Genomic DNA, 143599 nt, shown 5'->3' on the forward strand with positions numbered 1-143599 from the left:
AGATGGGGAATGGGTTTCCCAGAAGTGTAGAGCTATGACCAGCAGTTGCCCTTCAAGGACAAGCAGTAGTGAATGGACTCAAATCTAAGGAGGCCAGCGGCCAGTGGAGCCAGGGAGCGGAAAAGTATCAGAGCAAATCCAGCCCAGTCTCCTCATTTTGCCCAGGCCTTGGGAGAATATGGGAGTGGTCATCAGCTAATCACTGACCCAGCTGGGCCTAGAATTTGTGCTTTTCCATTTTAGTGCCCTATACATCACATGGAGAGCTGCGCAAAACTGGTTACAGAGGTGACCATTTCCTGAATGCCGGACGCTGGTCTTATAGCAATTATCTCATTTAAGCCTTGCCATATCCTTATGAAGTAGGCACTAGTAATGTCTCCATTTTATAGGTGAGTTGACTAAGGCAAAGTCCCAAAGACTTGTCCCAAATTCCATGGTGGTAAGAATAGAGCAGGAAAAAGAATCCAGAATTCAACACCACAGTGAATTTTTTAATGAAGTTACGTTCTATTGAGTAGTTGATGGAGCATTTGTGTTCTGCTTTAAACAATCTAGAAGTCAAAATGTGTATTAACAAAAAAGGGGAAAAAAGATAATTCGGAAATAATTATTTCCTTTGTGAAAGGATTTCCCATAGGATTCTTAAAATGGCAAGTTCCACATGTGCACATGATTCCACCTAGAAACATTTGTTCTTCCTGGAACTTTCTGAGAAGTCTGTTTCACATATGACAGACACCTGGATATAAATAACTATTCCATAAACTTGCAAATATCTGCATCAGGCTAATTCTAAATTCCTCATGCTGTTTTGATTGGTTACACTGAAGAAGAAATAATCAAATTCATATGTTTTTCAAAGGAATTTTCAACTTCATTTATTAATATTTAGTAAATATCCCTTGGGCCCATACTGAACATGTTAAGAGTATTTTATAGAATGTGCAAAAGATGAGTTCTAACAGATTAATGATGATTAGGAGTTGAATAGATACAAGTGAATACTTCCATAGTTGCTAGCCATTCCCCAAACTTAATATCCTCTACTTGGACCTCCTCATACTTCCTCTGGGTTCCTCACTTCTTCACTGGCTATAAGCTCCTGAGGGCAAAGTGTGTGTCTACCATGTTCTTGCTGTGTCTATCTGCATGTAGGAAGCATGTAACCAATTTTGAAAATTCCTGATGCTCAATATTAATAAACCAGGTTATCTTTAAAAGAGGCTTTTAATGCTAACATTCTGCTACTCTCATTTATAAGCAGTCTTGTTAAGAGTACACCTTTTGAATGTTTGGGTATCATTTTAGAAGATGAAGTTAAGCAAAGAAAGGTTAACATTTATTATTTTTTAAGCAAACTTAGCTCACTACATGCCATGTTTTAAGAGCTTTTACGTGTATTAGCTCATTTAAGGATATATGTACGTATATCCATATACCTGTAATCTAGATTCAGTAAAATAAACTTTTTGAACTATTATTCAAGTCAACTATTTCTTGAGCTACTCCCATGTCCCAGGTACTATGGCAGAGGCTGCTGGGGATCCTGAAATGAGGAATACACAGCCCCCCCCCCCCCCCAAGCAACTTAATTTTGTGTGGTGGTTTATAAAGTACGGTTGATAATCAACAGTATCAACATCACCTCAGAACCTGCAAATGCAAATTCCCATGTCCCTACTCCAAACTTCCTAAATCAGAAACTGCAGGGTAGGGCCCAGCAAACAGTTTTTCATAAGCTCTCCAGGTGGCTCTAATACTCAATTTTGAGAACCCCTGATTTAGTGGAATATGTGGAAGAAGGACCCACCTAATCAGATCCTAATGCAAAAAATAACGTGCTCTAGAAGTTTGGTCACAGGAGAGCTCACTTAGGAAGTGCCTGGGAATCAGGAAAGGTTTGCTCATATTCATTCAGCACATGCTATTGGTCTTATACAGTGTGCCAGGCACTGTGCTGGGTACCAAGAACTCGAAGACAAAACACCATTTCAAGGAGCTCATGAAGGGGTGACCTATGGGATGAGTAGCTGAAGTCAGCGAATGCATCCTTATTATGATCTGATTGTAAAAGGAATAAGAAATGACAATTAAAAATATAACCATTAATTATTATTGTGGTACCAAAAGTAGTTATTTGAAACTCAAAGCAGAACTGTGGTTCTAGGGCGCCTGGGTGGCTCAGTTGGTTGAGCGACTGCCTTCGGCTCAGGTCATGATCCTGGAGTCCCTGGATCGAGTCCTGCATCGGGCTCCCTGCTCAGCGGGGAGTCTGCTTCTCCCTCTGACCCTCCCGACCCTCCCCCCTCTCATGCTCTCTCTCTGTCTCTCTCTCTCAAATAGATAAATCTTTAAAAAAAACAAAACAAAACTGTGGTTCTAAACACCTAAAAACACAGGTCAAAATGTGAAGTACTCTTTAAACTGTTATATTCACTTTGAAGCTCCTTAATTTTATTTATGCTCAAATATATTTTTGACAACTAATGCTAAAATATTTGTAACATAAGTATCTTGACTATTACAATACCAACAGGAAGAATCAACACCCAAAGTTTTCAGTACATATTTTGTTCATGACTCATTCATTCAACGTTTATTGAGTACCTACTAAGTACAAGCATTGTGTGTGCTACTGACCAGGTGAGAGATTTCAAGGAACTGCATGGACCCTTTCCTACAGGAACTCATAAACCAGTGAGGCGATGATGCCAGGCATGGTAGTGTTTATTGGTGTCCCTCGGTTTGTTTTTGTCAACTATAGGCACCAAATAAAAATGTTAAAGAATGAGACCTCATGATCTTCAAGTAAAGGGAAAATTCTTATAATACTGAACATAAAAAACTGTTGGTTACGATAGAATACTCACAGATAACAGGGTAGCAGGAATGAACTTCAGTATACAAACTCAAATGTGTAACAAATAGAATTTTTTTCTGTAACTGAGCTTTATTTCTTTTTCAAGCTCCCACTCAGCTGCAGTGACAATAATCTTATCAACAGAGGCCCTCTCTCTTTCCCTGGGCTGTGTTAATCAGATTGGGGAATTTCTAAAGTGCCAAGATAGGAAGCAGGAGATGTCAGGTCCTAGCATCACTGCTCCCCACAGGGATTCTGAGATGTTCTTTGTCCACTCTAGTGTTTGGTTTTCAGTCTCATTGTTTCGGTGCTGACGGGCCTGGTCCTTCCAATCCAGGCGACTGCCTAGCTTGAGGGTCGGGGAATGTCTGTGGCTTCCTTGCCCTGTCATGTGGCAGAAATCTCTGTGAGGTGGCCCTTCTCCCTAGACATATTTGAAACATTACCTCAGAACTTGTTAGGAATGTAAATTCTCCCCCACTCCAACTTCCTACATCAGAACTCTGATTAAAACACAGTCACCTGACCACAAATTCTCTGAGGCTCCACTTACCCAGGCTCTGCCCAGGATGGAGTGGGGGCAGGCTTTACCAAATAGTCTCTTTCCTTTGGGGAGTGTTAGACTCTCATTCTACTTCCTCCTCTCTGAATCTTGATGTTTTTTCCTGCCAGAGGGGACACTCCCTCTAGAGATTTTTGGTTCAGAGGCAACTGGAATTATCTTAATGGATTCAGTTTTAAAGCAGAGTAGTATTTCTGGGAAATTAAGAAAGAAGAGAAAGAACAGTTCTACCTGCCACAAAACATTTTTGCTTGAGGCTTTAGGTTAAGTGATTAGTCTAGAAAACCACAGGGTAAAAGAGCCCAGCAAGGATGTATAATCATATTTTCAGACTCTTAAACTCAATTTTTTCCCCACCTACACCACCATCCTACCACTTGCTTCCTTTGATGACAGTCAATAGGCTACAACAAATCTCCAAACAGAGGAGGCATTTTACATACTCTAGCTCCAACCTCACAACATTGTGGGGTGGCCTTATAATGTCTTTTTCACAGGTGAGGACACTGCAGTGGGGAGACATGAAATATTTGTCCTAGGTGAGTGCTGGAGCCAGGGTTAGAATCCAAGTCCAGGCCACTCCAAAGCCTGCCCTTTCTCCAGTTTTCTAAACTGCCTCATTATTATGGTTGAATACTTTCTAAAAACCACCTACCAGTTAATAAGCACCTGCTCTGTGCCAAGTGTGTTATATAATCTGTACTCCTTTGATAATTCTTCACAGATGTTAGTATAGCTATTTTTTTTCTGATAAGATTGAGGCTGAGAGACTTAAGTTACTCACCCATGGACTCCTTTTGCAGCAGAAAAAAATTTGAACTAAGGTGTAGTATTCAAGCCCAGACTCCTTCTGAAACAACTGCTTTTGCCAATAAAACAGCGTGCCTTCTGGAGAAGGAAATGAGGATAATACCAGTCACACTAATTTCACTATTCTTATGAAAATGTAATCAGATTTTGGATATAAAATACCATGATCCTAATACCATGAAGTTAATGCACTTAACTCCAAATTAGAACATCCAGATACCTGCCTCACCTCAGGTCTAAAACTGTTCTATTTTGGGCAAGTCATTTAAATGTCTTTCAGGTCAACTTCCTCAACACTAAAATGAAAGAACTGGACTAACTGAAGTTTCTGCCCAGTTCTGAAATTCAATTTCTAGATAAAGTATCATATACATAAATGATTAAGAAGAATTGCAAAACACCTCTCAGCTTTACCTTATCTTTTTGATTTAGCATCTCACTTATTCTCCAATGCTTCTTCAAGATTTATCTTTTAGCATCCTCAGAGTTGTTCACATGTTTTACTGCAGTAATTTCCAGTAAGATGATACATCATAGAGTTTGCAAACAGTAAGCACTTAGAACATGCCTGCAAGTTTTTAATGTGCCTAATATTTTGGGATGTGTATCTCTTCCACAAAAGATGAAAGAGAAGTAGAAGAGATTTCTTGGTGAATTACCAGGGATTAGATCATCATTGAAACCTACAAGAACTTGTTTAAAACTGTTACTTCACAGTAGTTACGAGTGCAGAGAAAATGCACTCGAGTGCCAGTCTTTTACTTCCTCCTTCTCTGATCTTCAGCAAAGTACCCTATGCCTCAGGTTCCTCACCTGGAAAATTAGCATTCTCGTCACATATATCTCAGAGTGCTGTTCTGAGGAGCAAGATTATCCATATTAAATCCAGTACGTGGCACATCGTTAATGTCCAACCAATGTCCGGCTGTTTCACGGGCGGTTTTGTTACTGTTTTCATACGTGAGCAGGTAAATTCGGAGTATTATTTCAGGGAATACGTGAGCGCCTACTATGTGTGAGGCCATGGGGTTACAAGGAATTAAAGTCTCTGGCCTAAGAGCATCATCGTCTTGAAGGAGGATTAGAAGACAAAGAAGCAGGCTGAAAAAAGAAAACCAAGACAATTTCAGAAGCTATCAGTGCCATATATAGGGTAACGGACATCTGGCTGCCCCGCCTCTTTCCCGCGAGACTGCCCAAGAATTCCCTTTGGCCTCTGCCACCGGACGTCACAGGAAGCGCGACCAATCGTGGCCCGCTTCGGGAACTTCGTTTTTCTTGTCTCTTCTTGCAAGACGTCCAACGCCAATCGTTTTCTCTGCAGACGTCCCTTCCACTTCTTTCGGCCACGGGAGTCTCCCCTCAGCAAGATCTATTCCAGCATCCCCGCACGCCACCAGAGCCGGAGCGGGACGCGCGGCGCAGCAGGAGTGCCGTCACACTCAAGGCTCCGCCCTCACGTCACTTCCGGGACGCTTCCTTCGTGGAGCCTTGTGGGTAGCCGGCCGGGGTCTCCTGGCGACGACGATGGCGGGGGATGTGGGCGGTCGCAGCTGCACGGATTCGGAGCTGCTGCTGCACCCGGAGCTGCTGTCCCAGGAGTTCCTTCTCCTCACCTTGGAGCAGGTCGGGCGCGCCGGGGCGGGTGGGCCTTTTTGGGAGAGGGATTCGGACTCGAGTTGGCCCCAAGTAATCCTCAGTGGCAAGTGGACACACCCGCCGACGTCGCCCCTCCCGCCCGGTTTGTGTCACTCTCCACTCCACGCGGACCGACTAGGTCTCCCCACGCCCCTATCCGGGAAAGAGACGTCCTTAGGATATCAGGAATTCCTGGGAATTAGGACTTACCCTTTTTGGTCTTTGATGGCTCCGACAGAGGAGTCCTAGGCGACCCCCGGGGCCTATATGTGAGCAAGGGCCGGGGGAAAAATCGTAGTAGAAAGGAAGGGTAGTAATCAGGGACTGTCAGGGCTGGAAAGCATCGGAGAAATCGCCCTTTGTTCATATTCTCACCTCGTTTAAAGATGAAACTGCGTCTCAGAAGTAAAGTGACTTATTTAAGGTGACACCATGGCTAAATGGTGCAGGCAGGAGGAGAATTCCGGACTCCCGGCTCTCGATGCAGCATTTCCTCTTTTCGAGCTAATGTGGCCTCAGATAATCAACAAAAGTAAGACAAAAGAAGGATGAAATTGGTTTAAAGTGGTAGAGAATTACTTGAAGTTTCCTTGTGATTTTTTTAAAATTTTTATTTACTTATTTATTTTTTAATTTATTTGACAGAGATAGCGAGAGCAGGAACACAAGCAGGGGGAGTGGGAGAGGGAGAAGCAGGCTTCCTGCCGAGCAGGAAGCCCGATGTGGGGCTCGATCCCAGGACCCTGGGATCATGACCCCAGCCGAAGGCAGCCGCCTAACGACTGGCCACCCAGGCGCCCCTCCTTGTGATTTTAAATAGCATGTTTTGTTGCTTTCCTTGTGTTTACCCCTCAGTACTCTTTCTCTAATTTCCTTAAGCCCTACTAAGTAGAATTTGTTGAGGTCTGTTACCTTTCACCTGCAGTACATCAGAATCACCCCCAGGGCTTGTTAAAACACAGATTACTGGGTTCCATCCCCAGAGTGTCGGATTCTGTAGGTCCAGGGTGTGGCCTGAAAATTGGCATTTTCAACGTTCTTGCTGCTAGCCCAGGGACCATAGCTTGAGAAGCACCATCCTGGAGCAGTGCTTCCCAAACTAAGGTGCCTATGAATTCTCTGGGAGTGTTATCCAGCGGACTCTCCAGGGTTTTTCCAGATCTCTGAGTGAATAGAGGGTGAAAACTGATAACAAACGGTGGTCAAGTATAAGAGAGAAAAGTCATATTTGTACTTTTAAATTTTGAAGAAGAATATAATCGGGATAAGTTTATCAGAGGACGTAGATGGGCTTGATTTGCTGGTTAAACTGAACACAAATGTTTCCAAGCCTTTCTGAATTGCAGATGAAGAGTCCATGATCTTATTTCCATCCTCATTTTCCTTCCTAAATCCAAACTCTCTATCCGTAACTACTCCTTTTCCTTATGCCAAGTGTTTTCCATGATGTTGAGAGCAAATTGGAAAGTGAGGGAGAATGAGGTAATTTAGACAGGGATGGTTGGACAGTGACTGGAAGCTACTTGAAAGGACTGGTGAAAACATGAGGGGCAGGTTGTAATGATGCACTGTTATGCATCAGTAAGGGGACTGCAGTGTCCATCTGTAGGGCCATTTGAAATCTTGGTAGTTGACTTCAATTTAAGAAGCACTATTAGGGAGACATGAGGAACAATATATAGGGTGAGACCTCCAGCCCACTACTTTGATCATGATAGTCACACTCTGGGTAACTTTTTGACAGCATGTAGTAATTGTTATCGTTGTTGGCTTTTTTTTTTTTTTTGGTCTGGTTTCCCCAGGCAGTCTCCCATTTTCAGTTTACTGAAAATGATGATGATGCTACTGGAAATGGTCTCCATGCCTGATTACTGGCTGACCAGTTGTGGACTGCAGTCCTTGTCATGCTGAGAACCTATGACATTGTCTTTTAAGATGAGGCTGAACCTAATATTTGCAGAGGTTAACCTCTGTGATACTACTTCTTATAGGACTATGTAGGACTGCAGTGTACTTGAAGTCCCTCTAAGTCCCTATACAACTTAAATAACAAACTCAGACTTAAATAACATATTCTATAATTATAGCAAATACATAATAATTGTATAATTATAGAGTTATAAGTGTAAATTATGAGTTGTTATATTAAGTTTTAAATATTATAAATTATAAATAAATAAAATAAGTCATAGAATTATTAAATTGTATAGTGGCAAATAAATTATAAAATATATAATTATTAAACTTTATAATTATAAAATATGTTACTTAAGCAGGAATGTTCTACCCTGTTAGGTAGGTAGTAATTATCATGAAGTTGGTTATTTTGAAATTACTTTTGTTTCCTTTTCCACAGAAGAACATAGCTGTTGAAAATGACATAAGAATAAACAAAGACAATCTCACTGATCTTTATGTTCAGCACGCAATACCATTGCCTCAAAGAGATTTGCCAAAGAATAGGTGGGGGAAAATGATGGAAAAGAAAAGAGAGCAACATGAGACGAAAAATGAGACTAAAAGGTAATTTTTAGCGGTTTTTATCTTATATGACTTAACAATTTTGCTTTTCCTTTTTTTTTCTCCAGGTAAACTTAGGTAAGAAAAATTCATTTACTCAATAACTATTTATTGAGCACCAGGCACTGTGCTTATAGCATGAATAAAACTGACAGAATTCCCTGCTCATACTCTAATTGGGAGAAACATAATTTAAAAAATTAGGTAAAATATATGGTATGTTACATAGTGATAAACATAAATGCTAAGGAGAAAAGTAAAACGGATACAGATTGCCATTTTAAGTAAAGTGGTCAGGAACAACCTCACTGAGAAATAACAGTTCAGTAGAGAAACCTGTAGATGGTGGAAAGCAAGCTAGCATTCCAGACAAAATACAAGAGCCTGGGTCAGGAATGTGCCCATCATAAACTAAGAACAATAAGAGGCCATCAAGGCCAAAGTGGAGAGAATCAAGGGGAAAGTAGAGAAAAGAGGTTTATTGGAGGTGAGTGGGGGAGATTGTTGGTTGGATCACATAAAGCTTTGTTAGTCATTGTAAGAACTTCGGCTTTGCTCTGAGATAAGAAGCCATTGGAAGATTTTGAGCAGAGTGATGACATCATCTGATGTGCATTTTAACAGCATCATTCTGGCTGCTGTACTGAGAAGTGATTTAAGGTGGGGTGAGGGGAACAGGGAAATCAATCAGGAGGCTGTACTGTGATCCAGGCAATAGATGGTGGGGACTTCGACCGAAGTAGTGAACTTGGTAAGAAGTGGTTGGAGTCTGGATGTATTTTGGAGGTAGAACCAACAAGATTTGCTGAATTGTGAGAAAAAAGTGTAGTCAAGACTTAAAGGTCTTTGAATAATAAAGAAATGAAGGAACTGTCATATAGCTTCAGGGACACTAAGATTTTTAAATTTCAGAAAATTTTTGATAAAACCACAAGCAAATGAATTTCCTTTTTAAAAGAAGGTTATGTTTCTTTAACAGTGATAGATGGTTTAATGAGGACAAAGTGTCCTAAGATCCCTGGGTGGGCTAGTTACTGCTTTTCCTGTGTCTGTTTTATCACAAGTGGGTGCTATTGATTAATTACTGAATTTATTTTTCGAGCCTTCTGTTTGTAAGGTAGTGTCATTGGCAGCGCACCAGTGATTGTGGGAGAAGGTGGAATGAGGGCTGAGGGTGAGGGAGAATGCTGGTTCTGAGTTGATGAGGGGTGTTAATCTCTAGTTACAAAGAAGAACCCGTTATTGATAGGGAGAGTGTTCCCCAAGTATGAAAACAGTTGAAGAATATAACATGTATGTTCATAGGTTTTTGGAAAAGAAAGTGTCTTTCTTTTGATCAGGAACACATTCAATTCAGATTGGGCATCATTTTAGCTTGATGGTTATATATTGGTACAGGCTACGTATTAGTGTTAGCTTTTGTGAATCTATGGATTATGCCAAAGACATCTTCATTTTACTTTTGTTGATTCATTTTTTTTTTTAAGATTTATTTTAGAGAGAGCACGTGAGTGGGGGGGGGGAGGGGCAGAGGGAGAGAGAGATCCTAAAGCAGACCCTGAGCTGAACACGGAGCCCAGAGCCCGATGGGCTCCATTTCAGGACCCTGAGATCATGACCTGAGCTGGAACCAAGAGTTGGCCGCTTAACTGGCTGTGCCACCCAGGCACCTCTTACTTTTGTTGCTTCTTAATATTTTCTTCTTGATCTGCACATTCAGGCACATTGTCCTAAGCAAAGCTTCAAATCTATTACTTCATGTGACAGTCCCTTTAAGCTCCTCAGTATCCTTTTGGAAAGGATTTGTGACACTTTTTTTTAAGATTTTACATATTTATTTGACAGAGAGAGAGCACAAGCAGGGGAGCGGCAGGGAGAGGGAGAAGCAGACTTCCCGCTGAGCAGGGAGCCCAATGTGGGGCTTGATCCCAGGACCCTGGGATCATGACCCAAGCTGAAGGCAGAGGCTTAACCGTCCGATACACCGAGGCGCCCCGGATTTGTGACTTTTTGAAAAAAATCACAAATTTGACTCTTGACTCAAAACATTAAAGCTGGAAGGATCTAAGAGATTGTCAGGTATTGTTGAATTAGAGAAGGGTTCTGGAGTCCCGGGATCGAGTCCCACATCGGGCTCCCTGCTCGGCGGGGAGTCTGCTTCTCCCTCTGACCCTCTTCCCTCTCGCTCTCTGTCTCTCATCCTCTCTCTCTCAAATAAAGAAAGAAAATCCTTTGAATTAGAGAAGGGTTGTGATGTGCCCCAGGTCATGTAGAGCTAGGCCCAGATCAACAGTGCAGTGCTTCTCAAACTTCAGTGTGCCTCTGGGATCTTAGGTTGAATTCTCACAAGCTGATGAGCCCTGCTCTCTCAGATGAGCCCTCTGTTTCCCTTCCGTAGTGGCAGTGTGTATATAGGGAACTCATTTTATATCTTCTACCAGATGATGTTCAGTGGTGACCTAAGAATTGGTGAGTTTGGCCAGTCACCCAGGATCTGGTTAAAATGCAGATTCTGAATCAGTAGAGGTTGAAGCCCCAGATTCTGCATTTCTTCTTATCAGGCTCCCAAGGTGATGATTATGCTGCTGGTCCCTCGACCACACTTTGACTAGCAAGGCTGAAGTGTTCTTCCTAATAACTGACTGCTCAAGTTCTTGTTACATGTTTAATTAAAAGGTTTTTTTTTTCCTCCCCCATAAATCTGTTGTTTCACTTGAGGTATAATGAATAGTGGACAAATGAATGCTTTTATTATTTATCTTTCTGATTCAGAGTGGAAATTAGGTTTTCAGAAGCTAAAATGAAGACTTTCCAAATTTTAAAATAAACATTCACAAATGTCATAGTTAGAATTTAGAGAGTGCCTTGGCTTTAGAGACCATTGGTAAATAGAATAGAATACAATGTTCTCATTGTAGACTGTGGTAGTCTTGCTATAGTTTTATAGTTCATTATCCTTTTTATTTTTTTTATTATTTTTTTTAAAGATTTTTATTCATTTATTTGAGACAGAGAGAATGAGAGACAGAGAGCATGAGAGGGAGGAGGGTCAGAGGGAGAAGCAGACTCCCTGCCGAGCAGGGAGCCCGATGCGGGACTCGATCCCGGGACTCCAGGATCATGACCTGAGCCGAAGGCAGTCGCTTAACCAACTGAGCCACCCAGGTGCCCCATTATCCTTTTTAAATAATAACTGATACATAGTCAAGATAATCCTATCAATTAGATGGGGTGGTTTTTAAAACCTAAAATTTTTTTTAGTTACTAGGAAATCTTTTTTTTTTTTTTAAGATTTTATTTATTTATTTGAGAGAGAGAGAATGAGAGAGAGAGAGAGAGAGAGAGAGAGAGAGCATGAGGGGGGGAGGGTCAGAGGGAGAAGCAGACTCCTCTCTGAGCAAGGAGCCCGATGCGGGACTTGATCCCGGGACTCCAGGATCATGATCTGAGCCGAAGGCAGTCGCTTAACCAACTGAGCCACCCAGGCGCCCAGTTACTAGGAAATCTTATTTTAAGTTCTAGGGTTAATTGGTTGATAGATGTTTTAAAAATCTATCTTGTGTGTACGTTAAAGCTAACCTAAGTTTCTTGTCAATAAGTATCTTATACTTTGAAGCATTAGAAAATCATCATTTTATTTAGGATGAACATAGAATATTTCATTCCCAGTAGTCCTACTTAAAATAGATCAGTCTTACCAATAAATGTTTTCTGGTCATTGTTTTAGCTTTGAGTTCCTGCAGACGGTTTGCCATTCATTGCAGATGGTATTTTTCAAGAATGCATCTCTTTGATTTCAGGACTAGCACTGTAGATGGGTTAAGAAAAAGACCTCTCATTGTGTTTGATGGAAGTTCAACAAGTACAAGCATCAAAGTGAGAAAGACAGAGAATGGAGATAATGACCGACTCAGGCCTCCCCCTCAGGCAAGCTTTACCAGTAATGCCTTTCGAAAATTGTCAAATTCCTCTCCAAGTGTTTCACCCCTAATTTTGTCTTCCAATTTGCCTATGAACAATAAAATGGAACACAATAATAATGACACTAAACAGAACCATGACTTAACGCATAGGAAAAGTCCTTTGGGTCCTGTGAAGTCCCCACCTTTGTCCCCTGTTGGAGCTACTCCCGTGAAGTTAAAGCGAGCGGCCCCTAAAGAAGAAGCTGAGGCTGTGGTAAGTGCGGGGCGGCTTCTGTGCTAGGAAGAGAGAGGGATGGGGTCTCTGAGTGGGTAGTGGAGCCGGGGTGGGTGAGCCAGGCCACAGGCAGGTATTGAACTCTTAAATGGTCTGACTCTTTCATGTCCTTTCTGACTCTTTCGTGTCCTTTCTTCTGACTCTCTCGTGTCCTTTCTCGTGTTGACTTCTGCAATTATAAAATCCGTGATGATAAGTTAATGTTTTTTCAAGTCCACTCAATTTATTTCTGTTTAAAATGTCTTAGGCACTTTTCCTAGACTTTCTCATTTCGATCCTTTAACCATTTTTGGAACTAAAAGAGAAAAATATTCTTTTGTTAGTAACGCTCAGAATGTTAAGCGATTTGTCGAGTCACATATTTATTAAGTAGCATTTGAGAGCTTGACCTTCAGTCTGTCTGTTTTACACTTACCTTAAAACCACACTTAGAGTGTTCAGGATTTATCACGGGCCTCCCCTTCCCCTCAAATTTACCTGTCCTTGGAGGGATAGGGGAAGTTTGGGAGATGTACTGTTAGACTGTATTATAGTTAAGCATTTGGATGCTTGGATTTCATATACTGGCAAATTTGGTACAGATAGGCAATATATTTAGAGTTTAATTTATGAGATGGTATATATATGTTTATGTATATATATGTGTGTGTGTTTATACATACATACATGTATATATATATATTTGTATGTATATACATACACACACATATACATAACTTGATTCTTCCCTATGCTCCTCAGAAAATGATTTTACTTTTAAACATCCAGCAGTTTTATAGGTTTTATTCCTTGTCTTAGTCTGTTTAGGCTGCTATAACAAAAAATAATACTGACTAGATGACCTGCATAACAGACATGCATTTCACGCAGTTCTGGAGGCTGAGAAGTCCAGAATCAAGGTGCTGGCATGTTCGGTGTCTGGTGAGGGCCCACTTCCTGGTTCATACTTGGCTGCTTCCCACTGTGTTCTCACGTGGTAGAAGGGGCAAGGAAACTCTGAGGTCTCTTTTCTAAGGGCCCATTCATGAGAGCACCTCCCTTGTGATTTAAGCACCTCCCAAAGACCCTACCCCCTAATACCGTCATGTTGGGGATTAGGTTTCAACATACGAATTTTGAGGGGACACACGCATTCAGTCTATAGTATTTCTGTGGTATACTTTGACTTTATTATCCTCTTAGAATTGTGTGTCAAAGGGATCAAAACTCAGAGTACTTCAAACATTCTAAAATAGTAGAAAGAAGACTACTGTAAATCTGGCCAGCGCTTAGTTCTTCCATTAGTTCATCTTTTCAGCTACCCTGTGACATGGCACAGTCCTTATTCTTATTTCACAGATGAGGAAATAGAAGCTCAGAGAGTTTAATAAACTTGTCCAGGGTTTCAGAGTTAGTAAGTGGCCAGGCTGCAATTTGAATACAGACCTGTTTGACCTCAGTGCATGAACTTCTAATGACACCAAGCTGCCTCTCTACTTACTTCAGTCACTTTTGTGGGAAGGAGGAGGAGGGTGTCAAATAAGAGTGGAAGGGAAAAAAAAAGTAGGAAGAATAACCTAGACCTCAAATATTGTAATAAAAGAGTTAGCCTCGAGGATCTTTTTTTTGGTCTCTTAAAACACATGTTTCTACTCAGAAACATTTTACTCTTTCAGAGGTGTGACTTTATTTTTTTCTTACTAATTGTAAGATCTTGGAGTGTGAGGTTGAGGAAGGCGATGGCGTAGGCAGGGAAGAAGCAGGTCTGGAGTCCTCAGTGGTTTTCAGTTCTGAATGCACTTTACGATTACCTGGGGGAGCTTTCGGAAAACCCAGACAGAAGTCAGAGCCTCAACCCTGCCACCTTGTTGTGGATTCTGACTTAATTAGTTCTGGGATAAGGCTCAGGTCTGGGCATGTTTATAAGTGCTGTGGGTGATTCTAATATGCAAACATTTGAGAACCACAGCTGGAAAAAATGGGTAGCAGGGGAGACTTGCTTTTTCCCCTAATCTCCTAAAATCTTCTCCCACCAGAGGGCAGCAGTGATCTACCATTCGTTTATTAGTAGTAAACTTTGGTGGTTTAAAGTGCTCATTTCAAGCTATCCTCTGACATTTCTCCAAGTATAAACTGGTTTCTGTTCATGTCTTTTCAGAATAACCTGAAGCCCCCAGAAGCAAAGAGGAAGATACAACATGTTACATGGCCCTGAAGGAAAGTTTCCAAAAATGTAAATATAACTGTAACTGTAGTTTTTCAAGCAAGTTCACATATATTGACAGTATTTACAGAGATCCTGATTATTGTGGAATTTTCTTAAGAGGTTTAAAATTAGGTTTGAAAAAATAGTCTTTCCTTTCCCCTTCCTCCCTTCCTCTTTTTTTTTTTTTTTTTTTTAATTTTTGCCTTTTGTGCCCTTATTAGGAAAGTATTTCTTTTTAAACAGATGACTTAGTGTAAGTCATTTATATTGATCCTAGTCAATCATTAGCTGCAAGTCTGATATAAAGCATCTGATGAATTTTAGGAATTATATTTTCATTACTCTGTTTCAGTGTTTGGGGAAATTTGAGATTTTGTTTAAACTCAAAATATTTTAGAAGTTCACAATTTTTATTTCTTTTCCCTAGCAAAAGAATTTAACAGTTTATCCCAGTATTTTAGTAAATACTGCCAAACTCTTCAAGGTTCACCAAGAAAAGCATATTTGTAGTGCTGCCAATAAACTATTCAGAATATACAGATGAAATTGCTGTTCTTTAAGTGCTTACATTGCTTTTTCCCATAAAAATCAAAAAGGAAATCAGTGCTTTGCTGTTGCTCCTTCCCTTGAAGTCATAGAATTGGTCTATTAGGAATTGACTGGTCAGTCTCACAGCTGGTCCAGCCTTTAAGATGTCCTTGTCATGCAGCAGTCCTCACTACTCTTTTCATGAGCAGTCTGTGATCCCACTCTGGGAGCTCAGGTGTCACTCCTTCCTAGGAGCTTCATCCTTTCAAAAAGAAGCCAACTTTAAAATCTTCAGGTGAGGTAGTCATGTCTGAGGTGGTACCTGATGGCAGAAGGTTTAGAGAATAGGAGGAGGGGGATGGAATTCCAACACTTCAGAGAGTCCAGGAGGGATAGCGGTGGGGAGGTGGGAAGCTTAGCATGATCTGGAGTAGGCAGAAGAGAAGATGGCTGAAGCCAGCAGTCACCGCAGAATGACCGCATAGGAGACGAGTACCAGCCGGACGGGGCTCCATGCTGGGGTAACAGGCAGCTTCCCACGGGGCTGCCACACACATTACTAACCACTGAGGTCTTGTGTTAAAGCAGTGTTATCATCCCAGTCGTATGATGGAAGTCAGTGGGAACATAGGATATATCTTATAGGCACACGTCCTCCTGTCCACTTTTTTGCCTTGTATTTCTAACCAAGTGCAAAGGATACTTTATACTTTTTTCCTTATATGACTGATCTTCAAATTGGGGTTCGCCTTTTCATTAACTTTTTACGGCAGTCTCATTCTTCTTTTGATTTGTTAAAACAAGTATTTTAGTTCAGCTATTAAATAGCCTTACAAAAAATTTTTTCAGCCTGTCAGGTAAGTACTGTACTAAAACTTGAACCCTACAGTTTTTACCCATTCTGCCTTTATCCAGACTATAGATCTGTACAGATAAGACAAAATTGGTGCATACTATGTGTTGCATAGATTACTGATGTTATGTCAGATGAGTGAATATATAGTTATATGCAGGGCTGATATGTGTGATATTACTGAAGGACAACTGTAACCCTCTACATAACTGTATATTAAGGAAGATTTTAAAAGTACAGATTTTAGGGTAGGATGACAGATTATATTTGATAATTCGGTTGTCCCTTCTGCTTTCATCTGCATTTCTCTCTTAGTTAAGAGAGAGTTAGCCATTTGACAGTTTTACGTCAGTGGAAACTTATTTTTAGTTACTCAATAAAATTAATTTTTAATTTGTATATTTAACTTACAGAGTAGGTTGGTAATAACAGCTGAACTGTGTAACATTGTTGCTTCAAATTGAAGTTTATATTATGAACATTCAGAATCAATGCTCATATAGCAGCATATTCTTGAGCTATTTTGCATTTGAAATGTGGAGAAGTGCTAAACCACGTACTGTGTAGTACGTAATACCGACATCTCAGAGCACTGTGCCTTCTCCAGGTGTATAGATACAGCTTGTCTTGAAATGTCTTCCTCCACTTGATGAAGCCTCCCGAGTGATGGGACTCTGAAGCAGAAGTGTCGGGAATCTTAGGTTTTGAAGGGTTGCTGTGGTGTGCTTTAAAGCTTAGAAGGACTTGATTTGAATGGCAGACAGCTTTGGAATACCCTCAGCTCACTAACATGGATTAGTGTTGTTGCTATTGATTTCATATTCCAACAGAGCCACCTTTTTTTATTATCTCAGTAGGCAACTGAATGGTCAAGTCAGTGAGTGGCTTCTGAGGTGTAGTTACAGGCACTTTACCACTTCCTGCCATTGGCAGGTGGTCTTGTTCTTTTCTTCCCCTTTTCTTTGTCCCCCGTTTTCTTTTTTCTTACTCTCCTCGCCCATATTTTGACTTTCTTTGCTTCCATTCTCCATCCTCCTTTCTGCAGACCCTAAGCATCAGGCTTAGGTTTGTACATCCTAATGCTTGGCCCTACGCATTCATTGAGGAGTGAAGATAGGATGACCCCGGGTCCTCTTACATTTGAGGGATCATAGACTGCTGCGTGAATTCTGGAATCTCAAGCCCCTGCAGCACCAGGGGCCCTAAATTGCTTCCCAGTGGCTGTGAAGGCAGTACAGTTTACCAAAATAGCTTTATTAATCTCAACAGCTACCAGGCACTTTGGAAAGTTGGTTCAACTACTACTATGGGGCCGTAATATTTTTGCTAGTATTAAAATTCTTCCGAATTGTAATTATTATTTGAAATAATATTTTGGTTGACTTAAGTTTTGAGAGAGGATTCTAAAACTGGTCTAGAGACTCACTCAATAGCAATGACCTTTTTAAAAACTTACATTAAGTAAAACTGCCAGTAGATTAAATCATATGTATCTAAGAGCTTCCTCTATTTACTACTGTGCCACTTCAGTAATTTTTAGAGGCTACAAAATGGTCAAAATGTTTTTAAGTGTGCTCTTTTATTAAATGCTTGTGCAGGTTTTATAATTCAGTACAGAAAGTTTAACCTTGTAATGTACATTTTTGTATGTAAAAGGTCTTTTAAGTAGCCTTATCCTTATTTAAATAAACTGAATAAAATTATTGAGTAGGTCTGTCATTCATAAAAAAAATAAAATGGAAAAACATTCTGTAACGACTTGATCTCTTTTTATTTGAGCAGACTATATGGTGGGAAAGTGTTACGCTTTATAGTACAACCTTCTGTACCAGGACTGATTGGGGTCAGGCATGATGCCAGTCGTCTGGCCACGTCTCAGGGCCCCAGCTGTGAGGCGGTGATGGGCTAGATTGGCCCGGGGTTTGGATAGCCTGAGGCTACAGCGACTGCCACAGCGACTGCCACTATGCTTTGAAGGATGGAAACAAGTCCCTCGAACCTTATCCCGAGTGATGAGCTCTCTTACACACTGGAGCAAACCAGAGGTTCAGTTGAAGGATTACTTATTTGTGTCTGGGTTGGTCTTTAAAAAGTGTACTTCTAAACTGGTATGTTAATGTTGGAGACTGAAGCCCTAAATTTACTGACTTGGAAACATTGCAGCTTACTTTCTACCTTGAATTACCTTGAATTTAAAAGAAAATAGGTCATTTTTTTTTCTGTCTGGACAAAATTTATTTTCATTATTTTTACTAAAGCACTTTTTACTTGAAGTGCTTTGCTCTTCCAGTGTTTGTTAAGCCTAGTTATCTATCCTGTTGTGGCAGGAAAAATAAAGATGTGAGTTAATAAATTAATTAATAAATAAAATTAATTAATGGGTAATTGTAATGACAGAAAATCAAACCAAGAAATGAAATAGTGAGAGATGGGGAAGGGAAGGTGAAGAGCTACTTTAAATGTAATGGTTAGGATAGGCCTCTTTGAAGAGGTTATTTTTAAGGGGAGACGGTTTTGGAAAGCTTTGAGGAAAAGCATCATATATATGGTAGATTTTAAACGTTTACATAATTTGTTGCTCCTTCCATCAGATATGGAGTCTGTTTCCCACTGCTTGAATATGGAATATGGACTGGCCTTATAATTTGCTTTCATCAAACAAATGCTTCTTTCACTCTGGAACCCTTCCTGCAGCCACCTGAAAAAGCCTGCTAGAAAAACATCAGCAAACAGCACTAACCACCAGATGTGACTTAGCCCCCCATCCCCACGCTAGCTGCCAGCTGACCACAGCTCCATGAGTGTCCCAGGTGAGGCCAGGCCAAATATCTGACTCAGAACATCCTGAGTGGAAGGATTTCAGAAAACTCCTATGTATTCAGAGATGGCATTTCCCGCATAATCTTCTCTACATGTAAGAAAATAATCTGTGTTTTATTTTAGATATAAAGGGAATTAGGACTGGGGCGCCTGGGTGGCTCAGTCGTTAAGCGTCTGCCTTCGGCTCAGGTCATGATCCCAGGCTCCTGGGATCGAGCCCCGCGTCGGGCTCCCTGCTCGGCAGGAAGCCTGCTTCTCCCTCTCCCACTCCCCCTGCTTGTGTTCCCTCTCTCACTGCCTCTCTCTCTCTGTCAAATAAATAAAAATCTTAAAACAAAAAGGAATTAGGACTTATTTTTTAGGCTGATTTATGACGTGAGGACGGCGGTCTGCTGACAGATTGAGTTGTGTCCGTTTGTGGCCAGCCAGTGATATGTTCTAAATGTACTCTAGCTTCACCTGTGTTGATGACATCGCTTTCTCTGCTCCCAAGTCTCTCGGGCTCTGCTTCACCAACAGCGCTGAGGTCTTTTGCAGACACTTCTTTGAAGTTTTGACAGAGATAAAGCTGACACTAAGGACAGTATTGAGACCGTAGTCATCGGCCTAGTTCCGGGGCTCTTGGTATCAGAGCAGGTACATTTACTGAGCTGTTTGCTATGTTCCAGGTCCATGCAAGGCGATGTGAGTGGGAGCTTCCCAGGTGTCATCTGAAACCGTACCCCTTAGGAGGGCTGGGGCAGACTGAAAAGAGAGAGACAGGCCCCTCGAGGTGGGTAGGTGGCAGTTTTAATAAGCAGAGGGAGCTTACACATGAGGCTTATCTTGGGCGGCAGCAAGACGAATGGATCCCCATACCCGCCCTCTAAATCTTAAAAGTTCATAAAGCGGCCTTAACTGGGTTCATTCACATATACTGTGCAGGTGTTCTCAACACGACATCACTGTCTCAAGGCTGTGTCCTTGGAACAGCCTCCAGGAGCAGGAAGGCAAGCTACATTCCCACATGCTGTGGACAGGGGAGGGGGTGAGGAGCCACCGAGCGCCTGGGTCCGGCTCATGTGTCAACTGGCAGTCACTTCTTTCTGATGACTTTCCCCAACAGGTGACTGCCTCATAAGGAAAACTTTTTGCTTTCAATTACTTCAGTGACTGGATTTTTATGGTTTGGGCTGAAGGTAGACTAGTTTATTAAGAGTTTTACAGTATGCTAACTATTAAATATTACTGTGAAGTTTAAGTATATAATTCTAATAAATATATAATTTGTTCTACAAGGTGGTTATGCATTTTTAAATCAAAGCTCCAAGGTACTAAAATCGGAGGTAAAATCAACGTAAATCTAGATTTTGTAGACTATGTGACAAAAGAGGAATTAACAATGTTTATAGTTAGAGAAAAAAGCTGGCTCTGCCTTTTTAAAATGTAAGGAACAATTCTGCTGGAAAAACCACATGATGTATAAATGAATAGGCATGGCTGTGTTCCAATAAAACATTGTTTAAGAAAACAGGCGGTGGGCAGAATTTAGCCATGGACCATAGTTTGCCAACCATAATACAGAACATTTCCAGCATTCCAGAAGCTTCTCTCATGTCCCTTCCCAGTCAGAGGTTACCACTATTCTGACTTGTCTCTGTAGTTTGGTTTTACCTGCTAACACCTGTATTATGCACCTCTATGAACATTTTATTTCATGATTTAATATCAAGTCTTGCTTAATAAAAAGGATTATAGAGCCAGTCAGAAATACCTGCAGTGTCATGATTCCCAGCTGATAGCTGAGTAGGGTGGGGCTGGAGACAGACCCAGATTTTGTGTGTGGTTGGACTCAAACTTCAAACTCTCTCCTCCAAGTCTGTCCAGGTTCTTGGATGTGTTTTTTTGTTTTTTTTTTAAGATTTTATTTATTTATTAGAGAGTGCAAGTGGGCACGAGCGGGGGCTGGGCAAAGGGAGAGGGAAAAGTGGGTTCCGTTGAGCGGGCCTCAATCCCAGGACCCTGGGATCATGACCCGAGCTGAAGGCAGTTGCTTAACCGACTGAGCCATCCAGGTGCCCCTTGGATGTGTTTTTAGATTAAAATTTTTCATCAAATTTGGGGAAGTTTTCAGCCATTCTTCAAGTATTTTTTCTGTCCCTTTTCTCTCTCCTCCTGATGCTCCTATTCATTATACATATGTTGGTTCACTTAAGGCTATCTCACATTGCTCTGAGGTTAATTTTTCTTCATTTTTCCTGTTTTTCAAATTTCACAATTTCTGTTGGTCTATATTCAAGTTCACGGATTTTTTTTTTTTTTTTCTTCTCTCAACTCAAATGTATGATCCCCTTCAGTGAATTTTCCATTTTGGTGATTATACTTTTCAATTCCACAATTTCCATTTGATATTTTTATAGCACTTACCTCTTTATTGATGTTCTCTGTTTGGTGAGCATTGCTATCATACATGTTCCTCTAATTCTTTGAACATGTTTATATGTTTGGCCAGTGTTTGGTTAGAGGGTCTGCTTAAGCACTTTGAGCTAATGAGACTTCTGCTCTTTGCTGATGATGTGTGTGTGGCGTAGAGAATGCTTTCGAATCCACTCCATGTCCCACTCTCTTTGCTCCTGAGTGGGTGTGACCCAGTCCATGCCCACAGTCTCCTGGACCCTCAGTGATAAATGGGATCCCGGGAGGGCTCTTCCTAGCTGTCTCTTTCTCTGGCTCTCTGTTAAACTTCTGGCTGGTGTGCCATTTTTGCCTTTTGCTGCACGTATCACATAGCTAGCAGCCCCCTCTCAACTGCTTGCCACCAAAATCTCCATTGTTTTTGATAATCTGCCTAGGCACAGATTCCTCCATTCTTGGTACCAAATAGTCCCTTCCTGCAGAGCTGCTGAGCTACTAATTCACGGAGCTGCCACTCCCACCCACACCTTGGGTCTGGACAGCGTCTTGCTTCTCCTGGAGCAACACTTCTCTACGAGTAAGTGCTGGATAGGGAAGGCTGGTATTCTTCTTAGCAGAATGTGCCAACATCATCCTAATAAATGTCTTCACACAGTCCTATTCCTAGGAGCATGGTAGCCTCTGGTCTTCTCAGATTTCCCCTTTTAATGTGGAGCCTCCACCCTATGGGCAGGCTGCAACAGGAGTGATCAGAGCCCCAGGATTTTCAGATTGTCATGCCTGGGGCACAGCCCTAGACCAGTAGGAGCCCTTACCTTCTTAGAGTAGAGCTTCTGTCACGTGAAACTGGGGGTAGGGGTGGGGTGGATCAGTCCATGGCTCAAGTGCCATAGACTCTCACTCTTCTTATTAACATGTAGATATTCCTGAATGTTTCTCCATTTGCCGCACACCTTTAGGATAATTTTCTAAGATTTGAAGGTATTTATTTGGTAGTGTTACACACGCACACACAAACACACAATTTTCCCAGTTAAATGGTTGTCACACTGGGAAGACAATCACTGAGCTCTGCACACCACCATCCTGCAGTTCCCCCCGACCACACTTCATTCTTTGAGCCTTGGCTGGGCTGCTTGGGGTCTAGCCTCTGCATGTGTGGTTCACTTGTCAGACAGAGATGGATAGGGTCTTCATACAAAGAACTTGGGGTTCTTTTTCATGCCATTTTCCCTTTTAACTTTCCAGATGTTGTTTGTCCCAAGCTCTGGCCTCTGGTTCTTCAAGCCATTTAAGACTGCAGATTTTCTAATGGAGTTTTAGCTCCCCTTTTGGGCCTGGCCTTGGGTAAAAGCCATAAAAATGGGAAACCTACCCATTGCCATTTCCTTCTTCAAGTGTCCACTCCCCTCCCAACTATTCCTGCCTTGGATCATGCCCCAGTGTTTTCAAGTCTTAAAAATATTTTGTCCAGAAGATTACTGGAGTCCAATAGGAGCTACTTACTAGAAGTGGAACTCCCCCCTTCCATTAATTTAAGGTCAGGTGCGTCCGGTGTGTCTGTGGTTCTAATAAGGAACAGGTAAGGTGTTCCACAATGACATTTCCAAAGCTTTTACCTTTTTGTTTTGAATTTTGTTATTTTCACTTTAAAAAGCACACCTGCAAGAATGCTTTCACTAAAACATGACGTAGGAGAAGGCAAGACAACTACTGAGCCATGGAGTTCTCTGAAGGCCTGTCTCAGACATCGTCAGACACCTCTCACGTGGTCCAGCACTCAGATGAGGAAACTGCCTTCACACATGCTCAGCATGGCTGGGACCGGATTTCCACCAGATTTTTCTGTTGCACGGCCTGTTGTTTTATGGTACTGCACTGTCTTAGAAAACTAAGGACAAAAGTCACTACTGTTAGCATTCTTAAAAGGGAAATATGCAATGCCCTAGCTCATAAATTGGGCAGTGCTTTCCAATTGTATACCGTGCTTTCATGGATGGTTTTTTTTTTTTTTTTTAAAGATTTTATTTATTTATTTGACAGAGACAGAGATAGCGAGAGCAGGAACACAAGCAGCGGGAGTGGGAGAGGGAGAGCAGGCTTCCCGCCGAGGAGGGAACCCGACGTGGGACTTGATCCCAGGACCCTGGGATCATGACCTGAGCCGAAGGCAGACGCGTAACGACTGAGCCACCCAGGCGCCCCTTTCACGGATGGTTTTACAGACAAATGCCAAACTAGGAGCTCAGATCTTTATAGCTGGGAGTCTCTCTCTCTCTCCTCTCCTTTCAGAAACACTGAAGGCTTCCAAAGCATGCCCTAAATTGCTAGGGTATCAGGAATACACAGATGAGCAAGAGGTCATCTCTAGACTCGAGGTGCTTGTATCCTTTTGTGATCCTTCACTTTATGGATGAGAAAGCAGGTCAGGGTAGGATAGGGACCCGTGGCAATGGGAAAGCACCGAGCTCTGTTAAGAAAAGTGACCCCCAAACTGCTTTCACTGTTATTAGTTCATATTCTGCTGCTCTTACTCTAGAGTTTCTGTTACTGCATCCAATGCAGAGCATTAAATTCTGAGAGAAAGAGAGTTTGGGAGAGAGGAACAAAGAGAAGGGAGCCAGGAAGAGGTTGTGGTGCTGACTGAAGGCATTTCTTTGAAATGAAAGGTGTGATGGATCTCCATGAACGCTGCCCCAGCCCGTCTGAACTTGCACTTCATACAGTGATCAGTGGAACATACAATAAAGTGCTTTATACCACCATGCTCAGAATTTCAATGTTTAATCATTATTTCACGCGCTGTGTGTGGCCAAGGATTTTGTTCTGGATAACTTTATTGTAAGCTATATGATCTTGCTCTAGGTCTTACATGACAGGAAGCTACACAGTTGTAAATGCCCACTCTTCATTATCTCATGTAGTTTGGAAAACTCAAGTTCGTGACATGTTAATTGCACTTAAAAATTAAATACGCAGTGAAAGAAAGATACATGTATAAAGATGTCATTCAAAAGGATTTTTACACTTGGATTTGCCTTGCTTGATTACAAAAATTCAACACCATCTTCCTACCGAGGAAGGGTTTACAGAAGGGTTTCCTCCTTCCCTGGGACTGAGCTAGTACAAAGGATTAAAGGTTTTAAACAAATGTGACTATCACTGAGAAGCACAAGAGGAAAGTCTCAACGTGGCAGGTGGAGACCAGACACAGTACTGCCTGGTGGAGAATGAGTGTGTCTAAATCCGTGCGCATCACAAGCAGCTGTGTGGGCTTCAGATGTCTTTCCCGCAGTCAGGGCACAGGATGTCATCTCTTTCTGTGAGGAAGCCTCGCCCCACCAGTGAGAGGGAGCACTTCTTACAGTTAAAACAGTCGTTGTGCCACTGCCGTTCCTCAAAGGAGATGTACTTCGTGCCACCAAGTCCTGTTAACAGAGAAGAAAGAACACCGGGGTGGAGGGAGAAAGGCAACATTGCTGGGTAGAACCAGGCCCCCAGGACCAACGAAGGAATTCTGCTTTGAGCCATTTCAAAGCTGGATTGTGTAGTCTGGAGAGCGTGAGTTTCTAATGGCTGGGTGCTGGCGATCCACCTGTAAATCAGACACCCTGCACACCCTTGAAGAGCTCGTAAGGGTCAGCAGGGACAGCTATATAAACTGGGTCCGAAACGACATGATCAGTGCTATAATTATGGAGGGGTGATGGTGTCTATTTGTCTGTTCCACGAGAATGAAACTCCAGGAGATATGGAGCTGACTTCTCATTCCTTCACTGGCTGCCTCATGTCTGCTGCTCAAGTGTTTTGTGATTTAATCAATGAGGTGCTGAAGGGAGGGAAGAGGAAAATACTAATTTGCTCTGGAATGGCCAGGAAAGACCTCACAAACGAAATGGCCTGTGGATGTGGGGCATGGACATTCTTGCAGAACGAAGATCATGTGATAAGCTATAGAAGCATGGACTTAGGTGTGAGAGGGGGAAGGTGGGCTGCTAAGGTGGGTGGGAGCGCATGACGGTGTGTGGGCAGTAGAGAAGACCATCTCAGATTTTAAACAAGAAAAGTAGTAACTCAGTTCGGTGCTTGACTCTTGCCTGATGACTAATTCTCATCAAATGTTTAAGGTACACTGGCCTCCTATAACAATATGGTTGCTTGGTCCTGCCACTGAGCCATCAGAAATCAACTGGAACCGAATACACAGGGTTATTCAGAGTTGTGATCGGTTCTGATGAAATCTGGATCATGAATTCCAATTACAAAGAGTTCTTTCCAGAAATAATGGTTCAGTCTACCACAGTAAAAAGAAAGCAACCATACTGACCGCTCCATTTATAATGGCTTGAAGTCTCAGGCTAGCCTGAGTAGTCTGTAACGCACCAAATAGCTAGATCCTTGTGTAACGGAATTGGCTAGGCTGACGTGGGGCCTTGTCTTTCACCTGGGGGAGACCTGCGAGCTAGTCCCCCTCAGCTAGTTAGAGACTGGAGCAGTGCAAGTTCAGTGCTCCTTCCAGTGCCACCTTAGCCCTGTGGCAGGTGGGGTACGCACTGGCAGAGCTTTTCAGCCTCTTTTCCTGAATATCCCACAGCTTTAAAAGCAGAGCTACACCGAATGTCCAAGGCTACTAAAACACTGTCTTTACACATCCCGGACTCCTAAGGGCTGTGATCACATAGCTCCTGCGCTGGCCGTGACGCAGAACCAAGCCAATGATTTAGGCCCATGGGTCTCAAACTTCCCTGCAGACTTGAATCACCTGGGAAGCTTTTCAAGCTTCATCAGTCACCCTGGTCGTAGCCCCTACCAATTAAATCGTGACCCAGGCAGCAGTAATTTTTTAAGCTTCCTAGATGTTTTGAATATGTAGCCAAGTTTGAAAACCAGAGGTTTAGGCAACACTTGATTTAGGGGCAGGGACTGCAAAAAAGGTAGTTGTTTTTCTTCTCAGCACTGAGCAAACTGAAAAGCTGAGAAGAGGCTGGGATGCCCCAGCATTTCTGCCATTCCATGTTTCTCCTTTCTCTCACCTCTGATAAGTCCTGCTACATTGGAGACCTGCGGCCGGAAGAGGATGAAGAAGGATGTTAGTGGGAGGTGCTGTGTCGGGTGCCGTCCCAGGGGACCGCCTCCTTTTAGACACTCACTGTTTCCTTGAAATGCCAACCAATGGGGCAAGTCACAGAAATGAGAGCCAAAAACAGCCCAAGGAGGACAAATCCTCCCAAAGGTGAGAGGCATACACAGTCAACTATTGTTATTTGAGGTTTACAGCCAACAGCCCCAGAACTCCAGCTTGAACAGAGCTCATCTAACAGGCGCATTTACTCCGGGAGGCACCTCACAGCCTGCCTCTGCTTAGGAACACAGACAGCATATCCGTACTGCCCCTTAGGAGCCATTTTCAGCAGCAAAACTGCCAACAAAAAGCACAAAAATGCAAACAACATGGCACTAAACAGACCATGAAGAGGACCCTTGGTTATAAGATGAGAACTGAAATGAGGAGGCAGAGGGTCCCCCTGCCTCACCTCTGCTGGGAGCACACACATCAGACGACTCAAATGTTTCACCAATCTGTGAGTTGTCTGGGAATGACCATGAAAGCAACTTGAGTGTTGATTTTGGAGTTACAAATAAATGTTAATGAGTGGACGGATTTGCAGATCTGAACTCTGAGTACGGAGGACTGACTGTATTTATGTGTGAATTTTGCATCACTGCACACAGAATGCTGGGAAGTAGAACTTCAGATTCATTTACAAAATCATTTAAATTTTGCTAAAGAGAAAGTGCTAAGTAAGGATCTATTAAAAATCCAATCTAAAGTCACAATCTCATGTAATTGTTTGGGGATTTGGCTACAAGTACATTTTAGCTGCAATTTCAAAATTCCTCTGTACGTTCCAGAACATTAGTCTCTGTGTTTCAGAGAAGTAACTCTCCTCTTTTGGAGGAAAGTGTCCACTGTTTTCCTCATCTTGTGTTCTTTTTTTTAGTGCTACCATGGGAATAACAACACATTTCTGATACTTTACATTTAAAAGTGCTTTTATCTAGATTATATTGCTTTATAAAGTTTAACATTATAGACATTTACTTCCATAGACGTTACCGTGAAAACAGCATTCAAGATTGATATGTTAGGGGAAAAGACTGCATTTCTTCCCTCCGAATGATTCTAATCTGGTATATAAATGGCTGGAATCGGGTTAACAAAAATTTAAATGCTGTGCTTCTTTTCTTTATATTTTAATTTCATATGGAATTATGAGCTCTGGATTACACATGAAAGGATGATTTTGGTGACCTGGGGCTTCCTACATTGGGCGAGTTGGCTGAGGGAGGTGCACCCAGTTCTAGACCCGAGGAAAAAGCGAGTCAGGGCAAGCACACAGCGGTTGTAGAATGCGTGTGTGCTTACACTGCAGGGCTGCACGGGGACGCCATTTGGCTATAACATGGGTCCGCCATCTGCCATTGACAGGGATCAGCCAGTCACCTGAATGTGGCAGAGCTGGGAATCCTACGTCCCGCTACTTTGCCTGTGTCCTTACGGAACTCTCTTTTCCCTCCGGCCCAGTCACGGATTTGTGTGGTGATGCGTGGTGCACGTTTACAGGCCTGGAGTCTGAGCAGCCATCTGTCCTCCATACTCAGTTTCTTGGCATGTCTAATAGTTTCGTACAATGCCGGTCTGCAGCCAACCAGACTTTGGGCTCTCACTCTGCCCGTGCCTTTGGGGGATAAGAAAGAAACACCTAGAATGTTGCCCTCTGCCCTCGTGTAGCTATGGCCTTGTGGTCAGCAAGTCCCTCTAAGATGCTAAGGAGCACCTTTATTATTCTTTTTTTTAAGAGAGAGAGAGGGACTCTCAAGCTGGCTCCACACTGAGGGTGGCGCCCCACACGGGGCTGGATCTCACCACCATGAGACCCCCGAACCCAAGAGCCAAAAGCAAGAGCTGGGAACCATGGGCACGCTCACCGCTGATGGGGTTGGTGCAGCCGGCACACTTCTTGGCATACAGGTTGCAGAAGCAGCTCAGGCAGTAGGCGAACTCCTCCCGGGACGTGAAGCGCTGGCCCGACAGCGGCTTCTTGCAGGCGGTGCACACGAAGCACTCCTGGTGCCACGGCTGCTCGCGGTACGTGACGCCGCCGGTGGTGATGGGCTGCAGGAGGCAAGGGGGCCGCGGTGAGCATCCCGAGGCGCGGCGGGCTCTGAATGGCGTGAGACCCCCTCCGGCCCCCGCTGCCGTGTGTGGAAAAGGCTTGGAGAAAGGGCCTGGGCGCCTCTGGTCCTCACAGAGGGCAGCGCACCCGGCCACCAGCGGTGCCGGTTTGCAGGGCGCGGGTCCACGTCTGCGCGCACTGCTTCCCATAAACACAGCCTGGTACGGTCAGTGCGTTTTCTCTTAGGATTTCCCGACTCACGTTTTCTTTGCTCTAGCTTCCTTTATTCTAAGATGGCAGCACAGGATACAGAGAACCTACCACGTACGTGCACATCGATTATTTATGCCATCAGCGAGGCTTCTGCTCAACAGGCGGCTCTTCGTGGGTACGTTTTTGGGGAGTCAAAAGTTCCAGGTGGATTTTCAGCTGTGCAGTGGGGTTAGTACCCTCTAGCCCCCGTGTTGTTCAAGGGTCAACCGTGTAAAGGCCCTTAGATAATATAGACCTTATTTCCATTTTACAGGTGAGTAAACTGAGACCCAGAGAAATGAAGGGACTTGCCTAAGAATTCATAGCTAAAAGCAAAGCAGGTGCCGGGGTTCAGGACTCTTTCTATTGTATATTCTTTTCACTAAACTATAAAGCATTAATGATCGTCCTATAAATTTCCCCCTTGGAACAGAATGCATGCGACATATATTCGGTCGCAAGCTATCTGTGTGGATACAGAAGGCGTGTGTAGTAAGAGCTTTGCTCTGCCTGGCATACACGCCCTTGTCCTCCCTGCGTCTGGACTCCATGTCCCCCATCCCCACCCCCATCACCCGGCTAGCTCAGACCTGCTCCTGGGTGGTACTTTCTCAGAGCATCCCTCCCTGAACAGCAGCCTGGCTCCCACTCCTCAGATTGGTTCAGATCATCCCCGTATACACTCTGCTAAGGCTCTGTTCTCCTCCAAAGCACACTTATCGATAAGCACTTGAATGTTGCCATTGGAGTGCATTTCCCCCCAGACCCTAGTAGCCCTGAGGGCCTCCTTCAATGTGGCAGGGGGGAATGGATGTTTCTGGCATGAATGCTTTCATGTGTCTGATGAACACGCACAAGGGCTTCCCAGAGGATGCATTACCTTCACCCGCAAGCAAACAGAGTGATGATAAGGTAGGGAGGAACACAGTGGAAGAAAAGCAGATGACGCAAACTTTTCTTGGATCTTGAGAAGGAGCAAACCAAACAGAGTGGGAGTGAGCAGAGAAGAGGCTTCCTGATACGAACGCAGGAATGAGCGGTTCATCCAAGGAGGCAGGGATACACAGTAGATAAACAGTATAATCTTACAAGCGGGAATTGGGAGAAGTGGAATTTAAATCCTAGTTAGTACTACTCTGCCTTTTGAAGAGGTGCCGGCAGGATGGGCACTGGAGGCCCTGCTGGCCCCCACAGACCCAACAGCGGAGTCCCTAATAGGGCCCGAGCCAAACAGGGTGCGCAGTCACTCTACAACGGGTTCCTTCTCCCTCTTTAACCCAACGGCCGAGACAGGACGGCACCGGACCCAGTGGGCAAGTGCGCAACTAGCGACCTGGGCCCTGTCCACGGGGCACAACTTGCCTTCGCTTCTCACCTCCCTCCCGTGAGGTTTCCTGTTCAAAGATGGAGTGCAGTGTAACAGGACCGCTTTGGGGTATAGGTTTTCCTCCCCTTTAACGTTATGTCATAAACAGGAGCAAATATTTGGCCATGTTCTAGAAGGAGGGAGGGGCGCAGGAATTTATGTCTGGTCACGGGGCAGTCGTGTTGTGGGAGGAAGGCGTGGCGCGGGGGGTCCGTCCAGTGGATGAATGCGCACGCGCACGTGAGAATTTGGGGGTGGAGGGCCAGCCCGCAGACTCCCGTGCCCTTCAGGTAGGACAGGTGCCGTCCCTTGGGGGCAGGAGGGCTGGAGCCAAGGGCTGTGGAGGCGAACGGACTGGAACGGACAAGGGCCGCGGGGGGATGAGAGCTACCTTCTGACACTGAACACACTGCACGGCGTACTGTTTCTCATAGCAGGGCACGCAGAAGTTCTGGCTGTCTTTCGGGATGAAGCTCCTGGTGCCGATGGGCTGCCGGCAGCGGCGGCAGACGAAGCAGGTCTCGTGCCAGCTGCTGTCCTGGTACTCCATCTTGCGGGTACCTGTCACGAGAGTTGACGAGAAGCGGCAAAGGGCAGAGCCGGTGACAAGCCTGGCCTGGAGGCCCCGCGGTTCGCGGCGAGAACCTGCCCCCTGCTAGTTTTGTCACGACAGCAAGTCACGTTAGCCCTCAAAGGCTCGCCTCAGAACGGGCCCGTTTTGGAGAGGGCAGGGACTCGGGCTTTTTGGGTTCGCGGCTGTACACCCAGCTCCCAGGACAGTCTCTGTGCGTGCTCGGTATGTATTTGTCTGGCAGGGTGGTTATGAACAAGAAGTGGAAAAAGGATCTGTCTCTGTCTCTCAGTACTGCAAAACAGAAAGAGAATCCTGGCAGAGCTCAGACCAGTCCTGACGGAGTGGGAGCTCCAGAGCACCAACGGCCTGTCAACGAACACCCTTCTGTTTGGCAATGGGATGGAATTCGGTGGGGCGTCCATGAACCTAGAGCCTCAAGCCTGAGTCTGAGAGGAGCCTCCGCGGCGCTCACTTTATGTGACCCGCCGTGGAAACCAAGCTGTGATGTGTCTTAGGCCTACCATTAAAAGTGGTATCTGAGTGCTGTCATTAAAAGCTACATGTAGGGGCACCTGGGTGGCTCAGTCGGTTAAGCGTCTGCCTTCAGCTCAGGTCCTGATCCCAGGGTCCTAAAATCGAGCCGCGGGTCGGGCTCCCTGCTCAGCAGTCTGCTTCTCCCTTTCCCTTTGCGCCTCTCCCCCTCTCCCCTGCTCGTGCTCTCTCTCAAATAAATAAAATCTTTAAAAAAAACAAAAACACATGTTCCTCAAGTAGATCAAGAAGTCCTAGAGAGCGGAAATGCTGTCTGGTTCGCCCCCCACCCCCCACCACCAGGCTGGAGTCACAGTATTCAGCATCTGTTGATGTTTTCCCATACTTTTCCAAGAGAATAAAAGTATGTGTATTTACAGAAAGAGATGGTTCAAGACAGATGGATATGCAAACTCCCTTTGCATGCAGCCCAAGGTAAGTTTGCGGGGGGGGGGGGGGGGGGCGGGAAAGAAGGGTAAGGAGTGAATAAAAGGAAAGTGCTCCCAATACTTGAGCTAGCTCCAGGCCGGGCACACTGCCTGTGACCTGCTCGCGGTCTGCACTACCCCGAGTTACAATTGGGGTTTTCCTGGAGCATAGCCACCCCTGTTCCCTCACTCCAAATGTCTACGGCTGCTTTCACACTACAATGGCAGCAACGAGTCGTTGAGACAGAAACCGTGACCTTCGAGTCCCCAGATATTTGTCTGGTTCTTTCTGGAACCATGTTAGCCATCTGTGGGCTCACTGAAAGTCTGGGACTGAGGCCTGAAGGACGCAGCGGTTAGATGTCCCAGCGGGATGAGGGCAGGGGGAGTTAGGCGGTGAGCTGGAGCGCCGTCTTTGAACCAGGGTGGCGGCTGACAGCCAAATGCGGGCATCTAGAAACTCGCCTTTAGCTTAAGTCCAAAAAGATCATAGGGTCAACATGACAGGTTAAGGGCTGCATTTTGGCTGCTTGCAAGGTTGACAAAGAAATGTCCACCTCTCGAGAAATTAGGATATGTGCAGAGAATCGTCGCAAGATTATTTTATTCGCTGTCACTTTCGGGTCACTTTCGCAGCTTCCTGTGTTTCCAAGCCAGGACATTTGGGCACCACCTCCCACAGAGTATGTACAATACTCAGGGTGTGTGTCGGTGCTGGAAGCTGGGGAGGTGATGTGTGGGGGGCATTCATGGTGGGTCACATAACGATCTTCAAAGCTGTGGAGTCCAGTCGTGGGGTGATGAACCCTGATACAAGGAGAATTACACTGAGCAACGGAATTTCAGGTAAAAAGTGGAAGAATTGTGATCTAAATCTGGAATGATTTTCTTTGTCTCCAGGGGTTTATCTTCCCACATGTATTTTTGCCACTTGCTCTTTTAATCTCTGACCTTCCCCTGATAAAGCAGCTCAAAACCACAGGATCTTGTCAGTGAACACAGGGCAGCCCTGTGCTCACTAGAGACGGCAAGCAAGACTGCGTGAGTGCATTCCCGGCGTGGTGGGGAATACGGTCTTCTATCAACACCAGTCCCAGACAATTGTCTCCTCTCTAGTCGGGAACCCGGCGGCGGGCACTTGCAGCCCTGAGGGGTGGTGGGCGCACATCTGGGAGGCACCGCACATCTGGGAGGCACCGCACATCTGGGAGGCACGGCTCCCAGCAGCCTCCAGGGCCTGCAGAGGTTATCGTACAACACTACCAGCAGGGGGCAGCAGAGCACGCAGCTTCTCCAGCGCCTGGGCATACGGGGTCCTGACAAGGGGTGTCTCTTTCTGATTCAGCCAGACAAGTGAGGAAGCAGCAACAGGGGTGAAGGGTTAGTTCCCGTGAGCCTGCTCTGAGGAAGTAGTGCACCTGCAAGAAGCCTCTGCGAACAGAGGCTCAGCGTGTGGTAGCTGAGAAGCTGGGGGCCCTAGCCCTGTGGCTTGTGGCAGGCTCTGGTTTCCTGGCTACTTCCAGGGACTTTTGTCAGGTCTGGGGCCGGTGGGCGAGAGTTTGTCAGTTCACACAAGCCTCCTGTTTTGTATACCTAAGTTCACTGCCACAGCCAAGCCGATGACCCGCACCCCCATTCATCCATTCATCGTGATTTCGTGGTTGCACTTGTGTGTGTGTGTGTGGCAGTTTTAAGTTATTAGTTTTTAAAATCAGTACTTTTAAATGGAAACAGCTTGCCCCAAAATCTGTCATAGAATTTCGAGACCCATTAAAACAAAAGTTTAATGAGGAAAAAAAAAAAAAAAAATCAGACCAAAGAAAGAGCGGTAGTGCTAGGATTTAGCACTTCTTCTTTTTCTTTTCTTTTCCTTTCCATTCTTTTCTTTCCCATCCCTTCCTTCTCCATTTCCCCCCTCCCTCCCTTCTTCCCCCATCCCTCCCCCCCACCCTCCTCTCTCTCTCTCTCTGTCTTAATCTGTCTCACCAGGCTTCTTCTAGACACTCTGCCTTGGGCACTGAGCCCATGTCCTCTGCCAGAAGTGCCCTTTTGGGACTTCTGCATCGGGTGAAACCCAGCTCATCCTTCAAGCCTGCTCAAATGTGACCTCCCTGGGGTCCCTTCCCGACGCTGCCCTGGGCCCGCGCCTCCATCATGGCGGGTATGAGCCAGGCTTCCCTAGGGAGGGCTCAGTGAGGGGCGGTGACCGGTGACAAGTCCAAGCCAGAAAACAGGAAGGCTGAAACCCCAACCTGTCAGTTTCTAGGTTTTCCCTGAGAACTGCTGGTTCAGGGAAGGAGCGCCACAGTGAGGGGGAAGCCGGGACAGACACTACGGTGGGAAAATGACATTTGCAGGGCTGCTTTTGAATTTAAAGTGACTCAGACTGGCAGGGGGCGGGGTGGCCAAGGCTCTCCCAGCTGCAAGTGGCTATGCTCACACGGCTACTGCGCAGCAAAGAGGGAGGCCCCCCCCGCCTGCGCAGCCTGCTGGCCCCGCGTCCAAGGCACTTGGACTACACCAAGCTGTTGAACTGGACATGATGCCGACACTGCTGTTTTGTCGTCCTTCTAGGGAGGCTGTAGCACCCCATTCCGTGAAGTTTGTCTTGTGTGTCCCGTTACTCCACCTTCTGAATTCACCACCATCCATACCCGCCAGCTCCTGGTCCACCTTCTCTCACCTAGTTGAGAAGGCAGATAGAAGCTCTGAGACCAGAGCACTGGGCAAGGTCCTAATCCTGGCCGGGCCACTGACTGTAGCAAAGGGCCCGCCGCCGAAACTTCTGGTCTCTTCGCCGCTGAGACAAGACAGGTGAACTTTAAGGTCATTTAAGCGTAAAACTGTCAATGCTCTTAGAATTTCGTGGTGATTTGGCTGCTTCTCATTACAAGTGCCTGAGCTGGGCGGGGGGGGCGGGGTGGGGGGCGCTCTATCTACTATCTATCTACTGTTTGCACTATCCAAACAGTAAACTCGCTCAGCTGTCTGAAGGGTCCGCAGACGGGCCCGCAGGTGCCAGGTATATGTGTGACCTCCCCCTGCACCCCAGAGCTCTAGCGTGGCGGGAGCCTGTCCCCACTTGGTCCTCCAGGTCTGCTGAGGAGGGCAGGGGGATGCAGACGGGCTGGCAGGAGTTCCTGGCAAAAGGTCAGAGCACTGCTGAGGGGGAGCAAACGAGCAAGCAAGCAAAACCAAACAAAAGGCAGTGAGCAAGAAGAAAGTGGGCCCCAAGAGCCCGCTGTAGGGGAGCAGGGGTCTCTGGCAGCCTGGGACCCAGGGAAGTGTGGAAGGGGATGGAGAGAGTCGGCTATGAGGCAGAACGGAAACTCCCTTGGGCTCTTGTCATGAAAACTCAGTAAAGATTTAATTTGCTTTTAATTAATTTCATGGTTCTCACTGTGTCGGGACCACTCTGTCTCCGTGGGTGACTCTCTGTGGCACAGGACCAGGGGTCAGCCCGGCTTTCCGCGGGCTTTGGTTCTAATTTCACGGCCCCCACGCTGGGCCCTTGTCCCCCATCTGCAATGCTGACGCAACTCTGTAAGAGGCCTTGGTCTGGGGGTTTTGTTCCTTGTAATAGCGCGGAGTCAGCTATCTTCAAGATGTATTAAGCAGCGAAATGTAGCAGCAGTAAGAAGTCATCTTCCTGAAGGCCTTATTATGCCCTTGCCTTTTTAAAATGTATTCTTTCTTATCCAATACAGCTCCCTGAAATAACACTTCCCATACGTCAGTCTCTCGCTCAAAAACTCTTCAGTATCTCTTCACTGCCAAAAACAAAGCAAACCAAAAATAAAAGGAAAACTCCGGGCTACGGCAAAGCACTCTTCCACTAAAGGGTCTGGCTCTAAATGACCGTGGGAGCCCTAATTCCCGTCACACTTCAGCATGAACCCAGGAGCTTTGTGTTTGCTTCTATTTATTAAAGTACAGACCTCAACTCCTTTTTTTCCTTAATTTAATTTTTTTAAAGCTTTATTAATTTCAGAGAGAGAGCACACATGTGTGCATAGGGAGGGGAAGAGGGAGAGAGAAAGAGAAACTCCAGCAGATTTTTCGTTGAGCTTGGAGCCTGGCGCAGGGCTCAACCCCACGACCCCGAGACCATGACCTGAGCCCAAACCAAGAATCGGATGCTAAACCAACTGCACCACCCAGATGCCCCTGGTTTTATTTTTTTAGAGAGAGAGAGAGTGTGCACGTGCACGCGTGGGGGAGGGGCGGAGGGCGAGGGAGACAGAGGATCTCAAGCAGGCTCCATGCCCAGTGTGGAGCCCCACATGGGGCTCGATACACCACCCTGAGATCATGACCTGAGCCCAAATCCAGAGTCAGATGCTCAATCGACTGAGCCACTCAGGTGCCCCCACACCTCAGCTCCTTTAAAACTACACTTGAACGCTTCACATACTTGATATCCCTTTAAAAAACCTCAACCAATACACCAAACCTCAAGTCCTTAAGTGATTGTTGTTGAAACGAATTAAGCTTGTGAATATGACGAATCGTAAGATACCCTGAACATCACGACAGGTGATAAATTAAGGAAATTCCCATTTGAAATCACAAGCCTCAATCACGTGCACTTTAATTTACTCTTCAGACCACTTTTTTAAACCTTCACAGCTACTTCATCAGATTGAACACATTATTACTGTGCGTTAGATTTCTTCCTATGTCTGCCCTTAACTCTAAACCTCCCTGGGATGAAAGATGCTTCCCCGCTGCCTCCTCAGCAGCTGTTTTGAAGGTGGGCACCCTCCCGGGCGATGTGGGGCGCATCGGCCAGCTGGCCGGGGCTTCTCGGCATCTGGAAGGCGGGCCTGACTGGCGCCCCTCCTGCCACCCTGAGCCTGATTTGGGAGAAGCTCTGCCAGCACCCGCCGACGGGGGCCTCAGGGCCGTGTCTCTCCAAGGCCTCACGGCAGGCTGCGTCCCAGCCACGTGACTGGGTGCCAGGGGCCTGGCCACTGCTTCATGCTTCACTCCTGGTGATTCCTCTCCTTGCCCTCATTTCTGGATGTGCCTAGCAAGACTTTTTTGAATGCTGTATTTAAAAAGTCTATATACTTTTGTTCACTCAGTGTTTTAAAATAAGAGCTTCCTCTCTCCCACAAAAGAGAACAAGCCAACTTCGCCCAAGAAACAAGGGACACCGTCCCATCCTCCCCATACCAGCAAGTCACCCTTATTACTCGTCTTAACACTTGACCCAGCTGTGATCAAGTCTGGGTCTGTTGAGAATGAACGTCTGTCTAGACCACGGAGTCCAGGAGGACAGGGGACGGGGTGTGCTCTCCCCTCACGACTCCTTAACCCCCCGGCTCCCAGCCCAGCACCGGGCGCACAGCGGGCACAGTGCCCGTTTGTTGAAATAGCCCATCGAGCGCGGATTCAGCAAGTGGAAGGGAAGAAAAGCGCAAGCGTGCTCTGCGGCACCGCGGGGGCAGGGCACGTCCTGACCTGGCATGATGGTCTTCTTGCATTCCTGGCACTTGGATGAGTACTCGTGGGAGTAGCAGCCCGTGCACAGCAGCTGGTCCTCCTTGGCAGCGAAGGGCTTGTCCACTAGCGAGCTCTTGCACCGCGAGCAGTGGAAACAGGCCTCATGCCAGTGTCGGTCCTTGTAGGACAAGTCCTGCAGACTCAGAGCATGGGACACAGTGAGTGGGTCAGGGCGGGGGTCGCGGCTGCTGTGCCTGACCCACAGCCCAGGGGAGTCCTACACACCCCGGGGCAGACAGGGAGCAGAGCGTGGCCCAGGGCCTGTGGGCGTGCCTGGACCCTGACCTCGCTGGTGAAATGAGGAGGGCTGGGCTGCTTTCCTCCGGCTGCATTTCGGAGCGACCATTTAGATGGGGGGGTGTCGGGTGGGGGGGGGGGTGTGTCTGTGTGTGAGAAAGAGATGTTTTCCGAAAACACATGGGTTTCCCTTAGGTGTGACCTGTAAGGAAGAGGAACACAGAACATGCAACTCGTTACTGCTTCTCGTTGGCAACTGGTGAGAGAGAAACAGAGCACATGGCTCAGAGCACAGGGCATTTCAGAGAGGACAGGGACAGGGCTCTGGTTTCAGCTGGAGGGAAGGGGTCAGGAGAGACTTCTGGTGTGGACGGCCCCTGGACAGCAGGGAGGTGGGCAGAGGGGGCCGGAGAGGGACTTTTCAGGCAGAGAAAGAGCATGAGCACAGCAGAGGTGTGAGAGAGAGGGGTCCCTGGCAGAGGTGTGGTCAGGCGGGAGGGACAGCCCAGGGCCCGGCGGGGGAATCCAAGTCCCGGCTGGGGCGGGAGGGAGGAGGTTAAGATGATCCTGAAGGCAGCAGAGAGGGGACGAACTATTGAAATGGGAGAGGAAAAAATCACCCGGCCCCGCTGGTTATTTTGACAAAGGAAACAAAGTATAAACTGTTAGAATTTGAGTTAGCGACTATATAGGCAAACTCATCATAAACTGTGAAGCCCGTGTTTTTCAGGAAGAAATCATTATTTTTCTCCTTCTGGGACACCAACCATGATACTCATTGCCAGGTTGTGAGTTCAGGCACTGCACAGCCCTGCAAGGTAAGTATTATTACGGAAGCTCAGTAACATGCCCACAGTCACACCCGGGCACGCACGTAGCTGAGCCAAGCAAGGTTCAAGTTCATGTCCCTCAGATTCAGAAGCTATCTGCAGTGAGCCATTCCAGGTAAACTCCTGGTCGAGCCTGCGTTACTCTTTGCTTTCAAAAACTGTACCCTTGACGAGATCTGTACATATCCACTGAAAACATTCAGAAGTAATGCCACATTTTGTACGTAAATGAATGCAGCTCAGCACTGTCTTTGTTGAGACTTTGAATAAAGTCAAACAAGCCATTAAAGTCCTATCAGATAAGAACGGGAGTCAGCCTCATTTAAGAAGAGTTGGGAGTTTTTGATCATGATCAGTGTGATAATGGAATCAGAATAAATGCATTTAACATTTTTTTTTTGTTACGGAAAACAGTATTGGCAGTTCCTCAAAAACTTAAAAATCGGATTACCATATGATCCAGCAATGCCACATCTGGATATATGCATAAAGAATCGAAAGCAGGAATTTGTACACCTGTATCCGTAGCAGCATTATCCACTGGCACCAAAAAAAGTGGAAGCAACCCCAATGTCCATCAACGGATTGCACGGATAAGAAAAATGTGTTATGGGGCGCCTGGATGGCTCAGTCACTAAGCGTCTGCCTTCAGCTCAGGTCATGATCCCAGGGTCCTGGAATTGAGTCCCACGTCAGAGTCCCTGCTCAGCAGGAAGCCTGCTTCTCCCTCTCCCACTCCCCCTGCTTGTGTTCCCTCTCTCTCTGTCAAATAAATAAACAAAATATTAAAAAAAAGAAAGAAAGAAAAATGTGGTACGTACACACGAGGGAATATTATGCAGCCTCAAAAAGGCAAGGAAATTCTGACACGTGCTACAACGTGCAGGAGCCCTGAGGACATTACGCTCAGTGAAATGAGCCAGATGCAAAGGGACGAATACTGTATGAGTCCACTTGGACGAGGTACCTAGTAGTCCAATGCAGAGACAGGAAGTAGAGTGGTGGGAGCCAGAGGCTGGGGGAGGGCGGCGGGGAGTTAGTCTTTCCTGGGGACAGAGTTTCAAATTTTGCAAGATGAAGAGTCTGGGAGGTCGGCCGCACAGCAGTGTGAATACATGTGGTGCTACTGACCTGCACTCTTCTAAAGGGCACAGATGGTATATTTTAGCTTATGCGTATTTCAGTGCAACTAAAAAACTAGGTTTTGACTATTACACAGCAGGTGGAAAAGCCTTTGCCGATGTTAGGTGGGTGCCCTCTGTGCAGACCAGACACCCCAGCAGGACTGACCCTGTGGAAAAGCTGCAAGCGTTTTCCGTGCTCCACGACTCGCCCACCGCCTGGCTGAGAAGAGAAACCCCGGGAGGGCTTGAGGGCCGAGGGGAGGCCGTCTCAGGCCCCGCACTGCGTGTGGGCTCTGCCCAGGACATCGGCATCGACAGACAGGCTACACAGCGTGTTAGTGAGACAAAAAGGAACGGAAATACGGGTTCAAGGAAACTTGCCTTACCAGGCTGATCTTCAAAAAACTGAGGGAGAAACTTCTACGGGTGACATCGTGACAGCAAAGCCACCAGATGTCCCCACGGCCTCCACCCTGCTTAGCGAGGCCCCAGATGGGAGGAAAGAATGGCGCAGTGGTCGCTGAGCACGGACAGCCGTGGAAAAGCTCGTTTCAATGTTCCCATGGGTCGGAAGCACTGCAGACACCCATTCTTCCTCCAGTGAACCTGAGAGCACGGCAGCTACGGGTTCAGCTGATGTGCTGGCAGTCACGACCCTAGAACGTGCTCCTCCCTGCTCGGGGTATCAGCCGCGTGGCTCACTAGACCTCAGGCACCCACGTGAGCCTTCCGGACCTTCCGAAGCCCAGCGCCCAGCCTGTCACACCTCTGCGCCGCGGCCCACGCAGGGCCTGGCCTTGGAAGGCCCTTCCCCTGCTCTCCGACTGGCAGAACCCCGCCCAGCTGTAAGGCCCAGCCCGCATGCCACCTGCTCTGTGAGCTGCCCCGGCCGGAGGGGGGTCATGCCCGCCCCCAGCGAGCCCGCTGCGGCCACGCGCCTGTGTCAACAGCTTTTTCAAAATCCTGCATGGCAAGCCTTATCCAACTCATTCCGCTATCAGGTTTCCCTGTAATTCTCTTTCTTGGGCTCCCAGCTTGTGCTCTCTTTGGAAGTCGGAGTTAAGCTAATAAATTCATGTCCCCGCTTCCTCTTGGACTCACTTCTTAAGAAAGCCCACAATAGAGAGGAAGCGAGAAAAGACTTTATGGCAAGAGGACAGCAACTAAACCCTGCCGGTTCGGCTTTCTGAGGGCATGCTGAGGCTTCTGGCCAAGACGACATTCTCCTCTGCGTCTCGGCATGGGGCAGGATTTTAGGCACAGGAGCCCCCGGAGCTGAGAGGTGGGCTGGCAACTACCCACCCAAAGGCCCCGAGGCTGTTACAGCAGACCACACCTGCGTGCCTGGCCCCGAGCTTCACGTCACGCTGAATCCTTCTCCTAAAGTCTTGGTACCTAGAGGCCCTTCTCCTTTCTTGCGTGCACAGCTCCAGAGAGATGGTTAGTTTTCGTTCTTAGGACCAACTAGTCCATCTAGCTTAATTCTGTTATGTATCCAGTACACCAAGGACACACTTTCAATGCTGGAGGTACAAGGTTAAGAAGTATAGACTCACTGACGTTGAAGAACCTCAAAATGTCCTTGAAACATCGTGGTTTTAAAGTCCTCTAGAGAGAGTGAAGGAGAAGGAAAGAGAGAGGGAAAGAAAGGATAGATCTTTTACACATCCCAGAAAACATACCAAGGCTAATTCTGTGCTCATGGAAATGTCATAAATTGCAGTAAAATGTTGATAAACAATGTAAGATTAGGCCCGAACACTTCCTTTCAGATCTCATTATTTTTCCACTTCAGAAACATTCCTAATATGGGAAGCCCTTGTTGCCTGGCTCCGAACTTGCCCTGAGACTCCAGCTGAGCCAGGGGGACGAGCAGGTGGCTGGCAGGACCCTCGAGCCTTGGGCTAGCTGAAGATGGGCCCCTCCGGGCGGGGGGGGGCAGCAGGGTCGCTTGGACTGAGGCTGGTGCTGAGGCCACCCCTCCTGGGCTGGGGGAAGTTCAGACGCGGATTTCCCAAACCCACCCCTCCTCAAATCCCCGCGATTTCACTTGATAAATAGATGCTCAGAGCCCTTCACGCTCCGTACTTTGAACAGATACCCAATGCTTTGAGACTGCCAGGGTATCATGTTTTCAACTGCATGTTCCTTCAAATACTTAAGAACAAAGGTCCCGAAGAAGGATGGTGGCAGAAAAGACAACACGCGCTCTGTGGAGCCCCGTCTCAGGTGTCCCAAACGTGGTAACTCACTTAATTACCGCGACAGTTGCAGGCCATCCCGGTTCCAGCCATGGAAACACAGGCTTATAGGCGACATAAAGGTCTCCACGCCTCAGCTGACAGAAGGTGGACCCAGGCACGTGTGGCTCGAGGCCCACGTTGGCAGGGGGAGGTATCGCTGCTGAGTGGTGTGCCCCTTTGGTCTTTCAGGGCCTTAGAAGCCCTTCCTGTGTGACCCACTTGGTCAGCCTCATTCCCAGCTCTGAGGATCCTGCTTCCTTCATTTCCCTCTAGAAACAGATTTTTCTCTTACGGGAGGATGTCCAAATAAATAGACATATTTTCAGTGCTCATTACAAACTCTGCGGACAAATTACATGGAAACTCTAAAAAGACAATTCACTCACTAAGCACTTAAAAAGCACCTCCACGAATAAAAAAGTGCGGGGTGCGGGAGTTGGACTGTGAGGACGTGTCTGGTACGTGTCTGGAATAGTAGCCTTTCCCACAACGGCCCAGAGGTGGGGCGGGGGGAGGCCTGCGTCCTGCTCGAGGGCAGGACGAACAGGTGTTTCTTTTTTTTTTTTTTATTATGTTAATCCCCATACACCACATCATTAGTTCTAGATGAAGTGTTCCATGATTCATTGTTTGTGCATAACACCCAGTGCTCCATGCAGAACGTGCCCTCCTCAATATCCACCACCAGGCTAACCCATCCTCCCACCCCCCTCCCCTCTAGAACCCTCAGTTTGTTTTTCGAACAGGTGTTTCTGATCAGACCTCATGCCTACACCGGCCGTGGTCAGGAGACTTCTAGAAGTACAGCAGAGACAGCTGGATTTCACATGGAGGGGTAAGAGCCTCTGCCTCCCCTTCAGTCCCCTGGCTATTTTCAGTCCAAGGACCCCAGAGATTTTCTGATCCTTGAGAACTTTACAGACGTTCGCTGAGAAACTTACAGTTTGGTGGGTGGGCTTGTGCCAAACTGATTATCAATTCGATGTTTCCCACTTAATTACTCAGAAGCTGGAAAGTATGTTCTAGAAACACACTGAGCTAGCCATGCAGCCCAGAGTTTGTTCAAGTCCCTGATTTGTGAAGTGCACAGTACTAGCAGCTGTCTCGAGTTATGGGCCTCGCCTACATTTTCCTTAGTGTCTTGATTTTTTTGAAGCCAAGAACATAAGTAGAACCATCCGAAAATATGTCATCGGGCCAAAAATTTTTTGTTCTAGTATCCACAGAGGTCCAAGAAAAATTTCAGGAACAGGGTAATGTTAGAGGAGCATGAAAGTTTATTTGCATTACCTGTTCTCACCTATTCCACTGGTCCTAAAATGAATAATTTCTCCCCTTTGAGAGCACAACATCTCCCCAGAGTAACTAAACAGAAATGGCAAATACAACTAAGTGCATAGAAACGTTTTCAAACCTATGTGAGCTAATTATCCAAACAGGTCCTGAAGTCCCAACTATATCACATAAAAGTCTCTCAGTACCCGCAAAATGAGCCTGATTCCCACTGGTGTGCCAAGATTTTAAATCTATACACACTCACGTGTCCTTCGGAGGAGACGCTGAGCAGGGCTCCTGGTGCCTCTATTTTAAGGCAAGGGAAGGGCCACCAGATCTGCCAGCTCAAGTGGCTCTATTGAGTGCCCCACCTGCCAAGACTTGGGGCTTTACTTCCTGAAATAACAGGAATGTTTTTCCTATCATTGCTTCCTCGCCAAAGTCAATGACATAATGACTTCTGACAGCGGAGCAAACCATTCCAAATATTCAAGAGCCCCAGAGAGCCAAGGCGAACTTCAAGGAAGCATCCCTTTTCCTTCCACAATGCAGAAAGCCACATGGCATAATTCCACGTATAGTAACACGTGAATCGGGGTTGAAAAGTTCAGCATGATTAACGCCTAGCTTTGCAGCAGTCTTGTTGATTTTGGCCCCGTTTGGGGGATTCTTGTTTATCTGCTCATCAAGTGTGTGCCGAAGAGTAACTAGTTTTAAGGGTCTTTGCACTAAATCGTATTGGAGAAATGAGAAGGGACTGCTCTTTTGTTTTTACTTTAGCCACCGGTCAAGGATGACTAGCTCCAAATATCCAAAACGTGTCCTCTAAACCAGGGTTATTCTTTGTCCAAATATCTGAGCCTTTCACCTACTTAAGCCCATTCCAGGTTAAACTTTTATAAGAGATCATTTTTTTCCCCTCTGTCTCTTGGTTCTTCCTCAAACCAGACATTTTTATTGATGTTCCCACAATGCAAACTGACCTAGAGGGAGGGCAAAGCTCCCAGGGGGTGTGTGGAGGGAACGTGTTGCAGAAAGAATAGGGAAGTAGTCAGATGGAGTTTACGAGACCATTGGCTGCTATTCGGAATGCTTCGGCACAAACCACACAAAAACCCATGGTTTCTGGCTTGGGATCCACCTGCGGTAATAACCTCATCACGCTGGCACCTGTTTTATCTGCATTTCATAAAGGGGAAGATGGGCACAGAGGGGTCAAGTAATCAGCGCAAGCTCACACAGCCAGTGAGACACAGAGCCAGGACTAGAACCGGGCAGTTTGGGGTCGGAGCATTTATGCCTGGCTTCAGAAATAAAGGAACAGGGACCAAGAGCCTTCCAAGAACCCACGAGGGACAGTGACACATACATGAGACAGCGCTAGAGACCGGACAGTATCTCTCGCTTTTTAGACAAGCCAGATCAGCCACTTTTTGCTCAGGGCAGCCCCACCTCCGCACGTTCTGAAGTTTACACAGGACTGCAGCTGCTCGGGTTCTTTTAGGCAGGCCTCCCCGATTCCGTGGCCAAAAGTTACGTGGCTGCAGCCTGGTTTCAAGTGGCCCAGGCTGCAGAGCCTTTGTCTCTGCCCGGGGCCAAGGCTGCCCTCTACACAGGATGGAAGTTATTCCCCAACTGTCACCAAATACCCAGCAGCAGAAACGGACGGTGCGGCCCTCCGCTTCCGGCCTTTCCTGGGAATGACGTGACAGAGGAAAGAAAACGTCACACCCGCGCACTGGCTGGGTCACAACCGCCCGATGCAGGCACGGCCTGACCCGTCGGGCAGCAGCTACGTACTGATGGTTGTGACCACGAGGAAAGTGGCAAAGCTCCCTGCAGAGTGCAAGGGAAGAGAGCGGCAAAGAGATACCAAGATGCCCCGAATCGCCTTGAAGTCTGTTCAGCTGGGGACTCCTTTGGGGCTCCCCAAGGGACCCCAGTGCGTACCAATTCTGTGGCTCCGAGGAGGGCAGCCCCTTAAAGTCTTATCAAGTGTGTCTTAGCAACTGGTTAGCAGGTGAAGATATCAGAGGTCTTAGCAACAGGGACGGACTTCCAGGGGGACTGCTGGGTGGTCCAGGTTGGACTAAGATGTGTTGAGAAGCACGGGCCAGGGTCCTCAGCCATCAACCCCAGCCAGTCAGCACGAATGGCCTGCAGCCTCCTCTGAACCTGTTGTTGCCATCCACAGAGGGAAAGCTGGTCATCCCTTAGGCATGAGCCTTTCCCCTTGAAAAAGAAATGCTACCAATCCTGATCTTCTCCCACTGAGAAGAAGAGAGCCCCTAATATTCCAGTGAAGTCAGTGCTTTACCTGCCCATTTATCGGGGAATCCGTTCTGGGTCACTCACCCAGTATTTACTCAGGGGCACCTGCTACTCCTGAGTCAGCACAGGGCAAACACGAGTGAGACGGCGTTGCCCTCTAGAAAGCCACACCTTCACTGGGGAGGTGGTGGGGGTGGGGGTGGGGTGTTCGATCAGGACACCAATAGCCAGAACGTAAGAGGTGTGCTCAGGACACAGCGTGAATGTACTGGAAATGCACTCACCAAGTGCTACGGAATTAGGAGTGGAGGGAGGAGGCTCCGAAAGGCTTCTTGGCCGGAGGGGAGAAGCCCATCAGAGACGGAATTAAATAGGCACTAAGGGTCAGAGCTTCGGCACAAACCACACAAAAACTCATGGTTTCTGGGGAGCACTGAGGGATCCCGGAGTAGCGGGCGCGACCCGGGGGAGGCCCAGGGGTACCTTGCAGTCACAGCCGATGGGCTTCCCACACTCCTCGCAAGTGTTGGCATAGAGGGCCTCAAAGCACGCCACGCAGTAGGGGCTCTCCTCCCTCAGGATGTACTTCTTGCCAAAGAGAGATTCTTCACAATGGTGGCAGTCAAAGCGCTCAGTCATCGTGACGCCCGGCTCTTCAACAGCCTGTTGACAAGAAGAGAAAGAGCAGGTTCCTGTGAGCATCCTCGCGATGTCGTTCTGCTGTCTGTTGTCACCTTTAGCCAAGGGATGGGATCCCTTCTGGGTGAAGAACTGAAACTCACTCCCCCCTTTTTAAAGATTATTTATTTATTTATTTGAGACAGAGAGAGAGAGAGAGCAGAGTGAGTGAGAACATGAGCTGGGGGGAGAGGCAGAGGGAGAGAGAGGGAGAGAAGCAGACTCCCCAATGAGCAGGGAGCCCGATGCCGGGCTCCATCCCAGGACTCTGGGATTATGACCTGAGCCGAAGGCAGACGCTTAACGACTGAGCCACCCAGGTGCCCCTGAAACTCACCCTTTCAACAGTTGTGATTTTCAGCGATACTTACAAAAAAAAAAAAATTAGCCTCGGGGCAGTTTGTTGTTTGAACGCATTTCACTTCCTTCAAAGTCCCCACTGTTGACCCCATCACAGAAAGCTACATGGGCTCTGGATCCAGGGTGAGCCGGCATTAGAGCTCTCATCCTGGCAGGGCTGTGTGTCCGCTTCAAACACGTGATGCTGCCTTACATCGTCCCTTTCTCGCTGCCCCCAAAATAGACAGGCCGGGATAGAAACAATATGTTCATTTCTGTAAAAAGATTTTCCATGAGCTCCCCTTTATGATGCATAAATTTGAAGAGTAAGAAACCACAGCGACCAGAGGGAGGGGGTGTCGGAGTTGGTAAACCTGAGACGCCAAAAGAACATTCCCCTTGACCTTGATGTGACATTGGGAAGCACAATCTGCCCTTGCACTAGAAAAACTGCCCTATGTCCCCGGGGGCGGATCACTTCTCCGCTATGAAAAGATTATCCTTCCGCTGCTCAGGTATTCAGATAGCAGGATAAAGGGGAAGCCTGGCTCCCAAGAACAGATTATCACGCAGTGGAGAACGCAGTGACCATGGTCAATGGCCCTCTAGAAAACACCTCAAGCCTTTCAGAGAGGAAAAGGAATGCATCTCCGTGCCAGTCATCCTGCATTTTTCCAGGGTGCGCACAGAGTGTGCAGGGATGGGGGTGGGGGTGGGGAATGAGGAGGGTGTGGAGGGAGGTGGGAGGAGCTTCTTGGCCTCAAGTGCTGTCCCCATACAAGCATGCTGGAACTGCTGGAAAGAATGAGGCCGTGGGCGTACTTGGTGGGCAGATGTGCCCCCGGGGTGTTAAAAACACGGACGCAGTCTTCTTCAGGAATATGTTCTCAAGTGGCAATATTTAATTTGCTAAAAGTGAAAAGTTTTACAAAGTGTTCACTAGGGAGACTGACTATGTAACTCTGAGCCATGTTTCGCGAACTCTAATTACACTTGGTTCGATGTTCAGTGCTTTCAAACCATTTAAGAGTGAAATTCCAGGATAGCCTGTAGTGTAAATAAAATATTGCTGCCTGGTTTATGATAACAGCAAATTTGATAGTGTTTATTAATTTTGTGCTCTTGTGTATACAAGGTTCTGAAAACGGTAAGCAAAGAAAGAAATATCCTTCAAGCCTCTGTACTTGGTGATTTCTGTGTTTATAGAACAATTTTTTCCAAGAGTATTAAACATGCAGCTGGACCCATGTGGCAGGATCTAGCCTTCTAAATTGCTCTTCCTGGAGTTAAAGAAAACATTGTCTGGACATTCTTGTGATAACATTACAAGATGAGGCTCTTGTGCATTTGAATTATTCTTCTGAAACCCACTGTATAAATATCCTTTGTACTCAGGCCATCTCGGGTTGCGGCAGTTATGTTGGCAGAAGATTCAGTGTTTTCCTGTAATTCCTTAGTTACTGGTCCTTGAAAGTGGCAATTGTTTATGTCATCACAATTGAGAGCTGTCTTTCCAACATATACATTTTTCCAATAAAGGCTGCCATTTACCTGTGGGGAACCGGACACTGATTGCCTGTTCTTCTCACAAAAGTAAAAGAATAGTGATTTGAGAATTTGAAATACGAACAACAAAAGGAGACAGAGCTATAAAGTAGAATTACTTTATAAATTATAAAGTACAATTCCTGAGATTATCTACAACTACCTCGTTTTATGGATGGAGAAAGCAGGGCCCAAGAATATTAGTGAAAAAGGGCGCCTGGGTGGCTCAGTTGGTTAAGCGACTGCCTTCGGCTCAGGTCATGATCCTGGAGTCCCTGGATCGAGTCCCACGTCGGGCTCCCTGCTCGGCGGGGAGTCTGCTTCTCCCTCTGACCCTCCCCCCTCTCATGTGTTCTCTCTCATTCTCTCTCTCTCAAATAAATAAATAAAATCTTTAAAAAAAAAAAAGAATATTAGTGAAAAAAAGAAGATCCACGTGAGCATTCCCCAAAAAAGCAATCTTTTTTGCAATCTAAGTCAAAAAGTGGTTCCGTGGGGGCTCAGACAAAGTACAGATCCTGCTAGGGGAGGGATACAGACTGTACCAGTCATCTCTTCAGAGACCATTTCTATGTTCTTGAGCCAGTGAAACAGGTGAATTTTTTCATCAACGTAATGATCACGATGTTGCTCGTGTACCTGGCATCTATGTGCTTTCTACCTCCTAATTCCACGGGACTGGGGCAGAAATAATCTACGGGAATAAACTCGGAGAACAAGGAAGCCCCTGCATCGAGTCAAAGTATGATGGAGGTTCTCTGGGGACAAATGTCGTCAGCCCTGACGCCTCCTCCCTGCAGGACTAGTGCGGTGGCGGCCACCCGCCCAGAGGGGCTGAATGAGAGATTCTCCTGTCGGTGGAACTCTCTCCCATCTGGTTCCTTATCTTCTCTAAGAAGTCACTGCAATTTTAAGGATTGGGAGAGCACTTCTGTCAAACAAATGTGTTCAGGTATAAAATGAGCACCCGTCACTGAGGAGGAACACGGCCGAATAACGCCTGATCTGAGAAGGTCCTCTTCAGGATTCCCAGAGAATTACCTGAAGCACAGATCCTGAGAGTCAAAGGAAGTAGACCAAAAGCTAAAATGAAAAACGAGGGCGCCTGGGTGACTCAGATGGTTAAGCGTCTGCCTTTGGCTGACGTCATGATCTCAGGGTCCTGGAATCGAGTCCCACATCGGGCTCCCTGCTCCTTGGGAGCCTGCTCCTCCCTCTGCCTCTCTCTCTCTCTCATGAATAAATAAATAAAATCTTTAAAAAAATAAAAAAATAAAATAAAATGAAAACGAAGGGCTTCCCTTCTGTCACAAAGTATTTAACACCAAGTCTTTCTTAAGCAGATGCTACCAAATAGAATATTCTTTTTTTAAATGTGTGTATTTAAACTTATATTATCAATTTTAAGCTTCTTTTTAATGGGAAAAACATATCTATTGTCCTACATTAAAAGGTCCCCATGACTTTGCATTTTTTAACCCTACAGAACCCCTGATTATTTATTCATTCCAGAAGCATCAGAGCTGGAATTGTCAGATGGTATGCAAAGTGCTAGTGATACAAAGATGAATACGATACAGGCCCTCCCTGAAGGGACTTGTAGTCTGGGAGGAAAACCGATATCCAGTTGACCCTTGAAAAACCAACACCTGAGCCATCAAAAATCCACATACAACTTTTGGCTCCCCCAAAACCTAACTACTAATAGCCTACTGTTGACCAGAAGTCTTGCCAATAATACAAATAGTCGATGAACACATACTTGTATATTTTATGTATTATACACTGTATTCTTACAACAAAGTAAGCTAGAGAAAAGAAAATGTCATTTAGAAAATCAAAAGGAAAAGAAAATACATTTACTATAGTGTACTATGTTTACTGGGAAAGAAATCTGTGTGTAAGTGGACCCGCGTGGCTCAAACCCCTGTTGCTCAAGGGTCAACAGTGTGTCAAACAGACTATAAAGCTCCACACTCAGGGCACTGACAGAGAGTCCTATGGGAAAGCAGGGCAGGCTCCCCAGAGATGTCTCCCTGCACTGGACAAGGATAAGCCAGGTGATACTGCGGGCCGGCGGGCAGATGGCAGAGGCGTAATGAGGAGCAGAGGACGATGAGCACAGGAAGCTGAGAAGGTAGTCAAAGAAAGGAGGGCCTGTACTCTCGACCGTGAACTTGGCTCTGCCCTGTAGACAATGGGTATCATCATGAGGCCCAGCTGAGATGCCACGTGGGGGTGAGGAAGACAAAACTCAAGGACAATGACTCTTTAAACATGTTTCCAGGGTATCGGGGTCTACTTCTGAGTCATTTCTTTAAATAAAAATAGGACATCTTGGATCCGTAAGGATGCTCTTTCAACCTGCTCCAGTACTATCGCCTCCCCCGTCTGAAGCTCCGCATCCTCCTGACAGGTTAGCCCAGGGTCCTGTCCATCATGTGGGACCCAGAAGTGCTCCGAGAAGCGAGCCGCGGTGTGCAAGGAGGCACCTGAGCACGAGGCGTGGCTGCTGACTTGCTATTTCCTTGAACCGACTCCAATGACGGTGTCCTGGAGTTCTCCTCCCTGAACTCCCTGCCTGGGGCTAACTCAGTCTCTGACGTCATTCCCCCTCCGGCTCTGAGCAAGTAGGATATTTGACAAAGCTGGCTAGTAGGGGACAGGGGGTGGCTCCAGGCCCCCATAACTGCTCTGGGTGAGGTGAGCCCCGGGGCACCGAGGGCTGGGCTGCAGGCGGGGAGGCACCGGACTCTTTCTCAGGACTCTTTCTCAGGGTCGGGGTCTCCGGAGGGCCCGGCTTTGGGGCAGGTAGAAAAAGAAAGGTTCCCAGGGCCCTGGAGCAGTGACGCATAGGCTCACCTACCAACAACATTACTATTACTTTACGTCCCCAGGCTTATAAATGAGGGTTATTTTTATCTGTAGATTTAAAAACCGTGAAACAAAGTTCAAGCGGGGAGCGGGTGGGGTGGGGTGGGGAAGAGTCAGAGCTGGGCACACGGAAGAGAAGCAGAGAGAATGGGAGAGGAAAGGAGAGAGGAAGGAGAAGTAGAGGGATGGAAAGAGGCAGGAGAAAGAAAGGAGGGTAAAGAAGGTAGAAAGACACAAGAACGCTAGGAGCCAGAAGCTCATGCATTTTCTTTTCCTTTTTTTTTTACCGGATGTCTTGGGTATACAGGGAAGAGGCTGGCCAGCCCATAAGTGCGAGGTACCTGGCCTGTCCTTCCCAGAGGGAGGCCTGGTGGGCCCCAGGGGCTTGTCTAAAAAGGCCTGAGTTGCAAAAGAGGTCTCCCTTAAGCATTGTCTTCAAAGCTCCGTTCAGATACTGACTTTGATCTGACCCCAGAGATACCATTTTCCTCCTCCTCCTCCTCAAGACCCAAGTATTTCTATCAACCCTGCTTTATAAGCCGTTTTTAACGTAGTCCATTCTTAAAAAGAAATCTGCAAATATTCCCAAATCCTTCCCACAACACGAGCAACAGCGTCAGTAAGTCAGTCTCTGCTGAAACCACATCCACCTTTAAATGACCCCGGTGGGAAATTCCATTGCTTATCAACAGTCAGGACTTTTTGGAGAGAATTCAGAAAATCAGCCCGCTGCATGTGGGCTCTTTTCAAAGAATGTATTTAAAAATGCAATATTTTCATGACACCATGCGACACCATGACCACCTGTGTCCCCCACTGAACCATAAGCGCCGTGAAGGTAGGCATATTGCGGGGGTCTTGCCATCAGGTGATAAACACAGGGTCAGCCACTTGATAAATACTTGTGGAATGAATGGACAAATGGATGGGGAGTACAAACATGTGGGCAAAAATCAAGAATGAAAACGAGGAATGTTTTATGTGAACCATCCCCTTTGCATACCAAACCTGAAATGTAATGTGGTTTGGCATCCGACGCTCTTAAAATTTCTAATGTAACAGACCCCGAGCTTCATTCCTTCTGCTGTGTCTCTGGCCTCTTTTCCCCTTCCAGATAAACTGCTGCTTCCACAGTGGGTAGACTCTTTCTTATTGTGTTTGGACTCTACACCCCTGTGAACACACAGCTGGCACCTCTAGGAGAGGCCTGGTCAGGTCAAGGAGCAAAAACCAGCCAGATGCTTCCAAGCATCTCTGTGAAGAATGTGCTAGATCCCCTGACACGCTCCAGATATCAAGGAAAGGCCCTGGATGTTCTGCAGGGACGCAGCTTGCCTATAAATCCAACATCCTCTGACCAAGGGCTTGGGCTCTCACCCCTGCAACTGTAGCTGGAGAGTAGCCCGCACGCTTTGCTTTCCTGTGCACAGATGTGTGGACACACAAACAGGGCTCACCTCTAACACTCTATTAGTCTAGCTAAACTGTTTCTTTTACATAAAAATTCCAGTGAACGAAAGAGAGGTGCAAGTTCAAGGAGTTTGCTATTTTAAAGAATATAGGTATGTATTTAGAATCAATTTGAAATTGATTTTTTTTAATTTTATTTATTTATTTGAGAGAGAGCGCGCGAGAGATCATGAGTGGGGGAAGCAGCAGATGGAGAGGGAGAGGCAGACTCCCCACTGAGTAAGGAGCCCAACACGGAGCTCAATGATCCCAGGACCCTGAGATCATGACCTGAGCCTAAGGCAGACGCTTAACTGACTGAGCCACCTAGGCACCCTGAAATTGATTTTTAGATGCTTGGTAAGATGTAAGATTGACGAGGCCTACTACTATGTGATAAACGTCTAGGATTAATTTAATGAGCCTTTACAGAATATATGGGCAGGGGTCAGCGATGTTTTATAATTTGGTATAGAAACAGGTAACTTTCTAAAACTTAAAAAAAAATCTTGATCTGTCTCTGATGGTTTTATGAAACATTCTGTGTTGAGGGGCCCCTGGGCGACTCGGTCAATTGGGCGGCCCGCACTTGATTTCAGCTAAGGTCATGATCTCCAGGTCCTGGGATGGAGTCCCAACGTCGTCGGGCTCTGTGCCCAGTAGGGAGTCTCCCTCTCCTTCTGTCCCCCACCCTGCTTGGGCTCCCCCCCTTTCTAAAATAAATAAATCTTTAAATAAAAGGGAATGTTTTGTTTGAGACAACGCTTGACTAAGGTAAACCACTATCTTCCAGATTACCTTTGGAATACTGAATAATGAAAAGAAATGGGAAAATAATAAATGCAAAGTTTCTGACCTTAAGTCCATGAATACAAGAAGGATGATACTGGTTTGATGTCCTATAGCTTTTAAAACCAGTCAGTAAGAATGTATTGAGTAACCACTATTCTCCACGTACTGTTTTAGGTAGTGGGTGGCTGGACAAAAACATAGAATCTCTAAAAGAGTTCCAGAATAGTTCTAGCCCCAAAGAATTTAAATCACCTTTAAGATACCATCTTGTCATTTAATCTCAAAACATGTCAGTTCAGTCAACGAAAGACAAGCATAATTATGCCGCTAGAATGGCGGGCTGACTCAGGCTCATAAATCACCCCAGTGAGGGGGTTTTGGGGGAGGCCCCACCCTATAGCTCTACCACCACCTTCCTGGGAACATGTGAACACATTATTTATGCTTTGTTTCCACAGGAACAAAATGAAATCTGCTCACTCTCTCTCATCGGTCTCCCCCAGTCTCCAAAAGGCAGCTCACTGTTTACTTTCTGTCTGCCTGGCCTTCCATCTGCTATGAGCCCCAACTGGCCTCTTCCTATGGCGACACCCAATGTCCATGATGGGCTGGCCTCTTCCTTCTACCGGTCCTGCTCCTTCATGGGGCTGCTGTAGCATCCTTCTTCGGGATTCTGCCAGGACAGGCTTGCACATCTCCGGCTTCCTTCTTCATTGGCTCGCTAATTCTCATTGGCTCCAAAAGTTGTATCATCAAACACGGACAGAACCATTTTCTTTCTGACTGGAAACCTAAATATCTCCAGGCTTCAAGGATGCCCTGGGATATTCGTTTTCTTTACCCCCAAAACAGGGCAGCTTCTTCTCTTACTGGCACAGACATCACCTGCCTCACTTAGTACCACGAGCCTAAAGATCCTTAAGCCGCAGACTGACTCAGGGCAGGAAACGTACGGATTACGAAGGCCAAGGATGAGTGTGATGACACGTGATGTCCAAGTGAGAACCACTCAGGACAACTGAACTAATGGTTGAGACCCCGGAAGCTGCCCCAGGCTTCTCATTAGATCTCCAGGAGGGGGGCCGTATTTTACAGCAAGAGGAAAGGCAACACCACCAGTGGCCAAGTAGTCATCGAGTCTTTAAAAAGCAAGACGGATCGCTGGTGGGAGAATTTTTTTTTAAGATTTTATTTATTTGAGAGAGAGGGAAAGAGTGAGCGAGGGAGCAGGGGGAGGGGCAGAGGCAGAGAATCTCAAGCAGACTCGGTGCTGAGTGCGGAGCCTTGACACAGGGCTCAAATTCACGACCCTGAGATCGTGACCTGAGATGAAACCAAGAGTCAGATGCTTAACTGACTGAGCCACCCAGGTGCCCTGCTGGCAGGAGAATTTTTAAGCAAAGTTACTAGAGAACTGTATTAGGTTCTCCAGAGAAACAGAACCAATAGGATATATACATATGTATACATACATATACACACATACATACACACACGCATATAAAAAAAGAGATTTGTTACAAGGCATTGGTTCACACTATTATGGAAGCTATTAAGTCCCAAGATCTGCAGAAGGCCTGAGAACCAGAAGAGCCAGTGGTGTAAGTTACAGTTCAAAAGCCAGCAGTCCTGAGACCCAGGATGAGCTGAGTTTCAGTTCGAGCCCAAAGGCTGGAAGGACCAACGTCCCAGCTCTGCAGTCAGGCAGGTGGAGTGCCCTCTTGCTTAGTTTTCTCTTCAATCTGAGTCTGAAGGCTGTAAAAGACTGATATCCCAGGCAAGAGGAATTCCCACTTGCTCAGCCTTTATGGTCAGGCCTTCAACAGACTGGATGAGGCTCACCCACATTGGGAAGGGCAATCAGTCTACAGATTCAAATGTTAGTCTCATCCAGAAAAACCCTCACAGATACACCCAGAAGTAATGTCTGAACAATTGTCTAGACATCCTGCGGCCCAGCCAAGTTGACATAAAATTAACCATCATAGGGGCCAAGGTCAAAATCCACAACTCAAGACAACAGAGGTACCTGGTGACTCACCCCAAAGTCACAATGCCTGCTTGGTCTCCTGGAAGACTAGGCTCTTGGTCACTAGAGAAGAGCCTGGTCATTTTGCTCAAGGTAACCATGTTCAGGAAGTGGCTTCTCAGGATAATTCCACGTGATAAATGGGCTTTGATGGAATTCTCATAATAAAACTACACAGCAAGTATCCAATATCTCTTTTTGTTCACTCAGGCTCAAGGAACTTTGTATCTCATGGCATCTGAGGCAGAGAGAAGCTTACTTACTCCAGCCCCCTTGTTGACAAATGAAGCCGCCCTAGCCCAGAGGCTGGGTAATGCATCCTTAGATGCAGAACAGGGATAGAACCCAGGCCTCCTCAGGCGCCTGGGTGGCTCAGACAGTTAAGCATCTGACTCTTGATTTCGGCTCAGGTCATGATCTCATGGGTCATGAGATCAGCCCCATGTTGGGCTCCTCACTCAGCAGGGAGTCTGCTTAAGATTCTTTCCCTTTCCTTCTGCCCCTCCCTCCCCTCGTTCTCACTCTCTCAAATAAAATAAATAAATAAATAAATCTTAAAAAAAAAAAAAAAGAAGAACCCAGGCCTCCTGATGTCCAGCCTAATTATTTTTCAAAATCCTATAGGGCTTTTTTTGTCCACAACTCAGACTTTTTTCAGTACTGGAGGTGGTTTAACAAGCAACTGTGAGTCAAAATATGCAGCAGAAGTCCTCCTTGAAATATTCAGGTATGTCCCCAGTACTTGATGCCAGAACTGCAAGAAGTAAATGGCCTGTGTTTCGAACACAGGTCTCCTGATTATAAGCCCCACCTGTGATTTGTTACCTCCCAAAATAAGTGCAAGGGAGTGCACACCATACGTGCACATCATGGAAGGCAGCTGTATACATTTCATTTACACTGGGTTAGACTATTTCCAACGGAAACCCAAACTGGGATCTGAAAAGAGGCATGATTGATTCTTAATTTAAATAGGAAACCACATTGAACACTTTCTTCCCAAAATTTCAGGTATGCTAAAATATCACCCCGGGACACCACTTAAGAATCAGAATTTTTCTTGTTTAAAATAAGCCCACATTTTTAAATCTGATGGTTCAGTCTTTTAAGTTCTACACGAGTCAATGCCTGAGGCCACATCGGGAGCTCCACACCTTTGGACCGCAGGGAAATGCGCTGGACACCCCCACAGGCAGATGGCAACCGTTGGCAACCGTGGGGCTCGCGGCCGGGACAACTCGCTCACACTCCCGAGTTCTGGCCCCCTGGAAGGGCAGGGGCTGTCACTTCCCCGCGCTGGGACCTGCGGCCAGCCTTTGCCCAGGGCTCTCCCGTGGGTGGCAGTGGCCCGGCTCCCACCCCGCGGTAACCAGCCTGGCCAGGACCCGGACTTCGGTCTTCCCTCCCGGCATGGGGCGGTGGGTCCCTGCCTACAGCGCCCCCCCCGGGCTCTCCCCAACACGGTTCAGCTCCCCTTCCCCCCGGGTCTCCCCCAAGGCTCGGCTCCCTTCTCCCCGAGTGTCCCCAAGGTTCAGCTCCCCTCTCTTGGGCTCCCCCAAGGCTCGCTCCCCACTCCCAGGTGTCCTCACAGTTCTGCTCCCTTCTACCCTGCCTTTCTCCGGGTCTCCCCTGCGACTCCGTTCCCCTCCCCTCAGGTGTCCCCACGGTTCTGCTCCCCTCTGCCCGGGTCTCCCCCAAGGCTCGGGTCCCCTCTCCTTGATGTCCCCACAGTTCTGCTGCCCTTACCCGGCTTTTCTCGGGGTCTCCCGCGCGGCTCCGCTCCCGTCTCCCTGGGTAACCCACGGATCTGCTCCCCTCTCCCAGGTGTCCTCACGGTTCTGCTCCCCTCTGCCCAGGGTCACCCCGCAGCTACGCTCCCCTCTCCCCGGATCTCTCCAAGGCTCAGCTTCCCTCTCCCCGGTCTCCCCCGCACCTCGGCTCCTCGGTCTTCGGGTCGCCTCCAAGGCCTGGCTCCCCCTCCCAGGTGTCCCCACGGTTCTGCTCCCCTCCGCCCGGGTCGCCCTCTCGGCTCGGTCCCCCTTTCCCAGGGTCTCCCCCGCATCTCCGCTCCCCTCTCCCGGGTCTCCCCCATGTCTCGGCTCCAGTCTCCCCGGCTCTCCCGCGGCTAGGCCCCCGGTCCCCAAGGCGCCGGCTTCCCGCGGGGGGCGCGGGGGGAGGGCACTCACCGTGCGGCGCGGGCGGGCTCTGGGGACCAGGCGGGCGTCCCGGGGCGAAGGCGGCGGCGGCGCGGGGCTGCGGCGGGGCGGCCGTCCGGGCGGAGCGCCGCGGCTCCCGCCCGAGAGAACCCCCGCCGTGTCATTTGACCATATAAGGAGACGCACGCCTCCGAGACGCCGGCGGCGCGGGCAGCGGCGTGGGGGCGTGGGGGCGCGGGGGGGCGGGCGCCCTTCGGCCTCCCGGTGGCCGGGGCGCAAGTGGACCCCGACTCTTTGTGTGCTTTGGGCTCCGATCCCCCTGGGTCTCTAACGCGCGGGGGTTACCGGAGCTCCGTGCCTGGCGTGGGCTCATAGGACAGAGTTGAGGGCAAGGGCCGTGCGCGGGTCGCTGCGGCCGCCACCCAGGGTCTCCCCACGCCGGGGCGGAGTGGCAGGGGTCTCCCCACGCCCGCACTCTCCGCCCGGGTCCGGGGAACGCGACGCCAGCCGAAGCCCGAGAACGGGTGGGGGCGGGCTGGGGTGCGGAACCGGGACCATTGATCCGGTCTTGCCGCGGCAGGAGGCCAGGGCCTGGGATGTATGTGCACCGTGGGCTTCTTCGCCTTACCCCGCAGACCCCTCTCTGTCCCGAAATGAGCCGAGCAGATGGCTAGAGCGAATGGATAATGCCAGGTTCTTTGTTCCCCTAGGCTGGGGCCAGAGGGCTGTTCAGAGGTTCTGTTGTTCCCTCGGGGCGAGAAAACAAAGGTGAGCTGCAGAGAGTGCCTCCCGCACTGAAAGCCCAGCCCCTGGGCCTGAAGCCCACACTTGGTAGGGACAGATGGCACCCCTCAACCCGCAGGAAAGCGGGCATCAGGATAGAAATGTTTGCTCTCGAGTGGGTGGCAGCCTGCCCTGCCTGCCGACTCGGGGGAAGATGAGCGGAGGGGAGGATAGCAGAGGGAGAGCGGGAGTACCGTGGGCAGGCATGTTATATTTAACAATCAGTGGGCCTCCCAGAAGGAAGAGCTATTTGATTCTTTTCTCTTGGTTGATGCTCAATGTCTGGGGGTATTTGAGACTCTCTGTGGGTCTCCATCATGGAATCACAGAGAGTCATACTAGCTACACTCATTGAGCTCTAACTCTACATGTTCTATCGTTTGAGTCTCACCCCTTGAAGATAAGGATTAATACCCCCGTCTTAAGGTGAGGAAATTTCACCTTAGAAATTTCTCAGAGAGATTTGTTCAAGGCCTCCTGAGAATAATTATGCCAGCTGGGATTTGACCTGGAGTCTGTCAGATGCCATGCGAGTAGCTCGCAGGGCAGGAAATGCCCCTCATCCCACCAGTCACTCCATTGCCCTCCAGAGCGCTGAGACTGGCCACAGCAGTGAGCCCAGTCAGAACTGGATGTGCGGAACCCAGTCTTCCTTCCCCCATTCCTCCCTGAACCTCACAGGTTCTCACCAAGGACAGAAGTGTGGGCTCCAGACCTGCACTCCCACTCACAGTCAAAGCAGGCCAGTATCTTGAGCAAAATGTGTGTAGACAAGCCTTTTCCCTCTGACAGTTATCTAGATTTGTTGTCTGTATAGTTGCAAGTTACAGAATGATCTTCCAGAGACAGAGAGGGAGAGCTGAGGGGGGGGATCAAAAGGCTTAACTAGCTGCAATGAATAGGGTGGACTTGAAGAGATTCTGAAACAAAGAACACACCATTTCAAAAATAAATTTTCATGAGACAGTTTGGGGAAGTGTGACACTAACAAGATAGTGGATGACATTGAAAAGTTATTATGAATTTATTTTAGGTGTGATAATGAAATGGTACACACACACACACATTCTTAAAACCCTTAGCTTTCAGAAATAATGCCAAAATATTTACCAATGAGATAACATTATGTCTGAAATCGTTGCAAAATAATTTGAGGTGAGGGGAATGAATAGGGCCAATATATCTATATCTATCTATCTATCTATCTATCTATCTATCTATCTATCTATCCATCTATCTTTATGCCCATATATATATTTATATATGAAATAATATCAGTCATGGATTAATGACAACTGGAAGTTGGGTGACAGGTGTGTAGGGGTTCATTATACTAGTCTCTTTCCTTTTGTAATGCTTGAAAAACTCTGTAATGGAACATTTTTTAAATTACAAATGCACATACCATTTGACTTTGACCCAGCGCTTCCCCTTACAGGAAATTATCTTACAGATAGACTTGCTCATGTGTAAATTGATAAACATACAAGAGTAGTCCTTGTGGAATTCTTCATAATAGCAAAATATTGGAGCATGTTATATGTTCATCAACAGGGACTAGTTAAATATTGTATGGTACATTTTAGAGTTATTTCTATATGCAACTGTTAAAAAGAAGAAAAGAAAAGTAAATAGTAACCAAATATTTGTGTTAAGAAAGGAAGGGAGGGGGGCGCCTGGGTGGCTCAGATGGTTAAGCATCTGCCTTCGGCTCAGGTCATGATCCCAGGGTCCTGGGATCGAGTCCCACATCGGGCTCCTGACTCAGCGGGGAGTCTGCTTCTTCCTCTCCCTCTGCCTCTCCCACTGCTCATGCTCTCTCTCTCTCTCTGTATCTGTGTCTCAAATGAATAAATAAAATCTTAAAAAAAAAAAAAAAAGAAAGGAAGGGAGGAAGACAATATATACATATACTAGTGGTTGCCTCTGGGGAGATCTGGGGAGCTGGGGGCCAGGAGTGGGAGATTAAGTTTTACTCTATACCCTTTTGTTTCTTTTAAATTTTGAACTATATAAATATATCATTCATTCAAAAAATAAAAATATTTTAAAAATTAAAGCAACACATGCTCTTTTAAGACAAATAGGTAACAAAGTTTGTTAAACTGACTTTATAGAACATCAAGGAAGTTTGCTAGAAATAGAGGCAGAAGGAATACAATTCTGAGCTGAATGGTATGCACTTTTGGGAACAATTTGAATCAAAGGACAAACTATTTTAAAATTAAAATTTGGGGCGCCTGGGTGGCTCAGTCGGTTAAGTGTTTGCCTTTGGCTCAGGTGATGATCCCAGGGTCCTGGGATGGAGCCCATGTAGGCTCCTCTCTCACTGGGGAGTCAGCTGGAGGATTCTTTCTTTCCATCTCCCTCTGCCCTTCCCCCTGCTCATGCTCTCTCTTTTTGTCTCAAATAAATAAATATAATCTTTAAAAAAATAAATTTTTAGGAGCATCTGGGTGGCTCAGTCTTGATTTCAGCTCAGGGCCTGATCTCTGGGTAGTGGGATCAAGCCCCACTCAGCCAGAAGTCTGCTTGTCCTTCTCCCTCTGCTTCTTCCCCTGCGTGCTCGTGCATGCGTTCTCTCTCTCTATCTCAAATAAATAAATACACACATAAAATCTTTAAAATAAAATAAAATACATTTTTATAAGATAGTCTGGTAAAATGTATTTTGAAGAGTTCTATCTTTTATACCATTGTATTCGCAGGGCCTAACTATAGCGCATGGCACATAGTATGTACTTAATAAAAACAGATACTGAATGAACGGTGGATCACAGAAGACTTGCTTAATATGTGGCAAATCTTTCACTTTGTAGTTGATTACTTTACAGTATAGCAGATAAATATTATAGAAAATAGAATGCTATGACAATATAACTTGATCTCTGGAATCAGGTCTGGATTTGAATCCTTGTCCTACCTGGCCTGGGACTTACTGAGGTGGCCTCGGGCAACCGCAAAATCTCCCTAACCCTCAAACTACTCATATGTAAAATGGGTGAATAACATATACTTTGCAAAATTCTTGGGAAGATCCTTCGAGATGGCTCATGTAAATCGCTAAACAGTATTAATGAAGTCCTTGGCACATAGTAGGCCCTCAGTAAACTTGAGCTTTTATTCCATGGGTATTTTGTTTGACAGTAAAGGGGAGGTGAATTCAGAATAAGAGGGAAATGTGAAGGTGGTGAAAAGTTACAATTTTCCAGTTATAAAATAAGTAAATCCTGGGGAGGTAATGTACAGCATGGTGACTATAGCTAATAACACTGTATCGTAGATTTGAAAGTTGCTAAGAGAGTAGATTGTAAAAGCTCTCATCGCAAGAAAAAAAATGTAACTGTGATAGATGTTAACTAGACTTATTGTGGTGATCATTTAACAATATCTACGATTATCGAATCCTCATGGTATGCACCTGAAACTAACATAATATTATATGTTCATTATATCTCAATAAAAAAGGGAAGGAAACGGACTTAATTCTCATCAGAAGGAAGGATTAAAGTTGAGATTGTATTCTAAAGATAAAAGATTGTCTTTTTGACAGAAAAATTACCTGCTATGGATAAAAGGTTAATTCGTGGAAGAAAAGAAATTAAGAAATTATATTTCCTGGGAAGGGCATAGAGGCAACTCTTACAGGTGATTCAAGTAATTCAAGCTTCTCTTGTTAATTTCAATTCTGTAATTCCCCCACCAGCCAGCATCAGCCTGACTTCTTCCTCTTTCATGGGGGGAGGTTTCAGGGATGGGGTAGCTAAGAAGCAGGAAAAGAAAAGGAAGGCCATATGGCATAGGACGTGGTTCTCAAAATGTGATCCTGGACCAGCTGCATCAGGATCACCCAGAAACTGATTAGAAGTAAAACATTCCCTGTGTTTTAACAAGCCCTGCAGGTAATTCTGATGACTAATTGTGCCTTGAGGTAAAATACTCCCCAGGGCTTCCAACTCTGGACTCAGTAATTTACCAGAAACCCAGACTTAGTTCCGGGGGTGGGGGGGGAGGCATGGAAACAGATACACTAAATACAGACTGGGAACTGGAACTCTAAAATCCAATTACAAGTATTACTTACTCTGCCGGACACTTCACGGGAGGGAAGCACAGGTAGAAATGAACTCGAAAATCCAATCACAAGTATTACTCTGTCTGGTACTTCATGGGAGGGAGACACAAAGTACAAAACTTACAAGGTAAATCCTTGCAGCCTGTGTGTCACTGGTACCAAAGCTGAAACCTAATTCTCTCCTCCTGGAGGCCCAGAGAGGAAGACACAGCTTCTAGAAGCGTGGTCAGACCTGGGGTGGGGGGACAAGGTGGGCAAGGGGGCGGTCAGGCCGGGGTCTCCTCCTGACCTTGGCCACCTGGCAGGTACTAGGAGACCTCACCAGCACCGGGAAGAAAGGGAACCCATGAAAACAGGGGCGGAAGTTCAGATGTCCCCATGTCCCCTACCCTAACTGACCATTTTGATGAGGATTTTTACAGCACTCCTCCCATTTCACGAGCAGAACTTCTCACAGGCAGCTCTGCCCACTCAAACCTGGGGCAGGAAGCTGTTGGATGATTTGCCCTTGATTCAGAGGTAATCATTCTTAATTGCCTCAGATAGTTGGAGGGTGAGTGTCTAAGATCATAAAAGCTGGTGGTAAGACCTGAGTTCTTGCTCTGTTCCCGGGAAGGGCGCAGGGTGGGGGGCAGGTCTGTGCACGCCTCCCCATGACACAGCACCACCCCAGTATGCTGGCTCAGACGCCTGGGCTCACTTTTTCTAAAAGCACGATTTGCCTGGGTGGAGAGAGAACATTTCTATCAAAGATGACCATGCAGACAGAGCGCTCACCTCCTGTGCCCCTGAGCTCGGTGCCAGTGTCCCCTGGAGCAAACCGAAGGATCTTGGTCTGGTTACAGCTTTGTTCTTGTAGGTGCCCAAATGTTGCCCCTGTGCCTGTTAAGACTTTCAGGAAAAGCCCAGTCTTTCGGGAGATGCACACTCTTTGCCTCCCCACCCCCTTTTGCTCTGGTTAGGGGAGAAAAGCTTGGCTCTTTCTTAAGACGCAGAGTTTCCATATCCCATTTCTTTGTTCTTTTTTACAAACTGATTTAATGGATGCAAATAGTCACCACGTTCAAAACCTCAAAATATGCCTGACATCGAGCCAAATCCACAAACAACTCCATGATTTTCTGAATCTGCCATCATTGGTTAAAGCTGATTTGGAGCATTTCATACAAGTTTCCATTGTGGCTTTGATAAGTCATTTAAGAAAGGTTCTATCTGGCAGCCTCACGGCCAATAAAATGAAACCATTCGCACTGCGGTTCACTTCTGTGAGGCTCAGAGGCCAGTTGTGGATCAGGAAATGTTGCTGGACTATTTCAGATGAAAACAATTTCTCAAGTGGGCCCTGGAAACGTTTGCTTCTTCTTTGAGATCTTTTTGTCTCTGATTTCAGCCCTTTTCTGCAATAACCCGGTCGCTTCTCTGTTTGCCAACAGTTTTACTCTGTTTTCCCTCTGTCTGCTTTTCCAAAACCCATTGAAAAGTGTAAACGCCCGAGGTCTGCGCAAACCTAGCAAAATCCTATTTTGAATGAACCATGTTTGCTCCCTAAAATCCCTGAAGCGCTTTTCCGGGTAGCCTCTGCCAGTTCTTCCTGGAGTCCCTGAAATGGGAGCATCTCATGCCCTCTTGGTTCTCAGAATGTGGATTTTGAACCACACTGAAGTCACAAGTATTCTTTGTGAACTGACTTTATGAGTCAGCACCGCAACTTTAAAATCCCCAGTGCGCCGTCCCTGCCCCTCAAGTCCTTTCTGTACTACTTCCACTTGGATCAGGGTCCTTAAGAGAAAATCTAGCTAGGAAGAGCCTGGGCTGCCAGGAGGGGAGGGGAGCACTGGGCTCCAGCCCAGGCACCCCTGTGGAGCTGTGTGTGTGCACCACCCACATGTGTGTCCTCTTTACTTAACCTCTGAAACAAAGGATGGCCTCTCTTCTCACCTTAAAGGGTTATTTGAAATTATTTAGTCCTTCTTCAAGTTATTTTTATGGTTAATCAATCCCTGAAAATTTTCCAAAATGTCTCATACCATAGAAATGATCGTGCAGTGTGGTAGGTGAGGTTCATGTGACAAAGAGCTGTACTTTCTGTTGCTTTATGTTCTGCTAAGAACACAAGTGAAGGGCTGTCTTCTACCTGTTTCAGAAGGTGCTTTAACATGGGGCCTGAGAGTCACGGCAGAGCTTCTGGGACAACCAGGCTTTGCTGGACAGCATTGCAATGGTCCCTGATGGCTGGGAGACCAGAAAAAGATTTTCTAAAATGTCTGACCTTTGCAGGATGCTGGCAGTATGATTTGCCCCCCAAAGAATCTTTTCAAATTCTGGGCCATCCTAACCGCACACATATTTTTGGAAACTTCTGCACAGTTAGAGATGCTGAGGAATGACTCTGTAACTCTTCCAGATTAGTCATTGCCTCCTGCAGGGATGGAGGGACTCCAGGGACAAATCATTGTCAGATACCCAAATTATTCATTAGTCGTCCTTAAACTCAGTAAATCCCTCTTCCTTTCCCTGCCTTCCTGCCTCTCTCTCTCTCCCTCCCTCCCATTCTCTCTCTCTTTCTTTCTTTCTTCCCTCCTGCAACCCCCCCCCGCCCCCGCAGTCTTTCTCTGCTTTCAGTTCTACAATCTGAAATTACGCTTTCCCCTTGCCAATGGCCTTACCACAACCTGGCTCCTTGACCTTGTTACCATTTTAGGGACCCAGTTCTGTCTCCCACCCTGTCTGTGTGGCGTGCCCATTTCCCTATATCATCACGGGTCCCTTGAGTTTCCAGGTCAGGCTGAGAGCAAAGGAAGGAAATGCTTGGAGGTTTTCTGTTTTGAGAGTATGTTTGGAAAGTCATCAAGTCAGGAGAACAGGGGCTTCCCATGTAAGTCAGGAGGTCCTTGAGACCCCTTCCCACCCGGTCTCTTGGCTCCTGCATGCTCCACCTCTGCCCCTGAGCCAAGAGAGTTTTCCACACTCTGTTCAGCCCCCTGAACTCCTTCTCCCCTGCGAAGGCTACCTCGAGTACCCATCCCTTGTTTTTGACCATTCCATACTGTCTCATCTTTCCCTTGTTTATAACAACAAATGAAAGAGTGGGAGTCCCTTCTGGGCAGGGTTAGACACATTCATTTCTGTATTCTCTGCATCTTGGTCAGTAGTCTGAATTCAAATTGGGTATCCTGAAAATGCCTAAACCAAGATAGGGCTGTCATACAAGGGCTCATATGGGCCTACTTGAACCAAACAAATCAACCCTATTGCCCATTTGGGCGGTTCCATTATCTGGGCTTTGCACGGAGATCTGACTTGCAAGCACTTGCATTAAAGCTCAGTGGAGAGGCGCCTGGGTGGCTCAGTTGGTTAAGCATCTGCTTTCAGCTCAGGTCATGATCCCAGGGTCCTGGGATCGAGCCCCACATCCGGCTCCCTGCTCAGCGGGAAGCCTGCTTCTCCCTCTGACTGCCGCTCCCCCTGATTGTGCTCTCTCTCTCTCTCTTGCTCTCTCTCTGACAAATAAATAAAATCTTAAAAAAAAAAAAAAAAAAGAAAAGAAAAGTGGAGGGTCTGTCCTCTCCAGCAGGGGGAGAAGGGAACCAGGAGCTGTTCTTCCCGCATTAGCTGGAGTCCCCCCAGGAGTACCTTCCATAGGTACTGTGAGCAGGAAATCAGGCGGCAGGGGTCAACCCATGGACCTTCGCACTTCTGTCTCTGAGTGTCTAGCTCTTCCTGAGGAGGGGGCTGCCCCAGATGGGCCCCTGCCACCCCCTGCCTGGGCCCTAGGTGCAGAAGGCAGCTCCCTGAGGGAAGACCTGGAAGTGGTCATGCCAACGGAAGCCACAGCCTCCATTTTTAGCAACCAAATGTAATGAATTCACGTCTTAAAATTATGGCTGGGGCATGCCTGACTCACTATTAAATACTTTAAGACAGTCTGTCTGTCCAAACGGGAGCATACAAAACAAAAATTCTGTCTCCCGGGGAAACTGGTAAAGGTCTGTCCTCTGCACCTGCATGAGTGTGTCTGGTGGGCCATTTGTCAAAGCAGGTTTAATTGCAGGAGCCTCTTTAGTGATAACAGCTCTGCTCCAGCCTCTGAGAGGGGCATCCTGACCCCCAAAGCGGGCTTTAGATCAGTAGGCTGCAGAGATGAGCCCACGTAGGAGCACACAGCTCATCCCTTTCAAACCATACCTGTTTTATGGTGGAGTTACTCAGAAAGAAAAACTGGTGTATTTCCCTCATTCACGCATATTGTTAATGGATAATCCTTCCCAAAGGTAGACCAGATTCCTAAGCTTGTACTTGCCTTCACCGTGGCCATCTGCACTCCCAGAGACGACTATGCAGCTTTCCAAGTCATGCGGTCCTAATTTTGACTTGCACATCACCAGGCAGTAAGAGCGGCCATCCCCTGGCCGAGATGGGGACCAGCACCCTGCTCTTGCGAACCATGCTTTCACTTGGGAGAAGCACCGTTTCACGTGGCCAGGTGGGCTTGCCGTGAGGACTCCTTTACTTTGGATGGGTCTTTCTTGCTCCCTTGCAAGGGGCATGCACAAGCAGAGGGAGGGCAGAGTCCTTGTTTGAGCAGAACTAATTGGGCTGATAGTCAATGAATGTAAACTTGACATCCCAGATTCTGGAATGCAGAGTTCAGAGGAGCTATCGTTCATTATCACTGTTATAACAAATGTTTTCTTTTCTTTCTGTCTTTTGTTTTTGATTGCTGATATGGTGGCATTTTTTGTGTAGGAAAGTGAGGTGGGTGTGAATTTAGACACAGAGTCTTTGGAAGACTCATTTCTTCTTTCTGTCTCAGACTCTAGGAGGAGATGCGGTTTTAGGGGGCTCTGCACCCCACATGGTACTGGGGCAGAACAGAGGACTGGTACAAGGGAGGCCAGGAGAGCCTGCGGCAGCCCCCAACAATGCGGGGTGCCTCCCTGCGGGCCAAGGAGGCAGAGAGGGGGCTGTGGCTCAAAGGAGGAGAATGTCTCTGCAATGAAGCTTTGGGACAGAGAGAAGGGGCCACAGAGGCCTGCCGGGAAGAACAGTCCCAGTGAGAACAAAAGGACACTGTGCATAAGAAAACAGAGAAGTGAGGGAGAGAAGAAGAAAGAGATGGTAAAAGCAGGCTTCCTTCCACCTGGGAAATAGGCAAGGCACCAGCACTTAGCTGGTTAATTCATGTGGACAAATAAGGCTCAGGCTACTATTCCCTGGAAGTCAGGAATGGTTTCAGAGGAAGACGCTGAAGTTACCCCCAAACTCCCATGACCCAGCTGCACACTCCGCTTTGGCCATTCCGAGGGAGGCCACAACATTACAAGCCCAATGAGGGAGCAAAGCAGGGGAGGGCCGAGGAGCAAAGCAGGGGAGGGCCGAGGGCAGCTTCTTACATCAGCCCCTGAGGTAATGGTAAATTGCACATTTCGTACAAGAATTGTTCAAGTCATTGTGTGTAGGACTAGCAAAAGTTACCATTTGGTCTGCTACTCTAGAGTCCTATTTATGATGCGCTGTAGATAATGTGATGTTATGGTTTAAATGCCCATCAAGGCTCTTGATCCCAGGAAGAGGAGGCAGAAGGATGATAAGCAGAGTCACCCAGGAGTTGCCTCTGGTCCATCGTGGACTCCACTGGTGTCCTGGAGCTGCCTGGGGAGTCCGACTGGAAAAGCACACAGCTCACTCTTCCGTGGGAGCAGGTAACCAAGCTAGAGCTCGGCAGGAGCCTTCCCTGGTGTCCCTGCCAGAAGAACAAGCTGACTCCTGCCTCATTTCTACCACAAGGGCTTGGGGCCAAGTTAACCAGAATGAAGGGACATTCCAGAGGATGAGGAATGCCAGGATCCCTGGCCTGGCTACCAGGCTGGGGTGGGGATCCTGGAACGACCACGTGCCCCCCCCCCCCCAGCGGGTCTGGGAGCCACGTGTGTGATTTGGGGGGGAGGCAGAGCCCAGAGATGAATGCTCACACCAGGGTCAGGACACAGGAAAGTGGGAGGGCAGCATCAGAGTTTTGTCTCCGAAGCAGAAACAGCTTGCCAGCTGGAAGGAGACCTGAGAAGTTTTAAACCCAGGCAACTCCTCCGCCTTCTAGAAGCCCGGCATGTCTGCCTCCTTTCACAGCCCTGACAATAATGGGCATGTGCCCAGCCGAGGGAAATAACCCCAACTGGACCTGGGGCCACACAGCCAAAATGAGAGTGTCTGGTAGGGCTAGTCCTTCCACAGACAGTGCTCTGAAGGCTGGTAAGCTACCTGCCAGAAGATTTCTGAGGCCGATGCCTTTTGAAGTCTATTCTAACTGCACATCTCTGGGAAACGTGTCACCTATTAGGACACTGCTGGCTGATGTTGGTGTCTAAACCCAACACGTTGGATTGTCTTACTCAGACCAGAAGGATTTCTTGGCACAGACAAGCAGAGGGAGGTTTATAGTATGTGCATCTCCTTGTATTGGCTTGTGCTTCTGTGATGCTGGCAACCGGGGGGTCCCCACAGGACGAGGGAAATGCTGAAGCATGCAGGAGAGGAGCAGGGAAGTGAGTCATTCAATGGACTCGAAACCCACTGTGCTACACAGCCAGACACAGGAGGCAGCCATCACAGCTTCGAGCGTTTGAAAAATTTCCACAGTAGAAGCATGCCTCGTTCTTTTGGGAAGTGGCACACTGCACATTAAGTCAACCTCAGGTAAGATGTCTCGACACCATGCGAAGAAGACTCTTATTCTCAGGTTTCCAAATTCCATTTCATCATTTACAACATGTCCGCCATTTTGGCCCTGAACCTGTGTCTTGATGATGAAATCCTCGTGAAATTGAAGGCACGGTGGGAGGGGCAGTAGTGTGAACATCCATGGAAGAATTACAAATGGACCCCCGTGTGCATATTGCCATCATCACTTTAGATGTTCAGACTCATTCATTCTCATTTTGTTCACTACAACTGATCCTAAAATTAAGGCAGACTGCCACCCTCTGTGTCCTAAACTGTAGACAAGATTAAAGGCCATCAGCATAATTTCCTAATATTGTCTTTGAGTTAAAGTCTTAAGACATAACTTTAAAAAATAAAAACATGTTATAACTTTAGAAACAGTATTATCAAAGACGGATTTCGTCCCACTTAGAGCATCTTTTAAAGAAAACAAAGTGTAACATGCAACGTTTTTTTTCTCAATTCTTTCCAAGCACATCTTAATAGCCCTTGTCTCTCCCTCATGGTTTTAGTTAGAATCCTTTTTCCCAGCTCACCCAGAATCCTAATCTTTGAAATGGAGAATTTGTGAATGATCCTGGAACATGGGACTCTTCTGACATCGAAAGCTCATGATGTCCTCCTCAGAGAAATCAGGTGGAGGGGGTTGGGCACAAGGAAACTCCTGGGCAGGAAATTATTATTTGCTGAGTGATTTACCATCATGCTGGCAGCATGAATCAAGCTCAGCCCCTCCCCCCCAAAGCTTAAAGTCCAGTGTGACCGAAAGGGAGGAAGGCAGCTTGGTCAAGATGAGAGTCCAGTATGATCTGGTCTGAGTAAAGATATGGAAAGTGTATCCCAATTCTGGGTATTGAAACCTGCATCATGAAGGAATGTTTGCTCATGCGTGTTCACAGCAGCATGGCTCACAAAAGTCAAAATGTAGAAGTTGCCACGTGTCCACCAATGGATGAAAGGATAAAGAAAATCTGGTGTATGCACACAATGGACTATTACTCAGCCTTAAAAAGAAAGGAGGACACATCCTACAACATGGATGAACTTTGAAGACATTAAAGCTACATGAAATAAGTCAGACAAATACTGAATAATTTCACTTACATGAGGTTCTTAGAGTCATTGAATCCATTGAGGAAAAAAAAAGAAAAATAGAATGGTTGTTGCCAGGACTGGCAGCAGATGGAAAAGGGAATGGGGAGTTATTGTTCAATGGGTACAGAGTTTTAGTTTTACAAGATGAAAATGTTCTGGAGATCTGTTGCACAACAATGTGAGCACACTTAACACTATTGAATTGTACACTTAAAAATGGTGAGGATGGTAAAAAAAAAAAAAAAAGGTATAGAAATTGTATGTGTAAAAAGTGATGGGAACACAAGAAATGCCCTTAGGTCTGTGATGGTAAACTTCATGCATCAAGTTGACTGGGCCACGGGGTCCCAGATAGTTGGTCAAACATTATTCTGGGCATTTTTGTAAGGGTGTTTTTGGATGAGATTGACATGCGAGTCAGTAGGCTGAGTAAAGCAGATTGTCATCCCTAGTGGGGTGGACCCCATCCAATCATTTGAAGGCCTACATAGAACAGAACTCTGACTCTGCAGAGTAAGGAGATTTTTCTGCCCTACTACCTTCAAGCTAGACCCTCAGGTTTTTTTCCCCTGCTCTAGGACTCAGACAGAAACATCAGCTCTCCTAAGGGTCTAGCATATCTACTCACCCTGCAGATCTTTGGACTTCTTGGTCTCCGTAATCTGATGCAGTTTCTCTGGAGAATCCTGCCTGATATAGGATCTTAGGAAGGCCTCCTGGAAGGGGTGTCAATAGACCTGAGCTTTGACAGAAAGCTCAATTGTACAGCACAAATGGGACACAGAGGCCCCTGCGACACGTCAAGGTGTATGTCATGGGTTGGGACACAGTTCGGCATTACTAGAGTCAGGGATGAGGCTGAGAGGAGGTGAGGGCAGCCCATGGAGAGACTTCTGTGCTATGCTGAGGAACTTTATCCTCTAGGCCAACACTTCCCCCCAAGGTCTGTTGACAGAGGTGTGTTAAGAGGTACCTCCCACAAGACACACACAAGCAAGCACTCAAGTTAAGGTCAGATAAGGCTAGTAATTCCCTGGCTGAACAAGTGAATGGGTTTCTTTAATGCAGGACTTTTCAGAGGCTTTAATGAGCTCATGTGCAGTGTGAATCTTCAGGAGACCATGCTGTATTTTAACACAGTCGCCCTCCCCCTGTCTGATTCTGATACCTATTAGGATGGTGAAGAAAGCCAGTTTCCACAGAGTGCTGCTAAGAGGTTGGAAGTCACTGAAAGGGTTTAAGTGGGAGACTGACCTGGCCAGTTCTTTGGTTTTGGTAGATAAATTTGGCTGAAGTATAGAAATCTACCACATGCTCATTTAGGAGGTGTAAGGAGATGGTGTCAATGTTCTGCCTAGACCCCATTGGGTCCCTTTGGATCCCTTTTACTGTTTCTGTGTGGACAGCCCTTGGGCTACTGGGGCTCCTTTACTCCTTCTCCCAGTGTGTCCTTGGCAATGACTGACTGATGTGGGAATGTTGAGAGCCCAGCTCCCTTCCTCAAGTTGGATCAAACCAAGGCAGAGTCTACGTTCAAGTGCACCTCTGTGGGATCAGGCTGCAGCTGGCACTTGGCTTGAAACCATGTCCTTTGTACCTTCTTCCTCTTCCCTGTCCCATTTTCCCACTTCCTTCCAGAATCTCCTCCTGGGAAGCCCAACCTAGGACCATGGGCTGCTGTGTTGGTCCTGTTAAAAGAAGGCAGTGTGGTAGTAGTAGGAATGGGGAGGTAGTGTCAGTTTCAAGAATATTTTAAAGATGTCAAATCAGTAGAAATTGTTATAGATGATTAGATACAGAGGATGAGCCTAAGATAATTTCAGCCTCCTGACTTAGGTAACTATAAGCTACCACCATCTTCAGGAAAATAGAAAAGTCAAATTTGATGAATTCCGTTTTGACCTACTAAAACTGAGGCACTTTGGGGACAGCCATACAAAAAGCTTTTTAAATCTTGTATGGACACGAGATTCAAGGAGGAAGGTAAGAACTGGAGATATGGACATAGGAACCACAAGCCAAAGGTCATTTAAAACAAACAATAAACAACCAAAGTAGAATGAGTAAGTTATCCAAGAAGGCTTGTGGATTGTGGGGAGTGGGTTAAAGGTCAAGTTCCCACAGCCTTTCAGGTTTAAGGGGCAGGCAGAGGAGGAGGTGCGTAAAGACTGAGAAAGGCTCTCTGGGAGGTGGGGGAGAGATGCAGGGTAAGGATGGGTATGCTGAGCACTGAAGTATTTCTAGGAGGAATGCCAGTAGTGTTGAATAAGCTAGGGACTGCTGGGGGTCCACTGGACAAAGTGATATGGAGGCTGTTGGTGACTTTGGAGATCCATTTCCGTGGAGCAACAGGAAAGCCAAGCTTTAGTAGGTTGAGTCCATGGCCTTTGAGGATGTGGCAATGTCAGTGTTAAGAAGTCTGATGGGACTAAAGGAAACAACATAGGTGGGTTTCACAGGCGAGGAAACTGAGGCCCAGAGGCTAACTAATGTGCCCAAAGTCGGAGGCAATGGTGTGGCTGGCCCATTCAGATGAGGAGCACATTTGACTGAGGTCCTGCCTCTCCTCTGACTTCCGTCCCACTGGCTCCCGAGCAAGTCATTTGGCTGTTACCAGTTTCTGAACACTCACTGCCTCTCCTTCGAGTCTCTCCTTTTCAACTAGCACAAGAAATAAACTCTCAAAAGTGAAAAGAAAGGTAAAGCCTCTCCATTGTCCCCTTTCTCTCCAGGCTCTCACTCTTGCTTCATCCTTTGACAAAAATGGACAGAAAGTTTCCAAGATCAAGAAGCATAAAATCTGACTTTTTTTTCCTTGTCAGAAAAAGGAAACTTTCCACTCTTTCTAAAAAATTTCCACTTGCTTTTTAAAGAAAAGAAGAACACCATGTCTCCCTGGAGATACTCTAGCAGTTAGCAACTAAGCTAAATGCTGCTGACCATAGCTTCTTAAGTGCTCAGTAGCCTATGGCTTATAATTTTCTGTGATACAGCTGTAGTTTAAGGGATGTCATATTACATACCTTGTACCTGAAGGCTGGACTGACATATATTTGTTGTACATAAAGCCAAATGCACAAAGATTTTTAAATTCTATTTATTTAAACTAGAAAAAAACCCAAAGCAATTCACCTATTTCTCTTACTCCCTACTTCTGACAACCACCAGTCTGTTCTCTGTATCTATAAGCTTAGTAAATATATACATATTTAGATATGTATACAAATACATAAATAATATAATATATAAAAATATAAATATACATAATAATAAATATATATATTTAGATTCCACATATAAGAGAGATCCTATGGTATTTGTCCTTCTCTGTCTGACTTATTTCACTTAGTGTAATGCCCTGAAGATCCATCCATGTTGTTGCAAATGGCAAGGTTTCCTTCTTTTCTATGGCTGAATAATATTCTATTGTGTATATAGACCATAGTTTTTTATCCATTCATCCATCAGTGGACCCTTAGTTTGTTTCCGTATCTTGGCTATTGTAAATAATCCTGCAATAAGCACAGGTGTGCATCTATCTTTTTGAATTCGTGTTTTTGTTTGCTTCAGATAAATACCCAGAAGTAGAATTACTGGATCTTAGGGTAGCTCTATTTTTAATTTTTTGAGGAACCTCCATACTGTTTTCCAGAGTGGCTGCACCAGTCTGCATTCCCACCAACAGTGCCCGAGGGTTCCTTTTTCTCCACATCCTCGCCAACACTTATTTCTTATCTTTTTGATAATAGCCATTCTCACAGGTGTGAGGTGATATCTCACTGTGAGTTTGATTTGCATTTCCCTGACGATAATTGATGTTGAGCATCTTCTCATGGATAAAGACTCAATTTTGACCCCAGGTGGGAGAAAACACTTTGCAAGTCTGCGATGCTGTCCTGTGGGTACAGTATATGCTCGAACCAGCTTTCTTTGAGTATGTGCTGCTTTCTCGCCATTGGCCAAAATACATAGATTTCAAGTAAGAATAAGGGTGGCACATCTCATGATTAGACCTAATGTCTGAAGGGTGGCCGAATAAAATCACTCAAAAATGCCACTTCTGGCATAAGGATTATTTTAAGCCACAGGAACTTAAAAAAACAGCAGGTGCAGAAGAATGCTCTGATCGGTTTTCTTCCTGAATGAGCTCCCATGTGAATGATTTCTCCCTATGCCAGGAGGAAAGAAACATTCTCATCACCAGACGGGGAGTCCAGACCCAGAGAAATCTATTCAAAGAGACCGTGTTAAAATACCTCTTATCTCCCTTTAAGCTCCCCGTATATTTTGTTCCTTTTCCACAATTACCTCTCTTTGTTCAACCTGGTATAGAGACACAGACCCAGCACCCTGTGGGGGCTTCCATTTTTCTATGGAGGCTCCCACGGACGTGTAAGAATCTGGGTGCTTTGCTCCTATTAATGTCTTTTTTTTAAATATTTTATTTATTTTTTTGACAGAGAGAGACATAGCGAGAGCAGGAACACAAGCAGGGGGAGTGGAAGAGGGAGAAGCAGGCTTCCCGCAGAGCAGGGAGCCCGATGTGGGGCTTGATCTGAGGACCCTGGGATCATGACCTGAGCCGAAGGCAGACGCTTAACGACTGAGCCACCCAGGCGCCCGCTCCTATTAATGTCTTATGTCAATTTAATTCTCAGGCACAGCTGGAGACCCTACAAAGGTAGAGGTAAAGTTTGGTCTCCCCTACAGGAGCGGCTACCCCTATTCCTGCTAAGGCACAGGAGATCCCCCACCACTGCTTTTGTGCTAAATATACATGTCCACACAGCAAACAAGTGTGAAGAAAATAGTTTGGACTTTGCAAAACCTTTGAAAGGGACACAGGGAGCCAGAACCACACATCAAGAACCACTGAATTAAGCCATTATATGTTGGCACTTATGTTTTGTCATAGAGGTGGAGGTGTGATAATTTTAATCACGTAGAGTTTGTGTCATGCATCGCTTCTCATTTTTGACTCTGCGCGTGGCTGTGGAAGGCTGCTCAAGGCTCGTCATGGAGATGGTGTCAAGCTGAACCAGCAGACCTTCCCGAATCCCTGGCATCCTAGTGTGAAGGTGAACTAGCCAGGCAGGTGAGCACCAGTGCGAGCTGCCTGGACCATAGGGATACATCCCCTGGACAGAAGCTCCCTAACTTCTTCAGATGGAAAATAAGCCATAGAGACCCATGTGTTAAACACCACCAACAAGAAACAAGAGAGCAAGACGATCTGACCATCAGGTAGGTCAGAGCTGCAGGTATCAACAGAATTGGGTCCATAAAACCAGATCCCGTTATCTATTCATTTTAGTTAGGATGATGCAGGGAGCACGTTGCAGGTGTGTGCTTGGCCGTGTTAATGGCTTTCACTGTGGATGAGGTTTGTGTCGATGTACAGAGTTCTGTGTCTTCTTTAAGGACGCATCTCTTTATAAGTATATTTATACGAGTAGTACCTTGCTGTACGTGTCTCTGGGTATTTTGTCCTTTAGTTTAATGCATGTCTAGAAAGTAGGTTGTCTTGTGTTTGTTTTTGTTTTTTTTTTAAGATTTTATTTATTTATTTGACAGAGAAAGACACAGCGAGAGAGGGAACACAACCAGGGGGAGTGGGAGAGGGAGAAGCAGGCTCCCTGCCGAGCAGGGAGCCCGATGCGGGACTCGATCCCGGGACTCCAGGATCATGAGCTGAGCCGAAGGCCGTCACTTAACCAACTGAGCCAGCCAGGCGCCCGAAAGTAGGTTGTCTTGTATGACACACAGACCTGCAGAAGGACGCATAATCCAACCTCCCTGGATGCACACGGTCCCCAGGGGAGAGTATCCAGTGGAGGGTGTCGGGGGTGCACTTGGCTTGGGTTCCCAGAGGGGCATGCCTTACCTTCTGAGAGAGATGCCCCCTGAATTCCTTTTGCTAAGACTGCAGGAACAAATTGTCACACGTCACAGACTGGGGCGGGGTGGGGGGGCTTAAACAACGGAAACTTAGTGTCTCACTGTTCTAGAGACTGGAAGCCCAGGATCGAGGTGCTGGCAGGGTGGGGTCCTTCTGAGAGCTCCAAAGGAGAATCTGTCCCTTGTCTCCCCTTCTGCCTTCTGGTGTTTTGCTGGCAATCTTTGGTGTTCTGTGATTTGTAGACACATTGCCTTAATTTCTGTCTTCGTGCTCATATGGCATTCTGTGTGTATGTGTTTGTGTGTCTAAATATGCCTTTTTTTTTATAAAGACACCAGTCCTATTGGATTAGGGCCCACCCCTAATTTATCTAATCACATCTACAACAAATGTATTTCCAAACAAGGTCACATTCTAAGGTACAGGGGTTGGAACTTCAACATATGAATTCTGGAGGGACACAATTCAACTGCCAACACCTTTGCTAACAATAGAAGCAAACTGCTCATAACTAATAGTAACATGTGGAAGAATCGGACGGTCAGGGGCAGAAAGAGGGATGGCTGAGGAGGAGCTAGAAGGGCAGGGTTTGGGAGAAAAAGGGAAGGCACGTTTCTTCCAGAGCTACAGAGCCATCCAGCTGCAGGGGCTCCATCTGTACCCAAGAATGGGGCCCTGGGGGTGGTGCAGAGCCAGTGGTGGCCCAGTGGCCTGATGGCCCTGTGTTATATGTAGGTCAGACTCATGGGAGAGTGCTGATTCTCGTTACAACAATCCATGTGGGTGGGCTCCATTGATCAGCAAGGCCCTCAAGTGAGAATCAATGTAGTCCCTGTCCCAGAGTTACTAGCTTGTTACCAGCCTGGAACGATGGCCAGCTTCACATGGAATGCCTAGGACAGAGTCCTCATAAATGTGACTTGGCGCTAGTGATCTGGGGCTTTATGGTGGTGGTCTGCTCTCCTTGAGGTTACAGGCCAGGGCTCAAGAAAGAGGAGGCCAGCATGCCTGGTCACTGGATGTGGGGTGTTGGGTGAGAATAGTCACAGTGACTTCACAGAAAGCCAATACTTCTGAGCAGCAGGACAAATGTCTCCAGGCCTCATTATGTGGATATGGTACTGTTAAATCAAGGCATATCTACCGTGCGGAAGGCACAGCCCTGTGCTGGCCTCATAAATCATAGTCCCTGCCATCAGGGACTCAAACGGGCTCGGATCTAATTTTCCAGATTTGTTTCTCTGATTTAATGGAAAATACATTTCTATTTCCTCACCACACTATTTTTATATTTGGGCCAGAGTTAGGTTCTCAATCTTCTTGTTCCCATAGGCTTTCTGCTTCTCCTGGAGTCCTATCATTGAGTGAGGGTCAGCCAGAGGACCTGCCCCAGCGCGGACCAACAGTGCTGTTCTTCCCAGCACACGAGCAGGCCCCCCAGCCCCATGCCGGCCCAGCAGTGAGCAGGGCCTGTGAAGAGGATCAAGAAGGAGGGGTGATAGCAAGAAATGGCTGTTTTGGCTTAAAGTCGTGTTGGTATGCTCATGTGTGACTTGTTTGCTTTTTTGCTTTGGGTTTTTTAGACACCCATGTCACTGGTGAGAATAACAAAGAGTCCTCTGAACCTTAACTAATTCCTGGCTTCCCCAAGTTGGTAGCCAGAGGGGTGTGGAGATGAATGTTATATATGGCCATGTAGCCGGGGATTGCTGGGGCCCAGTGTAGATGGAGAGTTGGTGCTTCTCAGATAAGATAAAGCTACCGAGAAAGTAAAATTGTTATGGGAACAATGGGTCACATACAAGGACAAGCATGATTTTGTTTTGTTTTGTTTTTTTTGATTTGTAGTTTCCTCATGGCTTGATTTACTTTTTTTTATTATAGGATTGTAACTCTAGATTAGACATGAATCTACAAACTAACCACAAGCCACTTAAAAACATCAGGACTAGTAAAATAAGTTTTTCTGCCAATTTTTTTTTTTTGTCCTGACAGATGTGACTTATCTTTGACAACCTAATGGCCCAGATGAAAGAAATCTCAATAAAATGAAATATGGACTGCAGTGTGATATTTCCACCAAATTACATCTTTAGGTTGGTGTTTGTGTCCTCTTTCCTTGATTGACTGATTGATAGGTTGAGAAAACAGTTGTCTAGATCAGTTGTCAGGGCCAAGATACCAAAACAATTGCAAAAGGACTCTTTTTCATTCTGATTTTTCTCACTCAATAAATGCCATGCTTCCCAGACAACTAGGAAACAAGATTAAAGGTTTCAGTCAACAGTGTCAGGGCACTGATCTTTCTCTCTCTCTTTTTCTCTCTCTTTTTGCCTTTTCCTGAAGCTTGGATGACATGGGAAACCCACAGAGTCCCCCCTGTAGGCTGACACAAGTTGGGGACAGGATGAGGTTTGGCACTGGGCTGGACTCAGGCAGTGGTGTCAGGTGGCCCCGGGACCTCCCTCCCCCTTCTCACTCTGATCTCTGCCCACAGAAGAAGGAGGATTCTTCTGTATTTTACCACAGCATGGAGGTAGCCGGTGGTCCCAGATGTTGAGAAGGGCCAATGGAGCAACATGGCTCCAGCAAAGACAGGGGGCAGCTTTTGAATGATTGGAAATAGCCTAACTTTCAGTTATTTAGAAGCCACCTGAAGATTTCCAAAGCAATTTTCATAACTTCTTTTTTTTTTTTTTTTAAAGATTTTATTTATTTATTTGAGACAGAGAGAATGAGAGAGAGAGAGCACATGAGAGGGGGGAGGGTCAGAGGGAGAAGCAGGCTCCCTGCTGAGCAGGGAGCCCGATGCGGGACTCGATCCAGGGACTCCAGGATCATGACCTGAGCCGAAAGCAGTCGCTTAACCAACTGAGCCACCCAGGCGCCCATAACTTCTAACAATAGCCTTTTTCCAATATAATTATCTGCATCTGAGAGGAGAAGAGATTGCAGTACAAAGAAAGGAAGTCCTTGCTATAGACCTCAGATGAATCCACCCCGTTTCTGTAGCAGGAAGACTGGTTATCTGACGTCCTGTCCCTCTGTCCCCTCCCTCCTTGGAAGTATAATGGCCACACCATTTATCCTTGGGGCTGCCTTTTCATAGCAGATGCAAGGTGCTCTGGGCTCTTGGAAACAGACATTCTCCACTCCCATAAGGAAGAGGGAACAGAAAACATTTCCAGCTTTCTGAAAAGCAACGTGTTTTCTGTCTTGGCCTCTTACCATTATCCCCAGCCCCGCCCAAAAAAGTCAGTATTCATTTTGATGTATAAAAGCAACCGCATCTAAGTTACCTTAACCAAGAGAGAGCCCCATAATTCAAGTCAAAAGTAACTGAAAACAGAATGGAAAACACATGGTAAAGAATGGAAACAGCATGTCTATTAAAATACCTTTGCAATTTGCTTTATCTCTCCTTCCAGACATCCTGCCTAGAGTGGTTTCCTCCTGCTCTGTACCAACATCCCCCCTTCCCCCTTTCCTTAGACAGCAGTCACGAAAAGCAGCCTTTGATGTGGGGCTAACCGCTTAACCACCCCCAGCCCTTCTGCCAAATTACAGTACTAGCTGGAAGCCCAATGCCTGCTGCAGAGGGGTGGGCCCTAATCCAATAGGACTGGTGTCCTTATAAAAAAAAAGGCATATTTAGACACACAAACACATACACACAGAATGCCATATGAGCACGAAGACAGAAATTAAGACAATGTGTCTACAAATTACAGAACACCAAAGATTGCCAGCAAAACACCAGAAGGCAGAAGGGGCCAGGTCCTCAAGCTGTGATTTGTCTTACATAGTCGGTGGCAGAGAAGGGAGGTGGATTAGACCACACTACGTGAACCATCTACACTTCCTCACTTAGACCCAGATAGGACTGGGGTGGCAGATGCTGCAGGAGAGGGCGTGGAGTTCTTGATAATTAGCCAAGTTGTTTTGTTAGCTTCTCAGAGATTTCTACTCACATGTCCCTTTCACCCTTTGGTGAAGGCACAGGGTTCTGTTTTCATCTCCCTTCCTTCCTTCCTTCCTTCCTTCCTTCCTTCCTTCCTTCCTTCCTTCCTTCCTTCCTTCCTTCCTTCCTTTCTTTTGCGCAGGGGCAGAGGGAGAGGTAGAGAGAGAATCTTAAGCAAGCTCCACGCTCAGCATGGAGCCCAATGCGGGGCTCAATCTCCTGACCCTGAGATCATGACCTGAGCCGAAATCAAGAATAAGATGCTTAACCTACTGAGCCACCCAGGTGCCCCTTGTTTTTCTTTTTTTTTTTTTTCACAAAGACTCACATATGTACAACTGATCTAGTAGGTAACTGTTTCATTGGTTCTAGCCTAAGGGATCAAGTAGCCTTCTGCAGAGAGAGAAAGACATCTGAGGGGCTGGTAGGAGGAAGTGAGGTGCCCTGGGCACTGTGAGGGTTTAGGAGAAAGGAAATCTGCAAATATCTAACACTTTGATAGCAACCCACACTAGGAAGTGCATTTTTAAGTCCTAACCATATCACATAGCCCCATAGGTAGTGTTGACAAAATATGCCATAAAATAATTCTTATCCTTATGATGTAAGGTGATTCTTTTTCTTTTTTTTTAAATCTAGTCAATGTTATGTTATTGTTAGGAATATGTAGGTCTCAATCCATTACATAGATATCATGGCTCACTATAATTATGAAACGGACCCTCGTTTGAACAATTTGCATTTAGAGCAGACTCAGGCAAGGGAGACTTTCTTGTGAACTCATGGTTCCCATATGAACCTGGGGAGTCACAACAGAGAAGACAGGCACCCATTTTAGGAAAACGTCACAAAGGGAAATCAGGCTACGAGGTGGGACCTGCAGCTCTCAAATACTAATCATCTCTTGGAGAAAGAAACACATGTGAATTTAACTTCGTGGCCAGAGTGTAGGCATCACATCCTTATAAGGAATCTTACTTTGAGGTTTCTTATCTTCCTGGCAAAAGGAGTAAGAACGTCTGAGGTTTCAGGAAGCTTATCCACATTGAATAATCCCTCTACATTATTGTGTTTCCAGAAAAGGCAGCTCCCCCAGGGACCTTGGTGCATGTGACTGAAGCTTGGGGCTCAGAGGTTATATCTGTTTGTTATACCCGTTGACCTGGCATATTAGCAAAAACACTCTCTTTCCCCTTCAGAGTGCCGCAATTTGGACCACAAATTCTATGGTCACCTAAGATGGATAATTAAGGAAAGTACATCTATAGCACACAATCTATATTATTATTATTATTATTGCTTGGTCGCAAAAACATAGAGCCCACTGTTTATTTACCTCTAATTTCTTTAGAGGTGTATACTTTAAGGTGAGTGTCAGAATAATGCAAATGGGTACCTCCTTCTAAAATTCAAGGTCATGGTGGTCATGACCTGTCGTGCGGAAGTGTGCTTGTGGCCTTGTCCTCAGTCCTGCTCACCTGGAGGCACTGAGCCCTCTCTACCATGGCAGCTCATGACCCGGCCTCAAGTGGAAGGAGGGAATATGTGTCTATTTAGGGACAGCCCTGTGCCCCTTGAGGTGAGGTCTGGACAGAGTTCAACTGCCACAGATTTGGGAGTCTTGCTGAGCTGTGGATACCTCATCTTCCCCAAACTGCCATCCGTTCCCAACTTCTGGTCTCCTCCCTCTTCTTCTGTACCCACGTAAGGCTTCTGCCTTGTGTCCTTGCCGCCCAGGTGGAGTAGGGTTCTGTCCCAAACTGTTTCATTTGCTGGGCCGTGGAATTGCCTCCCAGCTCCTTCCAGACCCTGAGAGGTTGAAACCATCAGAGGCCGCCAGCCCGACTTGGGGGCCTGCGCATCATTCCCTCGTGTGGCTGACACGTGGCTCACTGGCCCTGTCCCTTTGCCTCCTGGTGTTCTGCTGCTTGCTGACATTTCCACAGTCCTTGTTGCTAAGACCCGGGCCACCTCCCTTCCTGTCCCAGGTCATCTGTGTCACTGGGCTGTGTGTGCCTCACTGGAGCACCCTGAGCTAGGTCCCCCCAGGCTGGTCCAGCACCTGTGGGGCATCAATAGGCTCTTCCTCACCTGCCCTCTTACTGTGGGGCGTCCTGGCTCCAGGTCCACTCTGGACTGCCTGGGCCCTTCACCCCCATGGGAGGTGCAGCCTGTCTCTAAGCAAGGCTTTCATTTCCACTTTGCAACCTACTTTTATCATATGTCTGTAGTTTCTTGAAAGTCAATAATATGCTTGAGGACGAGGTGAGACTGATTATTTTTAAGAGAAAGTGACTTTTAGAGTGAGCTGTGAATCTTTGACATCCTATATTACAGGGGAGCAGGGCAGAAGGGGTGAACCTTCCTGTTTCATGTCCTATCCAAAACCCAAACCTGGGCCCCAAGCTTCCCATTTTCCCTTCATTACAGCAAGGGACAAAGATTTGCTGAAAACCAGAGGCCTTGCTGGGTACTACAGAAGTGTAGTGGTCAGAAAGTCAGCTGGGATTCACCTCTCAGGTCTGCCTCTTCGTAACCCGTAGGTGGAATAATGGCTTCCTGAAGCTCTTCACATCCTGACGTCCAGAATTTATGAAGGGATTTTGCAGATGTGATTATGTTAAGGGTTTTGAGATGGGGAGATTATCCCGGCTTATCCAAGCAGACCCAGTGTAATCATAAGGTCCTTATAAGGAAGCAGGAGAGTCAGAATCAAAGAGAGATTGAAGATGTTACCTTGTTGGCTTTGAAGGTGGAGTAAAGGGCCATGAGCGGATGAATACAGGTGGCCTCCAGAAGCTGGAAGAGGCAAAGGCAAAGATTCTTCCCCTCGGGCCTCCAGAAGGAGCAGAGCCCTGCAGAAACCCCGATTTTAGCCCTGTGAGACCCACGTCAGACTCCTGACCTCTAGCACCGTGAGATCCTAAATTTGCGTTGCTTTCAGACAATACACTTAAGGTAATTTGTTACAGCAGCCAGAAGAAACTCATACATCAACTCTTATATCCTCAGCTAAGGCACTTTTCTGGATTTCAGTTTGTTTTCTCATCTGTAACCTGGGATGATAATACTGCCCACACCACGTGGTTGTTGCGAAGACAGGACAATGTGAAGCGAGTCAAATGCACAGCGGGCTCTCTGGCACATGGTGTGTGCTCAATTAATGATCGCTGTTACTATTATTATTGCCTTGTTCAGTCCTTACAAGTACTTTAAGAAGTTACTGTTATTAGCCCCATTTTACAGATGGGGTTCTGGGAAGTTGCCATCTTGCCTGAGCTCCTTGTAAGGGGCAGGGCTAAAAGCCAAGCAAAGGCAGCCTGACTCCCCAGAACCCGCTGTCCTCCCTTAACAAACTGCAGATGTACTGGGAGTTTTCACAAGGACATACAAGCTGTGGACCCAGAGAACTAGACTTAGACCCTAACATGAGCACTTTGCGATGGCTGATGGCATGAATTACAGTGGAAGAGTTTCAGAGAATTCAAATGCAATACATAAAATTGGGTTATGGAGCCTCCAGCCTTCAACACATGCTTATGTAGCACCTACTACACACCACCTACTGTTGCAGATGCTGGGGATACGTCAGTGAACAAAACAGAGAACCTCTGCTTTCATTGGAGCTCACATGTTATTAGGGGAGAGACAGACACCAATATACATGGCACTTTGTGGGTGTGTATATGTGTGAGATGATAAGTGCTTTGAAAGGAAAGTAAATCAGGGGCGCCTGGGTGGCTCAGTCGGTTAAGCGTCTGACTTTGGCTCAGGTCATGATCTCAGGGTCCTGGGATTGAGCCCTGCAAGGAGCCCCACCTGGAGCCCCACATTGAGCCCGGGTCAGGCTCTTCACTCAGCAGGGAGTCTGCTTCTCCCTCTCCCTTTGCCCCTCCCCCACTCCTTCTTTCTCTCAAATAAATAAAATCTTTTTAGAAAAAGAAAAAAAGTAAATCCGGGTAAGGAATAAATCAGGGCAACGAGCTAGAGAGTGTAATTTTAGATGGGATGTTCAAGGGTGGTGCTAAAATTGGTGGGAAGGAGGTGTGTGATGTTCTTGGACGAGAGCCTGATCGGATTGGTGGCACCAGCAAGTGCAAAGGCCCTGGGGTGGGGGCAGCTGCTTGGCACAGGTGGGGAAAGGAGGCGAGAAAGGGAGGAGATGAGGTCAGATTTCAGGGCCTGGATCTTGTCAGTCTGTAGGTTACGTAGCAATAGGATTTTATTGTGATTTGGGAAGCCATTGGAGGGTTCTGAGCAGGCAAGAGACGCGGTCTAATTTAAGTTACAAAAATGATACATTTAAAAAAGAGACCTGTGGTTCAAGTGAGCTCATGTAGGCCTCTGGAGCTTCATTAGCTGCTCCTGCCTGAGGCTGGCAGAGGTTTGCAGACGCTTCCCAGGAAACAGTGAAGTGCCCTGTGAGAAAGTATAAACAGCCCTGGGACGGGGTGCCAGGATCCTGCCAGAGAGCTAATTCACAGCGAGACTGGAGGATTCTTAATAATAGTGTCTGAAGGGTTTATTGATACTTCTATCCAAATTTGATTCTTTAGCTGATGTTGAACATGCCACTGTGAATTTCCAAACCTTCTGACTTACTGAGAATTCTGTTTTATTGAGAAGATCCTCAGTCGGACCTCTTTGCTGCCCTCGGTTTCTCCATCTGAGAGTATTTTAGACATGGCATTGTGGTCGTGAATACTTCTCCCCTCACTTGGATGATTGCCCATGCTGGCTAATTTGAGTGACAACACATCTGCAACTGTTCATTAGATTTTTGCATTTTCAATTTGCAGGAATAGAGAGAGGGGCGCCTCAAAGGAGTTTGTCTTAGGCACTTTCAAAAATCTCTTGGCTTTCTTGACATTGAACGCACATTACTCTTTTTTTTCACAGTACCTAACTGGAAAGTCTGGTTGACCTCTGTCTTGATTTAGGGATTGGAAGGGCATAATATCTGGTTTATTCAGGGTCATTAAAGTTGGGGTTGTGAAATAAGGAGATGGTTCTCTCTCACTGGCTTCTTTGTTCACTGAATTATATTTAAAGAGAGCAGAAATGTTGTTGTTTCCTAATAAATTAATCAAGAGATTCTGAACAAAGTTGGAGAGATTTTGAAGAAGGAACCTCATGTCTAGAATTTATTCAGCATCTCCAATCCTCTTTCCCTTCCCTCAACACACACACCCCACACTTACACGCACGTCCTCTCGTGCACACACACACACACACCACACTGACTGAGGTGAATAAGAACTCCCAAGCCAAAGAATTTACTCCTTAAGGATATATTATCATCAAATATTAGTGTTTATTGCCCAATGAAAATCCCATTTAAAGAGGAATTATTACAATCATTAATTATGGCCTTGTGTATCAAGAATGGAAAAGGAATACCAAACCTGTTTCCAAGCCAGTATCACAGAAAGGAAGAATACTAGCTAACAAGGAAAACTTCTGGCTCCTTCCTATGCATCTCAACACTTCTTATGCCTGAATTAAACACAACAATTTAGTCCGGCAAATATTTATTAGGCAGCTGCTGTGTGTAAGGCACCGTGCTAGCTTTCAGGGGTCTGACTAAGAAGATTAACACCTTTCCCATGCTCTTGAGAAGGTGCTGGGAATAAAGGAAGAATTTTATTTTATTTTATTTTTTTAAAGATTTTATTTATTCATTTGACAGAGAGAGACACAGCGAGAGAGGGAACACAAGCAGGGGGAGCGGGAGAGGGAGAAGCTGGCTCCCCGCTGAGCAGGGAGCCGGATGCGGGGCTCGATCCCAGGACTCTGGGATCATGACCTGAGCCGAAGGCAGACGCCTAACCAACTGAGCCACCCACGTGCCCCAAGGAAGAATTTTAAAAAAGAAAAATAAACGGTAAGTGGAAAGCCCTCACTCATTTATTTAAAAGATTCTATTGATTTATTTTTGTGAGAGAGAACACGAAAGCATGAGTGGGGGAGGGGAAGGGGGGGCAGAAGAAGAAGCAGACTCTCCAGCGAGCAGGGAGCCTGATGTAGGGACTCGATCCCAAGACCCTGGGATCATGACCTGAGCTGAAGGCAGATGCTTAACCGACTGAGCCACCCGGGCACGCCTCCCTCACTCATTTTTAAGGTGAGTTTCTTTCTCCATAGTGGAGACTTTCCCAGCAATCTCTGGTCGGACTGCTGTCAGTCCTGGGGCTGTACTGCCTGGGTTCCAATCCCAGCATCCCCACCTACTGGTTCTGAGCGCTTCACTTCTCAGCGCGGGGCTGTCCTCACCTGTAAGCCAGGAGACTGGAAGCACTCCTCACAGAGCGGTTCTGCAGATCACACGAGGGTGTGCACAAGCGTGTTCTCCTCACAACCACCCAGCACACGGCAAGCTCTCAGAGGTCAGCTACTAGTGCCTCTTTAGCTCAGAGCTTCATTCTGTTTTAAGTTTGGAATTGAAATTAGTCCCAATTCAGGTTCTTGGCAGAGAAGTTTGTTTTTCTTTTTTTTACTTTGGGGAGCCAGTACACCTCTTCATTATTTTTTCTTCAAGATTTTATTTATTTATTTGACAGAGAGAGAGAGCACAAGCAGGGGGAGTGGCAGGCAGAGGGAGAGGGAGAAGCAGGCTCCCCGCTGAGCAGGGAGCCCGACGCGGGACTCGATCCCAGGACCCTGAGATCAGGACCTGAGCCGAAGGCAGACGCTTAACCGTCTGAGCCACCCAGGTGCCCCTGCATTTGTTTCTTTTTTTTTTTAAAGATTTTATTTATTTATTTGACGGAGAGAGACACAGCGAGAGAGGGAACACAAGCAGGGGGAGAGGGAGAGGGAGAAGCAGGCTCCCGGCTGAGCAGGGAGCCCGACGCGGGACTCGATCCCAGGACCCTGAGATCAGGACCTGAGCCGAAGGCAGACGCTTAACCGTCTGAGCCACCCAGGTGCCCCTGCATTTGTTTCTTTTTTTTTTTAAAGATTTTATTTATTTATTTGACAGAGAGAGACACAGCGAGAGAGGGAACACAAGCAGGGGGAGAGGGAGAGGGAGAAGCAGGCTCCCGGCTGAGCAGGGAGCCCGACGCGGGACTCGATCCCAGGACCCTGAGATCAGGACCTGAGCCGAAGGCAGTCGCTTAACCAACTGAGCCACCCAGGCGCTGCAGGACACCTCTTCATTTCCTCTTACAAAATGTGGGTTTATAGAAATGTTCAAAGAGAACAAAGAGCAGCATTGTCCCTAAATCATTACTGCTACCCCTCCCTGCCCAACACACACTCATTGAGCTCATCTTGTCCCCGTAGGACACGCCCTTCAGTCTGCGGGCGAATCCCATTTATTCCTGTCTCCATGTTGTTCACATTCTTCCCCACCTGTTTCTGCTTTCATAATTCCTTACTTCCTTTCGGCTCCATACCTTTGTTGGTGTAATCTTTACCCATATATATCTTCCCTATAGGAATATCGCCCACCATTCCTACAGTGCGCATGTCTGCCATTCAAACACTATTCATGGCATATGGCCTGAAGATTGCTCTTTTGTTATTCTAATGCCAACTAGAGGGTCCCTGAAGCCAGACTCGCTTAAACTTGGTTGCACCTTCTGCGGTGGATAACACTGTTCTAAGCCAGTTTCCTTATCTGAAAATAGGAATAATAATAATAATAATAATAATAATAATAATAATAATAATAATGCCTGTAGAGTGGCTGGGAATGTTAAATGAGTTAATACTAGTTCCCAGAGAGAGTGCTCATTCAATAAATTGTAGCTATTATTTTTTGAAAGGCTGACCCTTCTGGCTGGTTATTTATAGTTTTTATACTCATCGGCAATAATTAAAGTGCTTTATTTTTGCATGGAATTTTGCAATTTAAAAACAACTTCCATAAAAAAAAAAAACTTCCATGATTAGTCTCTGGGTACGAATTTAGTAAGCTATTTAAAATGTAGAGAAAATACAAGGGATATCAATTAAAGACAAATAGAATAATCTACATCATGGATTTTTCTTTTTCGTGTTCATGCTAAACCATGACTGACATTTTGAAATTAGTCTAGATTTATCAGACAAAACTGAGCCAGGCAGAAAGCACTCTGTTGCCTTTTGCTTAACGTTAAAATAGTCAGTTCCTCCTGCCTCTTCAGATTCCTCTACACACTTCATGCTCATTAGATGGGTCCCAGACAGGGAAAGAAGGCTCACTTCCTAAAAACCGAAAAGAAATTCTTGCCCTTTCCCCTTAAAATCTAATTATACATGCCTGCTTGGTAAAACACATGGACTATATTTTATGAGTCGTTGGCTTGGTATGATTTCACTTCAGTGTAACTTTTCAGTATTACTTTTTAACTGTAACAAAAGTCTTCTGTTAAAATGAATTTTTATTCCTCTTCTATCTAAAATTTATTCTTTAAATTTAACAAAGCCCCAAATTATAAAAATGTACTCAAGGTTAAAATTAATTTTTTAAAGCACACTTAAGATAATTAATGATATTTATGAAATACATCTTGTCAAATATCAAATTGCTCAGAACTTATGTTAGTTCCTTTCTATTTTTCAACCTTATTTTGGTACATTGGAGACTGAATGATAAAAGGGTGATGAATCAGTGATAATGAAAAAAATCAGTAAAATAAGTTTTTAGGGGTCATGTAGATCAAAGCACGAGATGGTTGTGCATTTTTACTATTCAGTAGGTTGCATTAATAGTGTAAAGGTTAGCAGATTGTACTTTGAAACTAGTTATATTCTGATAAAAATTGCTTATCTAAAGCGCAATTTATGTTTAACTTCCCATTAGTATTATTCCCAACTATTATGGGTATTTTAATATTCTGGCTAAATGAAAGAAGTTGCAGTGTCATATGAAGATGACTAATTTTCAAAGAATTAAAGTTTGAATACATGGTAAAAGAACATTGATCATAAATTGAACAAAAAGTAGATTACCAAATAACCTGATTATATACATATTTTTTTCTTTCTTAATTGTAATTTAGAGTTCCCCCATGTAATTTTCTGTTTTCGGATGCATCTTAAAATACATCAATCTGGACAACATAGCGAGAATTTTTTTTCCTCTCTTGTAAAGCTAGTATTAAATTAATGGTTGGTCTTAAAATCAAGGACCTCTTAGGATCAAGAATTAGTTAAGATAAACAATAAATGTAGTAAGACTACACATAGTTTTTCATCTTCTCTCTGCTGGTCTGTATTTTCTATGATGAACATGTATTTGTACAGTAAGAAAAAACAAAAGAAAATATAAACATTATGAAAAATTTCACCTCTTTCTTGCATGGTGTTAAAAAGAAGAGAACAGGCCCCAAATGGAGTCACTTATACTAAACTCCATGTCACCAAACAGACTTAACTTAATTATAATTTTGGCCTCTTCCAGAAATGGAATTTTAAACCAGTCAACCAGGAATCACCTGATCAGCATTGGTTAGGTCATCTGCCTGATAGAACCCTGCCATTCTCTAAAGGAAAGTGACCTTGCAGGAACGAGTCCACCTGTTTGTCTGGTGTAACTTCCTTGTTCCTGCTCCCTTCTGTCTACACAAGTCTTCCATTTCGTACAGCGCCTCAGAGCTCCTTTCTGTCTGCTGGATGGGATGCTGCCCGATTCATGAATCATTGAATAAAACCAGTAAGATCTTTCCAATTTACTCAGTTGAATTTTGTTTTTTTGATGGTGGGGAGAGGATGATTTAAATTCAGTTTTTGGCCACCTATTTTAAATATGAAATATTTTAGACACCAGTAGACGGTGTGTAGGTCCCTGTGTTAAGAGCTATCAGATTGGGCGCCTGGGTGGCTCAGTTGGTTAAGCGACTGCCTTCGGCTCAGGTCATGATCCTGGAGTCCCAGGATCGAGTCCCGCATCGGGCTCCCTGCTCAGCGGGGGGTCTGCTTCTCCCTCTGACCCTCCTCCCTCTCATGCTCTCTGTCTCTCATTCTCTCTGTCTCAAATAAATAAATAAAATCTTTAAAAAAAAAAAGAGCTATCAGATTACAGAGAGAAGTATGACGTGGCCTAGCCTCAGGGATCTGGAACCAATGGAGAACTCTGGAAGCACTAAATGGGATGATGAATTCTAATATGTGCAAAACGTGTTCAAGGACAGGCGAGACTGAGTGAGCAGTCGGGGGAGACTATGCAACACTTCATGGAGGCTGTACATTGAAATATTTTCTTAGTATTAGAAAAGGCCTCCAAAATGTCATCATGTAAGTTGAGTAGTTGGCTACTTCGTTAAAAACAAGAACTCTTGTAAGATTGGATGGATCTCAAAATGGAATAGATTTGATTACAGTACATCTTGTTATAAACCTAGCAATAAAACAAAATTCAAACAACATTCCTCAAGAAACAAATAAAACAAGAACAAACCGATATAGAGCAAGTATGTGATAAAGTAACATCAGCTGTTAATGCTATCTTTTGACCTCAGAATTATTTTAAAAAACCTGATCCGATCATATATATGTTTTTTATTAGATTGAACCTGATAAGGTGCCTTGCATAGAGTAGCACTAGAGGACATTTATATGTATGACACTTATCATAATATGTCATTCTATCGGTATTAACATTATTACGCAATTGGCCCCAGCGTTACTCAGTACTGTGCATTTGCTCATATCCTGCTCTAGAAATTAGTAAAATATTAATGCATTTCTTTTAAGCACACAACAGCTATCTGTCCTTTTGACGTTAACAAGTCATCTTGTATAAACATACTTTCCCAGCGTAATCAGACTCGTCGGTAATTTGCCTCCTCCCCCCCAGGCCATCCGGAAATTTTGTCAGGCAGCAAAAGCTCCCGAACACTGTGGTTCCCCCCATTCCAATGTTTATTTTATAATTTTTTTTTCTTTTTCTTTTTCCTCTTAAAAAAAAAAAAAGTTTTCTGGTGTTCAAAACTCAGTGTAATTCCTGATTCCCACTCACATGAGCAAAGGGTTCTCTCCATGTTCTTTATATTCCCGGAGGCACCTGCGGTAGAATTGGAGAGGGCGGGTTCTGTTCTTTCCCTGCAGCCACGGGGTGGGAGCCCCCTGCCAGGGCCGCCTGGGTCTGCGCTTGGGGTCTGCGGGTCCACAGTGCCAGAGAGCTCCCTCCCAGGGCACGAAGGCTGCACCTCTGGCAGCGAAGCCTGTGCAGACACAGGGAAGGAAGGGTGGCCGGGGAGAAGAGGAAGCTTACCTGTCCTGTCCTTCTGTCCTCCAGCCTGGCCAAAAGGGACAGCGGCAGCGCAGGGCCAAGCGCTCTGTGGGATGGCCCCAACTGCGTATGCAGCTGCTGGCCGGCTGCCGCCTCTTGTCAGCAGGGCTATAAATAAGGCACTGTCCAGAGCTCAGGAGATAAGAACCCAGCCCCTTGCTCCCGAGAGCCTTTTAAGGTATCCAAATTAAAGGAGCCTCGGCCCCCAGATGGGCAGGGGCTGCCAGCTCCCCATTTGGCCTGCCCGCTTCAAGGACATCCCTGGCCCCACACATACTCCAGCAATCCCAAAGAGCAGTGGAAGGAGAAAGCCGCAGTGCTGGGAAGGTATCTCACTTGATCAGACGAATGGCAGAGCCTCTGGGCGGGCTGCCCGTGGCTTCCTCAGATTAGGGGGCTGGCATTGAGGCACAGAAGGGGGAGGAGACTCCCCCCCACCCCCCGCCACACCACAGTGTCTCTGTGATGTGGTGTGGATTTTCAGTGCTGCCTCGTGGAAGGAGCACACCAACCTTCTACTCTGGCTTCGGGGCATTTGTGTGGGTGAAAAAGATTCCAGGGAAGATTCTAAGGGATTGGCTTCATGCTGGACATTGGGGAAGCTGGGAGTGGAGTGCACTTAGAGCTCTCTCTCCCCACCCTCCCCACTCACGCATGACAGGGGTATTCTTGGGCTACAAATCACAGAACTCTTATGGAGCTTTTTTTTTTTTTTTTTTAAGATTTTATTTATTTATTCATGAGAGACAGAGAGAGAGGCAGAGGGAGAAGCAGGCTCCCAAGGAGCAGGGAGCCCGATGCGGGACTCAATCCCAGGACGCTGGGATCATGACCTGAGCCGAAGGCAGACGCTTAACCATCTGAGCCACCCAGGTGCCCTCTTATGGAGCTTTTTAAAACCATATGCTAGAAGAGGAGAGAGAAGACTAATTTGGGGGGGCAATCATACCTTATTCACCCTTAAATTTCTTATTTCTGGAAGGCATTGCATCTGTGGCTGGAGGTGGGGGAAGGCCAAGCAGGGTCGGCTGTTTGGCAACTGCTATCTGTGTTACTGACAGACGTTCCATGTCTGGGAATTTATCCTGAGAAAGAATCGGGGGTGTGGGCAGAGATACAGCTCCAGGGACATCTCCTGCAGCTCTTTCAATAATTGGGGAAAGTTGAAAACAACCAAAATGACTAACAACAGAGACTGGTAAAATGAAGAATAGTATTGCCATAAAGGAAACACTGCAATCTTTGGAAATGCCATTGAAGGATATTTAATAACAGAGACCATGGTATGACATATTGGTAGTAAAAAGGCAGGTCAACTTTAAGGGAAACTTGACGTACACACAGTTCCCTCACACATACACTCTGAAAGGATAAGCGTTCAGTGTGGAAATGTGCTTCTGCCTGGATGATAGGATTATGGCTGAATTTCTTCTTTGGCTTATATGTCATCTCTAAATTGTTTTCAATGATCTTGCATTGCTTTTATAATAAGAACATTAGTTTCATTTAAAAACCAAGTTTCTGAAAATCAGAAGAGAACTTCCTGTGTTTCTGCATTAATGAACCCAAATTTATTTTAGGATTACAGAATTCCTTGGGGTCTCCCCAGGCTTTGGAAAGACCCATATTGGGGTCAGCAGCTTTTTTTTTTCTCATGCCAATATCAACAGTATGATGTAGAATGCTGATAGAGTCCCTGAGTGCCCCTATCAAGGCAAAGGTAAGTCAAGAAGAGAGGAAAAAAAAAAAAGGAGAAAGAAAAAAGAAAAAAAAGCACAAAGAGAAAGAGGAGTCTGAAAATAAGAAAGTTTAAGTAATAGAAGTGACAGAAAATACCCATACACCCAGATCACCTTTATCTGACCTAACATGTCCCAGTTTATGGTCTGGCCAGGACATAACAAAGGCTCTATGTGTATTTAAAGAATATGTACGTCCTGAAGATGCCTTGCTTTTTGATTATATTTGACTTAAAGAATGACCTCTAACCCTGAGCATGCAATAGGGGAGCACATACCACTGATACGTGTAATTGGAAGAGGGGTTCCCCTCCCACTGGGCTCCCAGGGTTAGAGGTAGAGAAGGACCCTAATGGTCTAATGACTACCCTTCTGCATGCAAACACTAGAGGGGAGTCCCCTCTATGACTAGGACCTGGTCGATAGCTTTTGTGTTGAGTTGCTGTTCCAGGAATAGGCTCTATATCAGTTACCACCCAGGGACAGAGCCTGGAGTCAGAGGCTGAGCAACCCTCTGGACTGTTCTTTGGAACTTGCGGTGCCAGAGCTTTTCCTGGATAGTCCCCCTAAAGCCCCATCTGTGTTAGCTCTAACCACCTTCCTCGGATTTCGGCTGGCTTACTCACAGGCCTGAGCCCTGCAGACATCTGGTGAGAAGGGTGACTCTGGCCTCAGGTCAGCCCCTGTGCGGGGGCATATAGTCTCCCTACACAAGGGAAGAGGTCAGTGCAGGGGAGGCTTGAAGGGGCTCCTCTTGGACAAAGCCAGGCCTGAGGCAAGGCACTGAGGCCCTCATAACTGGCAGCCTGTCAAGGCTGGTGTATGGGCCCATCCAACTGTGGGGTTCTCCCTTGACCTCCAGGAAGAGCTGTTGGAAGCATCCTGGTGTGACATTCTCCCTCCTCCATGCTGACTCACCCCCACCCCTTCAGAGGGGCCGACTGCATGCACACAGTCTTGGGGTGGGGTGGGACATGATGCACCATGCCTGCTGAGAGTCACCCCCAGAGCAGACATGTGTAGGTGGGAACAGCATCTGCCTTTGGGGGCTGTGGCCCAGGATCTGGGCTGTGGTCAGGACTAGGTGTGACCGGGAGAATTGTCATGGATGTGGCACTTTCTTCTCTTCTTGGTCCTGTTGCCAAAAACTCAGAGACCCAAACCAAAGGACATATGGGTCTGGAACAAACATTTTGATTCAATTCAGCAAATAGGCATTGAGTCGACCCCTCAGGAATCAGAAACTGGTAGGCACAGGATAGCAAGAAGATGGAGACCCCCAGATGGCCTGAGCATTCTAGGAACTTGTCCCTGGCCCCGAGCCTGGTTGAGGGCCCCCCACCAGTGCCAGCATCTCAGTTCCCCGGCCAATGCTCACAGGGTTTTTGCCCCTGGGGTCATGAAATCTCATTCATCCATCAGTACTATTCATTCTCTCTCTCTTTTTTTAAAATAAATGTTCACTGAGGTTCTTCCATGTTCCAAGCCCCGTGGCTAGATCCTAGAGCCTCAGCTCTGAACAAAATAGAAGAGCCTCACCTCGAGGAGCTTACAGTCTATCATGTGTAGTATTCACACATCGTGTGAGCCTAAATCCCTCACCTTGAATCTGGAGCATCTTTCCCTCCTGGTCACTGTAGATGCCATTTCTTGTTGCTGCCCACAGTCATTGTCACCAATGCTCCTTGCTTCATGTTGGACAGGCTTGATCTTTCTGTGAAGCTGGTTCTGCTACTATTGGAACCTACCAGAGCTGAGTTTTGTAAGTGGGATGGGGTCCCTCTCCCCACCACCTGAGTGCAGCGCCAGGCCCTGCTGCTGAGCCTGGCACCATGGAGCCCGGAGCAGGAAGTATGTGCCTCTCATCTGTCTCCAGGGCCAGTAAGGCCCACCTCGCCTGATTGCAGCTGGGACTGCCTTTTCCTCCTCACCCTCCCTGGGGTGGGAAGGCATGGGGAGTCTATGCACACACCAGCCCCTAGCTGGAGGGAAGTAGTCTCTTTTACCCCACACAGATTTTTCCCTTGTTGGATTAGTCGATCCTGTGACAGAGGAAGATGAGCTAATCAGGGAGCCAGAGAAGGACGAGCAGATCAGGAGAGGAAGCTCTTATCAGAGGAGGAAGCAGATCAGGAGAGATAGAAGTTTGGAAAGAACGGTTTCAGGAAAGAGGGCATAGAACAGCATTAACTCTTATAGGCTGGGAAGAGCAAGGGGGCAAGAGCCCTGTTTTTCTATACTGAGAAGTCCTCAGATGTGGACCCATGTGTGTCAGGGGTGCAATGGAGAGTCATTTATGGAATCTGTTGCCTCCAAAGTGTTTATCCACAGAAGCTAGGCCGACGAGCCTGAGACCTGCTGCCGTGTCCTTGTTTTCAAATGAATACCTTTCGTGATCTAACTATTCCATTTTCTATCACTGAAATCTCTACATAAACATTCCGTCTGCACTTCCCAGAATCATAAACAGGCAAGAAAGGCTGCAGAAGTGTCGCATAGTATAAATACGTCTGTGAAAGGCTCTGGAAAGTTTCAACCTGAAAAATAGCATCACCATTTGTTGGTGTGATAGAGTCCAGGCCTCTCTTTGTTTTGAACTTGGCTTATGCTGAACGAGTTTGGGTGTTGAAATAAACCCAGTTACCCAGTCAGGAAGCTAACTCAGTAATGACTGGGGTCTTAGGGTGCTGTTGACTAGCGCAGGTGCAAGAAGAAAGCACGTGGGGGCCGGGAACCAGCCTAAGCTCTTCTCAGCTAAGATCCCCAGGATCCAGCCCATCGCTCTGCTTCAAGACACATGACAAAAATACACACAGAACGCTGCACGACAATATGCCAGCAGGTTGGCACTGCCCCCAAACTGTAGATGCTCTGTGCTTTCTCTCCCTCAAGTTCCTATCAGATCTGCTCTTGGAATCTTTATCCCATGGTTCATATTGTTGATAGCAGCTGGGTAATTCTTTGCCTAAAGTTACTTGTGCTCCAGCAGGGATCGACATTTTCAATCAAAGGGACGAAACTTTAACCGGTGACATGTTGAGCCATCATTAGAAGCTGAAGGAGAATTGGGGGACCTTCCTAGCCCCCATATCTATACATGAAGCCACGCCCAGGAGTGCTCCATCTGTTGCTGTAGATAATGGGCTGTCATCTGGTCAGCAAGCTTATAATTCTAGAACCATTTACAAATACCATGTGGTGGAACCATTGGAGACACCTCACCCTCCCTGTCCCCCCAAGAGGTGACGCTCGGACTCCTGGGATAGAAGGGCAGAGGAACATCTTCTGTTTGGCCCTCCCGACCCTCTGCTCTGTGCCCAGGTGGCTGATGTGAACAAGCATCAAAGGGCTTCTTTGTTCTCTGGCTTCTGCTTGGGTTTAGCTGATAGAAGGAACCAGCAAGAGATCAGAAGACAGGGCAGTGAGGTCAGGTCCTTGGTGCTTGGATCTTCCCTGCAGGGATGCTGTGGGTTAGTTGTCTCCCTCTGGGGAAGGCCACGGCACCTGTTGGGGCACCTTTCTGGACTCTGGTAACAGTTTCTTCTCCTTGATCTAAGGATGAAGGGCATCATGACTTCCCACAGTTGCCAGCACCAAGGTTCTGCACCGTCCCTCAGTGGTTTCCCTAAATGCTGCCCATACCTTTGTAAATAGTTCCTTTGTTAAAACTCTCCTCCAATTACCTTGGTTGGGTGTGGCATCTCTTTCCGCCTAGGTCCCCAACTGGTGCAGAGGGGAAAGAGCAAAGTCTTTGGAAGCCATTAGAGACGGAGAATTGGTCCCATGTCCCACCCCTAGCCCTCACCCCACAGAGCTGTGAACGAAGAGTGGGGGGTGGGTTCTCTGAGGCGGGGGGAGGGGGGGGAGGACTGTGCTGCTACCACTGATGTGACCAGGGGATTGCCCTGGATGATGGAATTGTCTGGCGCTCCCTGTGTGGGCCACATAAGCCTCCAGATTCTGGTGTCATGAAGGACAGGGGACAACCCAGTAATGCCAAGGGAGGAATGTCCTACCATGCTGGTGACAGTGGGTACCCAGCATCCTGATGAAGTTGTTTTTAAGGAAGATCAAGCAATATTTCCTGTAACTTGCATTTCTAGACCACGAAACACACGTGCTTTAATCACCACATACCTGCCATTTATTGAGGTCTTATGATGTGTGAGACACTGTCTAAGGGGGGCTGGAAGCTGGCATGTGGTAGAGACTGGGCAGGCAACACGTGGCCTTGACACCCACATCTCCCGATTGCAAATGCCATGTTGTCTGTCCCCTTCTCTCGGTGGACATGTGGAACACATATAACAATGGTTATGGTAAACTAATCTTTGGGAAGCATGGGGTTAATGTTCAATGTCAGTATTCCACAGTTACTCTACTCTGTTTGTTTATTCTTCTTCCTACAGAGGGGGCGGTGGGGACCTTGAAGCTGCAGGAGTCTGAGAGTAGGAAGGCGGATCCAGTTTGACCCCAAAGACAGGGGTTTCCAAGAGCAGGAGCCTGGCCACTCGACAGGCACTACCAAGGCTGCCGGGAATGTTCTATTTTCTTGAGTGCCAGTTGCGTTCGTCAAGTAACTGACATCCTAAAGCCCGACTCGTGGGCAGAAAAGGCAGAGGGGAGAGACAGCAGACCTTCAGCCAACCTGCCCCTCAGCAGATAAATGCTCTCTTTCCCACAGCTGAGCTAGCAGACCCTTCAGTGCTGCTCACTCATAAAGTGGAAACTAAACAGCACAAAGGAAGTGAGGAAAAGAATCATTTGTCTCCTGTTTCCTCACTCCTTTCCCAGATGACTAATGTGCTATTAGTGTTATTAATGTGGTGTCTCCTGTCAACCTAAGTGTGTCCAGCTCTCCCGGTCTAGATCCACCAAAGTAGGCCTGCCTTCCTTAGGATCCAGGGAGGTGTCACCTTATTTCAAAAGGCCAAAGTGTCCAACCAGTTGTAAAGCAAGACTGTTTTGAGTCTTTCAAAGCATGATGAACTTCCTGACATATTGGACTTCCAAAGGTTATTTTGAAATGTCCCAAATACCTGGGTTTATGGTTACAAGTTCTGGGGGAAAACTGCAAGGTAAATATATATACTTTTTAATCTTAATTTTTTTAATGTAGTAAAATATACATAATATGAAATTTACCATTTTAAGTGGAAAGTCTCACCTTTTTGTGCAACCTTCACCACTGGTTACCTCTGGAACTTTTGGCCTTTCCAAAGTGAAACTCTGTGCCTGCTGAACAGTGACCCCTCCACCCTCCACCCCATGTCCCTCCCCCACCTCCAGCCCTCGCAACCACTGTTCTTTCTGTGCCCGAGTTAGAAGACACTCGGGGCCTCATGCAAACAGAATCCTACAGGATTTGCCCTCTTGTGACTGCCTGGAGGGAACAAATGAATTTTTTTTTCCTTTATATGCTCACAACACTTCACTTTTGACACCAAATGTGTGGGGTTTCTCCACACCATCCAGTCCTCCAATTCTCTGTGACACCCACTGAGTGTCCCGCAATCCAATTCAGTTCTGACACCGTCCACCTAGAGTTAATGCGAGATCCCCCAGGTTAAGGGCTCAGAGCCACCAGACTGTCCTTACTTCAGATGTCAGTCACAAGGGCTGGGCTCCCTACTGACTTTTGACCAACAGGCTATAAATCAGAGGTTCCTATGCCCCTCTCCTTGGGTTCTACAATTTGCTAGAACAGCTCACAGAACTCAAGGAAACACTTTATGTTTATCCCTTTCTTATAAAGGATTCAACTCAGGAACAGCCAGATGGGAGAGATGCAAGGTGTGTGGGAAGGAGCACAGATCTTTATGCCCTCCCTTTCCAGGGGCACCACCCTCCCAGAACCTTGATGTGTGCATCAATTGAGAATATCTCTGAACCCCATCCTTTGGGATTTTTCTGGAGGCTTTGTTATGTAGGCACAATTGATTAAATCATGGCCATAGGGAATTAAGTCAAGGTCCAACCCCCTTCTCTCCTCCTCAGAGGTTGGGGTGTGGGTCTAAAGTTCTAACCTTCTTATCACCTGGTGGTTTCCCCTGGCAACCAGCTCCCTCTCTCCCCCAATCCTTAGGGGCTTTCCCAAAGTCACCTCATTAACTTGAACTCCTGTGGTTGAAAGGGGCTGGTTAGGAATAACGAAAGATGCTCCAAAGGAGCTATTTCAGGAATTGAGGACAAAAACTAAATACTATAACAAAAGATGCTCCTTTTGCTCATATCACTTAGAAATTACAAGGGTTTTAGGGAACAAAGAGCTGGGGACAAACACACCAGCTTATTTCACGTAGCATAATGTCCTCAAGGTTCATCTGTGTTGTAGATGTCAGAATTTTTCTGCTTTTTAAGGCTGAATAATATTCCATTGTATGGATATAGCACTTTTTGTAGATCCGCTCATTGGTGGATGGAGACTTGGGTGGCATGAGGTAAATATTTGCTTTCTTCATTAAGTCATCTCATGCTCTTTATGTTTATTTATTTGTTTTAGAGGGGTGGCGGGGAGAGAGAATTTCAAGCAGACTCCCTGCTGACCGTGGAGCCCAACATGGAGCTCCATCTTCCGACCCTGAGATCATGACCTGTGCAGAAACCAAGATTTGGGTGCTTAACTGACCGAGCCACCCAGGCACCCTGACCTCATACTCTTTAGAATAAACATGCATGAATATAATTTAAGAATCAGAAGAGTCCCACCCTTGTGGCTCAGTTGGGACAAATGTCAGAAGAGTAGAAGTTCCATGATTATTTCCCTACCTTAAACTCTCCAATACCAGGTAGGGAACAGAAACCAGTTTGTTTAAAGATACACCATGAGGGTCATTATCTCTAAGACCTTGCCTATGTAAACACTCTGGAAGGGGAGGTGAGACTGTCATTTTTTCAATCCAACAGACATGGAACGCTCTCTGGCCCCTGCCAGGCCCAGTGGCAGAACCGGGGAGGAGCCCTGGCCCCATGCTCAGGGAGCTTGTCGTGGTCTCAGTGCCCCACAGCACTCTGTCCACACTGGTCCAGGCCAAGAGGGGGGGCTGGATGCCCCAGCCCACCTCAGCCCGTTCCCTGCCCGCTCCGCTCTGAAGCACCAGGGCCCTGTCGCTCTAGCTCTTGAGTGGCCTTTCCCAGCTCCTGTCTATGGTTGCTGCTTCCAGGGGCTCAGCTGGGGGTGTGGGGGGGCTGGCTGCAGGAAGGGGGAGCGGGTAGTTCTCACCTCGGCCTGTGGTAGTGTCTCAGGCAGCAGCTGCACCTCTTGCCCCCCTGTCCCAGCATCTGCTGGGTGTCCCCAGCTCCCGGGTGTCCCCAGCTCTGGGGTGCCATCACGCTGCCTCCCACTGAGGCCCACCGAGGCCTCCTCCTCCTCCTCCCAGTTCAGTCTTGGCTCCTCCGTCGCCCTCTGTTGAAATTAACGTAGATTCTGTTTTCCTATTTAGACCTTTTAAACTGTTTTTAGGAGGACACATATTTTATGCTAACTAAAGTCTCATTATATACAAATGTCTGGACAAATTAACTAAAAATGTATCCCAGTCCTCTGAGCTGACCTCATTTATCTTTTTTTGTTTAAGTGAGCTCCTCACCCTCCAGGAGCAGGAGAGCGATGCTTCGAGAAGGCCATTTCCCTACTTAGCCCTAATCAGTGACTAGTATGTTGTAGGTGGAATTAGCTAAATGTACCCCAAATTTGGGAGGAACGGGGAGGTGGGGCAGTGTATCTGGAAGGAGCAAGAGTATGTTTAGTTGAAAAAAGCTGCTCAGGTCATTCTAAGGAATCTTTGCTTCCATATCCAACTTCTCCATTGGAGAACTACTCTCCAGGCATTTAAAACATCCTCACTTAAGAAAAAACTAGAGAGCACAATCCCTTGTGTTCCTTTATCTTGAACTGCTGTGGGTACGTTATTGAAGCCTTACTCTATCCAACAGTAAGGTACATTGAGAGTTTTGTTCCTTCGGTCATTCGTGCATTCATGCATTCAACAAATCCATTCAGATTGCTTTGTAAGTGCAAGGTATTCATTTCACACAGTTCTCCTTAGCTTCTCCTTAGCTTATAAAACGTCTGTTTTTGCCATATTAAGGAGAAATTTCCAGATGAAATCCATGTTTAGTGATTCAGTCCTGACCCCTCTGATTGACTTTGAATCACCTTGTGTTCTCTTTACTCACTCTTTTCGTTTCGGTGGAGTATTAAAAGTTGGGTCCAGTCCCGTTTGGAAACTATTATTTCACGTAGCCGAAACTGTTAACAAACAGCTTTCAACGAGCAGCTTTAAAATCCCAGGAGGGCTAACCTTTCAGACTGCCGTCCGGGACATCAGCTTGTGCTCAGCACACGTGCGCCGCTCAAGACATGTGGACCCAAGTGAGAAAGAAGTCTTGGAAGCACAGCTCAACAGCTGTTGCTATGATAACTGATGTTCATTTTCTATGACCATGTCGGAGTCACTCTTGGCACCTGTGATCCCAGGCCCCGGCACCGGCCTGGCCAAGTGCTGATGGCGGGCTTCTAGAACTATGGTGAGAGGAATAGGTTTATTTTGATCTGCTTAGCACTATGAAGAGAATTTGCGAACGGGAGTGGAGACTGGTTCAAGAGGCAAGGCAGAGAATGAGTGGTGAGTTACCAAGTAAAACACACAGTCTCTGAATTTGGAAGCTGGATGTCCAACTCATTGTCAGGTGCTGAAATTCATCCAGGGGACTCTGTTCATACTACTGAGGTAAGGGAACACATGAAAAATTGAAACTGTCAAAGAAAACACTGGGTAGCAGAAAATACCACATACGGAGGTTGAAAGGTAAACACAAACTGAAGGAAATATTCACAATCGCTACGACGAAGTATTAATATCCTTAAAATAGATGATGTATAGATTCATATGATAAAGGGTAAACAATCCAATAGGAGAGTGGGTCAAGTTCATAAAGCTGGTAATGGGCCACGCAACAACAAAGGAACAGCCCATGGCATTATTAAAATGTGCCTGACCTCACTCATCATAAAAGAGATGCAAATAAAACTAAAATTGATATGTCAGGTTTTTCTACTAGATTGGGAAAAATCAAAAGTTGGCATTAGTTAGGGCACCTGGCTGGCTCAGTGGGTGGAACATGCTACTCTTGATCTCAGGGTTGTGAGTTCGAGCCTTCATTCATGCCATCGCCAATGTCGATGGCATGAATGAATGAAATGGCAAGGCGTGTGCATTGTGGGTGGGAGTATAAATCAGTTCAGAGTTCTGGAAAGCAGTTCAACAATGTTAACATTTAACACAAGCCTGCCATTTGATGCAGATACTCTTTTTCTAGAACTCTGTTCTAAGGAGATGTTTGATAATTCTGAAAAGGTTTAGATGGAAGGATTTTCATCATAGACTTACCCACAGTAGAAAAAAATGGGAACAACCTAAAGGCTCATCTAGAGTTTTATTTAAAGGAATTACTATACATTAACAACAATGTAACAACTTGAACACAATTCAGTTCTTAAGATGAAATAGAGCTATATATACTGACTGAGTAAAATATCTGCAACATATATGAAGTTAAAAAAGCAGAGTCTCAAATAGCATGAAAATCAGGATTCCGCTGACATGAGAGTGTCTTCTCTGCTGTGTGTTTACATGTGTCCACTGGAGACAGCTGTCCAGAGATGGGTCCAGTAGAATGTGAACATTTGTAGAGGATGGAAAATTGGGTAGTTTTTATTTCGTGCTTTATACTTTTCTGGATTTTTAAAATAATGGGCACATACAATTTTTGATCAGAAAAAGGAAAATTATTTTAACAAAATAATAAATCCTCATAGAGATTCAATGGCTGGATTAGAATGTAACCTCTACTTCCTGGATTCTCTGTCCAGTCTTTTCCCCACATTCTTGCATTGCTGCTTTACCTTCCATCAACAACCCAAAACCTTAAGTTCTGCCTCTGAGTGGTTAGTATGGTGGGAGGTAAGGGATGCTACACCAGAAACTTTTGCGGCTCCCATGCTGAAAAATACAATGGTTGCTGGGGTCCCCTCCATCAGTTTGTGGAAAATTTCCCCATTTTCTTCTGAACACCACCATATCAACAATGACAACAATGGCAAAAGTGTCTGCCGTCCAAGTGGACAGACACATCATTCCCAGCTCAACATTCTGCTTTCACAGAAGTACCAAGCTAATAATTGGACGGTTCAGCCATCTTCCTTGACATCAGCCAAAAAACAGTTAAAATCGTATTACCCAGCATCTAGTTTTCCCTTAATGATCAGGCTTCCAGACGCCCACATCTAAAAAACTGAAACTTTTTTCTCTTTTTAACAATTTTATTTATTTGTTTGACAGAGAGAGAGACACAGCGAGAGGGGGAACACAAGCAGGGGGAGTAGGAGAGGGAGAAGCAGGCTTCCTGTGGAGCAGGGAGCCCGATGTGGGACTTGATCCCAGGACCCTGGGATCATGACCCAAGCCGAAGGCAGATGCTTAACGACTGAGCCACCCAGGTGCCCCAAAACTGAATCTTTTTTAAAAATAACTTTTATATCTCTTGATGAAAATTCGCAGTTGTTGTATTCTGCTTCATGTGGCAACCTCATGATTGAGTTGCCTGATTCCAGTTCCCCTGAGTCTTTTTTGAATTGTAGTAACTAGGATTCCCAAAGACAGAATTCACCAGGATTTGTGTGGGAATGATGTTCAAAGATTTGTAGCACTAACGGTCATGGCTGCCCAACCAAGAGAGAAGTGTGTGTCCGGAGGCTCTTGTTGCGTTACTGCTGGGTGCAGCTGACCGGATGATGTGGCAGTCAGGAGATTCTTGGGCAGCACCCGAGCATCCGAAGGCAACAGGGGGACATGTGGGGAGCTAGCAAAGTTGCTGTCACCAATGGATAAGGGATTTCAGTGTTTCATTTTTTAAAATATTTGATTTATTTATTTACCAGAGAGAGAGAGAGAGCACAAGCAGGGGGAGCTGCAGGCACAGGGAGAAGCAGGCTCCCCCCTCTGCAAGGATCCGATGTGGGACTCGATCCCAGGACCCCGGTATCATGACCTGAGCCAAAGGCAGACCCTTAACCCACTGAGCCACCCAGGCGCCCCAAGGAATTTCAATATTTTACAAACAAGATGGTATGCCTTGATTTTGCGTTTGGATGCTGTCTTATTTTCTGTCTTATTGTCTTAATTGTACAGTCACCAGGCTTACATTTCAAAAATGAAAACTGTATTTCTTCTTTTTTTTCTAAAGATTTGTTTATTTGAGAGAGAGAGAGAGAGGGTCAGAGGGATAGGGAGAGAGAATCCCAAGCAGAATCTGCACTGAGTGTGGAGCCAGATGCGGGGCTCGATCTTATGATCCTGAGCTCAGGACTTGAGCTAAAACCAACTGCACCACCCACGCGTCCTGAAAACTGTGTTTTAAATTCAGATTTCTCACGGAGTACTCAGTGGAGAATCTAGTCAAGTAGAACCAGTATTGGGGTCATTTCGGAGAGTGTGAGTCAAATGGGTCTCCGCAACTTGGATCATTAGCTGCAAACTTGAAACCGCTTCCTCTAAATGTAGTCACTAATCTTAACACACAGTATATTTGCTTCGAGTTCTAACACACCAAAACCCATGAGCTGATGGCATTAGGCTGGGACTGAAAGAGGTCAGGCAGTGGGTAGGCAAGTGTTTTAAAGACAATTGAATCTATGATCCATAACCCTGACACATCATCTGATCTCCAACAAGCCCAAAGATCATGGATTGAACAAAAGAAGCTTCTATTAAGAAATATCTGTCTTGGGAGGACTTGGGTGGCTCAGTCCTTAAGCCTCTGCCTTCAGCTCGAGTCATGGTCCCAGAGTCCTGGGATCGAGCCCTGAGTCAAGCCCCACGTCGGGCTCCCTGCTCGGTGGGGGGCCTGCTTCTCCCTCTCCCTCTCTTTCTGCTCCTCCCCCTGCTTGTGTTCTCTCTCTCTGTCAAGTAAATAAATAAAATCTTTAAAAAAAAGAAATGTCTATCTTGATTTATTCAGCCTATTATTCCATGTCAGTTTCCTGTTTTGCTCCTTTCTTTTTAAAATTGTGAATCTTTACTTCATCCCCACCCCCAGCTTTATTGAGATATAATTGACATACATACATTGTACAAGTTTAAAGTATACAATGTGATGATTTGATATTCTGCAAAATGATGACCACAGTAAGATCAGTTACCCATCCATCACCTCATATAGTTGCCTTTTTTGTGTGTGGTAAGAATGTTTATGATCCATTCTAAGAGCAATTTTCAAATATAAAATATAGTGTTATTAACTATAGTTGCCATGTTGGACATTAGATCCCCAGAACTTATTCACTTTATAACTGGAAGTTTGCACCCTTTGACCAGCATCTCCCCACTGCCCCCACCCCCAGCCCCTGGCAACCATCAATTTATCTACTCTCTGTTTCTATGAGTTTCGCTTTTTTAGATTCCACATATAAGTGAGATCATGCAGTATTTGTCTTTCTCTGTCTGACTTATTTCATTTAGCATAATGCCCTCAAGGGTCATTTGTGTTGATTTTCTTTATCCATTCATTCATTGATGGACACTTAGGTTGTTTCCATGTGTTGGCTATTATGAATAATGCTGCAATGAACATGGGGTGTGGATATTAATTTGAGATAATGATTTAATTTCCTCAAAGCCATTATAAGTTAATTTTTGTAAGTGGTATAAGATAGGGGTCCAACTTCATTCTTCTGCATGCAAATATCCAGTTTTCCCAGCACCATTTATTGAAGAGACTGCCCTTTCCCCATTGAGTGTTCTTGGCTCCCTTGTCAAATATTAGCTGACTGTATATACATGGGTCTATTTCTAGGCTCTCATTGGTCTATGACTCTGTGTCTCTGTTTTTATGCCAGTACCATACCGTTTTGATTACTTTCACTTTGTAATATGATTTAAAACCAGGAAGTGTGATGCCTCTAGCTTTTTTCTCATGATTTCTTTGGTTATTTGGGGGTGTTTTGTCATTTCATACTAATTTTACAATTGTTTTTTCTACTTTTGTGAAAAATGCCATAAGTATTTTGATAGGGATTGCATTGAATTTATAGATAGTTTTGGGTATTATGGACATTTTAACAACACCAATTCTTTCCATCCATGACCACAGGATATCTTTCCATTTATTTCTGTCTTCAATTTCTTTCATCAATGTCATGGAGTTTTCTGTATATAGATCTTTCATTTCCTTGTTTGAAATTATTCTGGATTATTTTATTTTTTTTTGATGTTATTGTAAATGGGATTGTTTTATTTCTTTCTCAGAGAGTTTGTGTATAGAAATTCAACATAGTTTGGGAAGTCCTAGCCAGACCAATTAGGCAAGAAAAATAAAAGGCATCCGAATTGGAGAGGAAGAAATAAAATTGTCTCTGTTCTGCAGATGCCACAATCTAGAGAAAATCCTGAAGACTCCATCAAAAATCTATTAGAACTAGTAAAGAAATTCAGTCAAGCTGCAGGATACAAAATCAACATACAAAAATGAGTTGCATTTCTTCACTTCATTTTTATTCTCCTATCTTCAGACAACTATCCTAAGGACCATTCACCCTCTTCCTATATTTCCATTCTTGCCATTTCCAACGAGGGTGTATATCTTCAGGGCGGCATCATGGGCAAGACACACGGGAAATGCTCTCAGGACTTTCAGGAAACAAATGCCAATAATGAAGCATTAGTGTGAATGATTTTCCTTGGAACCCGTGAACAAATACCACTCCTCTCCAGCATTTACCTCTCCCATCCTTTTTGATAACTGCTTCAGAGGAAGAGATCCGCCTGTTAGCCATACCAGAAAGGGGAGATAAGAAGACAAGAATTAGATTCTTGGAGGATTGGAGAGCAAAATCCTCCCTGGGATTACAAAATTCAAACTACCTGGGGATAGCCCTGGGCCCCAGGTCACACAGTGACATTGTTTCTTAAGATTTGAATAATGGTGCTAAAATTTTAAAGTCAGCTTTTGGCCCTTTTGTGGGATGGAATGAAAGGCACGTTGGGTTCATGGACATGTAGGAATGGATAGAAAAAGTTCTATGTGCTGTGTGTGTATGCATGTACCTTTGTGTGTGTGTGTGAGTGTGTGTGTGTGTACGCATGTCTAAGCACACACACCTCCAGAGTACAAAGGAATGCTCAGGAATTAAGTGTGAACCTTTTCCTAAGTGTGTTGTTGGCACACATACAAAGGGAGCATTTTGACCAGAATCACTTTTCACAAACCTGCCAGCCAAGGGCTTTTGCCAGGAAATCATACACTTGCTGGAGAAGCCTCAGAATCTTCCAGCTGCACTGAATTGAGGACCTGTATCTTGTCCTAGCTCAGAGATGAGCTGTGGAGGAAGGAGCTAGCCAGTCAGCTGGATTGTTAAAGCAGGGCAAAGATTAGATTCAAGCCTTTGAGTACGTGGTAGCAACCACATCCGGTTGATTAGATGCACAAAGATTTCCGATTAAATCACATTATTTAAGGGAGCAAAGGGACATTAGGAGACAGGTTTGATGGAATGCTGCAGGGTTTGACTTAAGGTCTGTGTATTTGATGGTCCATCCGCCTTTTCTTAGTCATGCTTTTTATATTCTCCAGAGACACCATGAAAGTGAAAAGAGGGTTGATGGTTTTTGACAAAGATCTGTATATCTATGCAGGAAAATTGTTAATTTGAATTTTTAGGTATGTGGGTGTTGAGTAATAGTAACATGTTAACAGAATGGTGGAGTTGTTAGGTGAGGAGAGTATTGAGCCTCCCAGCATGCAAGATCTAAGGCAGTGGTCCCCATCAAGCAATATATGTTATGTATAATATATTGAGTATTTAATATATGTAATGTATTTATGTATATAGAATGATTATAATGTGCATAATTATGTATACAATTATTTATATGCTATGAATGTGTACATGTTATGTATATATAAGATATAATTATGTATATATGCATAATAACCTAGATAATTATAAACTTGTTTGGGAATTTCACATATACACACTTTTGAACCAGAGGGATCAGAGCACATTTTATCAAACTCAGAAACCTCTTTAATCATGTTGTGTGCTGGCGTGAAACCACACTTGAACTTTGGAGATGATAAAATTTGTTTACCCTTAGTAAAATACGATTTCCCGTTTGGGGGCCCGAGAGGAAGAAAGGCTTTTAAAAGAGGCTTATTAAAATCTCTGAAAGTGTTCTTGGACATTAAAAAAACAAAACAAAACACAGTTGGCTGTATTAAGTGCAAATGTACTAGAAACACAGAGGTTATAGTTCACCTAAAGTATACATGAATCAGAAAGTCCAGGAAGGGAGAGATTTGGTTTTGCTGAACGAAAATAGTTGAAAAATAATTGGTGACATTTGACAAAATCAAGATGTTACCATATTTGTCAACTTCCCCTTGAACCGAACCTCTTACCTATGTAAAACCAGAGGCCTTAACCTCTAACTCACTTTATGGTGCTGGATCAGTATAATTTATGAAAACATGGAAGGTTTTAAGGCACCACAAATTCACCAGTGAAACTCTCCAGACACACAGGATGTGACCTCGGCATTGACTGACTCTTTGACATTTCATTGGTATTGCAGCGAAGTCATTTTAACAGAGGCACAGAGAACTGACACCTTACCCAGGGTGGTGAGGGGTGGGTGGTGAGAAGAGGTTAGCAGTAATTTTTGGCTGGACCCCCACCACCAGGAGGGGAACTGTGGGCTTAAGGTCTAAGGAGGGGAGGAGAGGAGAGGTGCGGAGGCGGGGAGCACAAAGAAAGGATGTGGGGGAGGAAGTGGGAGAGAACAGAGAGAGGGAGCTGAAGGAATAAGAAAAAGAAATGAAAGGTGCCCAGCCAGGAGGAAATGAGACCAAAGCCATCGCTTCCTGATGTACAAGTAGCCACAAAATGAAATGTATCAAGAAAATTCTATCAAACTCCCCAACCATTAACTTGGCAAGAAGATGAGGCTGCTTCTCAAAGAAAAAGTCAAAAAGATAAAGGAGATAGTGAACCTTTCTAACTAAGGGTATGGTAAAGAACTAACCCAAGAGGTTCCCCTTTCTCCACACACCCTTGTTTTCTCACATATGGGTTTTGTACTGTGTCAAAAAAAAAAAAAAAAAAAAAGGCAGGAATTTAACAAGTGATAGCTATCTATTTGAACACACATACTCTTTTTTTTTTTTTTAAGATTTTTTATTTATTCATTTGAGAGAGAGAAAGAGAGCAAGCAAGAGCATGAGCAGGGGGAAGGGGCAGAAGGAGAAGCAGACTCCCCGCCGAGCAGGGAGCCCAATGCAGGACTGGATCCCAGAACACTGGGATCATGACCTGAGCCGAAGGCAGATGCTTTACCGACTGAGCCACCCAGGCGCCCCATGACACACATACTCTTAAAATGCACAATATTTTACCCCGTGTTTTCACCATCATCTAGTTTTGTCATAAAAAATCATGAGGAAAGAGGCATCCCAAATTACTATTCTATTTTGGGCAGGAATCAGGGAGATTTTGAGCAAGGAGTCAACATTTGTCTTCTGTTGTGAAGAAATTCATTGGTTTTAAAACCCTTAAGGTTGGCAGGATGTAGAGGAAGGAGATCAGATAAAAGCAAAACAACAAGATGAAAACACCTTATTTCTGTCTTTTGAAAACCAGTCTCTGAGGAAAGGGTCCAGCAGCCAGCCGTTGGTGAGTTTGAGCAGTGTGGCTAAGGGTCACTTCTGTGTGCTCTACAATCCAGGATGGAAAAGCCAGCTAATCCATAGAAAAGTGAGGCTTGACCTGTTTGGTATCAAACCACACACCTTACCATGGTAAGCTGAGTGCTCAGTTCAGTATTTCTTTTTTTTTTAATTTTTCATTTCATTGTGGTAAGAATGCGTAACGTGAGACCTACCCGCTTAAGAAATTTTTAAGTGTACAATGCAGTTTTGTTGCCTATATTTACAATGTTGTACAGAAGATTTTAGAGCTTATTCTTCTTGCTTGACTGAAATTTTATGCCTGCTGATAAGTAACCCCTCCTCCCGGCCCCTGACAACCACCATTCCACTCACTGGTTCTATGAAATTGACTATTTAACTACCTCATATAAGAAGCATGCAGTACTCGTATTTCTGTGACTGGCTTTTTTCACTTAGCTTAGAATCCTCGGGGCGCCTGGGTGGCTCAGTCCTTAAGCGTCTACCTTTGGCTCGGGTCATGATCCCAGGGTCCTGGGATCGAGCCCCGCATCGGGCTCCCTGCTCGGCGGGAAGCCTGCTTCTCCCTCTCCCACCTCCCCTGCTTGTGTTCCCTCTCTCGCTGTGTCTCTCTCTGTCAAATAAATAAAATCTTTAAAAAAAAAAAAGAATCCTCAAGGTTCATCTATATTGTCAAATATGGTAGGATTCCCTTCTTTTTTAAGGCTGAATAATATTACACTCTGTGTATGTTGCCCAATTTCTTTATCCATCCATCTGTTGATGAACATTTAGTTTGCTTCCACACATTGGCTATCGTAAATAGTATTGCAGTGGATAGAGGAGTGCTTATATTTCTTCAAGATCCTGATTTCAATTCTTTTGAATAAATACTGAGAAGTGGAATGCTGAATCATATGGTAGTTTTATTTTCTTTTTTTAAAGATTTTATTTATTTATTTGACAGAGAGAGACACAGTGAGAGAGGGAACACAAACAGGGGGAGTGGGAGAGGGAGAAGCAGGCTTCCCACTGAGCGGGGAGCCCGATGTGGGGCTCGACCCCAGGACCCTGGGATCATGACCTGAGCCGAAAGCAGACACTTAACGACTGAGCCACCAGGCGCTGCTGGTAGTTCTATTTTTGTTTGAGAATCCTCCATGCTGTTTTCCTTGGTAGCTGTATCTACCAACAATGTACAAGGATTCCAATTTCTTCACGTTTCTTGCCAACACTTCTCTCTCTCTTCCTCTCTCTTTTTAAAATGATAGCCATCCTGACAGATGTGGGGTGATATCTCACTGTGGTTTTGATTTGTGTTTCCTTCATGATTAGTGACATTAATTGTTTTTTCATATACCTATTGGCTATTTTTATACTTCTTTGGAAAATATATCTATTCAAGTCTGTGGCCTTTTTTTTTTTTTTTTTTTTTTTTAGAGAAAGAGTGTGTGAGAGTGGGGGGGAAGGGCAGAGAGAGAGAGGGAGAGAGAGAATCTTAAGCAGGCTGCACACTCAGCACAGAGCCTGACACAGAGCTCAGTCTCACCGCCCTGAGATCATGACGTGCGGCAAAACCAAGAGTTGGATGCCTAACAGACTGAGCCACCCGGGTGCCCCTCTGTAGCCTATTTTTTAAAATTGGGTTATTTTGTTTGTTTACTATTGAATTGCAGGAGTTCTTTTATATTTTGAAAATTAACCCCTTATCAGGTATATGGTGTTAAAAAAAAAAAACAAAAAACACAGGCCCCAAATGGTGTCACTTAGTTAAGATTCCATTGCAGTAAACCAAGACTTACTACCTAACATAACTACAGTTTCAACCTCCTCTCCTACCCACCCCCACCCCCCCACCCCCAGCCAAGAACATCATAATCTCTAACCAGCCAAACTGGAATTTCCTAGTCAACACTAGAAGGCAATTCCCCAAGAGACCCCTTCCATTCTCCTTAGGAAGGCAACCTTGTCTGAAACAATGCATTCCTTGCTAATAAATTCCTTTTCTCTGACTTCTCTTTTCCTTTAAAAACCTTCCATTGTGTACAGGTCCCGGAGCTTCCCTCTACTTTCTAGATGGGATGCTGCCTGATTCATGAATCTTAATAAAAGTGGTAAGATCTTCAAATTTACTTGGTCCATTTTGTTTTTTTAATCAATGATTTGTAAATATTTCCTCCCATTCCATAGGTTGCCTTTTCATTTTGTTGATGGTTCCCTTCCCTGTGCTGAAGCCTTTTAGTTTGATATAGCCCCAAGGAGCTTTTTCTTTATGTTTTCTTCTAGGAGTTTCACAATTTAAAATCTTGCTTTGAAGTCTTCAGCCATCATGAGTTCATTTTTTGTGAATGGTTTAAGATAGGGGTCCAATTTCCTTCTGCGTGTGAAGATCCAGCTTTTGCAACATCATGTATTGAGGAAACAACCTTTCCCCATTGAGTGCTCTTGGCTCCCTTTTCAAGTATTAGTTGACCGTATATGCATGGGTTTATTTCTGGGCTCTAAGTTATGCTCCACTGATCTATGTGTCTGTTTTTATGTCAGTGCCACACTATTTTGATTACTTTAGCTGTGTAGTATAGTTTGAAATCAAGAATTGTGATACTGCTGGCTTTGTTTGCTTTCCCCAGGTTGATTCGGCCATTCATCATCTTTTTGAAGTTCCATACAAATTTTTGATTTTTTTTTTCTATTTAAAAAATGCTGTTGTGATTTCAATAGGGGTTGCATTAAATCTGTAGATTGCTTTGAATAGCATGGACATTTTAATAATATTCAGTCTTCCAATCCATGAAATGTGATGTCTTTCCATTTATTTGTGTCTTGCTTAATTTCTTTCATCAGTGTTTTGTAGTTTTCGGTATGCAAGTCTTTTATTTTCTCAGTTAAGTTTATTCCTAGGTATTTTATTCTTTTTTTGTGCTATTTAAAATGGAATTGTTTTCCTAATTTCCTTTTCAGAGAGTTCATTGTTAGTATGCAGATCTTTCTTGATTTACAATTATGTCCCAATAAGTCAACATGTAGTCAAGTCGTAAGTCAAAATGCATTTCATACACCTACACTATTGAATATCATAGCTTAACCTAGTCTACCTTATACGTGCTCAGAACACTTCCATTAGCCTACATTGGGCAAAATCATCTCATACAAAGTCTGTTTTATAATAAAGTGTTCAATATCTCATGTAATTTATTTAATACTGTACTGGAAGTGAAAAACAGAATGGTTGCCTGGATATGGGATGGTTGTAAGTGTACTGATCATTTACCCTTGTGGTGGTGTGGCTGACTGGGAGCTGTGGCCGGCTGCTGCCCCCCAGCATCATGAGAGAGGATCATACCATATATCAGTAACTGGCAAAAGATCAAAATTCAAAATTCAAAGTACAGTTTTACTGAATGCATATCACTTTCACATCATCATGAAGTTGAATTTCATAAATTGAAGCACTGTAAGTCGGGGACCATCTGTATAGCAAAACAACTAATTTTTGTATGTTGATTTTGTACCCTGCAACTTTACTGAATTCTTTTCTATTATTTCTAACAGTTTTTCTAGAATGGAGTCTTTAGGGTTTTCTATATATAAAATCATGTTGTCTGCAAACAGGGACAATTTTAATTCTTTTTTTCTGATTTGAATGCCTTTTGATTCTTTTTCTTGTCTAGTTGCTCTGGCTAGGACTTCTAGTACTATGTCAAATAGATGTGGTGAGAGTGGGTATCCTTGCCTTATTCCTGATTTTAGAGGACAAGCTTCCAGTTTTTCACTAATATAAGTGATATTAGTAGACTTTTTATATATGTCCTTCATTTTGTTGAGATAATTCCCTTCTATTTCTAGTTTGTTGAGAGTTTTATCATAAAAATGTACTGAATTTTACCAAGTGGCTTTTTTGCATGTATTAAAATGATCATGTGTTTTTTATCCTTCTTCTCTTAATGTGGTGTATCACATTAATTGATTTTCATATATTGAACCATTCTTACATCCCAGGGATAAATCCTACTTTGTCGTGGTGTATGATCCTTTTATTGTTCTTGAATTAGATTTGCTAGTATTTTGTTGAGGGTTTTTGCATCTGTATTCATCAGAGATATTGTCCTGTAGTTTTCTTGTGGCATCTTTGTCTCTCGCTTTGGTATCTGGGTAATGCTGGCCTCATAAAATGAGTTTGGAAATGTTTCCTTCTCTTCAACTTTTTGGAAGAGTTTGTGAAGGATTGGTGATAAAGAGGATCATAAAAGAGCACTATGAACAATTATAGGCCAACAAATTGCAAAGCTAGAAGAAATGGATAAATTCCTAGAAACACACAACCTAACAAGACTGAATCATAAAGAAGTACAAAGTCAGAACAGACCTGTAACTAGTGTGGGGATCGATGACTGAATTAAATCAATTATTGGTTGAATCAATAGTCAAAAGCTTCTCAACCAAGAAAAGCCCAGGACCAGATGCCTTCACTGGTGAATTCTATCAATTAGTTCTTTATTCTGGAACTTTCAATCCTCCAACTGTGGTAGCACATTGTAATAAGTAGGTGAGGTTTCAAGATAGGTCATTTGTCCTGCTTTAATCTTTTGTTTTGTCATATTTAGGCATAAACAAAAAGAGGAATTTTAATCCTGAGTGTCATCAACTCCATGTTCTTTATGTGAATAATAATTTTTCCTCTTTCCTTTGTCAGTGGGCTCTGGAAGGATTGTGGATTGCAACTCCTTTGGCTGAAGGAATTGTGCTCAGCTCTCTATAACTAATGTGCAGATCAGAAAAGAATGTGTGCATTGGATGATCATGTCCCTGAGAAAGTCAAGCAAACAGAGAAAAACAAATTAGGAATGTCTGTAGCTTTCCAGTTATCATCTTCGCTCGTTTGGAAAGCAGTGTATTTATGGAAAGTAAGCTTTTCTGAGTAAGCTGTTTTCTGTAACATTCCAGAAACAAGAAACTCAAGGTCTGTTTTGCTCAAACTGAAAAGAAATATGTAGGAGGGAGGGGAGAAGGAGAAAAAATAGAGCAAACAATTGAGCAAAATGCTGACGGATGTAACCTGATTTGGTGGAGCTAGTATTCTGCCCAAGGTTTTGTCTGGAAACCTGGACTAGCACTGCTGGAGCCGATACTTCCAGTCCTGGCATGATTCTCCAGTGACTTCATGATCTGAATTGATCAGACGGGCCTTGGATTCTCCTCCAGCTAGAGAGCTGAGTCCTGCTGCGCATGGTTTCTATGGTTCTATCTGTTCCCAGCTCAGGGACTTGTCACTGCCCCGGTGGGCCTCAAGCAGTCTGCTTTGCATCTTCATGCATCTGCCTGGCTGCTTGAGGCTTATGAGTTTGCAATCCCTGGATGCTCTCTTAAAGGCTGTAAACTCAGTAACGTGTTTGGTCTGAGAAGCTTCCAAAGGGACACAAAAGAACAGGGACAGAAAGTTAGCTGCCTCCAGTACATCCCAGAGCGACCTTGGCAGGCAGGGTTTCTAGCTGGCAGGCTTTCTTGCACAAACAGTTTTCATTTTGTCCAGGTGATTAAACCATGCATGTCCACCCACCAGTGACTCCTAGCCTACTCCACCCTCACGGCACCAGAACTTATAGGGTCCTCTGGAGACTCCTTGGTCAAAAGAGTCCTGAACTAGAGCTTTTCTTGTGAACTAGAACCAACACCTCCTGTCCCACCTGTCACAGCAACACATACACTCTGAATATCAATCTACACACATTGATTTCCCTCCTATCAGTCATGGAGACCTTCCATGACACCCATCCTTCTAGTCAGGGATGGTTTCAGACTCTTACAGAGATACAAAGGCCACCGTGGGGACCATATTGTCTAGGAATTTGGTAGAAAAGGAGTTTATGGGAAAGTAGTTGTTCAGAGGTTTGACTTGTCTCTGTGACCAGGGCATTGCTTTCAAGCATGAGCTGGCTCTGCAGCTTGAGAGGGGGTATAGAGCGATTTCTCACCACTGCCTGGGTATTGGCGGATATCCCTGCCTCGGCTCTGTTACTCCCATCCCAGAACTATAGAGAACAAACTGATGGTCACCAGAGAGGAGGTAGTGGGGATGGGTGAAAGAGGGGATGGGGATTAAGGAGGGCATTTGTAATGAGCCCTGAGTAATATATAGAATTGTTGAACCACTGTATTGTACACCTGAAACTAATATAACACTGTATGTGAACTATATTGGAATTAAAATAAAAAACCTAATTTAAAATTCTCATATACTGAAAATTTCTCTCCCTGAGAAAAATTCTGGTACTAGCTCTTAAGATAAAATCTTTTTCTGCTTCTGAAAGTGATATTTTTCTGATTCTACTTTCAGAAATTAAAAATACCAATGGTCTCCCCATCCAGAATTAACCATTATTAGCAGTGTGTTTTATGTCTTTCAAATATTTTTTTGTAACATGTTATGATTAGATATATGAAGTATACTGGAACCATACTATATAGTACAGTTGATTGCTGAGCGACACAGGACATTGACTGACATTGGCTGACATTGACTGACACCCCAATGTCAGCACATTAGGGGTGCTGACACCCCAGTGCAGTAAAAAATCCACATATAACTTTTGACTCCTAGGGGCACCTAGGTGGCTCAGTCGGTTGAGCACCTGCCTTGGACTCAGGTCATGATCCCGGGGTCCTGGGATCCAGCCCTGTTGCGCTCCCTGCTCAGAGGGAGTCAGCTTCTCCCTCTGCTGCTCCCCCTGCATGTGCTCTCTCTTTCTCTCTCTGTCAAACAAATAAATAAGTAAAATCTTTTAAAAAAATAACTTTTGACTCCTAAAACTTACCTACTAACAGCCTACTGGTGACCAGAAGCCTTACTGATAACATAGTCAATTAGCACATATTTTGTATATGTATTGTACATTGTATTCTTACAATAAAGTAGGCTAGAGAAAAGGAAAATTTTAAAGAAAATCATAAGGAAGAGAAAATACATTTGCAGTACTGTACTGTATTTATCGGAAAAAATCTGTGTATACCTGGAGCTTTCACAGTTCAAATCAACACTTGTGCAGTATTGCTCAAAGGCAACTGTATTCTGTTTTAGATTCTGTCCTTTCCACTTAACATTTGGTGAACATTTTCTTCTTAGAAAACAAGACTTTAATTATGAAAGCAATGAGGGCAAATCATTTTAAAAAATCCAATAAAATAGAACGCTAGTAAAGAAAAAGTCAAGGTATACACACAGTAGCCCTCCCCAGGGATAGACGTGTTTACCTGTTTGTTGTTCTTCTAAAACAATGAGAAAGCACATGTTTATTCCTCTGTTTGGTGATTTATCAGATTTAGCCTATATCTGTTCACTCTCCATAGTGTGGGTGAGGAATCTGGCTCTCTAATGTTTCCCCCATCTTTCCCGCCCTTCTCCATTCAAAAAATACTTAATTTTATTTTTATTTTATTATTATTTTTTAAAGATTTTATTTATTTATTTGACACAGAGAGAGAGATAGTACAAGCAGGCAGAGTGGCAGGAGGAGGGAGAGGGAGAAGCAGGCTCCCAATGCGGGGCTCGATCCCAGGACCCCGGGATCATGACCTGAGCTGAAGGCAGCCACTTAACCGACTGAGCCACCCAGGCGCCCCCCAAAATACTTATTTTTAAATAAGTATCCATTCTACTTTTATAATTTCAGCAATGTACCTAAGCTTCAAGTTCTTATTCCATTGCACTTCCTCATTTCCTCCTGGTTTCCATGAGGTAAGTGGAGGAAAATAAAAACCACACGCCAACTTCCACCTCTGCTTGCCCTTCACTGCTCGAATTTCAGTGATTCCATTACTCTATTTTTGGGGTTCATAACATTGACATTCTCTTTTTAAACGCTATTGAATTGGTACACTTGGGTTTGGCCTGTAGGTTGATATAAAATACTGAACACCCCGCAGTTTTATAATACTCTGTAGATGAAAAATTATTTGTCAAAAGAACAGAGTAGGAAGGTTGAACATGTGTAAGAAGAAAATGGGCAGCCTATCTCGCTACAGCTGTGCCTCTTGAAGGAGAAAGACTGAGGATTTCTGGTCTGAAGGCCTGGTTCCCGAACTCTGGATGACATGCCCAGGGGTGGTGAAGCAGCCTCACAGGGCCCGTGGGCTCTTCCAGCTTCTCCTGGGGGAGACTGCAGGCCTCACATGTGGCCCAAGGAATGCGGACAGCTAGCTCAAGGACATTGGTAGTTTTAGTGCCAGATGGAGTTCTGTTCTTTGTCCAAGTCACTGTAATAAAATAAAATTAAAACAAAGGAAGCGAATGATGTTGTATTAGTTTGCAAAGGCTACCGTAATACAAGACCATAGTCTGGGTAGCTTAACCAGCAGAAATCTATCTCTTCACTTTTCTGGAAGCTGAAAGTCTGAGATCCAGAGGTCAGCAAGGTTGACTTCTCCCGAAGCCTCTCCTTGGCTTGCAGATGATTGTCGAAGGGGATCAGGATATGTCACCCCCAAATATGCCACTTTGGACATGGACTATTTTAAGCTGAAGGCCCTTGAGAGTGAGCAGATGCAGGAAGAGTTGTCGGCCCTCCTTTATTCCCCAAAAGCAGGGCATGCATTTCCCTTTTTGAAAGTGTCCCCCACAGTGCCCACAAGGAGGGAAGGGCACTCTTAACGCCAGAGATGGGGAGTCACACCAACATGAGTTTTCATAAACAGATCTTAACATAACCCCTATCTTCCCTTAGCTCTCCTATATATTTCTTAGTCACTTCCCTGCTATTTATCACCCCTTGAAGCCAAAATGCCCCTTCCTTTGTTAAGATGGTATATAAGCTCAAAGTCTAACTACTTTTTTGAGTTTTATTTCTTTTCTATAAACTTTTCTCTGAATGTAAATATTAATAAAAATTTTGTAGCTTTTTTCTTGTTAATATCTGTCTTTTCCTCGTTTAATTTGCAGGCCCTAATCACTCAACCAAAGAGAGTAGAGGAAAAGGTTTTTCTTCTCTGACACTATCTTCTTTCTGTCCTACCATGACCTTTTTTCTGTGTACACACATCCCTGGTGTGTTTTCTTGTTACCATAAGGACACCAGTCCTAGTGAATTGGGACCTTACTCATATGACCTCATTTAGTTTTACCTCTTTAAAGGTCCTGCCTCGAAATATAGACATACCGGGGGGTAGGGTTTTAACATATGAATTTTGGGGACACAGCGCATAACAGATGGTGTCCAATTTGATTCTGATGTTTGAAAAGTTGTTCATTGCCTGACAGACATATATCTAAATAATAAGAAATTGTGTTTATTAAAGAATGAAATAAAAAATTATTTTTTCTTTCAATATATAGGCATTATTTTGTTCAAATGGCTACTGTGTTGTTAGGGCATGAACACTTATGAAGTTTTTTAACCAAACTACTTAATAAACAGACTATTGGGTATTTTTTTGGCCTGAGCCACCATGAAGTGGTTTCTGGGACTCTGAAGGTGCTGTGAATGGAAATATTTGGGTGCAGTCTCACAGGCAATCTCTTCTTGCTTATGTGGGTGGTATAATGTAAGGGATGTCCTGGCACCAAGACTGGGGTCCCCACTTTTGCTTTAGTGAACTTCCTTATTCATGCCCCAGGGCCTTCGCTCCACACAGACTGCCAAACATGAGTCCCATCTCAGAAGAGCAGGCATGATGGAAGCCTAGGTCAAAGAAAGACAAGTCTTAATTTTCATTTAAAAAATGAAAACCAAACCAAACCAAACCAAAATGATTTCCATCCACATTTGAGAAAGGAAAATCTGTGCACAGTGCAATCAGGCAGAACTAGGCTGTCCCCTATCCACACAGCCCCCTTTATTCCCAGGTCTAGAAGAAGTGAAGGAAGGACCAGAAAGGAGAGGGACAAGGAAGTTAGATGCTGGTGTGGAGTCCTTGCTAAGCAACTGCAGGGGACAGACTGCCAGATCTGTGGGTCTGTGGTCAGGGGGCCCTCACACTCAGTCCTGAGAGATATCCCAGGAGTTCAGACAAGACCCCAGAGACCTTTTGTGCAGAGCCCACTAGGACTGGATGAGAGCAGATGTGGGAGGGATTGGGCTGGGCATGGGAGTTCTAACTCAGAGTATTTCAAGCTAAAATGACTGAGGAAAAGACCTGAACTTACCTGGACATGACCTCCTACATCTTTTCCGTTAGATGGAAAGGGAGCTCAAGGTCAAAATTTAAAATCATATCTAAGAAAATAAAGGAAGATACATTTTTACATGTTTGTGTTTACAGATCGAAAATGTCATTCTGCTGTCGGTTCCACCAATTTAGGAACATTGTCTTTCTAAGAAAGACTTGAAGGACTAAAAACTCTCTGGGGTCCAATAGATCAATCTCTAGTAGCTGTTTTGGGTACTCAGACAATCTAAATTTCAAGGGAAATGTGAACTTATTCAATAATGTCCCCCACCAAAATTCATGTCTAGCAGAATATAGCCTTGTTTGGAAACATGTAATTAGTTAAGGATTCTGAGATCCCGGATTTAGGGTCAGCTTCAAATCCAATGACTGGTATCTTTATAAGAGGAAGGAGAAACACAGAAGGGCCCATAGGAGAAGGCAGTGGAGACAAAGATTGGACTTGTGTTTTCCTAAGCCAAGGATGGCCAAGAGCCAGCAGACACTGGAAGAGCCAATGTAAGATTCTTCTCTAGAGCCTTGGAAGGAAGTTGATGGCATCTTGATGTTGGACAGATTTCAAAAACCTGTGAGAATATTCTTCTGTCCTTTTAAGCAAGCTTATTGTTATTTGTTACAGCAGTCTTGGGAAATGAATGAACTCATTAAGTGCTCACTCGTATGTACATCTGTGCTCTGTGGGGCACTGTAGGAATTATGACCCATTTACTCATTTTTTTTTCAGCGAAACTTTCTTGAGTGCCAGGCACTTGTCTGAATGCTCAGGAGAGACAAGAAAATGGCCCAGATCAGTCCCCGTCTCCATGGACTTCGAAGCTTAATTGAGAGACCAAACTGCAAGAAAACAAATCATAGAACTGAAAGACTGGTGTGTATGTTGATGGAGTGACGGAGTGAAGAGGGAAAGCAAGAAAACATGGTACCCGTAAAGCCAAGCAAAAGAGGCATTTCCAGTGGAAGGATGGATCAGGGTGTGTAGTGCTACAGAGACAAAGACAAAAGGCAAGGCATGGAATACAGCAAAGTGGAGGGCATTGTGACCTGGACAAATGGGTCCTGATAGAAATGTATTGATGACAGTCTAGTCAAACTCGCACATGAGGAAGTGAAGAAATGGGCAGAGTCAACCCTCTCAAGGAGTTCTACTATCAAGGGGAGTAGAAAAATAGAGAAGGGGGACTTTTTTGATGAGTTTATTTATTTTTATATTTAAACCCACAATAGATGAGCATGCTGGTGGGAAGAACCAGTAGAAAGGAAAGGCAGGATGATTCCAGAGATGGGGAGAATGCAGGGTGAAGTCCTGGCATAAGACAGAGGGCCTGGGGCTTGGCGCACTACACAAGGGGCTGGCTAGGAATAGAGCAGGGTGTCTCTCTAGCAACCAGGGTCAAGAGGCAGGTGATGGGGAGATGTGGCGTCTCCCTTCTCAATGGCTTCTCTTTTCTCATTGAAATAAGAACCAGGGCAATCAGCTGAGGACACGGAGGAGAAGGGGAGCTGGAGAACAAAGAGAGGAGATATCTCACTCCTGCCCCACCATGCTGGTGTGCTCTGTCGGACCTCCGAGGTGCAAGGTGGAACACCGCAGGAAGAGAGAGAAATGCCAGATGATAGAAAGGTGGGCCAGTTACCCCATCCATCCCATAGAACTTCCATCAGAGTCTGTCATTTTTCTGTTTAAAACCCTCAGAAAAGGGTGCCTGGGCGGCTCAGTTGGTTGGGCCTCTGACTCTTGGTTTCTGCTCAGGTCATGATCTCAGGGTCCTGAGATTGATTCCCGCGTCAGGCTCTGTGCTCAGCAGGGAGTCTGCTTGAGATTCTCAGTCTCCCTCTGCCTCTGTCCCTGCCGCTCATGTTGTCTCTCTCTCAAATAAATAAAAATAAATAAAATCTTTAAAAAAAAATCCTCAAATGGCTCTTGGTTGCCTCCACAGATGGGTCTAGGTTCCCTGGTTTGGGCTAGATGCCCTCTGTGACCAGTGCTCCCGGTGAGCAGACTGTCCCACCACCGCTTAAGTTGCCAAGCAGGCAATTGTAGGAGAAGGAAGAGGCTTTCAGAAACCTCTGGCCATCGACCTCAGGCCTGCACCCCCCTCCCTGGTCAGAAGTGCGCGCACACTATCTAGATGCAGTACGTAGGACGACTCTGCCAAGACCTCGCTCAGGGGGTGGGGGGTGCGGAGGGCAGCAGGGCAGGAATCCTCTCCTCCCTTCTGATTCTTCCTTGTGGACACCAGGGCCCCGTGTTGTCAGCTCTTCTCAGGTGTCGAGAGAATCTGGACATCCAGAGTGTTACGTGAAAACTCATTTCTAAATAGCAGCCTACATTTTTCAAAAATGCTCTGCCAGCAGAAGCAAAGCTGTCTGCAGGCTGGGTTTGGGCCGCGAGCCACAGGTTTACTGCCTCTGGATAGGAGCTGCTGCTGTCCCCACTTTAAGTCTGGAATGTTCTCCTCTTCGTGCCTGGAAGACACTCCAATACCCCATGACTGGTGTGCGGGGGGAGGCGGTGTCAGTGGCCCAGCTCTGCAGGAGGAGGACCTAGGTGTCAATATCAGTTTGTGCTTGTTATGAGCAACTAACCCACCCTTACAGATTCCTCATGTAGACTGGGGTGAACGGAGCGGCCAGTTTTTTTTTTAAAGATTTTATTTATTTGTTTGAGAGAGAGGGAGAGAGCACACAGCAGGGGGAGTGGCAGAGGGAGAAGCAGACTCCCCGCTGAGCAGAACGCCGGATGCAGGACTTGATCCCAGAACCCTGGGATCATGACCTGGGTGGAAGGCAGCTGCCCAACCTACTGAGCCACCCAGGAGCCCCGAGCAGCGTCTTTATAACCTAGCTGAGAGGTGTTCATCTGAATGCAGCCTTAGCTGAGCTGGGGGGGGGGCATGCTGGGCAGTAGTGAGGGGGTGCTCCCTGGCTGGGGTGGGTACATGATGGCACCTACAAGTGCTCGGCCACAGTCTTTATCCTCATCGTCATTCTCACTTGCCTTCCAAGGCTGGGATGGCAGACCATCCACAGGGGAGGGCCTGGCCCATCTGCTGGTAGACATGACCCCTTGCTCCCTCCTTTGGGCCCATTCTGAACACCAGACATAACTTACTGTGGCCTCTCTGATGTGGTGTAGCATGTCTTCGTTTATATAGCGGTGGAGACTCTAGACCAACCAGACCCCAAGGACCAGAATGCTGGGCCCGAGGCTTATTTGATGGTGAATCACTAAGACTCGCCCAAGTGGCCACATGGCATTGGCTGAAGGATTTCACGTGACCCCCAGAGCACGTCTATGATGCGCTTTCTGAACTCCACACAGGACCTAGTATTAGGTGTCCCCTTGCTGGCCCTCTGTCATATGCAGGCAAGTTCTCTTGCCTCAGATCAGACTTGCAAAACTTCCGCAATTGAACTCCCACCCCCTACCCCCTAACATTTTTACAATTCTTTTGGGAGTAGATGGATTCCAGATAACCCAATGTCAGACAACACTCGGTAGGAAAAAATTTTTGTGCTAACTGTTCTATTTTGATATTCGTTCTCTTCCTCTCTCCCCCCAGCAAACATAAATTGCTTCTAAATCTTTGCCAAGAGGACAACCTGCTTAAACAGAAGCAGGGAGACTGATGAGCCGTGGCTGGAGGGGGAGTCTGTGGGATCATCCCAAAGATGCCCTACACCTTGGGTTTTGGGGGTGCCCACGGTCACTGGTAATTGTGTGCAGAAATTGGCCCTGTCCCAGCAGTCCGGCTTTAAGAGCGACAGTGAAGGGGAAGCACAGCTGTGAATAGAAAGGTAGTGCTTGGTCTCCCAGGTCAGTGACCCGCTCACCCGTTGCTCTGCGGTGGGTCCACATCTGCTTATTTGTCCTGTGGGGCAGTGGGGACGCGGGCCTTCCTCTCCTGCTGTGTGTCAGAGAACCGCTGAAAACAGAGATTCTAGGATTCTTGGTGGGACACCCATTTTAATCTGTGTGCAAGAGCAATGTGGCTGCAATCCATGAACGAGTGGCAAATGCTTGTTCGCTTTGTGTACTTTTAAGGTGTATTTAAAACCGGGTCTTTCTCTACTCCGGAGGGTGTGGGCAGCAAGCTTAAGAAGCCAGATTCATGTTTTTCAAAGTTGCACATAGTCTCGTTGTGGTGTAACTACAACAGCAAAAAATGGGAGAGAGCTTAAATTGGACATTTAGTGATATCCAATAATAGGAAATGTCTAAGTAAATTATGATACGTGCTTAAGAGAGGAGCCATGTGGCCAGCAACACAAGAATATGCTTGCCAGTTACATTAAGTGGAAAAAGCTGGAGATGAAAATGGACATAGAGCACAATCCCATGGTTGTTGTATAAAAATACTTGCACATGTGTGCAGAAAAGCGACTGAAAAGTTTTGCAGGAAGATCTTAAAAATGTCATTCTTGGAAGATAAGGTTGCAGGTAATTTAAGTTTTATCTTAATATTCTTTTCTGGTTTCCTTTCTTTAACAATGAGTATTTCTTATTTATATAATAAAAACTTAGTTTAGAGACTGCGTATGCATAACCATTATATACATTTTCATGGAAGCCGACAGGAATAATTAAAGAATTTCAGGAACTTCTCATCATTTGTTCTTTACTGGATGTGAAGATGGGCCCATTTATATATAGAATTCTATTCCATAATAAATACTACTTGAGGCAAGTTCTTAATCTGAATACATGCACCATGTTCATGCAACAGAGAATGTGTAGAAGCTTCCTGTGCTGAATCTTTTCCCTTTCTCCCTCCAGATCCCCGCCTCCCCTGGTCTCCGGCCTGTTCTGTATCCGGGAGGCCGGCCTTTGTGGACTGACTCAATGGGCTCCATAAACCTGGCTGCCAGTTGGGTTTGGCCAATGGGAAACCCTGGCAGGACATCAGAGAGAGTGAAATTGTGGTGTTTATTTCTCTCTCCCTGCCAGGTTGCTGTTGTTCATTCTGTATTTCTTTATGGAAAACCCCAGCTCCTGCCAGGTGGCTTTCTCTGCCCCTAGAAGCTCTCTCTCTGGGTGCTGGCAATCACTTCTTCCCTCACCCCGCCCAAGTCCTGGGGGGGGCAGTCAGCGCTTTCCCTTTGCTGGCCCTGAGGAACTTCACTGTCCCTTCTGGACATTCTTCTAAAAAGAGTCTCTTTATTAAACTCACTGCAAATTACCCTCCTTCAGAGTGCTGTCTTCTTCCTGCCTGGCTCAGTTCCTCGTGTGCCCAGCCCCCCGTCTTCTCTGGAGTCTGGATCAGGCCCATCAGTGTACATGCTCTGCACAGGGGGAAGGCAACCCCACCGAATGTAAAACTCGACGCTACGCAAGGACACATACCTCATAGGAGTCTTGGCATAAGAAGAAATAAGTCACCTTTTTGGGTACAAATTTTTATTCAACCTAAATTCGTGGACATACAGAGCAAGCGAACCACAAGGAACAGAAAGAACAAGATCACAGTTTTTGAGCATCATTTCTTTGGCAACAAAGTAATCACCGAACTAGGTTCCCTTCCATGGTTATGCCCCAAGAGTGGCCCAATGTCAAGCCAAGAAATAATTGTTCTCAGGCCCCCCGTCCTCATCTCTTAATCGGGGATCTTCACCCTAAAGAGGACCCTATTTGATGTCGAAGCTGCTCTGCCATGTCTGGATGAGGCCTGTAGGCACGAGGCCAGGAAGGACCAGGCTTGGCAGACCAGTGGGACTTGCCCGCCCGCTCAGAGGCTCCCCCCAAAAAGGTGCAGCTCCAGGTCCTCTCTGAATGCTGATGTAATTCATCACAACCCACATTTAAATAGATGTCTTCTTTCTTTCTTCGGTCTGTAGAGTCCAGGATCACCTGTCTTCCAAGCACGTACCTCTCAGCACCTCCCAGGGTGCTGGGTGACCAACAGGTACCCCGTAAACGCCAGCTGCCTGGCTGACAGGTGGTTCGCCCGTGGCCCATGGCCGCCGAAAGAACACCCGGACCTAATAACCAGCACACGCCTTACCACACACCAGCTGCTGTACTGTGTGTTACCTGCCTTATCTCATTCCATCCCGACCAAGAGCTCGTGAGGTAGGCAGTCCCTGTTTTATAGATCAAGAAACTTGGCCTTGGAGAAGTCCAGGAACTTGCTAATAGTCCCACAATCGTACATGCCAGAGACTGAAAACCAGTTTCTTAATGTTTCTGCCATCTGCCCTTCCTCTTGGGTGCCCGTCCCCAGGCCCCAGGATGAATGGTGGCCATTTCAGTGAACTGTTCCATTCCCTGGGGTGCTTTAACAGGCCACTTTAGTGCAATCAAGAGAATCTGAGTTCACAAATGTCTACACCGGTGAGGGGAATAACAGCTCTTGTTCAACATTCTTGTCCATGCAAGCTGCCTTCCTTGCCCCCACTTGGCCTTGCCCTGTTCCATGCTCAGTGCAGCCTGCGTGAAACCAAAGGGCCCATTAACTCTTCTCAAGGGGCCCTGCCTGAACTCGTCCCAGACTGGAGTCAGCCCTCTGCTTTACTTCCCTTTAGAAGCTCCTTTGAACTCCCAGTTTTAGAACCTAACAAAAAAGAGATGATTCTAAAATTCTGTTCACTGTGCATTTTGGCCAAGCAGCCCGAGGACATTTCCGTTGTTCAGAAGTAGCCCGTACTCTGTGCCTGTTCTATCATCCAGTATTCACATTTGGATCAATAAAATGAGATGAAAATAGCTCTTAGGGCTTGTGATAAAATTTGGACCGCAAAACCACATAAAATATTTGGTCACCAAATACTTTTTTTCCGAAGCCCTGGCATGGAAACTCTGACTTCAAGTTCATTGAAGTGGTCCAAAGATTTTAATTTTTATGAAAAGAGCATGCTGAAATTGAATCATGGTCAATGTTCTCTGTCACTGCAGGGTGTGAACATAGAAATCCTGACATGGGGCGGGGTGTGAAAGAACCACCAAGCTACACATACATACGATGCCCTTGACGATTTCTGGCTGGTTAAAATTAGTTATGTCAGGGCAACTGGGTGGCTCAGTCAGTTAAACAGCTACCTTCTGCTCAGGTCATGATCCCAGGGTCCTGGGATCGAGTCCCGCATCAGGCTTCTTGCTCAGCGGGGAGCCTGCTTCTCCCTCTCCCACTCCCCCTGCTTGTGCTCTCTCTCTGTCAAAGAAATAAATAAAATCTTTAAAATAAAATAAAATAAATTATGTCTGAGTATCAGACAGAGTCTGAGGAAAAGGACTTTGGGTGGTGGGGTTTAGTTTCAAAACATACCTTTCCTAAGGACTTGGCAGTTTCCATCCTCACCTTCATCAATCACATTCCTCATGCTCTGAAAACATGGAAATGCATGCAAAACGTTCGTTAGTTTTTCCCAGAATAAGAAGGAATTCTTTGAGATGGAAAGTAAACAGAGCTATCAAGAACATCGACCTAAATTCACTTCTCTATTTTTAAGTAACTGAAAGAAAAAAATATATTGCCCTTTTTACTTTGCTTGCTTGATGTGAAGAGTGCTCAGAGGAACACACACTTCCCACCAGATCCATCTGTGGTACTAGCTCTTGTCCATGACAGCCACAGAAACATCTGTGTCCCTTCTGAACTGAGAGTGTCATTAATCAAACAACCCCCTCAGTTGGCTTCCAATTTGTGCCTTTTCCAAATTATGGTAAAATATACATAACATAAAACTTACCTTTCCAAGTGTAGTGGCATTAAGTATCATGCAACCCTCGCCACCATCCTTCTCCAGAACTTGTTTGTCTTTCAAAACTGGAAGTCTGTACCCTTTAAACAACAACTCCCCACTTCTCCTCTCCCCTCAACCCCGGCATCCCCCATTCTACCTTCTGTCCTTATGAACTTGACAACTTTATTTATTCCTCATACAAGAGGAATCATATCAAATGTTTGTCCTTTTCTGACAGGCTTAGTCACCAAGTGTAATGTCTTCAAAGTTCATCCATGCTGCAGCTTCTGTAAAAACATCCTTTTTAAGACTGAATAATTTTCCATTGAAAGGATAGACCATTTTGTTGATCCATTCATCTGCAGATGGAGATTTGTGTTGCTTCCATCTTTGGCTATCGTGAATAATGCTGCTATGAAAATGGGTGTCCACATACCTGTTTGAATTCCTGCTTTTGATTCTTTGAGGTATATATCTAAAGCAGAATTACTGGCTTATATGGTAATTCTATGTTTAACTTTTTGAGGACCCACCATATTGTTTTCCATAGAGGTTGTACCATTTTACACTCACACCAGCAACACACAAGGGTTCCAATTACTCCCCACTTTTGTCTTTTAAAAGAAGCACAACTCAGGATTAAATGAGGTGGCCATTTTATTTGGGTTTTGAGGTTCAGTGACTTGAACCTTTTTTTTTTTTAAGATTTTATTTATTTGAGAGAGAGAGAATGAGAGACAGAGAGCAGGAGAGGGAGGAGGGTCAGAGGGAGAAGCAGACTCCCTGCCGAGCAGGGAGCCCGATGCGGGACTCGATCCCGGGACTCCAGGATCATGACCTGAGCCGAAGGCAGTCACTTAACCAACTGAGCCACCCAGGCGCCCCAGTGACTTGAACCTTAGGAACATGTTTTATAAACAAGAAAAATGGAAACAAAACTTACACGATAGATGAAAATAGGATGAAGAGATAAAAACAACTAGGAAAAGAAAATTAAAACAACACGGACACAGTGGTAGCTTAGCTAGTGATTTACACGCCTGGAGAAACTTCACAGTAACCCTAACACCAAGCACATTTTGATGGACTCTGGATTATCAGTTTCCACTGCCCAAGATCGAGTTGGTGCCCTCCCTCAGCAGTGGCTTTGAAGATAAAATCTTCTCCCTTTCCTGTTCAGGGCACACCTCCAGAGAGGATCATTAATAACACTGCACCCAGAATGCCAAATCAAGGGGAAATGAGTCCTTTGCTATACTGTAAGGAATTGCAGGACACACACACGAAGGGGCAGGGCATTTACAGGACTGTGCATACTTGTAGAAACCAACACCCTCTGTCTATCTCTTGTTCCTCCCGACTTCCTAAAAACAAAGGGCGTTAACCCCTGGTGAGAGCTCTCTGTCATATCCCCAGCACTGTCACTGTGGGAGGTGAAGCTCTGAGGGGTAACGTAGCCCAGGAGGTGACCCAGACAACACAATGGAGCTGAGTTTTGTTCTGCTGGCTTGGCCTTGAGTGATGATGAAGTTGGAGGGGTCCCATGCCCACCCTGGGAACCAAGCCACCTCCTGCCCTGCCTGAAACCTGGAAGGTTCTTGCTCCAGTCTGCCTCTGAACTTCTGCATTTGTCCCACTAAACTCGTGTGACTGTATCTGGAACACCGCATATGATGCCACTGGGGTTTAAAGAATCAGCACTGTCCATTTACGTCAAATTGGTCTACAGAGCCGGCTCTTTCTGCATCAAATCCACACTTATTTTGTTGCCATTAATTAGGTTTTAAAATTGTTTAAATTAGGCCTTTTAACTTTCAGCCTCCTGAGATAATGGAACATGCCTTCTTTTTAACACACACACCATGCTTAGAAGAGGTGATTTATTATGGAAAGGCTAGTTTTAAGTCCTGAGTAGTCTCTGGGGCCCCACTCCCCATAGCCACATTTTCTTCCTGCCCTATACTTACATGGGTGCAGGTCTGTCATTTCCTCTTAAGTCTAGATCAGCGAAGCCCAGAAACTCGATCAGGCAAAAACGCCTCGTATTTGGTATGTGATATAATCATACAGCTATCTTTTGATCTCCAGATATTGAGATTTGAATGAATTAATTTTTCATCAACCTGTGTGTCTATATATGGATATAGAATTACAGTAACCGTGACATAGCAAAACTTACCCTGAAGTTTGTCTCTAATGGATCACTAGATCTAGATCGGTTGTGCAAGTTAAAATAGACCAGCAGGCTTGGGCCATGAAATAGATCTACTGATTTGTATTTCGTTAGCTAGGGTGGCTACAGCAAGGTAGCACAGACTGGGTGGCTTGTTAACAACAGAAACTTACTTCTCACAGCTGCGGAGGCTGGAGGTCCGAGGTCAGCGTGCCGGCGTGGTTATGAGCCGGTGACCTCCGTCTTTCGGGGGGAGAGAGCTAACTTCCCCTCATGTCTTCACATGGCAGAAAGAGCCGAGAGCAGAAGCCTACTCTCTTGGGCCTCTTATAAGGGCACTAACCCCATTCATGATGGCTTCATCCTCATGGCCCCATCTATTCCTGCTTAACTCCCAAAGGGCCCATCCCTTAATACCATTTCACTGGAGGGTGGGTTTCAACATATGAATTCTGGGGAGACACAAACATTTAGTCCATAACACCTATTTTCTTTTTACACAGATTCTAGTCATATTGGATTATGGAACCACCTAATGGACCTCATTTAACCTTCATGACCTCTTTAAAGACCCTATCCACAAATATAATCATATTCTGGGGTACTGGGACTGAAGTCAGGAGTTCAACATATGAATCTGGTGGTGGGGGGGATAATTCAGCCCATAACACAATTCAAATATAGGTACCAGGACGTGGATGGAGCTAGAGAGTATTACGGTAAGCAAAATAAGTCAGCCAGAGAGAGACAAATACCGTATGATTTCACTCATATGTGGAATTTAAGAAACAAAACAAACGAACATATGGGAAGGAAAAAAAAAAGAGAGGGAAACAAACCATAAGAGATTCTTAATGATAGAGAACAAACTGAGGATTGCCGGAGGGAGGTAGGCGCAGGATGGGCTAGATGGGTGATGGGCATTAAGGAGGACACTTGTTGTGTTGAGCACTAGGTGTTTTATGTAAGTGATGAATCACTGAATTCCACTCCAGAAACCAATACTGCACTGTATGTGAACTAACTAGAACTTAAATAAAAATTTGAAAAAAAAAAATAGATGCAAGGAAACTTTAACAACAATGTTAACAGTTGAAGGATGCTGGACCTCCATGATGTCCAACTCCAGCAGACACCAAGAGTAGAAGGAACCAGTGGGAAGTGTTGTGTCATGGTGACATGTGTCACTTAGGTGTCAGACAGACCTGGGTGCGAGGTCCGGCTCCACTCTTGCTAGCCACAGGCAGATGGATAGCCTGCCAAAGAGAAACACATGAGAAGCTGTTTTCACATCTATTAAATGGAGATAAGAATAGTACCTCCCTCACAGAGTCATTATGAGGGTTGAAACAATGAGTGTCAAGAGAGCCGAGATGCCCTTCAACAGATGAACAGATAAAGAAGATGTGGTCCATATATACAATGGAATATTACTCAGCCATCAGAAAGGGTGAATACCCAACTTTTGCATCAACATGGATGGGACTGGAGGAGATTATGCTAAGTGAAATAAGTCAAGCAGAGGAAGTCAATTGTAATATGGTTTCACTTATTTGTGGAACATAAGGAATATCATGGAGGACATTAGGAGAAGGAAAGGAAAAATGAAGGGGGGGTGGAAATTGGAGGGGGAGATGAACCATGAGAGACTATGGACTCCGAGAAACTAACTGAGGGTTCTAGAGGGCAGGGGGGGGTGGGTTAGCCTGGTGATGGGTATTAAGGAGGGCACGTATTGCAATGAGCACTGGGTTTTATACGCAAACAATGAATCATGGAACACTACATCAAAAACTAATGATGTACCGTATGGTGACTAACATAACATTAAAAAAAAAGAAAAGAAACAATGAGTCTCGGTCACCATTTCTCAAACTTTAACTTATATATGAATCACCTGGGGCTCTTGTGTGAAAGCAGTTTCTGACTCACTAGGTGAAACCTGAGATTGTGCATGTCTGGCCAGCTCCCTGGCGATGCTGGTGAAGCTGACCTGGGGCCTTCCCTTGGAGAAGTGTGGGTCTAAGACCCTTCCCCCAGCACCCGGTCGGTAGTGGGCACACGATCGATGACAGCTACTATATTTACTGCTGCGATGTCTGTGCTTAGTCCCTGTAAAAGCTCACCCTCAGATTTCCTTAGCGGTATCGACAGCTCGTTTGTCTCTGATTGGGCTGCTCCTTACTGGGGATTGCTGGGCGAGGCCCAGGCAAGTCCCATCTTCTAGCAGCAGATATTTTCTTAGTGAGTTAGAGAATAAATCCTCTGGGCTCTGGATAGCTGATGACATGAGTCATGAGGCAGGAGTTTGGGTCCCAGAGGCTGGTACTTAAAGTTTTGTTAATTTTTTCCAGTGATGATTGACAAGGACCAGCTACCGAGTCTTGTCCATTCGCTTTGGAATCAGCATGTGCTTCACGGGCAAAGTGGCACAGAACATCAGGCTCACCATCTGGCTTCCCTCCCCTTCACCTGCAGCCCCTGAATTTTGCTCTTTCAAGTCCTCACTCTCTCGGCAGTTCTCTAATGACTCCAGATACATTTTCCTATATTTTTTCCAGCCTTTTTTGTATCAGAAGTAGTGTGGGCCTGGACCATCCTAGTCCACCATTGCAGGAGAATGTAGCGTTACCCACTGAAGGTACAGATATTAGTAATTCTTGGGATGCAAACTATGGCTATGCAATTTTTGAGGATTTCCTTAAATTAAATAATTGTCAATTTAAAAACATCTGGAAGAAAAGATCCCATCTTTCCTCTCTTTGTGAATATGCAGCTAAAGTGCCTCAGAAGGAGGCAAACAATATTACCGATGACAAATATCTATTTAAATTGAAGTGTTAGGGAGGTTTGGGGTGGGGGAGGGCATATCATCACTTCTAGCCATAATAGAGTGGCTAGTATGGACTAACCCTCTTGCTAAAACAAAATAAAAGCTGGAAAAAATATATAAACTGTTTGAAGGCATTGGAATGCAATCAGTGCAGGCAGGACTAGATGTGGGGCAGTCCCTGAGAGAAGGGAGCACATCAGGGGGAGTTCCACAGTTGTCCTGCTCTTTCCTGATAGCAGCTGCTAGCTCTCTGCGTGGGTGGACAGGGTCACAGCATTCAGTGAGTGTCCCACTGGGTTGGACACAGATGCTGGAGTTCAGGGCTACAAAAGTGGATGCTTAAGAAGCAAAATTGCACAAAGAAAGGACCTGTAGAGAAAGGAACCAAAAATTCTACGCACATTTTCCCCTGGAAACACTTGCCCACTCTTAAGGCGAGCGTGCACCAGGCAAACCTGAAACCAGCCGAAAGTTGCAGCTTGGAATGTAGAGAGATGACCAGGGATTTTAGCAGCCCCATGGTGCTGGGGAGAGAGAGACTGGAATTTAAGACCCATGAAAGAAGAGAGGCCTTGGTCAATAATACAGAATATTGACTGAGCTCCCAGAAGGGCCTAGTCTTAGGAATAAAGGCTATGTCACAGAAGAAAGGGCAAAGCTTAAACAAACCAAGCCTGACAGCATAAAATTAGCCCATGACAGGATCATGATGATCAGTGCGCATGCTCTCTGTCTGCCAGATGGAACATCAGTACAACTTGCAGGAAAACATCTTCCAGAGTCTTTCATAGGCCATGTCCAGAACTTGAAATAAACCACAAGCCACACTAAAATTAGGATCAAATGACTGAAAACTAAGAAAAAAGTATCAAAATAAAAAGTCTCACGAGTTACTTAGATATTAAGTTATCAGACAGAGATTTTAATATAACTATGATTGTCATCCTCAAGGAAACTGTGGAAAGACGGAAAATTTTACTGATGTGTGTGTGTGTGTGTGTGTGCATACCATCTCCATATACCTCAAATGATTATTCTAAAACTGAAAAAAATACTCTAGGTAAAATTAATAGTTAAATGAATGGTTTTAATATAAGATTAGACTTAACAGAAGAAAGGATTGGTAAGCTAAAGAAAGGACAATACAAATATCCAGATTAAAGTACAGAATGGGAAAAAAGGATGGAAAATAATAAAATGGGCACAAAAGATTGGACACATGATATAAAGGTTTAATGTATGGATTGGATTCCCCAGAGAAGAGGACAGAGAGAGAGAGTGGGACAGAAGCAATATTTTTGAAAGTACTTGTTTTTTAAAATATGGTTTACACAATAAAAGACATTAAACCATAGATTCAAAATGTTAGAGAATGTCAGCAGGTAAATGCAAAGATATCCATGCTGAATCACATCACAGTGAAAGAACTGAAATTGAAAGATGAGAACATTTTAATAGCAAGCAGAATAAAAAGATGTATTGTGTTCAAAGCAGCAAGAGTAAGACTGATGACTGATTTTTTTAATAGCCAGAGGACAATGGAATGACATCTGTATAGTGTTGAAAGAAAAACGCTTACAGGACACTTTCAGACAAAGAGAAATTCTCATTAAAAAAGTACTGAAGAGAACTATTCAAAAAGAAGGAAAATTATCTCAGATGGAAGTACAGATACATAAAAACAAATGAACACCCCAAAGGGTAAATATGAAGGTAGATAAAAATTAATAATGGATTATGGGGTTTAAAATACAGTTAACATAAATGATGGGCGCATGGTGGCTCAGTCGGTTGAGCAGCCGACTCTTGATTTCAGCTCAGGTCATGATTTCAGGGTTGTGGAATTGAGACCCCGAGGGGCTCTACACTTGGTGGAGAGTCTGCTTGAGGATTCTCTCTCTCCTTCTCTCTCTGCCTCTCCCCCTGTTCATACTCTCTCTCTAAAATAAATAAATAAATAAATAAATAAATAAATAAATAAATAAATAAATAAATCTTTAAAAAATAAAATATAGTTAACATATATGAGAACAATAGCACCAAATTAAGAAAACAAAACATAATAGGAGCAGTGTAAGTGAAGTTAAACTATTTTGAGTTTTATGCACTGTTCAGGAAGTGGTAAAAGTACTAAATTAAGATAGACTACACTAAGTCAAGGATGTATTTTTAATCTCATGGATTATCACTAAAATAATAATAAAAGCATGTATAAGTAATAGGCTGATAGATTAAAATAGAATAATAAAAATGTTTGGTTAATAAGTAAAGCAATAAAGGAAAAATAGGGAACAAATAGAAAAAATTAACAAGATGATAGATTTAAAACTAAATATAATGTAATTTCATTAATTATCAATGGACTAATACTTAAATGAAAAGACACAAATATCAGATTGGAAGAAAAGCATTATTATATGTTGATTATAGAAGACACATTAAAGTATAAAAAACATACAGAATTAAGTAAGTGGCTATAACAGATACCAAGCAAGCACTAAAATTAAAGCTAGTAAACATACATTGCCAACAGATAAAGTTTAAGAAAAAAATGATATTATTAGAAATGAGGCTATTTCATAATGATAAAAAGATCAATAGCAAAATATAACAATCCTAAATTTCTATGCACCAAATAATAGCTTAAAAATATATAAAGAAAAGGTGACAGAATTGAAAGGAGAAATAGAGAAACACGTAATCGTAGCTGGAGATTTTAACACACATCTCTCATGGATTGTTAAAAGCAGACAAGAAATCAGTAAGGATGTAAAAGATTAACAATATAAAAAATGACTTCATCTATTTGGTATCTATATATAGCAACACAAAGAAGTTTGGACAGACTACATATTTTTTCGTGGATACAAGGAACATGTACCAGCATAGACCATATTCTATGAGTCACCCAGTAAGCCTCCATAAAGTTCAAAAGACTGAAATCATACACAATATGTTCTCTGACCACAGTGGAATTAAATTAGAAAAAAAAATAGTTAACTGGAAGATCTACACACATTTGGAGTTAGGAAACACGTTTCTAAATAACCCATGGGCACAATAAAATCTAGGAAATCTCAACTCAAAAGGGGCAAAATATTTGGAAAGAAAAGAACTAGGAAGCAAATTAGAAACACTTTGAACTGACTCAACGAAAATACGACATATCAAAACCTATGAATTTCAGCTAAAGTGGTGTTTAGATGAAAATACGTAGCTCCAACTGCATGTATTAGAAAGAACCAAGTCTGAAAATCAACCATCTAACCTTTTCTCTCATGAAGCTTGGACATAAACATCAAACATAAACCCAAAATACCTGGGATTGAATGTATATGTATTTAAAAAGCTGAAATGTTAAAAAATCAATGCTCTAGGGGCACCTGGGTGGCTCAGTCGTTAAGTGTCTGCCTTCGGCTCAGGTCATGGTCCCAGGGTCCTGGGATCGAGCCCCACATTGGGCTCCCTGCTCTGCGGGAAGCCTGCTTCTCCCTCTCCCACTCCCCCTGCTTGTGTTCCCTCTCTCGCTGTGTCTCTCTCTGTTAAATAAATAAATAAAATCTTTTAAAAAGAAAATCAATGCTCTAATTGGAAGAAAATTATAAAGAGCGTAAATCAGTGAAATGTAAAACAAACATGAATAAAGAAAAGCAACAAGGCCAAGAGCTGATATATACATTTTTATTTTTATTTTTTTTTAAAGATTTTATTTATTTATTTGAGAGAGAGAGAATGAGAGAGAGAGAACACATGAGAGGGGATAGGGTCAGAGGACGAAGCAGACTCCCTGCCAAGCAGGGAGCCCGATGCGGGACTCGATCCAGGGACTCCAGGATCATGACCTGAGCCGAAGGCAGTCGCTTAACCAACTGAGCCACCCAGGCGCCCGATATATATATTTTTAAAGATTATTTATGTATTTATTTGAGAGAGAGAGAGAGTGAGCACGCACATGAGCTGGGCTGGGAGGGGCAGAGGGAGAGGGAGAAGAAGACCCTCCATTGAGCAGGGAGCCTGGCGCTGGGGTTCATTGTGGGGGCTCCATCCCAGGACCCCAAGATCATGACCAGAGCCGAAGGCAGATGCTTAACTGACTGAGCCACCCAGGTGCCCCCCCGTGAGCTCATATCTTGAAAAGATTTCTAAAATTGATAAACCCATGACCAGATTGCTCTAGAAAGAACAAGTCCTTCTGTTTTCGGTGGGTCCTGCAAATTATGTAGCTGGTCCTGCTCTTGGGCATTTTCACCTTCAAATGGCTCGAAGATTAGGTCAGAGGTTTTCAACCTTGGCTGCACATTAGAACAACCTGGGTGCCAGAGAGTCTGAGTTAACTGGGTGAGGGTGAAGCCTAAGCACGGGGAGTGCCAAGCTGGGAATGACTGACTAGTTGGACGGGTAGTGCCACATGACTGGTTTGTAGAACATCTGGAGTGCTTAGAGGATGGGGAGATCACTTTCAGCCAGGTGGTCCTAGGGCTTCCGTAGGAGAGGTGGAGCCCAATTGGAGTTCATGGGTAGGGATCAAATGCGCAGTCTAATAGCATTACAGGAAAGGGCATCATGCAGCCTAAGAGCCAGTCCCTCTGGCCAGAAATGGTGCCCACAGCCTCCCAACTTCCTTATTCTCTCATCAGTCAGTCCAATCCCACCATTGCCTTCATAATGAAGATATAACGAGTATGAAGGATAGAATGAAGGACTTAGCCACCAACTGGTTTTGAGAAGAGAAGGGCAAAGGCTCTCAGGTCTTGGGTGCCTGGCTGGTGGTTACTGTAGAGGAATGAGCACTGGATAGAAGATGGAGTTTTTAGTTCTCATCCTGCCCCCAGCTACTCACATGGTGCCTGCTCCATTTGCTGGGTCTGTGTTGCTCATCCAAAAATTGGATTGATTTGATAACCTAAGTAATTTTCCATTTCCAAAAAAGCTACAATTGAATCATTGTGCCTCATTTCTTGGATGTATATGTTGTCTCATAAAGTTATAGGTTGTAGATTATTTTTTTAATTGAGGTATAATTGACATCCAACATTTTACTAGTTTCAGACATACAACATAGTAATTCAATATTTGTGTCTATTGCAAATGATCACCACACTATGTCCAGTTAACATCCATCACCATACATGCCTACAGAATTTTCTTTTTCTTGTAAAGAGAACTTTTAAGATCTACTCTTTTAGCAACTTTCAAATATGTGTTGCATCCCTATGACTTATTTATTTTATAACTGAAAGGTATTTTATACCTTTTTATTTCCCTTCACCCATTTGACCCACCCCACCACCCCCCTGCCTCTGGCAACCACCATCTGTTTGCTGTCTCTATGAGCTTGGGGGGTTGTTGTTGAGGGGATTTTTTTGCTTGTTTTTAGATTTCATGTATAAGTGAGATCATATGGTATTTGCCTTTCTCTGGCTAACTTATTTCACTTAGTGTAATGCCCTCAAAGTCCATCCATGTTGTTGCAAATGGCAAGATTTCATTTCTTTTTTTATGGTCGAATAATATTTCATTATATGTAAGTATATAAAGATACCTAAATATATATTATTATATGTAATATATGATTTGATAAAGAATATGTGGTATACGTAAATATATAATATATATTACATATTGTAATATATACTATATTGTATATTATATACATAAAATGTAATATAAAATAAATATATAATATATAAATATAAATAAATATATAATATGTAATATAAAATAAATATATAATATATAGCATATAATATATACATATAATATGTAATGTAATATATAATACAATAAAAATCAGATATATTTATATATTAATATATAATATAGATTATATTATAAATATATTATAAATATACACACAGACACACCACATTTTCTTTATCCATTCATCTGTTGATGGACACTTAGGTTATTTCCATATCTTGGCTCTTGTATACAAAGCTTCAGTGAACATACTGGTTCATCTATGTTTTTGAGTGAAGGTTTTCATTTCCTTCAGTATATACCCAGAAGTGGAATTGCTGGATCATAGGGTAGTTCTATTTTTAACTTTTTGAGGAACCTCCATACTGTTTTCCAGAGGGGCTGCACCAATTTACTCTCCCACCAACAGTGCCCAAGGGTTCTCCTTTCTCCACGTGCTGACCAACGCTTATTTCTTGTCTTTTTGATAATGGCCATTCTAATAGGTGTGAGGTTTTGATTTGCATTTCCCGGATGATGAGTGATGTTGAGCTTTTTTTAAATGTACCTGTTGGCCATTTATATATGTTTTCTTTGGAAAAATATCTATGCAGTTCTCATTTTTTAATTGGATTGTATGTTTTTTACTATTGAGTTGTATGAGTTTTTTATATATTTTAGATATTAATCCCTTATCAGATAGATGCTTTGCAAATATTTTTTCCCATTCTGTAGGTTGCATTTCCATGTAGTTGATGTTTTCCTTTGCTGTGCAGAAGCTTTTCAGTTTGTTGTAGTCCCATTTGTTTATTTTTGCTTTTGTTGCCTTTGCTTCTAGTGTCAGAATAAAAAACTCATCACCTAGACTGATGTCAAGGAGTTTACTACCTATGTTTTCTTCTAGTTGTGTGGTTCCAGGTCTTATATTCAGGTCTTTAATCTAATTGGAGTTAATTCTGTGTATGGTGTAGGTAGTGGTCCAGTTTCATTCTTTTGTGTGTGGCTTTGCAGTTTTTCCAACACCATTTATTGAAGAGACTGTCTTTTTCCCGTTGTATATTCTTGCTTCCTTTGCTGTAAAGTAATTGACTATATATGAATGGGTTTGTTTCTGCGTTTTCTATTTTGTTCCATTAATCTACACATCTGTTTTTATGCTGATACCATACTGCTTTGATGACTACAGCTTTGTAATACAGCTTGAAATCAGTGCGATGCTTCTAGTTTTGCTGTTCTTTCTCTGTAGATTATTTATTTAGGTCAGACATTGTAAAGCAGAGGTCCATGGACAGAATCCAGCCAGTGGACATGTTTTTAGTCTCAATAATATTATTCTAAAAAATGTTTTGCCAACGTTGTGAGATTTTACTTAAAATTGTAGATTGAGTGACTCTTGAAACAACAGGAGATCTGGCAACCGTGGACCTGCTTGGAGCATTCCTGCGGCCACTGGCACTGAGGAGGGCTGCCTTTGAGCCAGAGCATGTGCTTGCCAGCTCACCTCAGTTCCCCACTACTCCCTATTCTACCTGCTTAGCTTCCCTGCTATACCCTACGGGTCAGATCTTGCGGTGGTACCTAAGTCTTACTGTGGGGCTGGGTATCTAGTGGGGTCCCTGTGAAGACTCCTTCAGTAGAGTATTCATTGCATTGCCTCTTGTTGTCTTAGAATTAAAATTTGGATGGTCTAATGATTATTTGATGTTCTTCCATTCCCTTGTTTGTCTTGTCTAACTGGGACCTTCGAGCCCTTTTTTGTTCCCTAGCCTCAGAGAGGATGACCTCTTTTCAGACATGACTGGTTCCAAGAAAACAAATGAAGGCTTAGTAATTGGGTGTTGTAAAGGAATGTGTGTTCATATCCATCTTCCCGGAATCACTGCATTCCTCAGGCCCTCTGAGTCTTCTAAACACTCGGTCCAAATGATCCTGAAGCTATTTTTCTAACCACAGTTATCTAAATCCTGTTTACTTTCCCCTTTTCTTTCCAAGGATTCAGTTTGAGTTACTTAGGTTTTGTGCGGGTCTGCAGGGGCTTTTAGGATCAGGAACATTGTCCTTGAAGGCCATCCAGTGAGGGAAGATGTTAGTCAACTGCTTTGACAGTCAGCACCTACGAGGCCACCTGCTGGACCACCCTTTACTCATCCCGAGAATCTGCCTGGTGCAGCATGTAGAGGCCTGGAGACAGAAACCAGACTGTTCAGTCTTCTGACTGGTCACTCAGGGCAACCGGTCCCACGGTTCTTCTCCAGTGTGGCCACGAATGCTTCCCTTAACCCTCAACGTCTACCGTGCATCAGACATCATCGTTATTGGAGAGACCTTGCGTGGGCAGAACACTCAAAAGTCAGCACCTGCCAGAAGGAGAGTGAAATGGCACCCTTGTTCTTCATTTGTGCTTTGATAAGCAGTGTATCCTGTTTCCAAGTCTAAAGTGATCCTGGCAAACTCAGTTTTGTGATTGGATGTGAGAAAGTATTAGTGGATAAGAGGAACATTTTGGCATGTATCCTATTCCAGAAAGAGAATCCAGTGTCCTCTTCATTATGCGGACCAAATCGCCTCCAAGCCCCCTGAATCTTCAGAACTCATCAGCCAACAGCTGAGCAGGGAGCCTGATGCGGGACTCGATCCCAGGACCCCAGGACCCCAGGACCATGACCTGAGCAGAAGGCAGACACTTAACCAACTGAGCCAGCCAGGCACCCCAGCACCTTTATTTGTTCTTATAAATATAAAATCTTTGCCTCAAAAGGAGACATACCACTTATTTAAAAATACTTAAAAGATAACAGGAAAATAAAAACCAAAGGTACTTAAGCCATGTTGGGGAAGGAGTGGAGGGTATAAAATGTATTACAGGATACAATGAACCTTCTCCCTGGGGCCTCTTTCTGATGATTTTCTTGCTAGCTCCCCCTGAAGTCTACACACTTGTAGTGAGGCAGTATTTCTGCTTTTCCAGTTATGAAAGCTGCTGCAGACCCTCTTTTTGTTCAGTCATTTGGCAGAATTTGCATGATGTTGGTATCAGTCGCTGAAGTGAAGTCTCTTAAAATAGGCTTTGGGGACGTTGGGTACTGATGCCCTCCAAGCTCTGACACAGGCAGCTAAGTGTTCATATAAAAATAGATAGGTGTGAGTGGTCTGCACTTGCCCCTGACACATGCTCACCAACTCCTCTCAGCTGTCAGCACCTCTGACCTCTGATTTCCCACCTACTCCCTATTATCCACCTCCCTCTTAACTCCACTTGTTCTCCGCCTCATGATAGAACCACTGAATGAGTCCCGGGCAGGGGACAATAAACATGGCCATCAGATTTGCGAGTGTCTAGCATTTGGGAGACTAAGGCACCTCACATTACATATTGACTCAGTAGAAAGTTGTTCTGGGTATGTAGTTAGTCTCACCTACATGTAGAGTCAACCTCAAGATTAGGAGAGTACAGTATAATTTATTTTTTATTTTTTTAAAGATTTTGTTTGTTTATTTGACAGAGAGAGACACAGCGAGAGAGGGAACACAAGCAGGGGGGAGTGACAGAGGGAGAAGCAGACTTCCCGCCGAGCAGGGAGCCCGATGCGGGGCTCGATCCCAAGACCCTGGGATCATGACCTGAACTGAAGGCAGACGCTTAATGACTGAGCCACCCAGGCGCCCCAGTACAGTATAATTTAGAACAGTCTAGCAAATAGGTTGATTTTAAATCTGATTACATTCAGAGGTAGCTGGTTGTGGTTATTGGTACTGTTTTCCCGGGATTTTGATACCAATCTTATCCTTCTCACTTCTGAGCAGGTATAAAACACCCTCATCTGGCCAGCATCTGGTCTCACCAGGACCACCAGGACTTGCTGTGCAGACTGAGCACTGCTCAAGACCCAGAGGGCACCATTCCTCATGACTGTGAGGTTCACTGTGGTCCCCTGGGTTGTACAATGTAGCAATCCTCCCATCCATAATTTCCTTCATTTCTTTCCTCCAATTCTTTCTGTCCTTGAGATCTTGATATGGTGATTTGGTAGGTAGGAATGGCAAGGACTTCAAGATATGGGAAGTTTGAACCAGAAGGAACTTTCTCACACCTTCCTTCTGCCCTATTTCACATTGTGTTAGTCACCCATGCCATTTCCCCACTTCCCTTCGATTGATCTATGGTAACTGATCTCCCTCTGGGACACTGGAAAACTCACTAAAGGCTATTGGCAAAAGTGTGTTCTCCCCTGCAGTCATACTTTCTTCCCGCCTCTGGTGCCCTGCTATCCATCTACCTGAGAAAGGTAAGAATATAGAAGCCATTAGCTATCACGAGAGAATCCTGAGTCTAACATCAACAGAGCTGAAACCCACATTAATTGAAAGTTCCTTAAGTTGGAAGAAATCTTAGCAGTCACCCAGGAAAGGACTCTAATTCCTCTTGATTACTCTGGTGACTAAGCACTCATCATCTCACCAGACTGTCCAGTCCATTGTTGGCTTTCTCTTACCATTTGGTGTTCTTTGAGCCCAAATCTACCCACTCCAGGACTTCAAGTGTCTGCCATACGCCAGGCACGGTGCTGGCCGCTGCAGACGTGAAGGTGAGTAAACCACATACGTTGCCTTGCAGAAGGTCACAGTCAATGATAATAATACGGAGTGATGGCAATGACATAGACAGGCAGAGCACTAGAGGAACGCAGAGCAAAGTCCCTCACTTGGCTTTCAGTTCTGCAGGTGCCTGAACGGGGTTTTGCGCTTCTTGTTTTCTCTGTTGATCCAACAGCACAATAAGTGTTTAATACAATGATTGCATCATACTATCTTCTTGTCTCCAAGTTTAACATCTTCATTGCCTTCAACAATGAATTTTCTTATCACAGGAGTTTTCCCATCTATGTTTCTTTGGAAATATTACACCCCAAACCAGCACAGGTTCCCATGTGATCCAATGGGTGCCATTATTTCTCATGATCTTGATGTTCTAATAATGTAACCATCAAGTACATTTTTGTACTTTAGAGATCATTATCTGATGGTCAAAACCCAAACCCCTCCTGCCCAACATTTTTTGGGGGGTGAACAGTGAACTCTGGGATGTTACTTATTTTTTACATGAGAGCAGTTTAGAATTAACTGATCAGCTCCCCTCTGCTTGGCACTTTCTGCTGCATTACATGGCCTTGTGTTGTTCAGTATTTCCCAGGAAGGAATCTAAGTGCCCTCGGGCTTACAGCTTGGACCCCAATATTCTCATTACTGTGACTCTTTCGTAGAGACCTTTGTATCTGATTGCAGATCTAATGTCTCCTTGTTATATATCACAGTATATATCACAGCCCCTGATTTAACTCAGTAACACTGTTGGAAAAGAAGTATGTTTGTCCTGATGTGACTTAAAAAATATATTTAAAGACCTTTTCCAGCTAAAGTTCACATTTCTTATAATTTGCTAGTTATGTTCTTCATTTGTAAAATTAAGTCAACTTTTTCTTTTTTCATAAGGTAATATATGTCTTAGAAATTATATAATTTTACATGGCTTATAATAAAAAACACAATCCCATGCTTCATTTCCCAGAGACAAAAACTTCTAACTCTTTTACCTGGTTCTTCTGGTACTTAGGTTCATATTATCATATAACTTGTTTCAGGACTTTCCTTCCATTTTTGATTTTTCAAATATTTCTTGATTTTTAAATTTTATTTAGTCTTGCTTACTATCTTGTTCCTATGGGAGATAAGGTATTATTTAATTTAAACCTCACCACCTCCCCTGCACTCACCCCTTTCTTTTGCCTTCCTATCCTTTTAATGTAGTTTTATC

The 143599-nt window shown here is 45.1% G+C and overlaps 2 protein-coding genes and 1 long non-coding RNA gene across 11 annotated transcripts; 2 read left to right on the forward strand and 1 right to left on the reverse strand.

Moving 5' to 3' along the window:
* The first annotated feature begins 5574 nt into the window (after positions 1-5574).
* CUNH2orf49 (chromosome unknown C2orf49 homolog) lies at positions 5575-24127 on the forward strand. 5 transcript variants are annotated; one of them, XR_010405753.1, is made up of 9 exons: positions 5575-5861; positions 8230-8396; positions 12194-12569; positions 14728-14802; positions 17939-18201; positions 18748-18966; positions 21808-21947; positions 23028-23240; positions 23414-24127. XR_010405753.1 is itself a non-coding variant. In XM_064572668.1 (5 exons), the coding sequence occupies exons 1-4, from the start codon at positions 5763-5765 to the stop codon at positions 14782-14784; spliced, it is 699 nt and encodes a 232-aa protein (XP_064428738.1). In that variant the 5' UTR covers positions 5575-5762; the 3' UTR covers positions 14785-14802; positions 17939-18716. The 5 variants fall into 5 exon arrangements, 3 of the variants coding, with proteins under 3 accessions (XP_064428738.1, XP_045741229.1, XP_045741228.1); XR_010405754.1 differs by lacking the exon at positions 17939-18201 and having other exon boundaries at positions 23414-24126; XM_064572668.1 differs by lacking the exons at positions 18748-18966; positions 21808-21947; positions 23028-23240; positions 23414-24127 and having other exon boundaries at positions 17939-18716.
* Positions 24128-24138: 11 nt separating this feature from the next.
* Positions 24139-91052, reverse strand: FHL2 (four and a half LIM domains 2). Of its 4 annotated transcripts, XM_045885275.3 has the most exons (7): positions 90786-91052; positions 85856-86005; positions 45671-45850; positions 37166-37340; positions 30558-30727; positions 28361-28547; positions 24139-24798 (listed from the first exon to the last, which is right to left on the reverse strand). In XM_045885275.3, the coding sequence occupies exons 3-7, from the start codon at positions 45824-45826 to the stop codon at positions 24647-24649; spliced, it is 840 nt and encodes a 279-aa protein (XP_045741231.1). In that variant the 5' UTR covers positions 45827-45850; positions 85856-86005; positions 90786-91052; the 3' UTR covers positions 24139-24646. The 4 variants fall into 4 exon arrangements, with proteins under 4 accessions (XP_045741231.1, XP_045741232.1, XP_045741234.1 ...); XM_045885276.3 differs by lacking the exon at positions 85856-86005; XM_045885278.3 differs by lacking the exons at positions 85856-86005; positions 90786-91052 and adding an exon at positions 57080-57218 and having other exon boundaries at positions 37166-37347.
* A 20266-nt stretch (positions 91053-111318) lies between these two features.
* Positions 111319-124598, forward strand: LOC135361680 (uncharacterized). 2 transcript variants are annotated; one of them, XR_010405362.1, is made up of 4 exons: positions 111319-111378; positions 120147-120393; positions 120883-121043; positions 124200-124598. It is a non-coding gene; the product is annotated as an uncharacterized LOC135361680 (long non-coding RNA). The 2 variants fall into 2 exon arrangements; XR_010405361.1 differs by having other exon boundaries at positions 120147-120290.
* Positions 124599-143599: the final 19001 nt, after the last annotated feature.

This window comes from Mirounga angustirostris, unplaced genomic scaffold (assembly GCF_029215605.1).
Source record: "Mirounga angustirostris isolate CCGP_5_RB_7025 unplaced genomic scaffold, mMirAng1.0.hap1 SCAF_10, whole genome shotgun sequence".
Lineage (NCBI taxonomy): Eukaryota > Metazoa > Chordata > Mammalia > Carnivora > Phocidae > Mirounga > Mirounga angustirostris.

Bases quoted from the DNA above. Each gene is read 5' to 3' on its own strand.
- CUNH2orf49 (XM_064572668.1), top strand. From the start codon at position 5,763: ATGGCGGGGGATGTGGGCGGTCGCAGCTGCACGGATTCGGAGCTGCTG. The intron at 5,862-8,229 runs GTCGGGCGCGCC...CCTTTTCCACAG, and splicing joins TTCTCCTCACCTTGGAGCAG to AAGAACATAGCTGTTGAAAA. The intron at 8,397-12,193 runs GTAATTTTTAGC...CTTTGATTTCAG, and splicing joins ACGAAAAATGAGACTAAAAG to GACTAGCACTGTAGATGGGT.
- FHL2 (XM_045885276.3), bottom strand. From the start codon at position 45,826: ATGACTGAGCGCTTTGACTGCCACCATTGTGAAGAATCTCTCTTTGGC. The intron at 37,341-45,670 runs GTACCCCTGGGC...CTGAGTCTGCAG, and splicing joins CCATCGGCTGTGACTGCAAG to GACTTGTCCTACAAGGACCG. The intron at 28,548-30,557 runs GTAGCTCTCATC...TGCCTCCTGCAG, and splicing joins AGTGTGTTCAGTGTCAGAAG to CCCATCACCACCGGCGGCGT.